The sequence below is a fragment of the Narcine bancroftii genome, chromosome 6 (assembly GCF_036971445.1).
Source record: "Narcine bancroftii isolate sNarBan1 chromosome 6, sNarBan1.hap1, whole genome shotgun sequence".
Lineage (NCBI taxonomy): Eukaryota > Metazoa > Chordata > Chondrichthyes > Torpediniformes > Narcinidae > Narcine > Narcine bancroftii.
The window spans coordinates 95,976,247-96,098,142 of NC_091474.1; the positions used below are offsets into that span (position 1 = coordinate 95,976,247).

The 121,896-nt window shown below is 43.8% G+C and overlaps 1 protein-coding gene across 3 annotated transcripts; it reads left to right on the forward strand.

Moving 5' to 3' along the window:
* Positions 1 to 28,240: 28,240 nt before the first annotated feature.
* LOC138736378 (annexin A7-like) lies at positions 28,241 to 121,079 on the forward strand. 3 transcript variants are annotated; one of them, XM_069885821.1, is made up of 14 exons: positions 28,282 to 28,329; positions 30,366 to 30,446; positions 70,242 to 70,338; positions 76,775 to 77,270; positions 78,990 to 79,106; positions 90,138 to 90,208; positions 93,922 to 94,045; positions 97,414 to 97,508; positions 98,502 to 98,615; positions 103,973 to 104,143; positions 109,013 to 109,183; positions 113,983 to 114,058; positions 118,474 to 118,586; positions 118,859 to 121,079. In XM_069885821.1, the coding sequence occupies exons 3-14, from the start codon at positions 70,294 to 70,296 to the stop codon at positions 118,979 to 118,981; spliced, it is 1,716 nt and encodes a 571-aa protein (XP_069741922.1). In that variant the 5' UTR covers positions 28,282 to 28,329; positions 30,366 to 30,446; positions 70,242 to 70,293; the 3' UTR covers positions 118,982 to 121,079. The 3 variants fall into 3 exon arrangements, with proteins under 3 accessions (XP_069741921.1, XP_069741922.1, XP_069741923.1); XM_069885820.1 differs by lacking the exon at positions 30,366 to 30,446 and having other exon boundaries at positions 28,241 to 28,329; XM_069885822.1 differs by lacking the exons at positions 28,282 to 28,329; positions 30,366 to 30,446 and adding an exon at positions 29,326 to 29,425.
* The last annotated feature ends 817 nt before the right edge of the window (positions 121,080 to 121,896 follow it).

Below are 121,896 nucleotides of genomic sequence, written 5' to 3' on the forward strand. Positions count from 1 at the left end.
GGTGGGAAAACTCTGGTAAACTGTGCCAACCTGCAAATGAGCGTATGATCTTGCCACAGGAAAGACGGTGTCAAACGAGGATGTCAGCAGGACTCCAGGAGAGGGAGAGGTTGAGCAATCTGGAGCCTTATTCCATGGAGGGCAGGAGGGATGATCTCATGCAGGTGTACAAAATCTTGGGGAATAGATCGTGTGATGACAGAGAGTCTCTTGCCCAGAGTAGGAGAAATCGGTAACCAGACGACAGAGGTTTAAGGAGAAGAGGGAGAAATTTAACAGGAACCTGAGGGGTAACCTTTTCACACAGAGGGTGAATTGTGTATGGAACGAACTGCTGAAGAGGTGGTTGAGGCAGGTATTAGGCTAATGTTTAAGACACATCTGGAGAGATAGGATAAGTTAGAGGGATATTGGCCAAACGTGGGCAGGTGGGATAAGTGTTAGTGCTCATGTGGAAGTTTGGCTGAAAGCCTGTCTCCACGGTCTATGACCCCATCAGTTGGAAGGGTGCATGAGATAATTTACTACGATGCAGAAACATCAGTACCTGAGGAGAAAGGCTCAGCTACATTAAGGAGGCAAGGTTAGGAAGACATCAAGGAGCAAACTGCCACAGTAGAAATATGAGGCTGAGGGGTCCGTTAACAGGTGCATTAAACCAGCAGCACCTGGGCCAAAGGCAAAAAGCTCTGAGTTGGTCTTCATGAAGCAACTTCTATTGTTTTTAGACATGCAGCACGGTAACAGGCCATTTCATCCCACAAGTCCATGCTGCCCGATTTAAACCCAATTAACCTATACCCCGGTACGTTTTGAATGGTGGAAGGAATCCGGAGCCCCCAGGGAACACCCAGGCAGACATGGGGAGAACATACAAACTCCTTACAGACAGCGTGGGATTCGAACCCTCCTCCTGGTCGCTGGTGCTGTAAAGGTGTTGATTTAACTGCTACGCCAACCGGGCTGCCTTATTGTGCACGAGATTGTGCCTTATACACAGATATTTATTAGCAGCCACCTCCACTTGGTCCTGACAATGAAAACTGGCCAATTCCAGATTACGTCTTATTGCTTGGTCCTTCCAAGGTTTGTTCTAAAGGAAAGTAAGCCAATCAACCTTGAGAAAGATCGGACCTCCAGTCAGCAAAAACGTGGGAAGGGAGTAAGGAAAAGGATCCCAAATTTCCCCTGGTGCTGTGGTTCTCCCCCTCACAGGGTGCACAGGAGATTCACCAGGAGTTGTTGTGACTAGAGGGCAAGAGGTTGTATAGGCTGGGTTTTTACACCCTTAGAGCCAAGGCAGAGGGGTGACCTTACAGGTGTTTACAAATTCATGTACAAAGTGAATGGTCACAGAATATTACCCAGAGTACATGCTTCTCGATCTGGTGGCATAGTTTAAGGTGAAAGGGGAGAGGGATCTGAGAGGCATATCTGGAATAATCTGTCAGGAAATAATAGGGGTGAGCACCATTTTCATGTTCAAAGACATTTGGATAGATATATGGATGGGAAGGATATGGACAAATGAGACTAGTTCAGTGGTGGGCATGGGCCAGAGGGGTTTCCCCATGCTGTGTGGCTCCAAGGCAGTAGGCGTGGTAGGTTACTTCATTTTACTTTTCTTCTTAAAATATTTGGATTGAGTTTAACAAAAACTGTTTGCACAAGGTAAACTAATGATCACATAAACCAAATCATATCATATATACATCACATATAAATTGTAAATTAGAAAAAAAAATCTTAATTAACACATAATGAGGATGTCATATCCTATAATTATCAGGGGGGCAATACTGCTGGAGCTCACCAGACCATCGCCATGGCACCTCAGGGGGAAGCTCTGGCACCTCAAGGGGCAGCTCTGGAACCTCAGGGGGCAGCTCTGGAACCTCATGGGGCAGCTCTGGCACCTAAAAAATTAGCACTGCCCCCCCCCCGATAAGTATGAAACAATTAAATCATAATGTACTATGTCCAAAAATAATACTGAATACAAATATTATACAAATAATACACGTAAAGTTCCCTTCTAAAGATATTTTATACTTCTCTGATATAATCATGTTCTGTGATATGATTTGTGATCTGTAATTAAATCCCCTCCTTTACTTGTTTGTTTTAATAATAAAAAGGGAAAAAAGGAAAAGATTCCTCCCCACTCACCTCCCGCACCTAGATATTGTAAATTTGAATCCATTAACGTCTCCCAGACTTTATTTTACATTATTTTATTTCACTTTTGAATGGTAGAAGCCGACTCTGGCCATTTAAGCCCATGCTGCCCAATCACATTCTCAATGAACCTGGATGGGGGGAGAAAATTGCAGCACGCAGATGAAACCCATGAAGACACAGGGAAAATGTACAAACTCCTTAGAGTCAGCGTGGGATTCGAACCCGGGTCACTGGTGCTGTAATTGCTTAGCCTCCATTGTTGGTTTGTTGCAAGTTACTTCTGTGTTGGTTAGTGGCAAAAATGATCAGAGAAGAGTTGAAGGCATGAGAGGGAGAATAGACTCCAGGGTTCCAGGGAGATCAGATATCAGATCAGACATTATTTATTGTCATGGATTAAAATAGGAATGTAATATTACACGAAATTGCCTTTAGTCTGCCATCAGACAGACAAAGATTCGCAATCAGCTTTACCCAGCTCCCCTTACAGTCAGAGAATGAGAAGCAAATGAGAGTTCCCTCAGAGTCCTACGCTCCTGCAGCCTCTGCAGTTCGAGCCATCGGCAGCCCGAGTCTAGATTCAAACCTGTGACATGATGAGGAAGCTTTCAGCAACCAGGGCCCTTCTGGACCCCTCCTAGCCCTCAGCAGCAGTCCCGATACCTGGTTCTTATTAACCAGTCTTCAGCAGCCCTGCTGCCTGGGTGAGTCCTTTGACCACAAGTCAAGTTCAAGTTTATAATCATCTATTCCACTAATCAGATGAAAAAGAAAACAGAATTAAACTTTAACTTATTACTATCAACTTACTTAACCTACTTAATCCCCCCCCCTCTAATACTAAGTGCAAGTGTGTGTAATGTGTATATAAGCTTAAAAAAGTTCTTGGCATCACAGTCTAATCTCGCTGGTTGCAGGCAATTCTTGTACTGTGCATAGAAGTTAGCATTAACAACATTCACCAGTCTTTGGTGTTTAACAGGCAAATGGTTACCAATCAGGAGGGTTGTGGTTGGTTTTCTGACAGAGATTCCTTTTGTTCCAGTCTTGCTGATGAAACTTGCGCCCTTCATGGTTCTCCAGATGATCCTCTTTCTTTCAGGTCACCTTTCAGACAGCCAGTCTTCTCCTTTGACCAGGCAGCCTTCCAAATGTTTGCCAGCTTGTCTCTCTGGAACCGATTTCTGTGTTTATAGAAACATAGAAAATAGGTGTCGGAGTAGGCCATTTTGCCCTTCAAGCCTACACCGCCATTCTTTTTGATCATGGCTGATCATCCACTCAGTACCCTGTTCCAGCTCTCTCTCCATACCCCCTGATCCCCCTAGTCACAAGTACTAAATCTAACTCTCTTAAATATAGCTATGGAACCAGCCTCATTCACTTCCTATGGCAGACAATTCCATAAATTCACCATCCTCTGAGTGAAAGAATTCTTCCTCATCTCAGTCCTAAAGGACTTCCCCTTTATCCTTAAACTGTGACCCCTAGTTCTAGACTTGCTCAACATTGGGAACAATCTTCCTGCATCTAGCCTGTTAAATCCCTTAAGAATTATGAAAGTTTCTATTAAATCTCCTCTTAATCGTCTAAACTCCAGCGAGTACAAGCCTAGTTGTTCTAGCCTTTCTTCATATGCAAGTTCTGTCATCCCTGGTATCAATCTAGTAAACCTTTTCTGCACTCTCTCCATGGCAATGATGTCCTTCCTCAGATAAGGAGACCAAAACTGAACACAATACTCCAGGTGAGGTCTCACCAAGGCCCTATACAACTGCATCAATACCTCTCTGCTCCTGAACTTAAATCCTCTTGATATGAACACCATCATATCATTCACCTTTTTTACTGCTTGCTGCATCTGCCTGCCCACTTTTAATGACTGATGCATAGCGACACCCAGGACTCTTTGCACCTCCCCTTTTCCTAATTGGATACCATTAAGATAGTACTCAGCCCTCCCATTCTTTCCTCCAAAGTGGATAACCACACACTTATCCACATTATATTGCATCTGCCATGCATTTACCCACTCACCCAACCTGTCCAAGTCACCCTGCACACTCTGAACAGCCTCTACACAGCTTACAATCCCACCCAGCTTCGTGTCGTCTGCAAACTTGGAAGTGCTGTTTTCTATTTCCTCATCTAAATCATTAATATCTCTTTGGCTTGGCTTCGCGGACGAAGATTTATGGAGGGGGTAAAAGTCCACGTCAGCTGCAGGCTCGTTTGTGGCTGACAAGTCCGATGCGGGACAGGCAGACACGGTTGCAGTGGCTGCAGGGGAAAATTGGTTGGTTGGGGTTGGGTGTTGGGTTTTTCCTCCTTTGCCTTTTGTCAGTGAGGTCGGCTCTGCGGTCTTCTTCAAAGGAGGTTGCTGCCCGCCAAACTGTGAGGCGCCAAGATGCACGGTTTGAGGCGATATCAGCCCACTGGCGGTGGTCAATGTGGCAGGCACCAAGAGATTTCTTTAGGCAGTCCTTGTACCTTTTCTTTGGTGCACCTCTGTCACAGTGGCCAGTGGAGAGCTCGCCATATAACACGATCTTGGGAAGGCGATGGTCCTCCATTCTGGAGATGTGACCCACCCAGCGCAGCTGGATCTTCAGCAGCGTGGACTCGATGCTGTTGACCTCTGCCATCTTGAGTACTTCGACGTTAGGGATGAAAGCGCTCCAATGGATGTTGAGGATGGAGCGGAGACAACGCTGGTGGAAGCGTTCTAGGAGCCGTAGGTGATGCCGGTAGAGGACACATGATTCGTAAACAACTGGGGTCCCAGCACTGAGCCTTGTGGTACCCCACTAGTAACTGACTGTCTTTCCAAAAAGTACCCGTTTATTCCTACTCTTTGCTTCCTAACTGTCAACCAATTCTCTATCCACCTCAAGACCATATCCCCTATACCGTGTGCCTTAAGTTTGTATAGTAATCTCCTGTGTGGGACCTTATCAAAAGCCTTCTGAAAATCCAGGTAAACCACATCTACTGGTTCTCCCCTATCCACTCTACTAGTTACATCCTCAAAAAATGCAATAAGATTAGTCAGGCATGATTTTCCCTTCATAAAACCCTGTTGGCTCTGACCAGTGAATTCACCACTTTCCAGATGTGCCGCAATCACATCTTTAATAACTGACTCTAACATTTTCCCCACTACCGATGTGAAGCTAACCGGTCTATAATTCCCTGATTTCTCTTTCCCTCCCTTTTTAAAAAGTGGAGTTACATTAGCCATCCTCCAGTCCTCAGGAACTACTCCAGAATCTAAAGAGTTTTGAAAAATGATCAACAATACATCCACTATTTCATGGGCTACTTCCTTTAGCACTCTCAGATGCAGACCATCTGGCCCTGGGGACTTGTCTACTTTTAATCCCTTCAATCTATCCAATACAACCTCATAACTTACACTTATTTTCCCCAGTCCTTCCGTCACATTAGCCCTATGGTCCCCTATTATTTCCTGAAGATTATTCATATTTTCCCTAGTGAAGACCGAACTAAAGTAGTTATTTAATTGATCTGCCATGTCCTTGTTCCCCATTACCAATTCACCTGTTTCTGACTGCAAGGGACCCACATTTGTCTTTACTAGTCTCTTTCTCTTTACATAACTATAAAAACTTTTGCAGTCATTTTTTATGTTCCCTGCCAACTTTCTCTCATAATCGCTTTTGCCTTTCCTGATTAATCCCTTTGTCTTCCTCTGTAGAACTCTGAATTTCTCCCAATCCTCTGGTATTCTGTCTTTCCTGGCTAGTCTATATGCTTCCTCTTTACACTTGATACTCTCCCTGATTTCCCTTGTTATCCAAGGATGTACTACCCTCCTTGAGTTATTCTTTTTCCAAACCAGGATGAACAAATGCTGTATTTTATCCAGGTGATCCTTAAATGCTTGCCATTGCCTTTCTACAGTTAATCCTTTAAGTAACATTTGCCAATCTAACTTAATCAATTCACGTCTCATACCCTCAGTCACCCTTCTTTAAGTTCAGAACCTGAATTACAGAATTAACCTTGTCACTTTCCATCCTAATGTAAAATTCCACCATATTGTGGTCACTTTTGCCCAAAGGGCTTCGCACAACAAGATTGTTAACTAACCCTTCCTCATTACTCAGAACTCAGTCGAGAATGGCCTGTTCCCTCATTGGTTCTTCAACATACTGGGTTAGAAAATTGTCCCGTATACCTTCTAAGAAATTGTCCTCATCAGTACCCTTACCAATTTGATTCATCCAGTCTATATGGAGATTAAAGTCACCCATTATAACTGCCATCCCTTTGTTGCACTCATTTCCAATTTCCTGTATAATGCCATCCCCAACCTCTCTACTACTGTTAGATGGTCTATATACAACTCCTACTAACGTCTTCTGCCCCCTTGCATTTTGCACATTGATTCCACATCATTCAAGCTAACATCCTTCCTTTCTATTGCTTTTAACTCCTCTCTAACCAACAATGCTACCCCACCTCCTTTTCCTTTCTGTCTGTCCCTCCTGAATATTGAAAATCCATGAATGTTAAGCTCCCAGCCTTGGTCCCCTTGAAGCCATGTCTCTGTGATCCCAACTATATCATAGTCATTTACAGCTATCTGCACATTCAAATCCTCCACCTTATTACGAATACTCCTTGCATTAAGACACAAGGCCTTCAAGCTTGTTTTTACCAGAGCCTTAACCCTATCGCCATTATGCTGTAAAGTGGCCCTTTTACATTTTTGCCCTGAGGTTACCTGCCTGCCTCTTTTGTTTTTCACCCTCCTATATCCGACTTCTTCCCTCATGCTAAACCCCTCCGTCTCTCTACTCCTGATCCCATCCCCCTGCCACATTAGTTTAAACCTTCCTCCACAGCACTACCAAACACTCTTCCAAGGGCATTGATCCCAACCCTGCCCACATGGACACCGTCCTGTTTGAACTGATCCCATCTGTCCCAGAACCAATTCCAATGCCCCAAGAATCTGAACCCTTCCCTCCTACACCACTGTTCAAGCCACATATTTATTCTCCTTTGGCTTGGCTTCGCGGACGAAGATTTATGGAGCAGTAATGTCCACATCAGCTGCAGGCTCATTTGTGGCTGACAAGTCCAATGCGGGACAGGCAGACACGGTTGCAGCGGTTGCAAGGGAAAATTGGTTGGTTGGGGTTGGGTGTTGGGTTTTTCCTCCTTTGTCTTTTGTCAGTGAGGTGGGCTCTGCAGTCTTCTTCAAAGGAGGTTGCTGCCCGCCGAACAGTGAGGCGCCAAGATGCACGGTTTGAGGCGATATCAGCCCACTGGCGGTGGTCAATGTGGCAGGCACCAAGAGATTTCTTTAGGCAGTCCTTGTACCTCTTCTTTGGTGCACCTCTGTCACAGTGGCCAGTGGAGAGCTCGCCATATAACACGATTTTGGGAAGGCGATGGTCCTCCATTCTGGAGACGTGACCTACCCAGCGAAGTTTGATCTTGAGCAGCGTGGATTCGATGCTGTCGGCCTCTGCCATCTCGAATACTTCGATGTTGGAGATGAAGTCGCTCCAATGAATGTTGAGGATGGAGCGGAGACAACGCTGGTGGAAGCTTTCTAGGAGACGTAGTTGATGCCAGTAAAGGACCCATGATTCGGAGCTAAACAGGAGTGTGGGTATGACAACGGCTCTGTATACTCTAATCTTTGTGAGGTTTTTCAGTTGGTTGTTTTTCCAGACTCTTTTGTGTAGTCTTCCAAAGGCGCTATTTGCCTTGGCGAGTCTGTTGTCTATCTCGTTGTCGATCCTTGCATCCGATGAAATGGTGCAGCCGAGATAGGTAAACTGGTTGACCGTTTTGAGTTTTGTGTGCCCGATGGAGATGTGGGGGGGCTGGTAGTCATGGTGGGGAGCTGGCAGATGGAGGACCTCAGTATTCTTCAGGCTGACTTCCAGGCCAAACATTTTGGCAGTTTCCGCAAAACAGGACGTCAAGCGCTGAAGAGCTGACTCTGAATGGGCAACTAAAGCGGCATCGTCTGCAAAGAGTAGTTCACGGACAAGTTGCTCTTGTGTCTTGGTGTGAGCTTGCAGGTGCCTCAGATTGAAGAGACTGCCATCCGTGCAGGACCGGATGTAAACAGCATCTTCATTGTTGAGGTCTTTCATGGCTTATTTCAGCATCATGCTGAAGAAGATTGAAAAGAGGGTTGGTGCGAGAATGCAGCCTTGCTTCACGCCATTGTTAATGGAGAAGGGTTAAGAGAGCTCATTGCTGTATCTGACCCGACCTTGTTGGTTTTCGTGCAGTTGGATAACCATGTTGAGGAACTTTGGGGGGCATCCGAGGCGCTCTAGTATTTGCCAAAGCCCTTTCCTACTCACGGTGTCGAAGGCTTTAGTGTGGTCAACAAAGGTGATGTAGAGTCCTTTGTTTTGTTCTCTGCACTTTTCTTGGAGCTGTCTGAGGGCAAAGACCATGTCAGTAGTTCCTTTGTTTGCGCGAAAGCCGCACTGTGATTCTGGGAGAACATTTTCGGCAACACTAGGAGATTTTGCCTGCAATGGAGAGCAGCGTGATTCCCCTGTAGTTTGAGCAGTCTGATTTCTCGCCTTTGTTTTTGTACAGGGTGATGATCACGAAGGTCCTGAGGCAGCTTTCCTTGGTCCCAGCAGAGCTTGAAAAACTCATTCAGTTTGGCATGCAGAGTTTTGACACCAGCCTTCCAAACCTCTTGGGGGATTCCATCCATACCTGCTGCTTTGCCACTTTTCAGTTGTTCAATTGCCTTATATGTCTCTTCCCGGGTGAGGACCTCATCCAGCTCAAGCCTTAAGGGCTGTTGAGGGAGATGGAGCAGGGCGGAATTTTGGACTAAGCAGTTGGCACTGAAAAGAGATTGGAAGTGTTCTGACCATCGGTTGAGGATGGAGATCTTGTCGCTGAGGAGGACTTTGCCGTCTGAGCTGCGCAGCGGGCTTTGGACTTGGGGTGAGGGGCCGTACACAGCCTTTAGAGCCTCGTAAAAACCCATGAAGTCACCAATGTCTGCGCTGAGCTGGGTTTGTTTGGCGAGGCTAGTCCACCACTCATTTTGGATCTCCAGGAGTTTGCGCTGAAGATGGCTGCATGCGCGACGGAAAGCTCGTTTCTTCTCTGGCCCGGACGGCTTTGCAAGGTGAGCCTGGTGGGCAGCTCGCTTCTTTGACAGCAGCTCTTGGCTTTCCTGGTTGTTTTCATCGAACCAGTCCTTGTTTATCCTGGAGGAGAAGCCCAGTATCTCTTCAGTGGATTGCAGTATGGCAGTCTTCAGCTGATCCCAGAGGGTTTCAGGGGACGAGTCCGTGAGGCGGATTGCATCCTCGAGCTTTGCTTGGAGGTTTGCTTGGAAGTTTCCTCTCACTTCGTCTGACTGCAAGTTTCCAACATTGAACCTCTTTCTGGGGGCTTTACTGTTCCTGGACTTTGGCTTGAAGTGAAGGTTGAGCTTGCAGTGAACAAGCCGGTGGTCAGTGTGGCATTCCGCGCTGGGCATGACCCTGGTGTGGAGCACATCTCGTTTGTCTCTTTCTCGCACCAGGACATAGTCCAGAAGGTGCCAGTGTTTGGATCGGGGATGCATCCAGGTAGTTTTCAGGCTGTCCCTCTGCTGAAAAAGGGTGTTTGTAATGACAAGCCGCTGTTCTGCGCAGAGCTCCAACAGGAGGCGCCCGTGTCGTTGCACTTGCCAACACCATGCTTGCCCAGGATTCCTGGCTAGGTTTCTGAGTCTTTGCCAACACGAGCATTGAAGTCGCCAAGGATGACAACCTTGTCAGCTGTAGGGGTGCATTGAATGAGGTTGCGCAGATCAGTGTAGAACTTGTCCTTTTCTGCTGGTTCTGCCTGGAGGGTTGGAGCATTGACACTGATGAGGGTGATGCGACGCTTGTTTTGAAGGGAGAGTCGCATGGACATGATCCGGTCCGAGTGGCCTGTCGGGAGGTTTTTTAGTTTGGAGGCAATGGAGTTCTTGACCATGAAGCCTACACCAGATAGGCGTTGTTCATCCATAGGCTTGCCAGACCAGTAGAGTGTGTAGCCCGCGCCGGGTTCTTGGAGGCTGCCTACATCTGCAAGGCGGACTTCACTGAGAGGGCTATGTCAATGTCAAGTCTGAGGAGTTCATGTGCGATGAGGGCAGACTGATGTTCAGGTCGGTGGCTGTCAGCCTTGTCTGGCATGGTTCTGATGTTCCAGCAGGCTAGCTTGAGTTTGTGAGCATCTTTTGAGGGGGAGGACGTGGAGGGGAGGACGTGGACATGTCCTCGGGCCAGCGCAAAGGAGCTTTTAGGTGGAGTGCAGTGTGCGCAGTACTGGCCCCACCCTTTATACCCATGGTTCGTGTGCCATGGCCAAGCAAGCTGGGACATGGCAACGAGGTCCTTGGGTCGTAGGTTTTATATCGGAGTGGCCTTCTCCTAAGCAGGTTTCTTACCCAGGCTGGAGGGGCCTGCCGAGGTCAGACCATACCTGGTCGCAATCCAACCTGTCAATGGTGGTTGGGGCCTCCGAACACCATAATCGCGCTCCTAAACTGACTCTGAAAGTCAAGGCGTAGGAGGATCGATGCGCAGAGGCCGTGCATAATTAATAACACTATATATCATTTTTTGTCTAGTGATTTGTCTAGTAGCTATGCTGCCTCATTGAGCGGCAGCCCCGGCCCCGGTCCGGGCAGAGGGTAGGCGGCGGCGGCCCCGGGCCCAGTCCAAGCAGAAGGTTGGCGCCAGTGGCCCCGATCCGGGCAAAAGCGAGGGGGAGGCGGCGGCCCCGGCCTCGGTAGAGCGAAGCAGGCAGAGGTCCAGGTCTGGTGCAGAAGCGAGGGGGAGGCGGTGGCCCCGCCCTCGGCAGAAAGAAGGAGGTGGCGGCCCCGGTCCGGGCACAGGGAAGGCAGCGGCGGCCCCAGCCCCGGTCCGGGCAGAGTGTAGGCAGCGGCGGCCCCGATCCGGGCAAAAGCAAGGGGGAGGCGGCGGCCCCGCCCTCAGTAGAGTGAGGCAGGCGGAGGTCCCGGTCCGGGCTTTCCTAATGGGGTCCAAGTTGGCTCACTTAAATTATCTATCCTGCAATTCCTACTCTGACTAGCTCGTGGCACTGCCAATAATCCAGAGATTATTACCCTAGAGCTCCTACTCCTTAACTTGCTTCCAAGTTCCTTGAATTCTGCTTGTAGGACCTCATCCCGCTTTTTTCCTATGTCGTTGGTACCAACATGGACCATGACAGTTGCCTGTTCACCCTCCCCATCCAGAATGCCCTGCAGCCGCTCCATGATATCCCTGACCCTTGCACCCGGGAGGCAACACACCAACCGGGGGTCCCATTTACAGCCACAGAAGCTCGTGAATCCATTGGATTCAATGAATCCATTGGATTCAATGCTTGCGGACTCTGCCAGCTCGAGTACTTCGATGTTGGTGATGAAGTCACTCCAATGAATGTTGAGGATGGAGCGGAGACAGCGCTGATGGAAGCGTTCTAGGAGCCGTAGGTGATGCCGGTAGAGGACCCTTGATTCGGAGCCGAACAGGAGCCTGGGTATGACAACGGCTCTGTACACGCTGATCTTTGTGTGTTTCTTCAGGTGGTTGTTTTCCAGACTCTTTTCATCAAATTTGGAGTGCTTTTATGAACTATTTTCGTGCTCATTAAATCTGCTTGTCTTGATCATTCAAAGTATTTATGTTTTTCCTTCAGTTAGTTATGTTTAATCCTTTCCTTTGGCTTGGCTTCGTGGACGAAGATTTATGGAGGGGGTAAATGTCCACGTCAGCTGCAGGCTCGTTTGTGGCTGACAAGTCCGATGCGGGACAGGCAGACACGGTTGCAGCGGTTGCAGGGGAAAATTGGTTGGTTGGGGTTGGGTGTTGGGTTTTTCCTCCTTTGCCTTTTGTCAGTGAGGTGGGCTCTGCGGTCTCTTCAAAGGAGGTTGCTGCCCGCCGAACTGTGAGGCGCCAAGATGCACGGTTTGAGGCGATATCAGCCCACTGGCGGTGGTCAATGTGGCAGGCACCAAGAGATTTCTTTAGGCATCCTTGTACCTTTTCTTTGGTGCACCTCTGTCACGGTGGCCAGTGGAGAGCTCGCCATATAACACGATCTTGGGAAGGCGATGGTCCTCCATTCTGGAGACGTGACCCACCCAGCGCAGTTGGATCTTCAGCAGCGTGGACTCGATGCTGTCGACCTCTGCCATCTCGAGTACTTCGATGTTAGGGATGAAAGTGCTCCAATGAATGTTGAGGATGGAGCGGAGACAACGCTGGTGGAAGCGTTCTAGGAGCCATAGGTGATGCCGGTAGAGGACCCATGATTCAGAGCCGAACAGGAGTGTGGGTATGACAACAGCTCTGTATACTTTATATATCTTTGTGAGGTTTTTCAGTTGGTTGTTTTTCCAGACTCTTTTGTGTAGTCTTCCAAAGGCGCTATTTGCCTTGGCGAGTCTGTTGTCTATCTCGTTGTCAATCCTTGCATCTGATGAAATGGTGCAGCCGAGATAGGTAAACTGGTTGACCGTTTTGAGTTTTGTGTGCCCGATGGAGATGTGGGGGGGCTGGTAGTCATGGTGGGGAGCTGGCTGATGGAGGACCTCAGTTTTCATCAGGCTGACTTCCAGGCCAAACATTTTGGCAGTTTCTGCAAAACAGGACGTCAAGCACTGAAGAGCTGGCTCTGAATGGGCAACTAAAGCGGCATCGCCTGCAAAGAGCAGTTCACGGACAAGTTTCTCTTGTGTCTTGGTATGAGCTTGCAGGCGCCTCAGATTGAAGAGACTGCCGTCCGTGCGGTACCGGATGTAAACAGCATCTTCATTGTTGAGGTCTTTCATGGCTTGGTTCAGCATCATGCTGAAGAAGATTGAAGAGAGGGTTGGTGCGAGAACACAGCCTTGCTTCACGCCATTGTTAATGGAGAAGGGTTCAGAGAGCTCATTGCTGTATCTGACCCGACCTTGTTGGTTTTCGTTCAGTTGGATAATCATGTTGAGGAACTTTGGGGGGCATCCGATGCGCTCTAGTATTTGCCAAAGCCCTTTCCTGCTCACGGTGTCGAAGGCTTTGGTGAGGTCAACAAAGGTGATGTAGAGTCCTTTGTTTTGTTCTCTGCACTTTTCTTGGAGCTGTTTGAGGGCAAAAACCATGCACGAAAGCCGCACTGTGATTCTGGGAGAATCAGTTATGTTTAATAGATTCAGCAGAACTATACTACCTTTAATTTTATGTCAAAACATCCCCGATTTTTTTTCAGCAGGGGGGTTAGATTTTCGTTCTTTTTTGTCATTCTGACAACATTGTATGGGGAAGGATATATCGCTAAGTTTTATTTTTGAAAATGTACTTTTATTCTTTGTATTTGGTCACTTTGTGTTCTCTATACGATGTGTGCTTGTTCTATAAAACTCAATAAATGTGCTATAAAACTCAATAAAAAGACTGAAAGAAAGAAATTTCTTAAGTGTCATATTACCAGACATTCCATTTGTATATCCACCTGATCTAGTTGATAATATTTTTCAATTGAATCCTTTTCAGAAAGGGTTAATAGGAATGATATATGATAGATGATTGATTTCACAATAAGATTAAAAAGGCTTGGGAATTGGAACTTGCAAGTCCCTTATCAGAAGATCTATGGGACAAGATTCTTAAACTGGTGAATACATCTTCAATATGTGCCCGACATTCATTAATCCTATTCAAACTGGTGTATCATGTTCAAATATCCTAAGATAAGCTGGCTTGTATCTTTTCTAATATTAACCCTACTTGTGACGGATGCAAATCTGATATTGCTAATTAACACATTTGTTCTGGTCTTGTCCATCCTTATAAATTTATTGGAAAGAAATTTTTAATATCTTTTCAACTATATTTCAGATGGAGCTGCAGCCCAATCTAGTAACTGCTCTTTTCAGGGTTAGTGATCCAGATGTAGGGAGTTTTTTCTCTACCCATGCAATGGGTTATGGCCTTCTCTACATTGTTGTCTAGAAGAGCCATCTTATTCAAATGGAAAAACTTGACACCTCCAATAGTGTTTCAATGGTTTTCTCATATTATTTCCTGTTTAAGTTCAGAAAAAAATAGATATCATGTATTTGATTCATCAGTGAAATTTGAAGATACATGGCAACCTTTTATGTCTTATTTTCATTTGATGTAAATGTTTTTAATGTGGTTTGATGTGCTCACTCTTCCAAATGAGATCATGTCTTACCTTTGATTTTTGATTCATGGTATAAATCAAAAGCTACAAAATATATGTAACCCTCAGGATAAGCTGATTAGATGTTTTTATTTGTTAGTTTTTTTAATAGAATAGGTTAGGTTCTTTTTATATATATATACACACCTGTATATATAGAGCTACTAAATCAATTCACCAGACACAGTATTAGTCAGCAAAGAATCTTTATTCAAATTTGCTTCCTCTTTTTTATCCCTTCTGGCCCAGACACCAAGGACCGGAAGTGTCATTACTCTGTGCTTGCAACTCACCTGAAGGGCTTGTGTCTTAAAGACAACAGGAGCCCAGCACCATCTTGTAGGTGAGTACCCAACTCCCAGTGCACTGTGACCCAGCCCACAGCACCACGTGGCCCCCTGGCCAGGTGAATGAGCAGTGACTGGGCCTGCAGCGCTGCATGGCTGCTCAGCCAGCTGCATGGGTGACGGTTTGGCCCACTGCGTTACATGGCCACTTGGCCCACTACACCACCCACTCACCCCCCCAGAATCGTCATCTAAAAGAGACAAACCATCTGCGTGCGCCTTAGGTAGATCTCCTTGGCTCAGGGTAGAGAATAGGGGTAGTAGGGTCCACATGAGTTGGTTTGAGTCTGTCTATAGTAAACAGTTGAGAATGACCCCCAATATCTAACGTGTACACAACCCCATCTCTTTTGATCACACAGAAAGGGCCATCATACAGCTGTTGCAGTAGCTGAACTGTAAACCATTTCTGTGGATGATGCTGCATGTCTTCCTTTGGGGCGGTGCACACACCCAGCAGAACCCATGGCAACTCATCTACCCAGTTGGGACTGGTGAGTTGGGCTTTGAGTGCAGTCTTGTGTTGCTGGTGGAAATGTTTCACAAGACTGTTGGACTGCAGATAGTACGCTGTGGGGTGATGCAGTCATGCTCCACAAAAGTGCGCAAAGGCAGTCCATAACACAGAGGTGAATTGTGTTCCACGGTCTGAGATGTGTGAGAACTCTGAATCCTGAGATCTAGTTGGCAATGAATGCTCTGGTGCATGTCTCATTATCGCAGGATGGCAATGGGATGGCCTCTGGCCATCACGTGAATCGGTCTATGACCGTGAGGATTTATCCCATGTTCTGAGACACTGACAGGGGTCCGACCAGGTCTATGTACACATGTGCACTGCTGGGAAAGACTGCCTTGGTGTGCTGCTGTATTTTGGAAGCTTGGCAGTGGGTACACGCCCAGGCCCACTGCACATCTTTCTTAAGTCCATGTCATACACATATTTGGCTGCCATGAGCTTTACAGTTGTTCTGATGGAGGGATGGGACAGGTTGTAAACTTTGTCAAAAAGGCACCAACTCCAAGACTTGGGGACTACTGGTCTTGGGTAGGTCTGCCGCATAGCAGACTCGGCCTGTCCAGTTGTGGTGCCACATGAGGTATATCTAGGTTTGTGATGGCATTTCTGTATGCCTGAACATCCTGGTCCACAGCCTGTGCATTCGCCAAGTTAGAATGATCGATGCCACCCTGGATATGATGCACTGCCAGTCAATGACTAAATTGTTTTTTCCTGGAAGTGTCATCACCTGATGCCTGTAACTCACCTGAAGGACTGGTGGTTTAAAGTAAAGACAATGGGAGCTCCATGACATCTTGTAGGTGAGTACCCAACTCCCAGGTGCACCCGCTGTGCCACATGGCCCCCTGGCCAGGTGAGTGGGCAGTGACCAGGCCCACAGCACTGCACGGCCGCTCGGCCAGCTGCACGGGCGATGGTTCGTCCCACTGTGCTACGCGTCCACTCAGCCCACTATGTATATAAAATATTTTTGATGTCTTTTCTATCTTCATCCAGTCCAGTGGAGTGGGGACCAAGTTTATACTGTGTGTGTGTGTGTGTGTGTGTGTGTGTGTGTGTGTGATATTGCATTTTCAGTTTTGTTCCCTTTTCTTCATTGTGCTGTATTTATTATAAAAACTAATAAAAATAGATTGAAAAAGAAAGAAAGATTGTTCAAATGATAAAAATAAGTTGCACAGTCCAAGGATCCAGGCGACTTTGATTGAGTACACAGAGAGACACAAGGGCTTTTTGTGATAGTACAGATTCTATCACCAATGTGTATATGTACATATGTACAGATGGTAGTGTAGCATGACTGTGATTGGCTGAGAGTGTAGCCACACCTACTGGCAGGTCTTAAAGGATTGCTCCAAGGTCATTCTGGACTGGTCGACCTACTTGTGATATGCTCCAGTCTTTTAGTTAATTGTTTCCCCTAGCCTTGGTTTGAATCAACAAGATTTTGGTTCTTTCAACGCACACTACACTTTTTACACAGCCACTTCGTTCCAGATCTTCAGAACGATAAATGCAATTAAGACAGAATCACACAGGATTTCCTATAAACCACAAGGCCTTATGATACCACACATATAATTTTTTGAAATAATTTTTGAATTGAATGTAATGTACTTATTATTGTTTTAAAATTTATAAATAAAATAATTTTAAAAAGACATTAATGAGGCTTTCAAACAATTTTATGTTAAATTATATAAATCACAATCATTAGGAGATGAGAATAGAGGATTTCCTGTTACAATTGGACCTTCGAAATTTAAATCTAGAAAAACAAAGAGGTCTCAGAGATAAGAGAAGCATTGGCCTCATTACAAACTAATAAATCCCCAGGAGAGGATGGGTTTCCCCCCCCCTGAATTTCATAAAGAATTTAAAGATCTTTTAATACTTATTTTTATGGAGGTATTGGACCAGTCCATGCCTATGCCCTCCCAGAATCTTTTTCAATGTCAATCATTACAATTATATTTTAAAATGATAGGGATCATTGAAACCGTCAAAGACCAATATCATTACTGAATTTGAACTATAACATTATTGCCAAAGCCTTGGCAAAAAGATTGGCAAAGTATTTGCCAAAATTCACTAATGTGGATTAAATAGGCTTTGTGCAAAAGAGACAATGTGCAGATAATGAAAGCAGATTGCTTGGCAGAATTCATCTGGCACAAACAAGAGATGATTTGAGTGTCCCTGTGGCCCTTGATGTGAAACAATCCTTCGACAGACAGGAATGGGATTTTCTATTTAAGTGCTGGAAAAATTTGGGCTGGGCAAACATTTATAAATCGATTAAAGCTCTGCATTCTGAAGTGATTACTAACGGGCATATTTCATCAGCATTCCCATTATCCAGATCCAATCGACAGGGTGTCCTATATCTTTAGCTCTCTTTATCCTTGCTAGAGAGCTGTTAGTCGAATCTATCCAACTAGATCCAAACATAAATGGGTTCAGGGTCAATCAGGAAGAACATACAATTAGTTTATTTGTTGGCGACGTACTGATATATCTGACAGAGCCAGCAATCTCATTACAAAAACTGTAATCTAAACTGGAGGGAGGGAATTATAATCAAATTTAGAGAAATTCACAATTTCACTGGCCGCTAAATGGTATAAAATATTGAGTGATAAAGGTAGATAGTAACTTACAGAATTTATCTTCAGAATTAGGGAAGACCTTGGTAAATGGATGACTCTCCCAATAACTCTTGTCGGCAGGGTCAATTGTATAAAGATGAATGTGTTGCCAAGAGCTCAATATCTTTTCCAGACATTACCAATTCCATTACCTCAGAAATTTTTTTTCAAGACTTAAACAAAAGCATCAGGAAATTCCTCTGGAAGGGTAAGCCACCCAGAGTTTCTATTGATAAATTATCATGGAAGGTTTGAAGCACCCAGATTTAAGAAATATTATTGGGCAGCCCAAATGAAGTTTGTGCCTTCCCTCTTTGATGGAGGAGACAAGCCTTCTGAAGCAAAATTAGAACTGCATAAGGTTGGAAAGAGGACAGCAGAAGATTTTATATATAAATGGAATTCAAAATTAATTTGGGAATAAAAGAAGCCCCCTTATTAAAACATATTTGAAATAAAATAAATCATCAAATTGGGACTAAAATGCCTCTAGCTCAAAATAGGTTTATTCCTTTAACAATGGACAATAGAATCCTGGACACCTGGTCCTAAAGAGGAATCAGGTGTATCGAGGATTGTTATGAGCAGGGCTGATTAATGTTATTTGATTAATTAAAAACTGAATTTGGTGTAATTAATAATACTATCTTCTGCTATTTTCAATTAAGATCTTATTTAAGGACGATGATGACCTGACCACAGTGCAGTGAAGTAGAGACTCTGGTTCGGAAGGGGACTGCAAAGCAATTTATTTCAAAAGGATATTTCCTACTTCAAATGGGTACCTGAAACAGGGGTTACATAGATCTAGACGAAGATGGGAATCAGATTTGGGTAATCTGATTGATGATAAAAGCTGGTCCGACTTATGTCAGGACAGCGTGACCAATACTATTAACGTAAGGTATAGATTGACGCAATACAATTTTTTGCACCAACTATATCTTACACTGCAAAAATTACATAAATTAATATCAGAAATATCAGATCAATCTTTTAGATGCAGTGAAGAAACAGGAACTTTTTTGCAATCAATCTTTTGGGAAGATTTTGGAAATCTTCTAGAACAAATCACAAAGATTTGATTTATACAGACACCAGAATTGTTTATATTGGGAAGTATAGCAGATGTAAGACCTAGAATCAAGTTGTCGAAACACCAATTAGAATCACATTGGCCGAGGCCAGGAAGTTTATTGCGGTTACCTGTAAATCTGATTCCCATCCAGATATGACCCGTTGGAAAGCAGAAATATATGCTTGTAATTCCCCTGGAGAAAGATTACTTATCACCTTCGGAAAAAATACAATATTTTTCTAAAAATTTGGATTTCATATCTTCAACACATAGGTGTAGATTCTTAACGGTCCTTGGTCTCCTGCATCCGGAAACCACCTGAGATTCTGGGATATTTGTCCCTTGGCAGATTGATGAATCCAATGAAACCTTTTTCATCTCTTTTCCTTTTCTCTCTCTCTCTCTCTTCAATTCTAAGGACTTTTCTCTTGTTTTCTTCCCCTGGGTGGATGGGGGTGGGTGGGAAGGAGGTTAGGGCTTGTTCTTATTTTTCTTGATTTTTTCTTTTTTTTATTCAAAATCAACATCGATTGATAAGATCATATTTCTTTTATGTAATTGATGAATTTCATGTTGATTTGAAAGTATAAATAAAATAATCAACGATAAAAAAAGATTGAAAAAGAAGGAAAGAACTTTCGAAGCAGATCCCCAGCACCTTCAGGTCGTCGGACCTGACTGTGAAGGGGATGGCGGACAGGTCAGACCAGTTACCGAGGTGCATTGCCTTGTTCTTCTTCTGGGTTTATCCTGGGATCTGATACCAACTCAAACTAGCCACAGATGCTGATCAGTCTGCAGACTAATTATGGAACTATGTCGTCCTGTCCAAGTACAGGATCCATGTACTGAGTTCTCCACTGCCCGGCAACATCACGCCACTTATGCCTTGTTCTTCCTGATGGATGCAGCCAAGGGGTCTATGCAGCATGCAAACAAGGCAGGAGAGAGCGGGCTACCCTGCCTGACTCCAAACTTGATGGCGAAGTTACCCAGCCTGTTTCCGTGCTGTAAATTGTTATGTTATGTTATGAGAGGGGTGGTTGGTTCGGTGCGGACTAGAAGGGCCTAATGGCCTGTTTCCGTGCTGTAAATTGTTATGTTATGTTATGTTATTTCCCATTCATTGATTCGAACTGCATTTTAGATGGTCTGTGAAGAGCAGTTTAATTCAATTTCGGATTCCCTTGTTAAAACCCATTCTGGAGAACACAACCATCATGTACATCTATGATATCGCATCAAAGGCCTTCTCCTTGTCCAAGTTGAGCAGGCAGGCATCTACTCTCCTCTCCCGCAGTTAGGGGATGGCATCTCAGAGAGCAAGAATGGAGATAGTGGTGAAATAAAATTGTTCTCAGCACTGGGGCAGCCTGAAATACCCCAGGGTTTGAATCAGGCATTTAATGCATGGTGCTCGGGAACCTACCCAGAGATTATTATCCTTGAGGTTCCGCCTTTTAATTAAGAAGAGGTCTGCATCTGACACTGCCCAGGAAAGGTAGCCAACATATTGAAGAGCACATCACACTCTGGACACGCTCTTCTCTTCTCTTCCTTCACCCACTGAGTGGAAGCCAAGAGCGTGAAAACGCACACCATGAGGCTTCAAGACAGTTCCTTCCCTGCAGCCATCAGGCTCCTGAATGGACCAGCATAAGAGCATAATGCTTTTATGCTGCCTCTGCTGGTACCAATTGACCTTCCCTGTATCGATAAATTGTGTACTCTGCGCAGCTGTATGAATGTCAGAGATACCCTGTTGGACTGCTTGCAGAAGAACCCTTTGGACTGAATGAGTTATTTTGTTACAAATCACCCTCCAGCTGTAATTTCCAGATGAACCACAGTAACAGGCTGATTTCCATCATGAATCAGAACTGGCAATACATCCAGGCACATCGTCCTTTTGACAGATCCCCTTAACCTCAGTACTCTAACCTGTCTTTCCACTGCCAGCTGCCCTGGTTCTATGGGGAAGCATTTGATGGATATATGAAGAATGCTGAATTGCAACTATTTGTGTTATTGTTCCTCTGCCGGTTCCAATTCCCCCAACCCACCTCGTCCAAGTGCTGTACACAATGCACACAGTTGCACACAGCTCCCAACCAGGGGCCTGCTATTCATGGAGGCTGACACGCCCATTGAATTTGTATAGACTCTTCTTTGATTGTTTATGTATCTGGGGAATACAGGATAGACAAATACTGAAGCTGAAATGGAGTCACAGATTCACACAGTGTGGAAACAAGCCCTTCATCCCAACTTGCCCATGCCACCCAAAACGTCCCACTCAGACTCGCCCCACCTGCTCATGTTTAGTTCCTATTTACCTCAATCTCCATCATCAAGTAGGTGATCTGGTGAAGACTGCCCTGATCCAAGCTGATGGGTGTTACACTGGGTCACTGTCAGAGGGGGGGCTGGTTCGGTAGGATGGCAGCCCCCATGTTTACCACGCGGTCGCACAAGGAGCGGTAGATGAAGGCGGCGGAGGTGATGCTGTCCACGACAGCGGAAGTGGAGTCAGGTTCAATGGCCGACCCCCAGGGGTGCACACAGCGCTGCTCAGTAGGGAAGGCTTCAACTTGCATACGCTCTTGTAATGTCCTTTCTTCCCACATCCCGAGCAGGTGGCTTTTCTCGCCGGGCAGTGTCGCCAGGGGTGCTTCTGCTGGCGGTGGAAGTAGCACTTTGGTTGTTTGGCTGTGGTGGCAGCAGGGTCGGGGCCTCCCTCTATGGAGGTGGTCTGTGATGTTGTGTCCCAAAATGGCTGCGCCCGCGGCCTGCACGTGGAGGACCCGTTGTCAGCAGCGAGAGATTTAGTGTTGCGGTGGGCTGAGTCTAGATTGTAGCGAGCTGAAAGGCTCTCTGCAATGGCAGCCCATCTTCCTCTAGCAGTTGCTGATGGATGTAATCGGATCTCACCCCAGCCACACAGGCTCTTCCACATACTGGTCCGCCGTCATCGGGGCAGGGATATTGCCTGTGCATTTTCACCCCAGATCGTGCAGAGCCCGAAGGAAATCGTCTAGAGACTCGCCGGGTTGCTGTTTTCTCGAGACCAAGAGGTATCGCGAGTAGACTTTGTTTACCCGTGGTCTGTAGAGGTTACAGAGCTCAGTCATGGAGCAGGGTCTGTCGTAAAGACCCTGATCGCCAAGTACACATGGCGGCTGACCCTTGCTCGCAGTAGCTTGAGTTCCTTCTCATTAGAATCCACGAGATCCTCAGAAGCTTCCAGGAAGTCTGTGAAGCACTCGATCCACTGTTCGTACACCTCAGGGACTCCAGGCATCTGTGGGGTGAGGTCTAGCCTGTTGGGTCGCAGCAGTTCGTCCATCCCCTGTGGAAAATTTAAAGTTAATAAATTGATAGGCTCCATCAATTACTCCAAAGCCATAGAGTGAGGAACAAGAGGTTTATTTACACTTTAGACTTGCAGCTGGCCTGATTCCAAGTGCTTGACTGAGGACAGGGAGATGAAGGTTGACCTTTATTCCAGGATCACAAGGGGAGGAATTACCAGGGAGCGAGTCAACAGTAGGACAACAGGCCAGCAAGTCACATATACACATATTTGTATCACCACACTGACCAATATACATGTATACCTTAAAAAAAGTACTAAACCCTCCCTACCCTGTCACCCCCTATTTTTCGTTCATCCATGAGCCTGTCTCAGAGTCTCTTAAATGCCCCCAGTGTTTCAGCCTCCACCACCATCCCTGGCAAGGCATTCCAGGCCCCCACAACTCTCTGTGTTAAAACACTTACTCCTGATGTCTCCCCTAAACTTCCCTCCCTTCACTTTGTACACATGTCCTCTGGTGTTTGCTATTCCTGCCCTGGGAAACAGGTGTTTGCTGTCCACCCTATCTATGCCTCTCATAATCTTATAGACCTCCATCAAATCTCCTCTCATCCTTCTACATTCCAAAGAAAAAAGTCCCAGCTGTGCTAACCTTACTTCATCAGACTTGTTTTCCAATCCAGGCCACATCCTGGAAAGTCTCCTCTGCACCTTCTCCATAGCTTCCACATCCTTCCTACAATGAGGTGACCAGAACTGAATACAATGCTCTAAAGCCCCTTTTCCACTGGCGTCCCACTTCATTGGCCATGCAGGGTCCCGGGATAGGAAGCCCTTTGTGCCGTTTCCATTGGGCCATCCTTAACTGGGACACTAATTGCTTCTCCGCTGAACACACTCATTCCTGGAGATGAGAGTGATCCACCTTCAACAGGAAATGGGTGAGTTTCTGCTGTCGTTTTTCGACTGGTTTTATCAGCATGCCGGTGCCAGGAAACACTGGGGATATGAGTAGGGGTAGAGGCGGTTAATCCCCGGTGTGAAATGATGTCATTTGACGCCGGTGGTTGGAGAATGTTCCTTTTCCACTGGACCCTGTCCCAGTAAATTACCAGTTAATTCCTGGGACAGGTTGCCAATGGAAAAGGGGCTTAAGTGTTGTTACGAGCTCAAATGATCCCAAAACCCAGCAGCAATAGATATTTACCACAACAAATGGTTACTTAAACAAAAGTTGTCCTTAACTATCTTTAAACATGAAAACAGAATCAAACTTTAACCTAACTATCCAACTTAAACCCCTTCTAATTCTAAGCAAACATTTATGTAATGTGTGTGTAAATTTAAGAAAGTTCTTTGGTTCACAGTCCAATCTCACTTCTCATTCTTCCAAGTTCTCTGGTTGCAGCCAATTCTTATGCGCAGAATTTAACATGCATAAACTTCATCAGGCTTTAGTGCTTGAAAGATAAATGGTTACCGTTCAGGAAGGTTCTTGTAGGTTTGCAGAGAGAGATGTGTGGTTCCAGGATTTCCACAACTGAGGTACCACCATTAGTCACCTCAATATCTTGCTGATGAAACTTGCCCCATCAGGGTTCTCCAGATGATAATCTCTTTCTTTCAGGTTACCACAGAGTTCTTTTCTGTTCCCTTTATTCCAAGACAGATAGCACTTCCAGCCATCCACCACTCTGGATCTTATATTTCAGTTACAACAAGCTTCTCCTGGCTGACACTGTTCAGTCTTTCCCTCTCTCTGAGATTCCAACTGCCAGCCACATGTCCTCTCTCTCACTTGCAAAACCCTCCCACCTTCTCCAGCAAACAATAGGAGTTAGTCTTCTGCTCCCATCTGTTGTTTTAGGAAAACAAACCTCTCAATGACCTTTGAGTGAGCACTTTGCAGAAGGTCAAAAGCCTTGCAAAAAGGTCCAACAGCCAATCTGACTCCTGTTATTCTTCCAAGACAATAGCCTATTCATTTCATGACATCATTTCAATTACCACCTACTTGTGAAATGCGCATAGCATTATCCATAGTTTCTGTAAAGTCACTGAATATGAAAATTCTTCAGTATTTCAAATAAGATCTGTTTTAAAGTGTGTGTATGTATGTAACCTACTCTAATTTTACCAATTTATATCCCAAAAACATTCCCAAATATTCCATCACAGTGTGGTCTCTATCAGAGATTGGTAGAGTTGCTACATTACCTCTCTACTCTTGAACTCAATCTTCCTATAATGAAGCCCAGCATCCTATAGGCTTTCTTAACTATCCTATCAACCTGTGCAGCGACCTTGAGGGATTTATGGATTTGAAACCCAAGGACCCTCTGTTCATCCAAACTCTTAAGTAACCAACCATTAACCCTAGACTCAGCCTTCTGGTTTGTCCTTCCCAAATGCATCACCTCACACTTATCCGGATTGAACTCCATCTGCCACTTTTCTGTCCAACTCTGTATCCTGTCTATATCCACTTGTAACCCTCGACAACCTTCAGCTCCATCCACAACTCCTCCAACCTTCATGTCATCCACAAACCCATCCATCCGCCTCTTCATCCAGGTCATTTTTAAAAATCACAAAGAGCAGGGGTCCCAAAGCAGATCCTTGCAGCAGTCCACTAGTCACCGTCCTCCAGGCAGAATACTTTCCTTCCACGACTACTCTCTGCTTTCTAACTACAAGCCAATTTTTTATCCACACAGCCAAGGTTCCACTGATCCCATGCCTCATGACTTTCTGGATGAGTCTCTTGTGGAGGATTAAAATCCACGTAGACCACATCTACGGCCCTACTTCCTTCAATTTATTTTGTTATCTTTTGTAATCTTCTCAAAAAACTTGTGAGGCACGAATTTACCTTCACTAGGATAGCCATGAGTAGACCATTCTTGAGTAGACTGTACTTCTCCAAATGCTCATAGATCCTATCCTTAAGAATCCTCTCCAATAATTTGAACATCACTGACATAAGACTCACCGGGCATATCAATCTTAATGTTTTTAAGAAGGTCCTCCTCCTTAATCACAACATTATCTAGCACCTAAGACTGTTCTGTTCCAACTTCACCCTGATCAAAGTCCTTTTCTCTCATGAATACTGAAGCAAAGAATTAATTTAGGACCACCACAACCTCCTCCGCCTCGAGGCATATGTTGCCTCCCTTATCCTTTAGTGGCCCCACCTTCATCCTCATCATTCTTCTGTTCTTCACATACATGTAGAATGCCTTGGGGTTCTCCTTAATCCTATAGGCCAAAGCCTTCTCATTCCCCCTTCGAGCTCTTAGCTCTTTCTTGACTACCACATACTTTTCATGAGTCCCTCCTGTTTCCGGCTTTGTATATCTAACATATGCTTCCTTCTTCCTCTTGACTAGTTGCCAACCATGGTTCCCTTATCCTACCATCATTTCCTTGTCCCAGTGGGTCAAACCTATCTTGCACCCTTCACAAGTATTCCCTCAAGCTCCTCCACATTACTTCTGTGCTTTCTCCTTTGAACATGTCTTTCCAATTTACGCTCACTAGTTCCTGCCTCATCCCATTGTAATTAGCCCTTCCCTAAATAAGCATTTTCTCATTTTGCCTCCTTTTATCCTTTTTTATGGCTATGCTAAAGCTCAGGGAATTGTGGTCCCTCTCACCAAAATGTTCCCCCATCGAGAGGTCCGCTACCTGACCAGGTTCATTCCCCAGAACCAGATCTAGTGTGGCCTCTCCTCTTGTCAGTCAGTCCACATACTGAGTCAGGAACACTTTTGGACTTGCCTGACAAATTCCTATCCCTCTTGCTGTCAGGAGGTGCCAGTCAATATTTGGAAAGTTGAAATCACCCATAACTACCTATATTTCCTGCACCATTCCAAACTCTGCCTGCTTATCGGTGCAACGATGGCTGTTTGGGGGCTTATAGATGATTTCCAGCCCTGTGATTTCTCCCTTTCTGTTTCTGACTTCCACCCACACCCACTCAGTGGACTCTCCTTCCACAGCGTCCTCCCTTTCTATAGCGGTGATACTATCCCTGACCAGTGATCCTACTCCCCCCACCCTCCCCTACCTCCCATCCCATTCCTTTTAAAACACATAAATCTACATCAGCCAATCCTACCCTTCCTCCAGCCATGTTTCATTAATGGCCACAATATCATAGTTCCACGCCATGATTCATGCTCTAAGTTCACCCTCTTAATTTCTAATACTCCAAGCATTGAAATAGACAAATTTCAACCCCTATAACTGGCTACATTTACATTTTGTCCCCTGCCCATCCTTCCTCCAACTCAGAACACCTAGCATCATGCTTCCTCGCTAATCTCTGCCCTCAAATTCCCACCCCCCAACCTCCGCCCAACTAGTTTAAACCTTCCCCAACAGCTCTAGAAAACCTGCCTGCCAGGATAATGATCCCACTCCAGTTCAGGTGCAGCCTGTCCTTTTTGTACAGGTCAGACTTTCCCCAGAAGAGATCCCAATGGTCCAGAAATTTGAACTCCTGCCCCCTGCACCAAGTCTTCAGCCACACATTCATCTGCCTCAACTTCCTGTTCCTACCCTCTCTGGTCGTGGCCCAGGAAGCAATCCTGAGATCACCACCCTTGAGGTCCTGCTTTTTAACTTATTTCCTAACCCCCTGTATTCACTCTTCAGGACCTCATCCCCACTCCGATCTATATCATTGGTCCCCACATGGACCATGATATCTGGCTGCTCCTCTTCTCCCTCCAGAATGCTGTAAACTCAATCAAAGACAACCCTGACCCTGGGAGGCAACATACCATCCGGGACCCTTGATCTCATTCACAGAGGAAATGAGAAAGAAGGAATGTGTTATTTTTAATGTGAATATTGAGGGATTAGAGAGAGGATGGGGTAGAAGTATAGACATTTTAGAGGTGCTAGCAAGCTTAAATACTGGCTCTGCACTGTCCGCACAGGATAGGCACTGCCCAGGGGTGTGCACTGTCAATACTGGCTTTGGACTATCATAATGTGCACTGTCAGTACTGGATCTGCATTGCCCAGGTGGTGCACTGTCAGTACTGGTTCTGCATTGCCCAGGTGGTGCACTGTCAGTACTGGTTCTGCATTGCCCAGGTGGTGCACTGTCAGTACTGGTTCTGCATTGCCCAGGTGGTGCACTGTCAGTACTGGTTCTGCATTGCCCAGGTGGTGCACTGTCAGTACTGATCCTGCACTGCCCAGGGGTGTACACTGACAGTACTGGATCTGCATTGCCCAGGTGTGCACTGTCAGTCCTGATCCTGCACTGCCCAGGTGTGCACTGTCAGTACTGGTTCTGCATTGCCCAGGTGGTGCACTGTCAGTACTGGTTCTGCATTGCCCAGGTGGTGCACTGTCAGTACTGGTTCTGCATTGCCCAGGTGGTGCACTGTCAGTACTGGTTCTGCATTGCCCAGGTGGTGCACTGTCAGTACTGGTTCTGCATTGCCCAGGTGGTGCACTGTCAGTCCTGATCCTGCACTGCCCAGGTGTGCACTGTCAGTACTGGATCTGCACTGCCCAGAGGTGTACACTGTCAGACTGGAATTGCACTGACGAGGTGTGCACTGTCAATCCTGGCACTATTCTGTTTGTTGCAGGCATGGATAGCACTTGCTCTGCCCTGTGGAGTGTGTGCACTGTCTCCACCGACTCAAACTGTCAGGTGTGCGCTCTCAGCACTGGATCTGCACTATCGGGGGTTTGCTCTGCTCGTGCCGGCCCTGCATTGTGGGGGTGTGCACGGTCAGCATGATCCCTCTCTCCCCCCTTCCCCTGTCTCCCTCTCTCCCCCCCTCCCCTGTCTCCCCCCCTCCCCTGTGTCTCCCCCCCTCCCCTGTCTCCCCCCCTCCCCTGTCTCCCCCCCCTCCCCATCTCTCCTCCATCCCTGCCCCCGCTCTAGACCCTCCCCCTGGGGTGTGGCGGCGCGCATGCGCGTTCTCGGAAGCCGGAAGTTTGTGTGCGAGGTGAGAACGCGAACTGGACGGCGCCGAGAGCAGGTAAGCGGCGGCCGGACCTGGACCTGGGGGCCGGGGGCCGGGGGGCCGGGGGCCGGGGGGCCGGGGGCCGGGGGCCGGGGGGCCGGGGGGCCGGGGGCCGGGGGGCCGGGGTTGTCGGGCCCCGGTTCGACGGCGGGCATGGGTGGAGCGGGCCGAGTTCTGAGCCCGGAGCCCCGGCTGCGGGAAGGCCGGCCCCCGGATCGGCCCTGGCTGCCCTCCTGGTCCCGGGAACCCACTCGAGTGGGGTCACCTTGTCGTGCGGTGCCCGAGAGAGCGTCTCTCCAGCCCCACGGAGCACATTTACCAACACAAGTAAAATCGCAGTCATGAATTGACAACCTGAAGAATGAGGCCTTTCAGCCCCTTGGGCCAATACTAGCCAAGGGCAGACTTTAGGCTGATTGCACTTCCACACTTTTGGAGTTTGGTCAGGAAGTTGGAACAGTCCTGAGAAGATTGAAGCGGTCAAGGCTACCAGTCACCATTATGCCACCCTTCTATAGGAGTTCTATCCAGAGCATCCTGGCCGGCTGTGTCACAGTTCGGGTACGGTTGCTGCAGAGAAATGGGTCGGCGGTCAATCCGCAGGACCACGAGAGTGGCAGAGAGTCTCTCTCCTCCCCCCCCCCCCCCCCCCCCGACATGATCTACCGGGATCGTTAAGCGGCCCCACTTTCATTCTCGCCATCCTTCTGAAGAGGGCACGTAAAATCGTCGAGGACCCCGCACACAGCATCTTTCAGCTTCTCCTGTCGGGGAAGGAGATGCAGGAGGATCAGAGCCAGCACCACCAGGCTGAGGAACAGCTTCTTCCCCAGGCAGTGGGAATGCTGAACCACCAAAGGAACTGCTCACACTCATCCTCCAAGACTCTCATAGTCACTAAAGAAGATCTATTTATTTATATACTGTATATATCTATCTATATTTTTTTTGTCCTGTATAATTTGTATGTGTGTAATGTCTGGTTGTGTCCTTGCATGTTTTGCATAGAGGGCCAGAAAACGCTGTTTCGCTGGGTTGTACTTCTGCAATCAGATGACACTAAACCAGAACTTCCAGCAATGTCTTGGTGCTGACGCAAGTCCCACTGAATGTCAGTCGATTTAGTGATTTGTTTTTTCAGAATGTTTGTACTTGTCAATTAGTTTGACAAGAAAACCCCCAAGATAATTGTGCCGAGTTAGGAGAAGGTTTGGACAGGATTCCAAGCAGGGTGGTTATTTGGGGACGTGGGTGGTGCCAGAAATGCTGACATTTTCTGCCCAGCCCCAGATTTCCTGCTGAGCCACACCCAAGGGCATTGCAGACTTAATCACCTGGGGTGGGTCTGGTATCATATGAGGGCCAGAGGGGATAAATGCACCCCACTTTTTTTTTAAAAAAGGAGGTACTGCAAAATGTTAAACGTGCCCACTCCAGATTTTGGTGCTGGGTTTCAGGGAACATTTTGGATTTTTGAGTGGTTGTACAGAGTTTATGGTGGAGAGAAAACGTGGATTTATAGTTCAGTTAGACAGAGTCGGTGGTGGGATGAAAGCTCGGGTCCATTGCAAAATATGGCAGTGGAGGCGAGTGACTGATTGGATAAAGTCAGCATGAGTTTTATTGAAGAGAAATTGTGTTTTACAAATCAGTGAAATTTTTGAGGCTGAAAAGGGCTGTAAAGAAGCGCGAAAGAGAGCACACCAGTATATGTGGTACATTTGGACTTTTGAAAATTTTCAAAAAGGTCTCACGGAAATGATGCAGAATTAAAACTGGCATTGGACTTGAAGCACCGATGTGGATAGAGAATTGGTTGGTCAGTGCAAGGCAGAGTAATAATGAGCAGGCTCTTTTACCAAGTGGTGGGCATTTTTATGGAATGTGGGCTTTGCAGGCTGAGAGGAAAACATCTAATTGCCTTTGAGAAGGTGAGCTACCTTCTAAGCTAGTGGGACTGCTGCAGGGATCATTGCTTGGACCCACTGATTCGCAATGTAGATCAGTGATGCAGATGAAGAAATTGAATGTGATATCTCCCATGTTTTTAGATGCCATCAAAGCTGGGTTGGAGGACGAGTCTTGAGGATACCATTTGGTCTGGAAAAGTAGAGAGAGTGGCCAGATACAAGGTAGACCTGGTATCAGGAAAGGTTCCATTCTTGTCACGTAATACTACATTTAGAATGCAACAAGCATGAAATTCTTTAACTTAGTTTACTGTAAGAAAGACAGAGAGTCGCCACTTTGTCAATCCTTATGTAGCCTGTTCGCTTGCAGGAAATCAAGAAAGCAAGTGAGGGGTATACAGTGAGAGGATTTACATGTAGGAACAGGAATGCTTTGCTGCAATTATAGAGGGCTGTGGTGAGATCACATCTTGAGTTATTGTGGGCAGTTTGGATGTATTTATAATGTTATAAATGTTAATAATATTCTTGCTCTTTTTCAAAGGATTGGATCCATTTGAGTTGAAATGAATGAAATCTCCTGGAAACTTACAAAAATCTAATGCAGTGGTTCTCAACCTTTTTCTTTCCACTCACATACGATTTTAACTAATCCCTATGCCATCGGTGCTCTTATTAATAATGGATTTTTTAAGGCGGGATGCGAGTGGGAAGGGAAGGTTGAGAATCGTTGCTCTAGTCCCAATTGTTCTGAAATATTTTGCTTGTTTTGAAAATTTAATTTTTTCATTTGCATCAATACATACATATAAATTCTTCATCATATAACAATACAGTATAATAAAAATGATATTTTTTTTCTTTTTATCCCCCTCCCCAAAGAAAAAGAAGAGGGAAAAAAATAGAAAAAAACATCTGAATTTATTTATCATTCACTATTCATATCTTTCTAACATGTTATTCTATCCTGTATATATTAATTGGGAGGAGTGGGTGTGATGGACTCTTACTGATGAAATTGATATATGGTTTCCAAATCATATAAAAATTCTTAGGTTGATTCCTTAAATTATAAGTCATCTTTTCCAATGGTCTACAATTTTGAATTTCTGTATACCAACCTTATAAAATGATTTGACATTCATGTTACTGCCATACATTTTCATGCCACTCAAAATTTTTGTTGATATTTGTCTATCTTTATTTTATGATCAGTGTCCTATAAATCACCAAGCAAAAATATTCTGGGATCTTTTGGTATCTATCTTCCCAATATATTCAGGTCTTCCCAAAATTTTCCCACTTTTTCACAAAACCAAACTGCATGTAATAAGGTTACTGTTTCTTTGTTACATCTGAAACATTTGTCAGAACAAGTTGATTAAGTCCATGTCATTTATACAGAGTGTAGTATAATCGTGTTATATGGCGAGCTCTCCACTGGCCACCGTGACAGAGGTGCACCAAAGAAGAGGTATAAGGACTGCCTAAAGATATCTCTTGGTGCCTGCCACATTGACCATTGCCAATGGGCTGATATCGCCTCAAACCATGCATCTTGGCGCCTCTCAGTTCGGCGGGCAGCAACCTCCTTTGAAGAAGACCGCAGAGCCCACCTCACTGACAAAAGACAAAGGAGGAAAAACCCAATACCCAACCCCAACCAACCAATTTTCCCTTGCAACCGCTGCAACCATGTCTGCCTGTCCCGCATCGGACTTAGCCACAAACGAGCCTGCAGCTGACATGGACATTTACACCTCCATAAATCTTCGTTTTGCGAATCCAAGCCAAAGAAGAAAAAGAAGAATATAATTGGTGTAAAAAAATTACATTGCACCATTTGATATCTAATATTAATTGTATTAGTTACGCTCTCCTGGCACAATCTTGACCAGACCTCATTATTTAAGCTGATAGTATGAAGAAATAGTTTTATTTGGTATATTTCTCTTTCATTTGTTCAAAAGTCAAGAAAAAAGAACCTAAGAAATAATCTTTTATCCTCTTTATCCCATTATTGTGCCAGATATCAAATAAAGAATTATTTAAATAAAAGGAATAAGTGAATTCAGCTTTAACATTTAACTATTTGGTAGTTCTTAATTCCTCTTTATATGAATTCCATTCCATATCTTGAATAAATGTTTTATAAATGGTACTCCTTTCAAAAGTTCCTTGTTCCATTTATACAAAAAAATCCTCTGGATTAGTTTCTCCTATATTATTTATTTCCATCTGTACCCTTGCTGTCTTCTCCCCAATTTGATAACAGGATAGAAATCTTAATTGAGCTGCTTTATAATAATTTTTAAAATTTGGCAATTGTACTCCTCCCTGATCAAGTTTCCAAGTTAGTTTTTCCAAAGCTATCCTTGGCATTATATCACACCAAATTTTCTTACACTTTTTAATTCTAGAAAAAAACTTCATTGGTATAGGAATGGGTACCGATTGAAGTAACCTTGGAAAAATATTCATCTTTATATTAAAGTTATTGGTAAATCTTCCCATCTCTTTAAATCTTCATTAATTTTTTTTGTAAATTATTTAAAATTCTATCAATATTAATTCCTAAATATTTAATTAATTTTGCCACTTAAACTTCATTACCTGCTTACTTAATATACAGTTCCCATCATTCATAGACATCACTTCACTCTTTATTACATTGATTTTGTAACCTGATATCAAACCATATTCTGCCAATCGTACATTTATTTTCTTCAATGATATTTCTGGTTCTGCAGGATATATCATCTGCAAACAAGCTAATTTTATGTTCTCTGCCTTCTATCATAAAACCCTTCATCTCATTATCTCTTCTAATCACTTTTGCCAATGGTTCTATAGCCAATGCAAATAAAAATGGTGATAATGAGCATCCTTGTCAAGTTTACCTATTCATGACTACCTTAGCTTTTGGATGATTATACAAAACTCTTATCCAATTTATAAAATCATTTGGAATTCCGAGAACATTCAATTCTAGTCTATCAAACGCTTTTTCTGCGTCTAAAGCCACCGCTACTGCTGGTATTTTTTCATTCTGGGCGACATTTAATAACAAAAAATTAACTTTTGTTTGCAGATTTTCTATGTTTAATAAAGCCAGTCTGATCCATATTTATTCATTTAAGTAAATATTTAGTTAATCTGTTAGCTAATAATTTGGATACAATTTTATCATCTGTATTTAATAATGATATCAGTCTATAAGGATGGTAATAAAGGATCTTTCCCTTAATTTGGAATAACTTATTAATGATGTTTTAAAAGATTTAAGTCAAGAGTCTTTCATTTGATCCAAAAGTCTCATAAAAACAGGAATTAACAACTCCTTAAATTCTAAATAAAACTCCAGACTTTTTTTTTTCCTCGTCCTTTAAAGATTCAGACTGATATAATTGTTTTTAAAAATTCCTAAAATCATCACCAATTTCTTGCATTTTATATGTAATTTGACCAGTTTCTCCATTTGTTGCAATTATTGTTTTTGATAATTGCTCCACTTTGAGTTGCCATGCTAAAACTTTATGGGCTCTGTCACCTAATTCATAATATTTCTATCGTGTGCGCAGTGCAACTCTTTCTATTTTATAAGATTGTATTGTTTCAATTTTTTTGGTTCCAATAATTTTGTTTCTCTTCATTTTTATGAACATGCAATTCCTTTTCTAAATACAAGATATCTTTGTCGAATTGCTCTACTTCATTCATATGTTTTTTCGATGTGTAACTTATTATTTGACCTCTTAAATAGGCTTTCATAGAGTCTCATATAATAAATGTGTTCATTGAGTGAACATTCATTAATAATGTTCATTAATTTCTAGAAAAAAACTATATTGTCTCATAAATTCGCAAAGGTCCTTCCTAATTGTGTAGAGACTAAAAACATATCAATACATGAATACATTTTGTGTCTAAAAGAATGAAAAAAAAAAAGTCCCTATCATTAGGATGAATTTTCCTCCAACTATCAACAAGTATCATCTCATTCATTAAATCTGTCACAATTTTAACTGATCTATCTATTTTTGAATCAAAACTAAAATTAAAATCTCCACCCATTGTTATTTTCCCCTGGGCACTTGATAATTGCATAAAAATATCTTGTATAAATTTCCCATCATCCACATTTGGTGCATATACATTAATGTCCAATATTCTGAATAAATTTGACAATTATTATATATCTCCCTGGTTTATCTATAGTTGTATCCAGTATTTTAATTGGTAAATTTTTATTAATATAGCTACTCCTCTGGCCTTGGTATTAAATGAAGAAGCCAATACAGATCCAACCCAATCTCTTTTTAACTTCCCAAGCCAATACAGATCCAACCCAATCTCTTTTTAATTTCCCATGTTCTATTTCAGTCAAATGAGTTTCCTGCAAAAAAAACTATATCTACTTTAATCTTTTTCATATAATTTAACTCTTTTTTCATTTTATTGGATTCTGAATTCCATTAATATTAATACTAATAAAATTCAAATTTCCTGCCATTAAGTGCCAATATTAAATCTGTCAATTGATCATACTTTTCCCACTCCTCTCACTCGAGAAGAACCCTCCCCCCCCCCAAGGCACGTGATGTTGTTACATTTCTATTCCCCTGATCTATTCGGAATGTGATCCAAATCTCATTGATGCACATGACTTCACAGTGTTTAAGCTCATGGTCCCCACTAACTCACTCGATATATCAAACAATCCCTTATTCTATTTTTTATCGTAGATTCTAATTCTCTCATAGATCTTTTAAAATATATATTGATGACTTAAAGGTTAAACCCTCTTCCCCATAAATTCTTGAAATATTACTTTTTTTTCCCCACAGTTACAGCAAAACTTTTTCCATTTGATAATACATTCAAGTATCAGCATCCACCTGTCTTGCTTTGTCAGGCAATGAATCGGCAGACAAAGGCATTCAAAACTGCGAGATCCTTAAGACAAAAGCATAACCTTTCTTCCATAACACATTTTTAACTGCATTGAATTCTTCCCTCTTTTTCAACAACTCAAAACTTATATCAGGATTTAAAAAAATATTCCCTTTATAAATTATGGGTGACGGTCGTTCTTTTGCATGCTTCGCCGCCGGTTCTAAAATCTTCTCTCATACTTCATATCAAAGAAATCTGACTAGTATCGGGCATGGCTTCTGCTCTAGCTTGTCCTTCATCATCTTCTTTAAGTCCAATAATCTTTCTGTTGTTTCTTCTGCTGAAGTTCTCCAAAATGCCTATTCTCTGCATTAACTGATCTTTTGTGGCTTCTGCTGATGCCACTTAATGTCTTGAATTTCAAATTCAAGTTTGAAATTGACTTTTATCCACCTGCTGCAACTTTCTCCATAAAGGTCTTGTTTTCAGCTACAATCTCTCCAGAGCTTTTTATTTCTGCCATTATAAACTTCCTATCTTGTTGGGAAGATTCCATGTATTTTTTTAAAATTTCTGCTGCAGAAATAAATGATTCTTTAATTTTCTCCAGCTGTGTGGCCTTGGGACTTCGAGTAAACAAAAACTACATCCTGTTCTTTCTCTTACCCACTGGAGCTGGAAGTCTTTTTTTTTCTAAACTTTATTTAAAGATGGAAAAAACATAACATACAGTCCAATAATCATCAAAAATTAATTTTACAAATGATTATAAAAAACAAAAAACAAAAAAAAGACAAAAAAAATTTTTAAATAAACCCGCCCTCCCACCCCTTCAGCCTTAAGGGGAGCCAAAAATATAAATTATATACAAAAAAATTATAAATGTTAACAACAATTCAAAGTCTATCTAAATGCATATATTCCAAATATGGAGACCATTTGCTAACAAAAAAATTATTATTATGTAAATTATAGGTAATTTTTTCCATAACAATGCAAGTTTTCAATTCATTAATCTCTGTATTGACTTTCCAAGTACTTGCAGCATATTTACGTGCTACTGATAACACCAAACATACAAAAGCAATTTGAATTTTATCCAAACCTAATCCCCTCAACGAAATCAAATTACCCAGCAAGAAAATTGTTGGGTCTAATGGTAATGTAAAGTTATACAATTTTTCCAAAACCACTTTAATTCCTTGCCAGAATGGTTGAACTTTAACACAAGTCCAAACAGCATGTAAAAAAGTTCCAATACATGAATCACATCTAAAACATGAGTCTGAATTACTAAATCCATATTTTTTTAGTTTCTATGGAGTCAAATATAATTGATGTAAAAAATTATAATTAACTATTCCATATCTTACATTAGTCAATTTGATTACATTGACCTGACACATATCCGCTCAATCATCTTCAAGAAAAATAAACACTAAATCACTCTCCCATTTAAGTTTAGATTGCTCCCAATCCGATTTATCCATATTATCTTGTAACAAATTGTACATAACCGAAATATAACCCTTTGGTACAGAGTAAATCAAAGACTCAAATCTCGACAAAGTAGGTAAATTCATCTCTCTACCTTAATTACCCTTTACCAAGGCTCTAAGTTGGTAATACACAAAGAATTTACAGATATATCAAATCTCTCTCTCAATTGATTAAAAGAAAGAAATTGTCCCTCTTGAAAACAATCCTGTATTGTCTTTATACTCTTTAAATAATTAATAGACATTGAAAAAGAAATAAGTTGGTTATTATACAATGGAGTTAAAATTGATAATTTATCTTTTGATTCCAAAACTCTATTTTTTTAATTTAAATCTTTAATAAATGTTTCAATACCAGCATATTATATTTCTGTATCAAATTCAAGTTCCAACGAAATATAAATTCATGTACCTTGACCTCAGAAATATACATCATTGCCATCTTAGCCCAGCTAGGAGGTTGATCTAGATCACACATGTCAAACTCAGGGCGGCGGGCCATAAAATCATATCAAATATGTATTAGAGCTGGCCCGCTGGCCGCCGCGCCAGTATAGTGCATGCACAGCTAATACTACAAATCCCAGAATGCTTTGCAATGCAAATGCATTGGCGCCGGCCCATCAGCCCGCTAATTGCCCCCACCTCCTCTGTCGCCCAACTCACATGTAAAAATGGCCAAACGAAAGACAGAAAACAGGACCTTTCAAGACAGGTGGGAGGCAGACCTGTTCATAATTTTAAAAGACAAACCTGTTTGTTATTGAAGCAAGTTGTTATTTTTTTTGACTTGTTGGCTTGTGAAAAAAAATACATTTAAAAGGAGTTTAAAGGCTATAAAATTTTATTGAAAATTTTATTTCTCATTTGTTAATTCTTCTTCTGGAAAGAGTTTAACCAAAACTATTATTAAACATTTATTTTAATAAGAAAAAGTTTAACATTACATATGTTGAAAAAAGAGAAAACATGCAGATGTTGAAAATTTTCAATAAATATTTTGTTTGGCCCATGACTTAGTCCAAGTTTTTAATTTTGGCCCTCTGTGAATTTGAGTTTGACACCCCTGATCAAGGTCCTTCAACCTGCTAATAAACGTCAACTGGACCGCTTCATAATAATTTTGAAAATGTGGTAACTGAAGTCCACCTAACGCATATTTCCATGTTAAGTTTATACAATGCCACTCGAGCTAATTTACCTTTCCATAAAAACTCCCACACTACCTTATTTAAATCCTGAAAAAAACCTTTTGAAAGTAAACAAGGTATTGAATATTGAATTTGGGGGAAAATATTCATTTTAATACAATTGACCCTACCAATCAAAATCAATTGACGATCTTTCCACTTAATCAATCTGCTTTAATCCATTTTAATATAGGCACATAATTTAACTGATACAATGACTGATAATTAACATCTACAAGCACACTTAAAGTAGGTGAGAAAAATTGACATTGGGCCATTTTCTTTGGAGTTCTGAAACCGTGCACATAAGGAATCAATTAGGTACAATTAAAACAGTAGTTTTCAAACTTTTTCTTAAATTAATCCCTTAAGAAATCCCTTGGCATAAAGATTACTTAAAGTGGTATGTGAGTGGAGCGAAAAAGATTAAGAACCACTGAAATGATTCTGGACAGATTGGATACAGGAAGGATATTCCTGATGTTGGAGAGCCAGGATTGGGAGTCACAGTCTAAGAATGAGGCGCAAGATATTGAAGAGATGAAACATTTCTTAGAGAGTGGTGAAACTGCAGAACTCTCCACCACAGAAACCAATGACACCAGTATATGACCATGACAGATTGTGCTGTTGGCTCTAGAGGGGTTAATGTGTATGCGGGGAAGGACGGAACAGGATTCTGAATTTGGATGGGCATCCAAATTTGTATTGCGCACTTTGGGCGGCATGGTTAGCATAGCAGTTAGCATAACCCGGGTTCGAATCCAACACTGTCTGTACGTTCACCCTGTGTCTGAGTGGGCTTCCTCCCAACAAATTGTACAGGGTTGTTAGTTAATTTGGGTGGCAGGGGGTTAAATGGCTGGAAATGGCTTCTACCCTGTTGTAAATTTTAAAAATTCTCCTGCTTCTGTTTACAAGGTTTCTTCTGAATGACTTGAGGGAATCAGCGTGGTTTAAGGCAGATGGTAATTTTGTGGTCATAATGACTAAAACTAGCATTTTATTTTAATTCCAAGTTATTAAATAAATTCCACAGTTTTGGTTTGTTAGTCCAACCCTCTGGGTAGCAACTGTTGCACTAGTTGTGTGTAATCATCTTAAACTTGTTCTTCAGGTCGAGGCAATCTCGGGGTGTGGGACTAGAGAGTTTCCCCCGGGTTTTACTGCAGTGTTACCGTAGCTAGCTGTTGGCCTATGAAAGAAGATTGGTTTATGCTTATTTCATATGATGTCAAACTCTAACTTGGACCCCAAACACCGTCATTTGTAAATACCTTAAAATATAATTTAAAAAAAACCCTGGTATCCAGCATCTATAGCGATTGGTAGATGCCGGATAAGTGAATTTTCCAGTTGCTTGTGACTAACAGTGAGGTGCGCCAATTTTAAACTTCCGAATTTTTTACCTATTTATTTTCTGTGTTTTTTTTGCCTGTTGTTTGAGGCTGCCGGTTGCTTAAATTCCGAATAATGGGAAGGGGGGGGGGGGTTGGTTTACATTGTGCCTGTCAACAATGAACTATTTTAGATGTCGCGTGACTCCTTGTGCAGCAAAGAGGGCAATTTGTACGTTGTTTTTATTTAATGTGTATCAATGATTTTTGCAATCTGCTTTTGGAGGAAGTACGGAGCAGAGGAAATCATGCAGGAAGGTTTGGGATGAGTAGAAAATATATCATCCAGGGGACGGGGAGATTTATTTTGTGCATGGGTAAATAGTGGGATCAAATTTCAGTGGGTGATGTGATAAATGTCCCTTGAGTCATGGAACTAAATAGCACAAAAGCTGCCCATTCAGACCACTGCATTCATGAAAATCTTATCGTGCCCATTTGCACCATTCCTACCCCAATATTTTATTCGGCCCACATTCCTGTCACCATCCCACACACTAGTCGCTACAGGGAGAATGTGCACACTCCCCACAGGCAGGACCAGAGGACAGGATTCCCCACAGGCAGGACCAGAGGTCAGGATTCCCCACAGGCAGGACCAGAGGTCAGGATTCCCCACAGGCAGGACCAGAGGTCAGGATTCCCCACAGGCAGGACCAGAGGTCAGGATTGATCTGTGAGGAAGCAGCTCTATTGGCTGTACCACACTGCCATCAACATGAAAGTCTTTTTTAGGATGTGGATGTAAATGAGATCAATTGGATAGTTCCTCCAAAGGATTAGGATGGGCCGAGTGTGTGAAGATCCTGAATGGTTAGAGAAGCCGTTGATGTAACACTGTTACAGCACCATCGAGCTGTCTGTAAAGAGTTTGTACGTTCTCCCCATGACCTGCTTGTTTCCTCCCATTTTCCAAAGACTTACATGGTTAGAGGGTTAATTGGTCACATGGGTATATTTGGGCTTGTAGGCCAGAAGGGTTGTATCTCTAAATTTTAAAAAATGAACACCTGTTTGACCTCTGGCTGGGTTTCTCCAGCACTTCTGTACAGTGCAGTGACGGAGGTTGTTTTGTGAGCAGAGCAATTAGATATCTTATACATAGTACGACAAGTGAGGACAAAGAGCAGACTTGCAGAGATATCAGTTAGTATAGAGCAAAGGCAGCATCATTTTACAATTTTGAGTCTACAATGGCTCGTTGATCTGGAATGTTGACTTGAATTCTCTTTCCATGATGTTGTCTGCCTGATCTGTTGACCGTTTCTATGGAGAAAGAGCTTTCAGTGTCAAATGTTAACTCCGTTGCTCTATCCACAAATGGGAGTTTAAAAGAACTTGGATTTGCCATTGGTGCTGAGGCTTTCAAAGCTGCAGACAAAGAACCTGAATTAGGCTGGATTTTTATTTAATGGCTGTAACATGCAGATACCTTACACGCACGTGCTCACAGAGGCACACACATATGCACACAAGTGCATGTACATACGCTCATGCACCTTCCCCCATCTCGAATAGTTTGCACCCGTGACAGACACATGTCTACAATTCCATCCATTAGAGTGAAACAAGCGAGTCTGCAGACGCTGGGTTCGAGTGCAATGCCCAAATGTGCTGGAGGATCTCAGCAGATCGCGCAGCATCCACAGGAAGGAAAGGGGAAGCGGTGATTTTTGGTGTGACCAGATTTGAAGAACAGTGGTGATTTGGGTCAGTCTAGCTTGCTGAACGTAAGCACTGAGGAAAATTGGGAGAGTCTCAAATACTTCAGTCCTTCCTCACCAAATTCAGAACAGCCTAGCACTGACTTGACCAGATTTAAAGAAAAGCCTTTGAAGGTAGATAAACCCTCAAAAGAATTTATGCCATTCACCACCCATATACACCCTGATCTTTAAACATTTGAAATGGTCGATGAACCTTTGTGGTTGTCAAACCTCCTACAAATGTAGTGTTTTGACTAGTTTACACTGGAATTTAGAAAGATGAGAGGGGACCTGATTGAAATGTATAAGATTATTAAGGGATTGGACACGCTAGAGACAGGAAACGTGTTCCCGATTTTGGGGGAGTCCAAAACCAGAGGCCACAGTTTAAGAATAAGAGGTAGGCTATTTGGAGCAGAGTTTTTTTAAAATTTTTAAATTTTTTTATTTTTTGCACTATGAACCATATTAATCAAAATACACACAAACATTTCCCTCTTGAATATACAGAGTGGCATTTTCTCCCCTTTTCCCCCCCACCCTTCCCTCCCTCTTTTCCACCCCCCTCCAAACCCATTAAATGTTCAACATATACAATACAATAAACCCATTAAACAATGTCATCACACAATGAAAATAAACAAGAAAATTGTGTCATCTACTTTTACACACTGGATCAGGTCATTTAGTCTTCTTATTCTATCATTTTAGGTGGTGGAGGTCCGAGGCAAGCCCTCTCTGTTGTGTTGTGTTCCATGTACGGTTCCCAAATTTGTTCAAATAATGTGACTTTATTTTTTAAATTATATGTTATTTTTTTCCAATGGAAACATTTATTCATTTCCATGTACCATTGCTGTATTCTCAGGGTCTCTTCTGATTTCCAAGTTGACATTATACATTTTTTTGCTACAGCTAAGGCTATCAACATAAATCTTTTTTGTGCTTCATCCAGTTTGAGGCCGAATTCTTTACTTATATTACTTAGAAGAAAGATCTCTGGATTTTTTGCTATGTTGCTTTTCGTGATTTATTTAATATCTGATTTAGATCTTCCCAAAACTTTTCCACTTTCTCACATGCCCAAATTGCATGTACTGTTGTTCCCATTTCCTTCTTACAGCGAAAACATCTATCTGACACTGTTGGGTCCCATTTATTTAAATTTTGGAGTATGATATATAACCTGTGTAACCAATTATATTGTATCATGCGTAACCTCATATTTATTATATTTCTCATAGTTCTGGAACAACTTTTTCCATATTTCATTTTTTATCTTTATGTTTAGATCTTTTTCCCACTTTTGTTTGGGTTTGTAGCTTATTTCATCATTTTCTTTCTCGTGCAGCTTGATGTACATGTTTGTTATAAATCTTTTAATTATCATTGTGTCTGTAATCACATATTCAAAGCTGCTTCCTTCTGGTAACCTCAGCCTGTTTCCCAATTTGTCCTTTAAGTAGGTTTTCAGTTGGTGGTATGCAAACAATGTACCCTGAGTTATTCCATATTTGTACTTCATTTGTTCAAATGATAATAAATTATTTCCCAAAAAACAATTTTCTATTCTTTTGATCCCTTTTCCCTCCCATTCTCTGAAGGAAAGGTTATCTATTGTGAAGAGGATTAGTTGATTTTGCGTCAATATTAATTTTGGTAGTTGATCATTTGTTTTTTTCCTATCTACGTGATTCTTCTTCCAAATGTTGAGCAGATGGTGCAGTACTGGTGAACTTCTATATTGCATCAGTTTTTCATCCCACTTATAAAATATATGTTCTGGTACGTTCTCCCCAATTTTATCTGGCTCTAACCTGGTCCAATCTGGTTTTTCCCTTGTTTGATAAAAATCTGATAGATATCTTAATTGTGCTGCTCTATAATAATTTTTAAAGTTTGGTAGCTGCAAACCACCTTGTTTGTACCATTCTGTTAATTTATCGAGCGCTATCCTCGCTTTCCCCCCTTTCCATAAGAATTTCCTTATTGTTCTCTTTAGTTCATTGAAGAATTTCTCTGTTAAGGGAATTGGTAACGATTGAAATAGGTATTGTATCCTTGGGAAGATATTCATTTGAATGCAATTTACCCTTCCTATCAGTGTTAGTGGTAAATTTTTCCAATGTTCTAAGTCATCTTGTAATTTCTTCATTGATGGCTGATAATTTAATTTGTATAGATGGCCTAAATTATTATCTAATCTAATACCTAGGTATCGAATTGCTTGTGTTTGCCATTTAAATGGTGATTCTTTTCTAAACTCTGTGTAATCCGCGTTATTCATTGGCATTGCTTCACTTTTATTTGCGTTGATCTTGTACCCCGATATTTCTCCATATTCCTTCAATTTCTTATGTAATTCTTTTATTGATAATTCTGGTTCTGTTAAGTATACTATGATGTCATCTACAAATAAACTGATTTTATATTCCTTCTCTTTTATTTTTATCCCTTTTATTTTATTTTCTGTTCTTATCAGTTCTGCCAATGGTTCTATTACTAAAGCGAACAGTGAGGGAGATAGTGGACATCCCTGCCTAGTTGACCTGCTTAATTTAAATTGGTTCAATATATATCCATTTACTGTCACCTTCGCCATTAATATATTTCTCTGGTAGGTTGAACCTCGGTAATACTTTGAATAAATAATTCAATTCTACCCTGTCAAAGGCTTTCTCTGCATCTAAAGCAACAGCCACTGTTGGTATCTTATTTCCGTGTACTGCATGGATTAAGTTAATGAACTTACAGACATTGTCCGTTGTTCGTCTTTTCTTAATAAATCCACTTTGATTTAGTTTTACTATTTTTGGTACACGGTCGGCCAATCTGTTTGCTAATAGTTTTGCTATTATCTTATAATCTGTCTTAAGTAGAGATATTGGTCTATACGATGCTGGTGTTAGTGGACCTTTCCCCATCTTTGGTATTACTGTAATTATTGCTGTTTTACATGAATCTGGCAAGTTTTGTGTTTCTTCTATCTAGTTCATTGCTTCCAGGAGAGGAGGAATTAATAAGTCTTTAAATGTTTTATAGAATCTTATTGGGAGTCCTTCCTCTCCAGGGTTTTAATCTTAGCTTTTTTTTAATCTGGTAGCTTTTTTAATATATCCTGTATTTCCTCTATTTCAAATGGTTTTATCAATTTGTTTTGCTCCTCTTTTTGCAATTTCAGTAGTTCAATTTTCGCTAAAAACTAAAATGACTATTTTGTCTTCTTTCCCTTTGTTCTCAGTTTATATAATTGAACTATAATTGCTCGTAGAATTCCTTGAAGTTTTCATTGATCTCTGTTGGGTTATATGTAATCTGTTCGTCCTTTTTCCTTGATGCCAATACCATTCTTTTAGCTTGTACTGTTTTAAGCTGCCAGGCTAGTATTTTGTGCGTTTTTTCTCCGAGCTCATAATACTTCTGCTTTATTTTCATTATGTTTTTCTCCACCTTATACGTTTGTAGTGTTTTGTATTTTATGTTTTTGTAATCTCCAGGACCGGACAAATCTCTGGATTGCTGCCGGTGCCACGCGCGAGTGAGGGTAGAAATAGGAGGATGTGGAGGATGAATGCGTGGCTAAAGAGAAGGTGCAGGGGGCAAGGGATAAGATTTCTGGATCATTGGGATCTCTTCTGGGGAATGTCGGACCTGTACAAAAGGGACGGACTCCACTTAAACTGGAGGGGGACCAATGTGCTGGCAAGCAGATTTGCTAGAGCTGTGGGGGAAGGTTAAACTAGTTTGGCAGGGGGGTGGGGAACAGTGTGTGAGTGCAATGTCAAGGGAGCATAGCCACCTAGGTAGGAATAATAACGATAACAAAGGTAGGATGAAGATTAGGGTAAAAGGTAGAAAAGAGAATATAGGTGAGGGTCATTCTCTGAAATGCATATATTTTAATGCAAGAAGCATAGTGAACAAGGTAGATGAGCTGAGAGCATGGACAGATACTTGGGGTTATGATATTGTGGCAATTAGTGAGACCTGGCTACAGGAGGGACAGGACTGGCAACTTAATATTCCAGGATACATTTGTTTTAGATGTGATAGAGCAGGGGGTAAAAAAGGGGGAGGAGTTGCTCTGCTTATTAAGGAGGGCATTACTGCCGTGAGGTGGCAGGATGGTCTGGAGGGATCATCCAGTGAGGCTGTTTGGGTGGAATTGAGGGGTGAAGGAGGCATGAGGGTGCTAATAGGGATGTATTACAGACCACCAAATGGGCCAAGAAAATTAGAGGAACAAATTTGTAGGGAGATAACGTATATGTGTGAGACTCATAAGGTAGTGATCATGGGAGATTTTAACTTCCCTCACATTGATTGGGATACCCATACAGTTGAGGGCTGGATTGGCTAGAGTTCGTTAAATGTGTTCAAGATTGTTTTCTAAATCAATTAGTAGAAGAACCGACTCGGGACGGTGTAATACTAGATCTCCTGTTAGGGAATGAGCTAGATCAAGTATCGGACATTAATGTTGGAGAACAAATTGGGTCTTGTGATCATAAATAACTCTGTTAGTTTTCGGGTAGTTTTAGGGAAGAGCAAGGAGGGGCCTAAAGTTGAGGTTCTGGATTGGAGAAGAGCAAATTTCGAAGGAATAAGAAGGGATTTGGGGAGTATTGAGTGGGACAGGATATTTTCAGGTAAGGATGTAAATGAAAAATGGAGGATATTCAAAAAAGAAATTTTGCAGGTACAGAGTAGATATGTCCCAGTGAAGATCAAAGGAAAGGCTGGAAGTCATAGGGAGGCTTGGTTTTCGAGGAATATTGGAAATTTGGTTAGGAGAAAAAGGGAGGTGTACAAGAGGTATAAAGAGCAGGGAGCTGAGAGTTCGAAGGAGGACTACAAGGAGTGTAGAAGGAATCTTAAGAAAGAAATTAGAAAGGCCAAAAAAAGGCATGAAGAGGCTTTGGCAGATAGAGTAAAAATAAATCCAAAGGGTTTATTAAAAGTAAATTATTAAATTTACATTAAAAGTACATTAAAAGTAAAAGATTAGTGAGGGATAAAATTGGACCCCTTGTAGATAGCGAGGGTAGGCTGAGTGAGAAGTCAGAGGAAATGGGGGAAATATTGAATGATTTCTTTGCCTTGGTATTCACTAGGGAAAAAAATATTGAACCAGTTGAAGTAAAGAAAAATAGTGGGGAGGTCATGAAGCATGTAAGGATAACCGAAGAGGTAGTGATGGCTGTGTTGAAAAAGATAAAGGTGGATAAATCTCTGGGACCGGACAAAATATTCCCAAGGACGCCCAGGGAGGCTTGTGGACAGATAGTGGGGCCATTAACAGAGATATTTAGGATGTCACTGGCCACGGGGGTAGTGGCAAAGGATTGGAGGGTGGCGCATGTGGTTCCGCTGTTTAAGAAAGGGTCCAAATGTAAACCTGGGAATTATAGGCCCGTGAGTCTGACGTCTGTGGTGGGTAAGTTGATGGAAAGTGTTCTGAGGGATGGTATTTACAAATATTTGGAGGTACAGGAATTGATAGGGGGTAATCAGCATGGTTTTGTCAGGGTAGGTCACGTCTCCAGAATGGAGGACCATCGCCTTCCCAAGATCGTGTTATATGGCGAGCTCTCCACTGGCCACCGAGACAGAGATGCACCAAAGAAGAGGTACAAGGACTGCCTAAAGAAATTTCTTGGTGCCTGCCACATTGACCACCGCCAGTGGGCTGATATTGTCTCAAACCGTGCATCTTGGCACCTCACAGTTCGGCGGGCAGCAACCTCCTTTGAAGAAGACCGCAGAGCCCACCTCACTGACAAAAGACAAAGGAGGAAAAACCCAACACCCAACCCCAACCAACCAATTTTCCCTTGCAACCGTGTCTGCCTGTCCTGCATCGGACTTGTCAGCCACAAATGAGCCTGCAGCTGACGTGGACATTACCCCTCCATAAATCTTCGTCCGTGAAGCCAAGCCAAAGAGATCATGCTTGACAAACCTGATTGAGTTTTTCGAGGGGGTTACAAAAAAGGTTGATGAAGGGAAAGTTGTGGATGTTGTCTATTTAGACTTTAGTAAAGCTTTTGATAAAGTTCCCCACAGGAGGTTAGGAAAAAAGGTGGAGGCATTAGGTATAAATAAGGAGGTAGTGAAATGGATTCAGCAATGGTTGGATGGGAGGTGTCAGAGACTAGTGGTAGAAAATTGTTTGTCCAATTGGAGGCCGGTGACTAGTGGAGTTCCTCAGGGATCGGTCCTGGGTCCATATTGTTTGTTATATATATTAATGATCTGGAAGTAGGGGTGGAGAATTGGATAAGCAAGTTTGCGGATGATACAAAGATTGGTGGTGTTGTGGACAGATTAAAAGGTGATTTAGGAAGGCTAGAGGTGTGGGCTGAGAAATGGCTGATGGAATTTAATACAGGTAAGTGTGAGGTGTTACATTTTGGAAAGGCAAATCTAAATAGGTCATATGCATTAAATGGTAGGCTATTGAGATGTGCAGAGCAACAAAGGGATTTAGGAGTTGTGGTAAATAGTACCCTCAAGGCTGATACTCAGGTAGATGGTGTGGTGAAGAAGGCATTTGGAATGTTGGCCTTCATAAATCGGAGTATTGAATTCAAGAGTAGGGAGGTTATGATAAAATTGTACAAGGCATTGGTGAGGCCAAATTTGGAGTACTGTGTACAGTTTTGGTCTCCAAATTATAGGAAAGATATAAACAAAATAGAGAGAGTACAAAGAAGGTTCACAAGAATGTTGACAGGATTTCAAGGTTTGAGTTACAGGGAAAGGTTGTGCAGACTCGGGCTTTTTTATCTGGAGCATAGAAGATTGAGGGGGGACTTGATTGAGGTGTTTAAGATTTTAAAAGGGACAGACAGAGTAAATGTGGATAGGCTTTTTCAATTAAGAGTGGGGGAGATTTAAACTAGAGGGCATAGTTTAAGATTGAAGGGGGAAAATTATAAAGGGAACATGAGGGATTTACTCAAAGGGTGGTAGGGATGTGGAATGAGCTTCCGGCAGACGTGGTTGAGGCGGGATCATTGGTTACATTTAAGGAAAGACTGGATCATTACATGGAGAGGAGAGGACTGGAGGGGTATGGACCGGGTGCTGGTCAGTGGGACTAGGAGGGTGGGAATTTGTTGCGGCATGGACTAGTAGGGCCGAACTGACCTGTTCTGTGCTGTAAGTGGTTATATGGTATGCCATTTCTCTTCTTTTTGTTGTATCTTCCCTTGTTGCTAGTTCTTTTTCTGTACTTACTATTTCCCTTTCCAGCTATTCTATTTCCCGATTGTAGTCCTTTTTCATCTTAGTTACATAACTTATTTTCCTCTGATGAAGGCTTTCATTGCATCCCATAATATTAATTTGTCTTTCACTGATTCCGTATTTATTTCAAAGTACATTTTAATTTGGCGCTCAATAAATTCTCTAAATTCCTGTCTTTTAAGTAGCATGGAGTTTAATCTCCATCTATACGTTCTTGGTGGGATGTCCTCCAGTTCTATTGCTAATAACAGGGGTGAGTGATCAGATGACAATCTAGCTTTATATTCCGTTTTCCTAACTCTCCCTTGGATATGGGCTGACAACAGGAACAGGTCAATCCTTGAATATGTTTTATGTCTACTCAAATAATATGAGTATTCCTTCTCCTGTGGGTGTTGTCTCCTCCATATATCCAAAAGTTGCATTTCCTGCATTGATTTAACCATAAATTTGGCTGCTTTGTTCTTTTGCTAGTCTTTTGTCCAGTTTTATCCATCTTTGAATCCAAATTAAGGTTAAAGTCCCCTCCTATCAATATATTCCCCTGTCTATCTACAATCTTCAAAAAAGTATCTTGCATAAACTTTTGATCCTCTTCATTAGGTGCATATATAGTGACCAAATTCCAGAGCTCTGAATATATCTGACACTTTATCATTACATATCTCCCTACTGGATCTATTATTTCCTCCTCTATTTTGATTGGTACATTTTTATTGATTAATATAGCTACACCTCCGACTTACATGCCCTACCCAGTCTCTCCTTAATTTCTTGTGTTCCACTTCAGTTAGATGCATTTCCTGCACAAATGCTATATCCATTTTTTCTTTTTTCAGTAAATTTAATAGCCTGTTCCTTTTGATTTGGTTATGTATTCTGTTAATATTTATAGTCATATAGTTCAACAAGGCCATCTCATACTCTGTTTACATTTCATTTCCTCTTCCTCACCAGTACCTTTCCCCTTTTCCTCATTTTCATTTTTCAGTTTTCCTTTTTTGAACTCAATGAATGACAACACTTCTAAAACATAAAATACTTCAACCAGTCCCACATCTAAAATTCCCTTAACCCCAAGTGCTCCCCCACCCCTCTCTCTGAGTTGTCCCTTGTCCCTTGCTGGACAACCACAACTCTCCATTCGGACTGTGAACCCGTTCGCAAGTGTCAGCTGATTTCGCAGTGACTGTTATTCTCTCCCACCCAACCCCCTCCAGAAAAGACTTTTATCTTCACATTAAAACAAAGTTCCCCCTCTTTTCTTCTCTTTTTTTTACCCCCCTCTTTTATTTTTTTCCCCCTTCTCCCTTACTTCCCTTTTTTTCCCTCCTTTAGTTTTTATACATTATTTTTACATCTTTACATGTAGTTTGTCATCATTCTTGTTACATCTCTTTATCTCTCTTTCTGTCTTGCAGGCGTTCTACAAATTCTCCTGTTTTCTCCGGATCCGAGAACAGTCTGTTTTGCTCCCCCGGGATAAATATTTTAAGCACCGCTGGATATCCTAAACATAAATTTATAGCCTTTTTTTTCATCGGATTTATTTTGCTGTGTTAAACTCCTTTCTCTTCTTTAGGACCTCAAAACTTATGTCTGGGTAGAAACAATTTTTTTGAGCTTTGTACTCTAGTGGCTTTTTGTCTTCTCTAATTTTATTCCTTGCCTTGTCCAATATATTTTCTCTTGTCATGTATCTCAGAAATTTTACTAAAACGGATCTTGGTTTTTGTTGTGACTGTGGTTTCGGGGCTAATGTTCTGTGTGCCCTTTCTATTTTCATTCCTTCCTGCATTTCTGGCATTCCCAGGAATTTTGGGATCCATTCTTTTATAAATTATTTCATTTCTTTGCCTTCTTCATCTTCCTTTAGGCCCACTATCTTTATATTGTTTCGCCTACTATAGTTTTCCATTATATCCATCTTCTGAGCTAACAACTCTTGTGTTTCTTTAACTTTTTTGTCACTTACTTCCAATTTTCTTTTAAAGTCATTCACTTCTATTTCTACCGCCATTACATGTTCTTCCACACTTTCTAATCCTTTCCCTACATCTGTTTTGACCAGCTCTATTCTACTCACTTTTTCTTCTGTACTTTTCATTTCACTAAATTCTAGTGTCAACCATTCTTTTAATCCTTTCATTTGTTCTTAATATTTTTTTTATCTATGTACTTTCCATTCTTTTTACCTTCTATTCCTCTGTGCAGAGCTTGGTGTTCTCCTTCTTCCTCTGTGTCTGCTCTTGGGTTTGTGTCTTCTACTTCTCTTCCTTGTATTTGTGTCTCCTGACTTTCTTGTTGAGCTGCTTGCCTCAGTTTGTTGGGTATTTTTTTATGGCTTCTTGTTGATGGTCCTCTTCTTCAGGACTGGTTATTTGTTGGGCCTCCTGCTTCTGTTTTTCTTTCTCATTCCTCCCTTTCCCGTTGCTTTCCTTTTCTTCTAGCTGGGAGCCCTGCTGTCGGGCTTCTCTCAGCTGTTTGTACTATGTAGGTTCACTCCACAGCTGGTCCCCCCTCCCGGTGTTCTCCTTTTCCTTGTTGCATGCATTGCGCACCTCTGTTTGGCTCAGTGAGCCATTTTTGCTGTTCTGCGGTCGAGAGGTCGCGACCCTGCGGGGTCTCCACTAACCTCGGGGAGCGTGCTCCTCTTTCCACCTGCTTCGTGTAGGTAAGGCCTTCTCCTTTCTCTTCCAGCGTCTTTCCTTCTTTTTTCCCCGTTTTTGGTTTTTCTTTCTTAGGTGCCATTTTCTTTCTTTTTTCCACACCTTTATCTTTTATTTGTTGTGATTTGTGTATCTGGGGCTTTGCTTTTCCTTCACTTTTTTCTTCTTTTCTGGAGAGAGCTGGTATTCTCTTACCGGCCACTACTCCATCACGTGACTCTCAAAGTCCTTTGGAGCAGAGTTGAGGAAAAATTTTTCACCAAGAGAATTGTGGATTTGTGGAATGTTCTGCCTCAAAAGGCAGTGCAGGCTTTCAAGAAAGAGCTCTTAACGATAGTGGAGTCAAGGAATATGGGGCGAAGGCTGGAACAGGAAAGTGATTGGGGATGATTAGCCATGATCACAGTGAATGGCGGTGCTGGCTCGAAGAGTGGAATGGCACCTATTGTCTAAATGTCCATCAACATGAGTGTTATCTGGCAGCTACCAAAAACAAAATGGCAGCACTGCCACTGGTGTGGACCTCTGAGAATGGGGACACAGCGCATCTCTGAAGGGCTCAATCTCCCGGTCCTAATGCCGACGGCTCCTTAAAGGCTTTAAACAGCCTGTTAAAGGGGCCGGTGGTGGTTTATTTTAAAATTCTGCGGAAGTCTGTGCCCAAGGTGGCAAGTGCTCAGCAATGGCAAGTAGGATTGCAGTTTCTGGAGAGCAGCAGAGCAGTGCAGGGCACCAAAAAGGGCCCCACCCCCCCCCCCCCCCCCCACATCTGTTGAGAAGAAGAAGCGGGGAGATGTCCCTGCACAAAGATGACCACGGCAGTGGACCATCAAGGGGGTCAGCATCTGAGGGACCCGCACAGGCTGCGGGTGACTTGCGGTTAGGGAGCCGCCCAGACTGTGGGTTGGTGGTGACTGGCTCATGGGAATCAGGTATCAGAACTGGAATTCAAGAAGGCGCTGAGGGCAAGAAGGGCTCCTAAGGGGTCTCAAGTGTTTGGATCGAGCGGCCGATGGATCAAACACGAGTCTATGCGGCTGCAGAGGGGCAGGGAGCACTGGAGGCAAATCCACTCAGTGACTCTGGAGGAACTTTTTTTTGCTTCTCTTTCTCTCATACTGTAAGGGGTACCAGGTAATTCCAGTAGTGACTCTTTGGCAGTTAAAGTTATAGAATATCAAGTATGTTACATTTTTAATGTATTATTATGTGACAGTAAAATGAACATTGAGCCTTCTCTGCATTTTAAAATAATTGAAAGGGATACTATTCTGCCATGAAAGTGGTTGCACATGCTCACGTTAATAATAATGTTGGTCCGATAAAACTAGGGACATCCCCTGATTACCCTGAGTTCACTACGTCTGGTATAGGCGGGAGGAATTTTGACATCAGAAAGCATGTTGCATTTGAGGAGGGCACCATTCACAGTGGAACCTCTTGGCAATCTCAGAATGAAGCTGGGATACACTTTCCAAAGAACTTAAAAGGCAACCAAGTTCTGGCATGTTCGACCGTTAATGCAAATTGGATGAGGCTGACTTCATGTGAGAGATTGAGTGTCGAGCAATGGGTGGAGAAGTGAGTCATCGCTTCAGCGTGATGACATGTTTTCCCAGTTGCAGTGGGCTCGGCTGAACTAGGAAGTTGTTATGTAGAAGTGATACATCCTGGAGAATGAGACTATTTGCATGGAATGATTGACAGCAGTTGTGGAGGGAGTTTGCTTCCCAGTCTACTCCAGAGACTTCACCATTTAATCCCAGCTAAAACCAGACAACAGCACAATGCAGTTTTGGGATCTGGGTCAAAAATAATGTCAGGGAAATGTTTTCACTTATTTATAAATCCCCCATTTCCATCTTGATTAGATATTTTTCAGGCTTGTATATTGTGATTTCTGCGGCCGGCAGGTAGAGCAAAAAACATTACAGCACAGTACACAATGTTGAGCCAACCTTTGTAAACTTACTCCACAATAATCTAATCCTTCCCTGTTTCACACCCATAACTTTTTTTAAACACCCATGTACCTATTGAATGTGCCTATTGTACCAACCTCCACCACACCCCCAGCAGTGCATTCCAAGTACCCAGCACTCTGTGTATAAAAAAATATCTTACCTCTGACATCTGCCCTTAACTTTCCTCTATCACCTTAAATCGATGGTATTTGCTATTGTCGCCCCCGAGAAAAATGTGGTCATAATCTTGTCAAGTTTGTTGTCACCTGATTGTACAAGCACAACCCGACGAAACATCGTTCTCCAGTCCTCGGTGAAAAACACGCGGGTGCACAAACCAGACCCAACGCACATACAGCCAAACAATACATTTGCAGGACATATCTCTGTTAAGTTACTTCTCATCTTTCATCGCTCCAAAGAGCCCTAGCTCTGTCCACACTCCTTCGTGAAAGCCTTTCCTTCTTGAGAAACCAACCTAGTACTGGTTCCGCCATGCATTGGGCATGTAATTGAAAAGAGGTAATGAGCTTCAGTCACTTTCTTGTGGAGCACCTGTGCCTCTGTAAATATCACCTTTTCAATCCTAAGTACATTATTTGACCCAAAAGATTGGGCTTGGATATTCTGCCTCGATTTCCCATCAACATTAGCAGTGTGTTGTTTTTTTTTCCCTGATGATTGTACTCTGCCCTGTTCCTGATTTCACAGGTTTAGTTTCTCTGACAAGAGATAACGTTGAAATAAACTTGTTCACTTGGTCCATATCCACATAAGAACCCATTTTACACCCATTGGTGTAAAACAATACAACCCAGGGACAGACCCTTCTGCCCACAATATCAGTGTTGTTAATTTTAACTATTCCGTCTCCCAGTACCTTCCACTCCCTGAAAGTTCACAGGTGCATGTCTGATTGTCTCTTAAACGTTGCCCTTTTATTTGCTTCTTCACTTCCCTGACATTGCATTCCCGACCACTGCCAGTGTAAAAAAAAAAACTTCATATCTTTTACATTTTCCCTCCTCACCTTGAACTAATGCCCCCTTGTATTTGACATTTCCACCTGAGGAAGGCACTCTGAATCTCTACCATATCGGATCACTCCTCATTCTTCGATATTCCAGAATAAATTGAGTCAGTCCAACCTCTCCTTGTAGCTAATGCTCTAATCTAGGTGACATCCTGATGAGTGTCTTTCTGCACCCTCTCCCAAAGCCCCCATGTCCTTCCTGCAAATGTGGTGACCGCAATGCTCCAAATGTGTCCTAACCAGAGTTTTGTACAGCTGCAACATGACTTCTCAATGTTTATACTCAACGCTCTGACTGAAGACAAGTATGCCGCAAATCTTCTTTCTCGTCTGTCTACTTGTGTGGCCACTTCCAGGGAACTATGCATGCACCCCAAGATCCCTCTGTATGTTCTTAGCGGGCTGCTATTTACTGCATACATTTGACTTCCCAAAGTGCAGCACCTCACACATGTCTGGATTAAACTGCACCTGGCATTTCAAAGTTCAAATTTATTGTCAGAGTACAGACGTGACATCACGTACAACTCTGAGATTCTTTTTCCTGATGATTGCTGCTGCTCTCCAACAGATGTAGATGTTCATGAAGGTGGGGAAAGTTTTGCCTGTGATGCACTGGGCTGGGTTCACCACCTTTCACAGGGCTTTCTGTGTATAGGTTTTGGTGCCCCCATACCAGTTCAGCACACTTTCCACAACACATCTGCAGAAGTTCGCCAAGATTTCTGATGTCGTACCTCCGCAAACTCCTGAGGAAGTAGAGAGCTGATGTGGTTTTCACATAGTGGCATCAATATGATGGGTCAAGGACAGGTCCTCTGAGATAGTGATCCTCCCCCCACAGGAATTTAAAGTTATTCACCCTCTTCACCTCTGATTTTTTTTCCCCAATGGTCACTGGATTATGCATCTCTGGTTTTCCTTTCCTAAAGTCTACAATCAGCTCCTTGGTCTTGGTGACATTGAGTGAGTAGTTGTTTTTTGTACACCAATCAAGTTTGCAATTTCCCTCCTGTATATTGACTCATCTCCCCCTTTTAACAGCCCATTCCGGTGGTATCATCAGGATATGTGTAAATGGTATTGTTGTCGTATCAATGGTTGTTACACCCATTGGTGTAAAGCAAGTAGAGTAGGGGGCTAAATACACATCCCTCTGGTGCTCCAGTTCTGATGGACATTGTGGTGGAAATGTTCTTGCCAATCTGCACTGACGTGAGCCTGGAGATGAGGAAATCCAGGATCCAATTGTTCATTGAGGTATTGAGGGTCAGGACTTGGAATTTGGTGATTAATCTTGAGGGGATGATGGTGTTGAATGCTGAACTGTAGACAACTCTAGTTCTTGGCCCACATTTCTGACTGGTCTATGTGCTGTTCAGTCCTTTGAACCTTCCTCACTATGCACAACTCTGCCAATATTTGTGTTATCTGAAAACTTACTAATAAAACTATCTACATTTTTGTCCAAATCATTTATAAATATCACTAACAACAGAAGTGCCAGCACAGGTCCCTGTGGAACACACTGTTCACAGACCTTCTGTCCCTTCCACCACTTCCCACGTGCTATTCTAAGGTCAAACCAATTTTGAATCCAATCTTCCATGACTCCATGCCTAAATCTTCTGGATGAGTCGACTATGAGGGGTCTTGTCAGAAGCTCTACTAAAGTCTTTGTAGGCAACATCTACTGTCCTACTATCATGACTCCTTCTCCTCCTGAAAAAAACGCAATCAAGTTTATAAGGCATGATCTTGCTCTCACCAAGCCATGCAGACCTGTCTGCAATAAATCCATGCATTTCCAGATGTGAGTGATGTTGAGGATTTATGAGACCTCACTTGGAATATTGTGAGCAGTTTTGCTCATTAAGAAAGTATGTGCAGGCATTGGAGAGGGTTATGAGGAGGTTCACAAGAATGAATCCAGGAATGAGAGGGAGCGTTTGACAGCTCTTGGCCTGTAGTCATTGGAATTTAGGAGAATGGGAGTGGTTGGGGGCGGGGGGGGAAATTTCATTGAAACATGAACAAAGTAGATGTAGAAAGGTTGTTTCCCATGGTGGGAAAATCTAGGACAAGAAGGCACAACTTCAAGATTGGAGGGCATCTGCTCAGAACAGGTGAGTTTCTTCAGCCAGAGATGCAGTGGAATTTGTTGCCTCAGGCAGTTGTGGTGGCCAGGTCATTGGGCGTATTTAAGATAAAGACTGGTAGGTTCTTTATTAGCCAGGGCATCAAAGGTTGTGGGGCAGTGGAGCTGAGTGGGAAAATGGATCAGCTTATGAACAAACTCATTGGGCTGATTAGCCTATAGCCGCTTTCAGGTGCATTCTCTGCCAAGAATGCGCCTGCAGAAGCGGATTCAGACCTGTGGAATGGCCATTCAGGTGGCAGGGCTGAAAGCGCAGCGCTGGCCACCTGAAAGGGACAGCTGCACAGGAGGTGCCTCAGAGTGCACTCCAGCTCCTGACCCTTCAGGATGTCAGCGCTAGGGCAGCCGGTGCGGGATGCCGGTGGGGGAGGGGCAGCAGGGAGGGGGGCTGTCAGGTGCTCGCCAGCTGATTGTCATCCCCTTAGCAGCTGCATTCAGCTGCCAAGGGGGACTTCAGTGCTCTGGCGATTATTCCTCCCTGAGGAAGGTTACAAAGTGCACCTCGCAGGTGCCTCCTGTGCTTTCAGGTGGCCTCCCATCAGCAACAAAGGGGTATAATATGTGACTTTACATTGGGATATTTTGGGCACCTGAAAGTGCCTTATTTCTGCTTCTATGTCTTGTGTTGATAGTATAGATAATGATAAGAGCGAAAAACATGGTATTTAACTGAGAAAGGGTTAATGGCACTGGACAACAATTTTATTTTCAAAACGGTCGCTTCCTGAAAAAAAATTGGGATTATGATAGACAACTTCAAGCTGAACACAAAAGATAATTTCAGATTTGCTGCATCAAGGCCAACATGGCCTGTTTCCGCTCCGTAAATGGTTATATGGTTATATGTAGGAAATTGGAGAAATATTAATTTTTCTTTTCAAATGTTTTTATTGATTTTCAAAAATAAGCATGCATATACAAAACATTTATGAAATACATAATATTAATGACAAAATAGATAACTCAGCAAACTATAAAACATATAACGCAACCATAATTTAAAAAATTACCCTCAAAATGATTTTTTTTTAACGTACAGTGTAATTCCAAACCCCATCCCCTAACTCAATGTGTATGACTAAAAAAAATGTACTTGGTTCATGAAAGAAAATGGCAAATATTAAAATTCAAAATTAAGATTATGCCTAGAGGTTAGGAAAATAATTTGGGAATGGGCTCCACAACATTTGAAATCCTATATTTGAGTTATTAATTGAGTAACGGATCTTTATATAATGTCCCTCAGCCATTGAGCATGAGTGGATGGGCCAGCATCCTTCCATCGAAAGAATATCTCACGTCTTGCCAAGAAAGATGCAAAAGACAGAGTGTGACATTTAATTGGAGTTAAAAGAATCTCTATCCTCCTACCAAAAGGAGAAACCAAAGAATTAGGCTCTAAATTTGCTTTAAGAATTAAAGATAATGTTTGAAATACCTCCCTCCAGTGTTTTTCAAGGCTAGGGCACATCCATAACATATGAATTAGAGAAGCCTCTCTTCTCTTACATTTATCGCAACAAAAATTTATATCTGAATAGATACAAGATCTTTTAAATTTAGACATATGGGCCCTATGTACAACTTCAAATTGTAACAAACAATGACGAGCCACAAGAATGTAGTATTAATCAGCCTAAAAATTAAATCCCAAACTTTGTCCAATAATGAGAGGCTTAAATCCTGTTCCCGGGCATTTTTAATTTTAACTAGAGGGGCATGTCTCAAACCTACAAACTTATCATAAATAATGGATATTAAATCCATGCGAGAATAAATAATACATCAGAAATGTTTGCATCGGGTTCCCGGGGAAAATCAGTTATCTGAGATTTGAGAAAATATCTAATTTGCAGATATCTGAAAAAATGAGTATTTGGTAAATTGAACTTTCCAGAAAGCTGTTCAAATGACGTAAAACTGTTATCAATAAAAGAATCTTTGAAATGTTCATTATCTAATCTAAACCATTCATGAAAAACAGGATCTTGTAAAGAAAGTTGAAAAGATGATTGGATAAAATAGGGCTTGAAAGAGAAAAACCATGAAGTCCAAAGTGTTTTCTGAACTGCACCCACATTCTCACAGTGTGCTGAACACCAGGATTATCGATTAAAGAGAAGGGAAGCTCCAAGAAGTGCTGGAATGGAAGTATGTTTTAGCAGAATTCAGCCTAATTCCTACCTATACTGGACAGTCTACTTGGTTATGAAAATGTTACCAAAACATAATGTTGACTGACCAATAATAAAATCTGAAATTAGGTAGCGCCATGCCTTCGTTCCTTTTAGATTAAGTGAATGAAAAAAATGAATTGGGAATGAAAATTGGTATAGACTGAAAAAGGTATAAAAATTTGGGTAGGATATTCATTTTAACAGAATTAATAAAACTGACCAGAGATATAGAAAAGAGTGTTTTAATAAAGAACAGGATTTAATAAAGTAAGACATTTTTCTTTAAAAAGGAACTTATGATTCTTTGTAACTGTAATTCCAAAATATTTAAATAGATTTTCCACAATTTTAAAAGGGAAATTGGTTTACACTGATGCAGGTGTATTCAAAAGGAAGAGTTCATTTTTATGGAGACTTTATATCCTGAAAAATTACTAAATTGGGAAAGTATCTGAGTTTGATAAGTGAAGTAGAAGATCAAAGGGAAACTGTTAAGTTAAATTTTTACTGAAATATCCTTTCTCTCACAAAATGCAATTGCACCTTGACGAATTGGACGTTGGAGATTGAACGGTTTTGATTGTTGAGAATTAGTGAGGACTGAAGCCATAGGGCATGAATACAATAATTTATAAAACCAGATCCGAAATTGAATTTTTATAAAATCATAAATAAATATTTCCATTCAACTCGATGGAACATTTTCCCTGCATCAAGGGAGAGAACGCATTCAGGAACTGGACTTGAAGGTAAATACAAAATATCTAACAAGCGACATGCAGTATTTTAAAGTAAGAGTCACGGTTTTTAATAAAACCAGCCTGATATTCAGAAATGAAAAATATTCTCCAAACTATGGACCAAAACTTTAGCCAAAATTTTTACACAAACATTTAATAAAGAAATTGGCCTGTACGAGGAGCACTCAGCTAGATCTTTACCTTTCTTTGCTATGAGTGATAATACACGCTTCGTTAAATGTTGCCGGAAGATTACCCTGCCTAAACGAGTCCAATAACACTGAACCTAATTGAAGTGAAATTAATTGAGAAAAGGATTTGAAAAACTCCACTGAAAACCAATTGGGCCCCAGAACTCTTCCAGAGTGTAATGAAGAAATAGCAGCAATTATTTCCTCATGGGATTAAAAGTTTATCTAGTCTTGTTTGGTCATCTGAAGAAAGCATGGGAATATTTAAGCTTTCCAGGAAATTTTTCATTGAATTACTATCATTTGTGAAATCGGAAGTGTCAAGTAGGATATCTGCAGTAATGCTACCATTCTCCTTTCGAATTTGCTGCTTGGCTTCAAAACCTCTCAGTTGGTTAGCTCAAAGCTTGCCAAATTTATCACTTTGCTCTTACTCTTCAACAATTTACTTTCATTTGGATATGTTGAAATAAGATCAGATTTAGTTTGAAGTTCAACTCGCTTTTTATATAACTTAGGATTTTTAGTTTGACCATATTCTTTAATTTGCTCAATTAATTCTAATCTTTCTTTTTCGGTCTTCCTTTTAATATTTACAGTGTAAGAAATAATTTGCCCTCTCAGAAAAGCTTTCAAAGAATCACAAACAATCAAACTAGAAATTTCTGAATTGTTTCTATCAAAGAAGAAAGTTATCTGCTTCTCCATAAATTTCACAAAGTCGTTATCTGATAACTCAAATTGAAATGCCAATATCTTTTTATTTGAGGGAGGCCAGGAAGAGTCATAGCTAACACAGCAGGGGCATGATCTGATATTACTGTAGTCTGATAACTATAGGAACGAGTCGGTGGGATCAGGTGATTATCAATAAGAAAATAATCAATTCGCGAATAAGTTTGATGAACATGTGAAAAGAAATAATACTCTGCTATTTGGATAAAGAAAACGCCAAACATCAGAAATACCATAATCTGATTTTTTTTTACATTAATGAAGCAAATTTACTTATGATGGCAGGTTTAAGAGACAAGCGATCCAAAAGCAGGGTCTAATTAACAGTTAAAATCCCCGTCAAGTACTAGAAAGTATAAGCTCGTCCAATAAGGAAAAGAAAAAAATGTTCAAAAAAACCCCACATCATCTGCATTAGGTGCATAAATATATGTAAAAACTACCATTTTATTCAATTTCTCCAAACAATGATATAATGACCACTTGTATCTGATATGATTTTGCGATGGACAAAATTAATGTTTTGATTAATAAGAATTGAAACCCCCTCTGGATTTAGCCTGGAAAGAGGAATGAAAATGCTGCCCCCTCCACTTTGTCATCAGGTGGGAATTATCTCAAGTATGGATGTACGTTTCTTGTAGAAAAAATGCAATAGTAGCTTTAAGTTGTTTAATATGTAAAAATACTTTACTCCAAACCCTCCTTCCCTGAACCCAGACAGCTGCTAAAGATTTTGCAGCATGCTTAACAAAACAAACCATTTCACATCCAAATAAATCTCCCTGCTGGACCTTTTGACATTAGCTCCATTGCTGCAAATGTAAATATAAGTAACTCTTCTAAATGATGATTAATTCTTTTATGACTGCAATCAAAACCATGTTTTTTTTAAATTTCTGTATTTCTTCTCAAAAGTTTAATAGTTCAATAGATTTAATAGAAAGAATAATACTTCAAAATTTGAGTCATTATTACTGAAAGAGAAATGAATATATATTTCTCAGTATATATATTTCTCATAAGAATTTAATATTTCAATATGTTTAAAGAGAGAAGGAAAAAATATTTTCATGAATACAACACTAGTCAGTTTATTATCCCAGAAAAAAACAAAATAAAAAGAGATAACACCCAGGCAAAAAGAACCAACCAGTCCTCGACCAACAAATGTGATACAATAAATGTTGAAAACTTTAAAAGTAATATTAGTCAATCGTCTTCAATCTTCAAGTAGTAGTGAAATCTTCTAGGTAGCTCAGAGCCTCTTCAACAATGCGCCACCACTTCTTCTGACCATTGGAAAGTGTAATGCGGAGACGTGCAGGATACAGCAGGGAAGACTATAAACCACATTTGCACAGCTCTGACATTACTGTTCTGTATTTGCCATGCTGCTTCATGACTTCGGGACAGTAATCTTCTACAATTCTATTATGCTGGCTGTGATATTCAAGTGTCCCTCTTCGATGGGCTTCGTGGATCAAGGACTCCTTTATTTGATAATGATGTAGCCGAAGAATAACACAAAGCAATTTCTGCTCAGGAGCTGGCTTAGGTATTAAAGAGCAATGAGCTCTATCAATCGCTGGGAGAGATAGAATTTTGTAAGTTGCCCACTTTCTGTGGATGAAGTCGAGCTGTCGTCTTCTCCTGCCTTCTAGATCAACGACTTTTCCCGTTAGTTTCAAATTACTATAATTTAATACAAAGTGTTTATTTTTTACTTCATCAACATGGTCAATTAAGTTGCTCAATTCCTGCTCAACAGGTGTCAAACGTTCACCGTGTTCTTTAGTTATTTTTTTGACTTGGTCAAGTTTAGTGTTAATTTAACACAAGACTTCTTTAAGACTGTCTATGCTGATTCAGAATCTCAGGAAAAGCCTTCATAGTCTGATTCGTTGGCACTTCTATCTTCCCAAGTTTGCTCCTTGTCGCCGTTTCAATGGGAGTATAAGTATGAGAAAGAAAAGGCATATAACATGGAGCACTTTAATGGTAGAATAAAGAATTGAATAGATGGCAGAACTGTAAAGCAAACAGGAGCATTAGATTGCTACTGTTACCCCATGTTGTAGCCAACTGGAACTCACATTAATTTAACCTTTATTGAATTTAGCAATGCTGTCACATTGCGTTACTTCAACTGAGCTAAAAATGTTTTACCGCTGATTTTTATTTGTACTCAGCATCTAATGCCTCTCGTGCCAATGTCCAACAATAGTCAGCCAGCATTGATGGATTCCAGTTGCCCTGATAACGCTTTTCCACGGTTGCAATGTCCTGGCGAAACCTTTTACCATGTTCATCACTGACTTCACCAAGATCAGCAGGGAAGACCAAGTGCAAATGCAGAAAATGAATTTTCAATGACACGTTGCACTTTATAGATTTGCATGCTTGAAGTAAACTTAAAATATGATAGAACCTATTTTTAGAAAAAGAATCATGCCGTGGTGAATAAAAAGAAAAATCTTTTTCTGTTTGATTTAATCTTCTCCAGATTTCAACCAAATTCAGATCTTTTATCAAAGATGCCATCTGTATAGCCATCTTTTCTTTATATTTTTTGGAGATTTATCCAATAATGGGTCCAGAACACAATTAAAATCTCCAATTAAAATATTTTCATTAGTCTGGTTCAAAGTCAAAAAAGTTTCAGATATAAATCATTCATCATCCACGTTAGGTGCATAAACATTCAGTAACGTCCATGATTCTGCAAACATTTTCAAATTCACCATCAAAACTCTACCAGCTGTTTCAGAAAATGATTCTAGTTCAAACAGTATCTTCTTCTAAGCCAAAATCACCACTCCTTGAGCCCTAGAATTAAAGGAAGATGTGAACACATGACCAACCCAATCTCTTTTCAACTTCATCTGTTCTTTTTCAGTTAAATGTGTTTCTTGTAAAAAAGCAGTATCAACCTTCATCTTTTTAATATAAGCTAATAATCAGATTAAGACCCTGAACATTAAAAGTAGCAAAATTCAAATTAGCCATTTTTTACAAGAAAATAAACACAACTCGCACAGTTATTACAAAAGTGTTCAGGAAGCAAAATCTTTGTTGTCCAGTTCTGAAAGAATAAGGCAGGAACTTGGTAGTGTTAACCATGAATAGTTCTCTAGGAAATGCATGGTTGAATCTGGAGGATATTTATGACCACTTGCACAAGGTTCTGAATAGGTGTGACCCCACTGAGACAGTGGAAGGATGGTGGGTTAAAGGAACCATTGTTGATAAGAGGTGGAACATTTATTCAAGATAAAGAAGGCAGCATACTTGAGGTTTAGGAAGTGAAAGTCAGGTAGAGCTCTTGAGAATCCAAGAAGCGAATTAGAGCTGGAAGAGAACATGTGAAGGCCTTGGCAAGTAAGATTAAGGAAAACCCTAAGAGGTTCAACACATAGGTGAAGATCAGAGAATAACCAGAATGAGAGTAGGACTGCTCAACGAAGGGAAGGTCCTAAATTAATACTTTGCTTCACTGTTGACATTTGTGAGGTCAGCGTAGAATCTGCTGGAGTATGTTAAGATAAGAGATAGTGTTGAAGTTTCTGACAAAACATTTGGATAGTTGATTCATTAGGGCCAGACGAGATATTCACCAGATTACTAAGGGAAGCAAAGGAAGAGATTGCTTGGGCATTGACAATGATCTTTGTGTCCTCCCTTTCCACAGGAGTTCTATCAGAGGATTAGACTGGAAGGGTGGCCAGCCTTTTAATTTTTAATTTAGGCATACAGCACAACATGCCATTTTGGCCTATGAGTCTGTACCGCCCAAATAATCTACACCCCTGGTACGTACCCATGGGCCGAAATGTTACCATTGCTGTATGTCTAAATTAAAAATGAAAAGGTTGGCCACCCGTGGATTAAGGAAAACGTGAATTATAGACCAGTGAGCCATACGTCAGTAGTGAGCAAACTACTAGAAACTATTCTTAGGGCTAGGGTTTGCGAGCATTTGGAGAAGCAGAATCTTATCAGAGATGGTCAGCTTTGTTGAGGGGCAGGTCTAACTGAAAACGTAGGAATCTTTGGGTCCAAATCCATAAATAGCTCCAGGTTAAGAAGAGTTATGGTGTGCTGGTTGTTGTTTGTTATGGCGTTGAGTTCAAAAGCCACAAGATAAAATTGCAGCTCTCTAAAACTCTGGTTAGACTTAACCATGTATGTTTGTGCTAGAACATTTAGAGTACCTCTTTCTACCCAGCATACCTGACCCCCTTCAATACACTTTGCCCAGCCTTTAAAATGTATTGAATTCAATGATTCCCCTCTAAAATTAGAGGCATGGTTCCAGGCCAACACGTGTTTACTTCTGGTCACCTCATTATAGGATGGATGTGGAAGCAGGAGAGTGCACAGGAGATTTACTGGGATATTGCCTGAATTAGAGAACATGTCTTACAAAGAGTTTGGCCTTTTTGGAATGAAAAAGAATGAGAGGTGACATAATAATGGTGCAGAAGATTGAGAAGCATAGACAGACCGCGCTTCTTTCCCAGGGCACAAATGGCCAATACCAGAAGACATCACAAGACGAAAAGGTTTCAAGGAGACCTCAGCATTAAGTATTTTTTCAAAAGAGTAGTGGGTTGTGGGGGCTGGCACAGTAGAGACATTGAAAAAAAACAGATAGGCTCATGGATGTGATTTAAAAATAGAGGGTGATAGGCTGTGAGGAAGGGTTAGATTAATGAATTGGGCTTACTTAGGCTGACACAACATTGTGGGCCGAAAGGCCCATACTGTTCAGTATTGTTCTATGTTCTATAACAGCAAAGTGATTTTTTTAAATAAATAAATAAATAATTAGGAAGAAATTATATATATATATCTATATATATGCTGCTTGTGACTTTTTCCTACACTGACCCCATAATTCCCTAATTCCCATCGGGGAAAAAAATCTGTCCGCTTAATCTCACTTTGTAGGATAAGACCACCCTTCTATAAATTAAAAATGACCCACTATTAATTCCCCCTTCTCATCTTCCAAAGGACTTTAGCCCTCCTTTTCTGTTTTATATAGTTACAAAACACTGACTCTCTGTCCTGTGCTTTTCAGGTGATGTAATTCTGGGTACTGTCCATTTCATGCCTGTGTGCACGTTTCATAAAACACTACAGCACAGTACAGGCCCTTCAGCCATCAATATTGTGCCGACCTCTATGTGCATAAGTAGGAAGAGTTGATCTGGTTCCCTTTTTTCCACCGCCCACTTCCCTCTCGCAGTTTCTGCAAGCTATAAGCGTGTGCCCCGTGTTTGCTCGCTTCACTGGTCACTGTGCTCTCCTGAGTTGTATTTGCAGTATGATCAAGTAATGCTTGTGCTGCTGGTCTAATAATCCAGACAGTCAGCGTTCCAAACCCATTAGAGTAATTAAGGCATTTGAATGCGTATTTGAAAGAGATATACCAATGCGTATGGCTCTGAACTGCCCTGAAGCCACATAGCGTTCAGGTCAGTTCTATCAAGGGAGCACCATCACTTTCTCAGTACAACAAAGGTGAGAAATAAATAATACTATCTTATGGATAGTATTATCTTCCCAAAATAGCAATGAACAAACAACTTTGCTCCTCTTATTATGATCGTTCATTGGTTATTTCCAATATTTTCATATCCCCCCTCAATCATGGAGTCTACCTATCCATTTATTTATTTCACTGTGGCTCATTTCATAATACAGTCATCTTTTGGTCAAAGGCTCAAGTCCACTTGAAACTCGAGTATTGTGACAGAGTATATAAAGATGTTTGGGAGATAAATTGGGAAAGGTTTGTTAGAGCAGGTCACACACAAATACTTTAAAACACAGAACTTTTGCAGGAGCTTGTGCTCAGACTCAAGATGGACTGTTATTTGCAAAAGGCAACAAATGTAACAACAGGCAGCAGCAGCTTTGTCTGGAAAAGAGCATTTACTGTCTGGAAGGTCATGTGATCTTTGCAGGGAGAGAGCAGAAAAAGAGAGGCTTTGCTCTAAGAGTTGGAGGGAGTGAGAGAGAGGGAGGAGAGGTACAGACATCAATTCCAGAGGGACAAGTTGGCAAGTTTTGGAAGATGGCCTGGTCAAAGGAGAGGACTGGCTGTCCGATATTTCCCTTGGAATAGGAGAAACGGAAAGGCACTCCGTGGTGACCTGAAAGAAAGGTTATCATCTGGAGAACCCTGAAGGGGCAAGTTTCTTCGGCAAGACACTGGAGTGACCGATTAAAAAGGAATCAGGTGTGGAACAAGAAAAACTCTCTCTCTGAAAACCAGCAAGCACCTTCCTGAGAGGTAATCATCTACCTGTTAAGCACCAAAGCCTGGTGAACTTTATTAATGTTAACTTCTTTGCACAGTACCAGAATTGCCTGCAACCAGTGAGATTGGACTGTGAACCAAAGAACTTTGCTGAACTTACACACACGTGCGCTTAAAATTAGAAGTGGGTTAAGTGCGTCAATAGAGTTAAGTTAAAGTTTGATTCTATTTTCACGTTCAAAAATAATTAAAAGCAACTTTTTTTTAAGTTTCCCTTTGTCATGGTGCATATCTATTGCTGCTGGGTTTTGGGGTCCTCTGGACTCATAATGGTATGTAGTTTAGATCAAAGGGGTTGTGCGGAAGGGAAGGTTGAGAATCACTGCTCTTGACCCAATTGTTCCTGAAATATTTTGTTTGAGAAAAATTGTCACTGGCCCATTTCCTTTGGAGTTATGAGCCAATTAGGGATGATTAAAACAGTGGTTTTCAAACTTTTTCTTTCCACTCACATACCACCTTAAGTAGTCCCTTACTAATCACAGAGCACAGATGACATAGGGAATACTAAGGTGGAATGTGAGTTTTTAAAAAAAAAGGTTGCCCACCCCTGGTCTAGATACTAACATGCAGTACTGTCGAAGGAGCTGTTTGTTGGACAGCTGGCTTCTTCTGCTCTTGGGTGGATAGAAAAGATCTTGCTGCAACTTTGAGGATGAACAGAGGCATGGTATCTAATATTTTGGTGAACAGTTAGGGCAACATGGTTGGCATAGCCTTTACTGCACCAGCGATCGGGACTGGGGTTCAAATCCCGTGCTGTCTCTAAGGAATTTGTGCAATCTCCCTGTGTCTGCAGGGGTTATCCCCGTAGGGCTCCAGTTTCATCCCACTGTTCAAAATGAGCAGGGGTGTAAATTGGGTGACACGGACTCGTGGCCCGAAATGGCCTGTAACCGTGCTGAATGTCTAAAAAAAATTATCCCTTAGTAATGCAAGCAATGGGAGCGGATTAACACAGAAACGTCTAAAGTTGCCTTGAGTTGGACTTTGGACGTCTGTGCCTGTTCCTAATTGCTTTTGACCCTCTTCCTGCTCAGTGTGGTTTGGTTGAGATTTTGAGTTGCTTTCTTGACTTGCTAGCCTGTGCACTTTGAACTCAGAAATTTGAATGTTAAAAGAGTGGGAAGTACAAAGCACTACATATCCTGGACCCAAAACACCACCTCGTTAGTTAGGAAGACACAGTTTCTGAGAAGGTTGAGGAGGCCAAGGTTACCACCCCCTCATCGTGACAACATTTTACAGGAGGACGATTGGGAGTGTCCTGTCTGGCTGCATCATTGCATGGTATGGTGACTGCAAGGCATCGGACTATATAGAGGATGATTAAAATGGCTGAGAAGATCACTGGGGTCTCCTTTTCCTCTAGAGATGACATTCACCAAAAGCATTGCTTAAATTGGGCTCAAAGAGTTATGGAGGATCCCTACATCCGTCACACTGGATCTTTTACCTAGAACCATCAGGAAGGAGACCCAGGAACGTCAAAATCTGAGCTGCCAGGGTGGGAAATGGCTTCTTCCCACAGGCTGTGAGATTGATGAACGGTACCTCATGACCTTGGGTCTCTTCTAATCAAAATTTGTAAATGATTCCAAGATATTACATTATCTTTTTCTGTTTATTTGTGCTGTATGTTTGTGCTGTGCTGTGATCTGGAGAAACACTGTTGTATATGTGGAGTCAGGTGATAATAAACCTGAACTTGAAGTTGTTTTGGACCTGGGTAATTTTGAGTTATCAACGACTTGCCTTCTGTGTGTTCTTCAGCCTCAGAGCCCCTCACTGGTCCGCCATCATGTTCCCCATCCCATGGGTCGTCTCCTCTGCTTTCCCTTCTTAAAGAGGGAGTCTTCACCTCATTTTCTGGTGCCCTGCACCAGTCCTCCTCTTCACACCTGGGAGTGTGAGAAAAGGAAAGCAAAGTGATAGGAAGGAAAGAAAAAAACGAGGAGACTGGATGTTGTGATAGTTGAGAGTTTCAGAGTGAGTGCAGTTTGATATGTCCTGTAATATATCCCACTACAGTATGTGTTCAAACTCGTCCTCCACCTGTTCTTGTGGAGTTATGCAGCAGGGAGCGAGCCTATCAAACAGGCACTCTCTGCCTAGTCCCTTTTACCTGTATTTGGAGCACATCCTTCTTACCATAAATCTTTTGAACTTCGTTAATTCCTCCCCCCACCCCCCAACCCCAATCGATGTGATCTACCAGGATTGTTGTCTGAAGATGATGCGCAAAATCATTGAGGACCTCCTTCCATCCCACATATAGCATCTTTCAGCTGCTCCCATTGGGGAAGAGATACAAGAGGATCAGAGCCAGCACCACCAGGCCAAAGAACAACTTCTTCCCACGGGCATGAACCGCGCACACTGACCACCCGAGACCCTCACGTTCATGAAGCAATGTTTATTTATTTGTACATTGGAATGCTTGTCCTGCGTATGTAATGTTTGTCGGCCATGTGTGTTATGTCTGATTGTGTGTCTGTGTTTTGCACTATGTTTCGTCCGGTTGTACTTGTATAATCAGATGACAATAAACTTGACTATTGTTTTGTGTCTTTCCACTTATTTACTTTGGGCGGCCATGTTTCCAACTGCCTTGATGTGTGTACGTTTTCTCACAGTTCAGAGGCTCCGCTCTTAGTAGACTAGCTTCTCTATGATATCATGCTTGCAAATAAAGGTTTTCCTTAGAAATTTTCCTCTGTGCCCAAGATAACTTTTTTTTCCACAACGTGGTGTGCGACACTTTTTCCCTGGGAAAATATTCTGACTGGCCTCCCCATCAATGCCTCCCATGATTTTATAGACTTCTCTCAGGTCCCCCCCCCCCCAGCCTTTTACACTTCAGAGAAAACAATCCACGTTTGCCCAATCTCGCCCTATCCCTCATGCCCTCTGAACCAGGCAACGACCTGGTAAATCTCTTCTGCACCCTTTCCAAAGCCTCCACATCTTTCCCGAAATGTGACAACCAGAATCGCGCAAGTGGGGTCCAACCAAAGTTCTGTATAGGTGCAGCACAACTTCCTTACTTTTACACTCATTGTCCCGCCCAATGAAGCCCAACATACTGTTCACATCATTGAACTTCATTGCTCCATTGTTGTTGGCCCGAAACTCCTTAATTTCTTCCATTAACTTCATTGGTTTTCTCCATCTTCTTCTCTCTCTTCATTTAGATGGTGCTTTCTGTTATCTGCCTAATCTGGTACAATGCTAGCTCTTCACAAAAAATTCAAAATACAGCGGGAAATGCATGAGCTCTGTTGGTGCCACCACAGTGAGGCCACGTGAAAAAGTTGTGCCCACCAACGCCTCTACTTTCTGAGATTTGGTTGTCGTCAGATACTCTAATAAACGTCTACAGGTGCACTCTGGGAAGTATACTGACTGGTTTCTTCACTGCCTGATTTGTAGATCTGAATGTCAGGAAAGCTGAAGAAGTAACAAACATAGCCAACCCCCTTGCTGGATCTGGCCTCCCATCCAATGAAGACATCTACGCAGGCACTGCCTCAAAAAGGCAGCCAACACCATAACACCACCCTGGTCACAACCACTCCTTGCTGCTCCCTTCAGGCAGAAGGTACAGAAGCCTGAAGGTCTCCAGACTCAAGAACAGTTTCTTTCCAACAGCCATCAGGCTCTTGAACCTCCCCTTGTTACACTAATCAGGGTCTGCCCTGGCACTACAAAAACTAGCTGCATTATTATTGTCAGATTTGTTTTGCATTCGAATAACTAGGAATATTTATAATTTATCCATAATTCGTATTTATCATATCTTTTTAATTCAGTTAAGGTATATACCACTGTAGTTATTTTTTCAAAGTTGCCATAGAATTTCAGTGCGTATGTACATGACATTAAACTCAGTATCAGTGTAAACAGAATCAACATGTCAAGCCTGTGGCTCTTGGGAATGATAATTCTATCAATTAATTTTCTATATTTGGTAAAGTTTTTAAAGGCACCTTACACTGTTTTACTACATTAATGTTACTATATGAATGCAGTTTGTTGTTGAGATGAGTCTAAATGCCCATATCTTGTTTGTACTTTCAGAAGCTAAGGAATATTCGCGACATATCTTGGGCTTTCTATCTCACCATCCAGAATGTCATATCCTGGTTACCCCACATCTGGTTATCCAGCCTATCCTGTAAGTGCCTTTCTTCTGAAATCTCCCATCTGTCAAAACACACTTGAACCCAACTAATTAGACCAAAGAGTTTTAATTATTTTAATCATAAGGTATTTAATTCGTGACCCTGTTAAGAAGTCAAAAATATTTCCCTCCATTTTTCTTCCATTTGCCCCTGTGCGTGAAACTTACTCTTCTGACCCTGCCCAGTGGTAATGGAGACCGTGGTAAAGGGGCAGTAAAAATCTTCAGAACAATTTTGGTTCTCCAGCAATGATACTTCCTGACTCCAGGACGTGAAATCTAGTTCTTGACTTCCTTGACTTGTAGAAACGGTTGTCTATTTGTAGTTAAATACACAGATTTGTTGGAGAAACTCAGCAGGTCACACAGCATCTGTAGGTTTAAGCAAAATCAGGCAAGTGCCTAAATAAAAAAGTTGGGGGGTAGTAGAAGAGGAAAGGAAGAGAGGGGGAAGAGCACAGGCTAACTGGTAAGAGGTAATAGGTGACTACAGATGGGAGGGCAGAAGAGAAAGAAACTGAAATGATAGGGAGAGAGGGCCACTCTCTGCAAGGAGAAGGAAGGGAGGGGGTAGAGAGCTGGAGGAAAGGAGGTAGACGGTGGGGAAAGAGAGACACAGGAAAGGGGGTTACTGGAAATTGGAGGTCATTGTTAGCACCACATTATTACAGCGCTAGTGATCCAGGTTCGATTCCAGCACCGTCTCTAAGGAGATTGTACGTTCTCTCCGTGTCTGCGTGGGCTTCCCCTGGGATCTCTGGTTTCCTCCCACCTTTCTAAAGGGGGGGAGGGATTGTAGGTTAATCGGGGTATTTGGATGGCATGGGCTTTTGGCTCGGAAGGGCCTGTTACTGTGCTGTATGCCTAAATTTAAAATTTAATCAGGTATTGTTCCTCCAGTTTGTGGGTGGTCTCTGCTTAACAGTACTCTTGCTCAAGGACAGATATGTTGGTAGGGCAATGGTGTATGGAATGAAAGTGGTAGGCCACTGGGAGGTCCTCGTTGATGCAATCGACGAAATAATTTCCCAGTCTGCATCCATGTAGAGGAGACCACATTTTGCAGACGGTGGCTCAGGACCACAATATCCCAAGTTTCTCCTGGCCTTGCTGAATTTATATTGCAGCTGGCAGCTTCAATATGACTGGACCCGTCAGTGGAAACACGGGCTCCTGTGTGGGCGAGTGAGTGATGGAGGGGCTTTTCCGAATTGGATTCTCCAACAACGGCCCTTCACTGCATACGCCACTAAAACTGAGTGTGACGTGGGGTGCAATGTTAATCTAACCATCGGGAAACTGATGTGATCAGGTGGAATGCAGCTTTTATCCCTTCAAATTTCATTTGGCCGATGATTTCCTGCCGAGCTAGATTATCACCTGGCTTCTATGGGAGAAAGAATTCTTGAGCAGTCCCCACTAGGTTATCTCTTTCTTCATACAGCTCTCAATAAAACTGGATTTTGGGATGTTGGGCACCAAACAATGTATCTGGCCTAACGTCACTGACAGACTGCAACGAGGTCACAGTACTGGGAGAGAACAGTGGTATGCATCTGCCTATTCTTTCAGAGACTGTGGAGAATTTTTATAAAATTTAAATAGAGATACAGCCTGTAAGAGGTCTTTCTGGCCCGTGAGCCCTAGCCATCCAAATATGTGGTGATTTCGTGAAGTGAGCATTGATAGAACATTTTGAGATGGCTGCTGTAGACAGACCAGGCCTCAGAGGTATATAGAAGGCAGCTTCTAACACTAAGTGTTAGTTCTGCACTCTTGTCTTCAAATACCCTTTTCCTCGACGCCCTGCGTGGAATTTTAAAAGCACTGATGACTGCAGAAAGGTTGCTCCTGAGTTGTGGGAAATGTCCTTTCGTTATCAGACGTCCATTTGGATGTCAAGTACAAGGCTTCCATGCATAGTTCCACAACAGGGTTAGCAGGTATCTGTATGTACACATTTGCAAGCATTGTCTGCATGGTGTGTCTTGACCAGTGAGCTTGGCTAACCTGCGGGCTCAGGACTCACCGTAGGTTGAACCTCTTCCCACTTGTTCTGCAGACCGTCTCTGTTCCACAGGAAGTTTGTTGCAGGTTAGATGCAAAGTTGTGGCAAAAGTGGTAATGATGCAGTCCAGTTGGACACCAGTTTTTGCTGCAAATGGTTAATATCGTGGCCTGCTTGCCATTGTGGAGTAAGCATAAAATGGATTTCAATTTTTGCAGGTACTGTATATTTCAGCATATAACATGACCTTCAGATAAGATGGGTACCCAATTTCATGATTTTATGGTGTTTAAGACGACCCCTCCAAAAACGTGTGTTGACTGAGCTGGTGTCATCTTGACCGACTGTTGGGCTTGGCCAGAAGGTGGGTGTTATCGTGGAGCCTCCAGCAAAACGAAGGATGTAGCAGTGAAGCAGAGGATGATTTATTGTGGGACACTGACGATGGAGTGGAATCCGGCTCATCAGATTCAGACCCGGAATGTTGATAGTGTTAACAGTGAGGTTCTGGATGTGCTCGCCGAGTTCCTTTGCTTTAGACAATGATTTTGAAGGATTTTAGATGTTTCTCTTGTAGAATAAAAATTTCTTTCTAATATACCGTAGCTTAAACATTTGTGGTAGGGTGGGATCTGAATGGGTTATGGAACCAATTGAGTGGTTTATTTTAAACCCCCGTGGTTCCAGGGTCTGGCCCAAGATGGCAGCGCCTATGATTGGCAGTGGCCACGAGGGCTTGCAGACTTTGGGGAAGAGGAGGACTGGTGCAGGGCACCAGAAAATGAGGTGAAGACTCCCTGTTTAAGAAGGGAAAGCAGAGGAGACGACCCATGGGATGGGGAACATGATGGCGGACCAGTGAGGGGCTCTGAGGCTGAAGAACACACAGAAGGCAAGTCGTTGATAACTCAAGCCTGTGTGGGTTCCTCACCTGCAAGTTGCAAACAGCATTTCTGTTGAAGCCAGTGTTTTGGAGCCAGGTTGATGGCGTGGTCAGTTCAGCAGTCAACCCTGCCTTTTGGAGCTTGGTTGATGCAAGCATCTTTGCATTCCCTGTCACATACAGACAAACAATACACAAGCATTCAGACATACAAATAAATAAAATATCGCTTCGTGAATAAAAAGGTCTCAGATAGTCAGTGCGAGCATTTGCGTTGGTCATTCAGCGTTCTCACTGCCCATGAGAAGAAGGTGTCTCTTAGCCTGATGGCGCTGGCCCTGATCCTCCTGTATCTCTTCCCCGATGGGGGCAGCTGAAAGATGCTGTGTGCAAGGTGAAAGGGGTCCTCGACAGTTTTGCAAGCCCTCTTCAAGCAACGATGCCGGTAGATCATGTTGATGTGGGGAGGGAGACCCCAGTAATCCTCTCTGCCACTCTTATGGTCCTGTGGATTGACCTCCGATCCATTTCTCTGCAGCAACCGTACCCACACTGTGCTGCAGCCGGCCAGGACTTTCTCAATAGAGCTCTTACTCGATAGACTAGTACAGGAGAGGGATGAGAGGAATTAGGAGTATGGGGAACAGGTGCCAAAGTGAAGCTGAGTCCATGGCCAAATGAGCCACGATGTTATTGAATATTTGGAGTGGGTTTAAATAGGTCAGATAGTCTGCACTTGCTCCTATATCCTTTGTTCTTATGGAGGTATTTCCATAAGATCTCGCGCTTGTCTTCTGATGAAACAAGATGTCTGTTGTAACTTTGCTCAATTTAATTATGAGCAGGATCTAATTGGACTTGTGCTGTCGACGAAAAGGGAAGAGCGTGTCCCTTCAAGCCATGGCTTACTCTGCCAATTACAACTGCCAAGAGGAGAGCTGGAGGGGTCATGAGAAGGGCTTGTCGAGCAGGATTAAGGAAAACCTCAAGGCATTTGACTAGAGCAAGAGAATGAAAGGAAAGCGCCCACCAGGGAAATGTGTGCATGGAGTTGGAGGAGGTAGCAGAGGTCCATAATTAATGCTTTACTTCAGCATTAAGCAGAGAAAAGGACCTTGACAAATGACTTAAAGTAGAACAAAACGCTTGTGCATGTTGACATTAAGGAAGAAGATGTGTTGGAGTTAGATAGGTTGTCAGGCCCAGACGAGATTTACCCAAGGCTCCTGTGGGCAGTGAGGAAGGAGATTACTGAGCCACTGGCAATGATCTTCGCATCATCACTGGGGACAGGAGAAGTACTGGAGGATTGGAGGGTTGCGAATGTTGTTCCCTTGTTCAAGAAAGGGAGTGAAGATAACCCAGGAAATTATAGACCAAGTGAATCTTATTTCAATGATGGGCCAACTGTTGGAAAAGATCCTGAGAGTCAGGATTTGCGAGCATTTAGAGAGGCGAAATCTGATTAAGGATAGTCAATCAGCATGGCTTCATCAGGGGAAGGTCGTGTCTCACGAGCCTGATTGAATTCTTTCAGGATTTTCAAAATTTAGACATACAGCATGGTAACCGCCCCTTAAGGCCCACCCAAATAACCCATAGCCCTCGTTTGTTTTGAAGGGTGGGAGGAAACGGGGTCCTGGAGGAAACCCACGCACACACGAGGAGAACATACAAACTCTTTACAGACAATGGCCTACTCACAGAAGCCAGAAGGTGGTTGGATGGATAGTGGTTGCTGGAGATGGTTGTGATTGGGTGTGTTGACGTTGTTGGCATGAGTGTGGTTGGATGGATGTTGCCCCATACAGAGTCTTAGCTATCTTCTCAAGATATCTAAGAAAAAGACTTGTTGAAAGACAGCGTTGATGATATCAATTAAACTTGATGGGAACCCAAATTCAAGCTCACAGTCAACATTTAGAATGCATCCCTAGATTGCACAGTGGAGCTGTTTACTACATCTGGACCAGCTGGAATTTAATGCAGACGTGTATGAGGTGTTGCACTTTGGAACGACAAACCAAAAAAGGACATGGTAGGGCAGAGAGGAGTGTGGTGGAACACAGGGATTTGGGAATACAGATACACAATTCCTTGAAAGTGACATCACAGGTAGATAGGGTTGTAAAGAGACCCTGTGGCATATTGGCCTTCATAAATCAAAGTATGGAGTACAGGAGTTGGGATGTTATCTTAAAGTTGTTTCAGACATTGGTGAGCCCAAATTTGGAGTATTGTGTGCAGTTTTGGTCACAGATCTACAGGAAGGATATCAATAAGATTGAAAGAAAACAGAGAAGATTTACGTGGATGTTGCCAGGACTTCAGGATCTGAGTTACAGGGAAAGGTTAAACATGTAGAGCATAGAAGAATGAGGGGAGATTTGATGGAAGTACTTAAAATAATCAGGGGTATAGACAGAGTATAGGTAGGATTTTTTTTCTCTGAGGAAAAGGGGAACATAAGGGGGAAACTTCTTCACACAGAGAGTGGTGGGAATGTGGAATGAGCTGCCAGCTAAAGTGCTTAATTCCTGGAACCACACATCTCTCTCTACTAAACCTACAAGAACCTTCCTGGGACCACCAAAGCCTGGTGAACTTTATACATGTTAAATTGCCTGCAACCAGTGAACTTGGAAGAATGAGCAGTGAGATTGGACTATGAACCAAAGGACTTTTCTAAACTTACCACACATTACACGCAAGTGCACTTAGAATTAGAATGGGGTTAGGTTAGGTTAAGTTATTATATATTAATAATAATATATGTTAAAGTTTGTTTCTAATTTCATGTTTAAAGATAATTAAAAGCAACTTTTGTTTACGTAATCATTTGTCTTGGTGAGTATCTATTACTGCTGGGTTTTGGGGTCCTTTGGGCTCGTAACACAGTTAAGAAGAATTTGGACAAGTTCATGGATGGGAGAGGTTTGGAGGGCTATAGTCTGGGTGCAGTTCAGTAGGACTAGGCAGAAAAATTGATCAGCACAGACTAGAAGGGTCAGAGGGCCTGTTTCTGTGCTGTAATGATTTATGGTTTATGGAGTGATTCGAACACCAGCTTGTTCCTGCACTGGAATGGATTTTCCTTCAGCCTGGTTGGACAAAACAGCAATTGAATGGCCACTGGTCCCAAACTGTGCCGTGAAAAAATGGAATTCATGGAAGAGCTAACTGAGGGAGGAACAATTTTGTGTTCAGGATTCAGATCCAGTTTTCATGCTTCTGTTGTGTACACAATGTCCCAGTGTTGCCATGTTTTTAAACTTCAATGCTTTGAGCTTGTATACCTGTGATTAATGATTTGTCTGTAAGGATTTCTCCCCATGGTCATGCGGGTTTCCTCCGGGTGCTCCGATTTCCCACCACGTTCCAAAGAAGTACAGGCTTAAAAGGTTAATTGGTCATGTGGGGTTATTTGGGTGGTGAGGGCTTGTGAGCCAGAAGGACCTGTTATTGTGCATTTTTTCCAAAATTAAAATTGGATAAAAAAGTTGCTGCATTACTGATTATGACCTTTCTTTTTGTTGCAGCAGTCGGATGGACAGCCTGCATATCCTGCTGGTGGGCAGTACCCCTATGCAGCTGGTGGTGGAGCAGCCTACCCACCGGGTCCAGGTGGAGCCTACCCAACGGGCCCTGGTGGGGCCTACCCTCAGGGTCCAGGTGGGGCCTACCCACAGGGTCCAGGTGGGGCCTACCCACAGGGTCCAGGTGGGGTCTACCCACAGGGTCCAGGTGGGGCCTACCCACAGGGTCCAGGTGGGACCTACCCACAGGGTCCAGGTGGGGCCTACCCACAGGGTCCAGGTGGGGCCTACCCACAGGGTCCAGGTGGGGCCTACCCACAGGGTCCAGGTGGGGCCTACCCACAGGGTCCAGGTGGGACCTACCCACAGGGTCCAAGTGGAAGCTGTCCTCAGGTACCAGGCTGGCCTGCTCAGGGTGCAGGGGGTGCGTACCCAGCACCACAAGGTAACCAGTCAGGATGGGGGACTGGTGGAGCTGGATATCCATCCTATCCCACAGGTAAATTCTACTAATTATATGTTAATAAGATGTTATGAAAAATGCAAACAAAACAGTACATTGCATTGATTAATAAATTTACTTCCAGTCTCCAGCAGTTGTGTGCATATGTATGCATGTGTGCTTGAGTTTGTCTGTGTTGAGAGAATGTATGTGTAGGTGAGCATACACATGAAGAGTTGGAAAACAACCAGTATTTTTGCTTTGTGGAAGAGTGTGTGTCTGCTTAGGAATAGCATGTACATCTGTTAAGGGAGAAGGTGCCTGCTTGTCATGAACATCGAATATTACAGCACAGTACAGGTTCTTTGGCCCTCAATGTAGGATATGCCAGTCTTAAAAAAAAAGTTCAGTCTAAACCCTCCTTGTCTCATAACCAACCCTCTGTTTTGCTTTCATCTGTGTGCCTGTCCGAGTGTCTTAAATGCCTGTAATGTTTCAGCCTCCATCATCACCCATGGCAATGGATTCTGGGCACCCTCAACTCTGTTTTAAAACATTAACTTACCTCTGATGTCTCCCCTAAACATTTCTCCCTTAACTTTGTACATATGTCCCCTAGCGTTTGCTATTCCTGTCCTGGGAAACAGGTGCTGGCTGTCCACCTTACCTATGCCTCTCGGAATCTTGCAGACTTCTATCAAATCTCCTCTCATTCTTCTTCACTCCAAAGTGAAAAGTCCCAGCTCTGCTAGCCTTGTCTCATAAGACAAGTTCATTCCAGGCTGGTAAATTTCCTCTGCACCCTCTCCGTAGCTTCCACATCCTTCCTGTAATGAGGTGACCAGAACTGAACACAATACTCTTAACTGTGTTCTCACCAGAGATTTGTAGAGTTGCAACATGACTTCTAGACTTTTGAACTCAAACACCCTATTAATGAAGTCCAGCATCCCATAGATCTTCTTAACTATTCTATCTACCTGTGCGACAACCTTGAGGGATGCATGGATTTGGACCCCAAGGTCCCTCTGTTCATTCACACTGTTAAATATCTGACCATTAACCCTGTACTCCGCCTTCTGGTTTGACCTTCCAAAATGCATCACCTCACACTTATCTGGATTGAACTCCATCTGCCATTCTTCTGCCCAACTCTGCTTGCTGTCTATTTCTTTTTGTAACTTCCAATAATCTTCAGCACTATTCACAACTCCTCTAACCTTTGTATGATCAGTAAACGCACTGATCCATCCTTCCTCTTCTTCCTTAAGGCCACATATTTTTAAAAAAACACAAAGAGCAGGGGTCCCAGAACTTGCGGAATTCCTCTCATCACTGACCTCCAGGCAGAATACTTTCCGTCTCCTACTGCTCTCTTTCTACATGCAAGTCAATTTTTAATCTACACAAACAAGGTTCTGTGGATCAAGTAAAAGAAAGCATTGGGCATTTGAAGCAATCAGAGGTACTTTGGGGAAAACAGTGGTCTGTGTACAAGGAAATGAAAAGTCTACTTGGAGGTTGACTTGTGCTTCAAGTCTAGTGTGAAGGAAGGTTGTGGGTGAAATTACAGGAAGAATCCTGAAACTCAGGGACCCAAATGGAAAGCATCCCCCTCCAGAAGGAGGCAAGAAAAAGTGGAAAGAGCGAACATGGTGGATAGAGCTCATTGTGTGTGGGCATTGGAGTGGGAGGGCAGGGAGAGTTCCTGCTCACACATCTGGATGTAAAGCATCTTTTCACTGATGGTTGGTGAAAAGTCTCTTTTTGTTGCAGGTCCGCAAGGCCCTGCACCTGCCCCAGGAGGTGCTTCAGGCTATGGAACTCCTGGTTACGGAGGATGTCCTCAGCCCACTGGTCAAAACTACTCGGGAGGTGGGGTGCCGAATTCAGGTATCGTAGTAGTCAAAGAGAAATACATATAGTGAACAGATGGGGCAACCTATTGTTCTCAACGTTTTTATACATCGAACATTACAGCACGGTACAAGCCCTTCAGCCCACATTGTTGTGCTGACCTATATAACCTGCTCCACAACATCTATTCACTCCCTACCTTGCAGCCCGTAACCCTCTATTTTTCTTACATTCAGATGACTTTTTAATGCCTTTATTGTACTAGCTTCTACAACAACTCCCAGCAATGAATTCTGTGTGTAAAAAAAATAACTCGGCCTCTGAAATCTCCCCAAAACTTTCCTCGAATCACCTTAACCAATGTTCTCTGGTATTTGCTCATTAATTCTGGGAAAAATCTTATAATCATCCATATGTTACCTCTTTGTTACTCCAAAGAGAAAAGTTTAGGTCTGTCAACTTTGCTTCATATGACATGTTCTCCAATCCAGGCAAGAGGTAGTCCTGGTAAATAAAATGCATCCTTTCCAAAGCACCTACAGCCTTCTTCCTCGCCCCATTCTGGATCTCTTTATTTCCAATTGCTGCCAAGACATTAACTGTCTCAATTTCACCATTCCCCTCACTTATTTTAATCTCACCCCCACCCCAACTCGGAACACAGCCCCTCCAGATCTATGCCCTCACTATCAAACACGTGGGTAAGTATGGTGCTGTTGTGGTCTGATGCACTGACCACTACCTTGCCAAACAAAGCCAGACAACAACTCTCAAACACTTTATCTTACTTACCCCTTGAACAGGATCCCGCCAAAGTTCATCAAACCACTGTCTCACTGCATCCTGTTATCTCCCATCTGCAACCTGTAACCTCGATCTGCACGATTCTATCTCCTGCCCAGGACCCCCAAACCTATTGTCCCAGTAGACTCGTTGTTTTTGTGTGGTCCTGCTGCAACAAATTGTTAATCATCTTATAGCGACTCTATTTTGTCCCCTCCATCCAGCTCCTCCCTAAATCCGCAATATCTCACATACCCTCCATCGCTTCAACAATTCCAGTTTCCTGATCTCGACTGCTTGGTTTTTCACCAATGACACCTAATCTCCATCCCCACACTGAAGGTTTTGTTTCTTTCTCAACAAGTTCCCCTCCAACACCATCACCCTCCTCCTCCTGACAGAACTTCTCCCTTCTCTCCTCTCCTCCCACCGCCACTTTATTTAGGCCCCCTACCTGGTTTTTGCTCACAAAGAGCTCAGGCCTGAAACGTTGGTTGTATCCCTTTACTTCCAATAGATGCTGCGTGACCTGCTGAGTTTCTCCAGCACTGTTGTGTATTGCACTACAATCCCAGTGTGCAGACTTTCCTATTTAACTACATACATCCTTCCTGTAATGAGGCAACCAGAACTGAATGCAATACTTCCAGCTGTGGTCTTACCAGAGTTTTAGAAAGTTGCAACATGACCTCATGGCTATTGAACTCAATCCCCTGACTAATGAAGGCCAACACGCCATGCACCTTCATAATTATCCTATCAATTTGTGCAGCAACTTTGAGGGATCTGTGGACCTGAAACTTAAATTTTTAAGTGAATTTTTCAATATTTTCAGTTGCAAATGTCAAGGATTTCCTGGAATAATTAATATTGGCTTGTAATTGGCCTGTAGTTTTATTTATCGGGAACCACTTTTAAAATTATCTGCTAAAAGTGGTGATCTCCTTCTGTTCTGGACGTTTAGATTACATGACATCCAGGGCAAACTAGTTTGGCTTGCCAGTAGAAGTCATGGTTTGAAAGTAGAGAGTTGTTTTCAAGACTGAGGGCCTGTGAAAAGTGTACAACAGGGATCAGTGCTGGGTCCATGCTGGTACGTTTAAGTTTGAAACAGCACTTTTCTGGATATACACACAATACACAGCACATAATGTTTGGGACAAAGATGCTTTTTCCTTTATTTGCCCCTGTGCTCCACAGTTTTATATTTGTAATCAAACAATTCACATGTGATTAACGTATATATTCCAGTTATTTGTATACATTTTGGTTTGACCATGTAGAAATTGCAGCACTTTTTATACATTGTCCCTTCATTTCAGGGCACCATAATATTTGGGACAGAGCAATGGTTTATTTATTAGGTTATGTTTTGTACTTTGTTGCTTATCCCTTTCATGCAATGACTGCTTGAAGTCTGTGATTCACAGACATCACCATGTGCCGAGCATCTTCTCCGGTGACGCTCTGCCAGGTTTCTACTGCAGCCGTCTTCAGCCCCTGCTTGTTTCGGAAGCTTGTCTCCTTAAGTTTTTCTCTCTAGAACATGGAAGGCGTGTCCCATTGGATTTAGATCAGCTGACTGACTTGGCCATTCAAGAATTTTCCAGTTTTTATCTTTGGAAAAACTCCTTTGTTGCTTTAGCAGTGTTTGTCTTGTAGTAGAGTGAAGTGCCGTCCGATAAGTTCGATCCTGAGCAGAGGAGATGTTTCTGTACACTCAGAATTCATTTTGCTACTGATATCAGCAGTTACATCATCAGTGAAGATAAGTGTCCCAGTGCCTGTGGCAGCTGTAAATGCCCAGGCCATAACACCCCTCCACCATGTTTCCAGATGAGGTGGTCTGCTTTGATCTTGGGCAATTGCTTTATGCCTCCACACTTTGCTCTTGCCATCACTCTGAAACAGGTTAATCTTGGTCTCATCTCTTCTCAAGACCTTTGTCCAGAATTCTGCAGGCTCTTGGCAAACTGTGATCTGGCCATCCTGTTTCTGTGGCTAACTAATGGTTTGCATCTTGCAGTGTAGCCTCTGTATTTCTGTTCATGAAGTCTTCTGTGGACGGTAGTCATTGACGCAACCACACCTGCCTCCTGAAGAGTATTTCTGATCTGTCGGACAGGGGTTTGGGGATTTTCCTTCATTGTGATGAGAATTCTTCTGTCATCAGCACTGGAGGTTTTCTTTGGCCTCTCAGTCCCTTTGCGATCACTGAGCTCACCAGGACGCTCTTTCTTCTTAATGATGTTCCAAACAGTTAATTTTGGTAATCCTAAGGTTTGGGTGATGTCTCTTATTGTTTTATTCTTGTTTTTCAGCCTCATATTGGCTTCGTTAACTTTCATTGGCACAACCCTCGTCCTCATGATGAAAAATGTCAACTACAGACTCCAAAGGTGATCAAAAGCTTACAAGCAAGCCTAGCTCTCTTATACCTGCACCAATGAAGCAATTAAACATCCCTGAGTACTCACAAACACCTGTCCCAATGTCCCAAATATTATGGTGCCCCGAAATGAGGGAATTGTGTATACATATATATATATATATATATATTAAAAAAAAATTGCTGTAATTTTTACATGGACAAACCAAAATGTATACATTTTGAATAAAATCTGCAATGTGCACTTTAATCACATGTGAATTGTTTGATTACAAATTTAAAACTGAGGAGCACAGGGGCAAATAAAGGAGAAAAGTGTCCTTGTCCCAAACATTATGGAGGACACTATACATAAAGGTATAATATTAAGTAAATACAGTAAAAACTCCTTTATCCAGAATTCAAGCAACTGGCAAAAAAAAAAGAAAGTCATGAAATAAATAAATAATTCATAAGATACATAAGAATAAAATTATAGGTTAAAAATATACATGTTTAAAATTGGCACGCCTTGCCATTTGTCCACCGGCCACTCGCTTTGTGTCCAACGTAAACAAACAGATTCCATTTTGCAGGACGCTATTTTGGACAAACTCCCCCCCCCTCCCCCCCCCAACCGATACTGCGCCGAAAGAAAAACAATCAGGTAAGTGTAAGCTTGTAGTTGCTAACCCTTCAGGAGAAGATGACGTTGGAAAAAAGGTGAAAGTCGTGCAATGCTTATGGAGGAGAGTGCAGTGCATTGGCTCATCAACGTTAGGGCGCATTCTCAGAAAGGTAAAAGAGTTCATGAAGTCCGACACCGATAAAAATGATGAGCGACCTAACACTCTTCTTACGTCCAAGACGGACTTACTCAATCAGGCTCATTTTGAATGGTTTAGTTTAGAAAGGTCAGAAGGTGGTTTCATTACCAGGACCCATGTTGCAAGGAAAAGGAAAGGAGTTCCATGAGAAGATTACTTTTGAGGCACAGTGTTCTTTTTCAAACGGCTGGCTTAACAGATTCAAGATTGGTCGTGGAATCTGTACTTTAAACTTGTCTGGTGAGCAGATAGCAGTGGAACATGAGGCAGCAGGTAGGTTTTGCAATGTTTCTCGAGAGCTAGTTGCCATAGATTGCATAACCCCTGTCCAGTGGATTGATATGAAAGTGTCTGCCTAACGCAGCTCTGTCTAGTGATGGTGAAAAAGTTGCTCAAGGTTTCAAGCAGAATAAAGAAAGAATAACTGTCCTTCTTTGTGCCTATGGTGAAACTGGAATTTCAGAAGAAATATTCACTCAAGGATACTATTTACAATGTTGTGCTTGGGATTCTGTGAAGTATGAATTTAAGGAGATGCTGTCAAAAGTTTTAGTCGCATTATTTGAGGAATGATCCTTTAATGAAGACAAATTTAAAGGGTTTTCAGCTCACGGGATGAGAAAGATAGTTTATGATGAAGTGTTTGAGATGGTTGACTCTGCTCATCAAAAGATGCCTTTGTCAAGAAGTGACCTGGATGAATGTGCATTAAGATGCTCCCATTACTCATACATTAAGTGCAGAAGAGATGATGCAAGCTGTGGAGAATTGTGGAAAAGAAAATCACACAGAGGAGGAAAGTGATGGAGGTCAGAGACGTCTCCTGGAAAAATGCCCATTTGACGCTGTCATTGTCTTTGCAGAACAGTAACCTCAACATGTTATGCAGCTGTCCACCATGCAAAACCTGACTTCGTGAGAGAAGGGCCTTCAAACCAGTTGAGGTTTGCACGTTATTGAAAGAGGCAGCCCCTGATCTACAGCTCCAGAACCACGGCCATCCTCATCAACTGCTCCAGAACCACTGCCGTCCTCATCAACTGCTCCAGAACCACGGCCACCCTCATCAACTGCTCCAGAACCACGGCCGCCCTCATAAACTGCTCCAGAACCATGGCCGCCCTCATCAACTGCTCCAGAACCATGGCCGCCCTCATCAACTGCTCCAGAACCACGGCCGCCCTCATCAACTGCTCCAGAACCACGGCCATCCTCATCAACTGCTCCAGAACCACGGCCGCCCTCATCAACTGCTCCAGAACCACGGCCGCCCTCATCAACTACTCCAGAACCACGGCCGCCCTCATCAACTGCTCCAGAACCACGGCCGCCCTCATCAACTGCTCCAGAACCACGGCCGCCCTCATCAACTGCTCCAGAACCACGGCCGCCCTCATCAACTGCTCCAGATCCACGGCCGCCCTCATCAACTGCTCCAGATCCACGGCCGCCCTCATCAACTGCTCCAGAACCACGGCCGCCCTCATCAACTCCTCCAGAACCACGGCCACCCTCATCAACTGCTCCAGATCCACGGCCGCCCTCATCAACTGCTCCAGATCCACAGCCGCCCTCATCAACTGCTCCAGAACCACGGCTGCCCTCATCAACTGCTCCAGAACCACAGCTGCCCTCATCGACTGCTCCAGAACCACGGCCACCCTCATCAACTGCTCCAGAACCACGGCCGGCCTCATCAACTGCTCCAGAACCACGGCTGCCCTCATCAACTGCTCCAGAACCACGGCCGCCCTCATCAACTGCTCCAGAACCACAGGCGCCCTCATCAACTGCTCCAGAACCACGGCCGCCCTCATCGACTGCTCCAGAACCACGGCCGCCCTCATCAACTGCTCCAGAACCACGGCCGCCCTCATCAACTGCTCCAGAACCACAGCCGCCCTCATCAACTGCTCCAGAACCACGGCCGCCCTCATCAACTGCTCCAGAACCACGGCCGCCCTCATCAACTGCTCCAGAACCATGGTCATCCACGTCAACTGCTAACCTTGATGACCTCTCGGTTGATATTTATTTTTATTCAAGTTAATTCTTTTGAAAAGATGTTGATTAAGTTTAAGTAGCAAGTGAAGTTTTGTACAGTTCGAAGAGACAAATCAGTTAAAGAATCAGTTACAGGAAATCAGTGAGAAGAGACGGTTTGCTGAATCGATCAGTAAATAAAATTAAATGTTTGTCGTCATCCTTTGGGCTGTTTGTCGGCTGATTTGTAGCAATCCCTCTGTTTCTAATTGGGGAGCAAGTGGCCTATAACATCAGCTCTATTGCTTTTACTTTGCCTGTGGTGGGAAGTGATCCAAAATGGGTAGAATTTTGTAAAATGATAAGGTCTGTCTAGTTTAATACATGCAGTTACTGTTGCTTTTTGACGTATCTTGATTCTCCAGTGATGGAATCCTTTTCTGCCATGGTTCTGAGTTGATAACTTGTCTGCCCTACCAAATCACCTTATAATTGGGGAGTGTAAATTTACGGTTGGGGCTCCCCTTTCACATCAGGCCCACGAGGCTCACGCAACACTATTACAGTGCCAGTGACCTGGATTCAAATCCGTCGCTGTCGTAAGGAGTTCGTCCATTCTCACCATGACCCTGTGCGTTCCTCTGGGTGCTCCGGTTTCCTCCCACGTTCCAAAGACGTATGAGGTAGGTAGGTTGATTGGTCACAGGGGTGTATTTGGGCAGCTTGGGCTGGAAGGGCCTGTTACTGTGCTATATCTCAAAATTTAAAAAAATATATAAAATATGAATGTAAAATTGTTTTTTTTTTAAACCAGAAGGAGCTCAGCAGGTCAGGTAGCATCTGTCACGAGAGCAGTCACCATTTTGGTTCATTCATCTTTCATCAGGAGATCTAAAATCACAGAAAATCATTTATCACAGAAAAACTAACTGGGGACATCAGAAACTATGAATATGACAGGAGGGTTGATTTTAAAAAAACCCATCAATTTACAAAAGAATGAAGCTTCTAACAAATTCTGTTTAGTCCCATAAACTGTAAAAATATTTTTAAAGCTGAACCAGTGAATTTTGTCAACAGGTTTTCTCTGAGAATATTAGCAATTGATTCACTGAGCTGTCATGTTATGACATGGGATACGGTGATTGTGTGTAATTGTCTGATGTGGATTCTATTTGTAATTGAGTCACTGGTGTATGGTGACTGATTAAAGTTGTTAATATGGGGGCTTACCAGGATTTTGCTAATGTGAGGGCTGTATTGTTCACTGCCATTGATTTGCACTCTGAAATAACAAATCCAGGCCTTTGTTGCTATTTGTAGTCTGCAGTCTCGTTGTAAGGCATGTTCTCTTTGAATGTCCAGGTTCAATTCCCTGCTAATTGGGGTAAAAACACGGAAATGCCTGAAGAACTCACGAGGTCTCGCGGCATCCACTGGAAGTAAATGTTTTGGGCCTGAGCCCTTCAACAGGTGTAACACGAAGAACATTAGTTGCATCGCTGTTTGCCAATGCACGGGACAGGAAAAGGCTACAGAGGGTTGTAAACTCGGCTAGCACCATCAGAAGCATTAGTCTTCACTCCTGATTATCAGGAACTTGAAGATGCACAGCTAATGGTACAAAACAGCTCCTTCCTCTCCGCCATCAGATTTCTGAACAGAAAATGAACCTATAGACACGAACTCACTTTTTTCTCTATGCACTAATTATTTATTTTTAAATATCCTGTTTATGGAACTGTAATTTGTAGAAATATTGTGCCTTTAATGCACAATACTGCTACCGCAGAACCACAAATTTCATGACAGAGTCAAGGCAATAAACCTGATTCTGGGCTTCATTATCCTTGGTCTGAAGAAGTAATAATGTGGTGGAGGGGCAAAATAAAATTGGCATAGGGTCCCACTCTATACCTAGCGAGCCCAGTGTTACACACTACAGACTTGTATTCTGTAGTGCTGGTACAGTGGACAGCACAGCACTAATACCCTTTCTTCAGGAATACAGCATTCTGCTTGATGGGTGGAGCTTAGGTGGAGGGGTGGGAATAGATGCTTCTCCTGTCCCCAGTGATGATGTGAAGATCATTGCCAGTTGCTCAGGAATAGGATGGCACTGACAAGTAGGTGGGTACATCTGCAAAAAGCAGCCCTTGAAGAGAAGTCAATATATAAAAGTCTGCAGATGCTAAGATTGAAGTAAAAACACATAAGCCCCTTTTACTCTTGCAAGGGAATTAATGGCCAATTGGCCTAAAAAGGATCTAGTGTGAAAACAAAGTCTCAACACTGACGTGAGATTACATAATCGTACGCCAGGGATAGATTGCCTTGGCCCCTAGTACTATCCCCAGCGTCTGCAGACGCTGGCGTTGCAATCAGGCAAGTGTAGAATGGGCAATTACGTTCTGGGATAAAATGACCCAAGTTTTTGCGTGTGCAGGAACGTGAAGGAAGAAAAGATTAAGATGAAGGTATAAACTTTGCTGTGGGAAAGTCGCAGCAGGAGGGAGAGGAAATGAGTGCTCCATGCATGGAGTGGTGCACTCTGCTGCACAGCATTCTGGGAGGGCAGGTCTTATTACTTTTTCCCACATAATTTCTATATTGTGCGTTATATAGCACCACCAACTTTCCTGTGGATTTTATTAATTGTGCGCTTTATCAACTTCTCCACACTGTTTAAAAATTGCCTGCTATTGCTAGCACTTTCCCATGGTCCCTTATAAATGTTTATACAGGTCTACACAATATCAGGGGCTCATACTGTGCTGTACATAAAGCTTAATTATGTTATAATTAATTTTGTTTGAATATAAGATCATAATACATTGATCAGGATTTAGGGCAGGTCCACCATAATGTGCCATGATGTCACCGGAAGAGGGTAGAACCTGAAAAGTGTAAATGCGTGCAGTGTCCCAGTTAAGGGTGGTCAAGTGTTAACAGTAGAAATGCCATTCTTATCCTGGGAAACTGAGTGGCCAATTTAGTTGGATGCAACTGTAAAAGGGACTATAGAAATGTTAGAGGAGCTAGCTGGTCTTGCATTATCCAAGGTGGGTGGAGGGGGGGGGTGGTGTTAAGATATATTTAACAACGTTTCAGGCCTGAGCCCTTCTTCAAGGTATGAGTAAAAAGCAGGCAGGTTTTAAAGATCAGAGCAAAAGGGGGATGAATCTAGACCAGCATCCAAATGCTGTTAATTGATTATGATCGAGGAAATACGAGAATTGATTTTGGCTCTGTGAAAAGAGACGGGGCAAAGGGAAGAGAGAAAGAGTGATAACTAGAGGGAAGGTGACAGGAAGAAGTGGGGGGGGGGGGTTCTTAATGGAAACTGGAGAAGTTAGTGTTAGTGAAAGATTAGGTGTTATTCCTCCAATTTGCAGGTAGTCTCAGTCTGGCAGTGCATGAGACCATGGAGAGACATGTAAGGAGGGGAATGGGATGGGGAATGGAAATGGGTGGCTACTGGGAGATCCATGTTATTGTGGTGGACAGAGCCGAGGTGTTCAATGAAGCGATCTCCAAGTCTGCACCCAGTCTTTCTGATGTCGAGACCACAACGGGGGCACCAGATGCAGTAGATGACCCTTGCAGATTCAAAAGTGAAATGTTAATTCAATTGGAAGGACTGTTTTGGGCCCTGAATGATGGTGATGAGCATCCCGGGCCGTCACGGGTAGGTGCAAAGGAGTCGATTGATGGGGGGAGGAGAAATTGGCAAAGGAATCACAGAAGGAATGGTCCCAGTGGAGGGCAGGAGAGGGGAATATGTGTATTGTCATAGGATCATGTAGTAAGAGGTGAAGGAGGATGTGTTGGACATGGAGGCTGATGGGGTGGTAGGTGAGAACAGGAGGAATCCTGTCTTTGTTGGGGGTGGAGGGGGCCAGGACAGACGTGTGAGTAATGGAGGATATGCAGGTCGGAGCCAAGTTGATAGTGGCAGAGAGAAAGCCGTGCTGTTTAAAGAAGTGTTTAAGGAAGGAGGACACCTCTGATGATCTTGCATGGAAGACCTTGTTCGAGGAGAAGATGTGATGAAGATAGAGGAATTGAGAGAATGGATGGAATTCTTACAGGAGACAAGGTGTGAATTGTGGAGTTATCTGTGGGAGTTGGTGGGTTTGTAGAAGATGTCCGTCAAGTGTTTGTCTCCCGAGGTGGGAGACCGAGATCGAGAAAAGGGAGATGGACCAAGTGAATTTGAGATTGAGGTGGAAGTTAGCATCAAAGTGAATAAAGTCGTCATGAGTGCATGAGGCAACACCAAAGTAGTTACCGTTATAGTGGAGGAAGAGTTGAAGGGCTTTGTAGCATGTTGCCAACAAAAAACCAGGCATAGCTGGGGCCCATGTGGGTACCTATGATTACCCCTTTAACCTAGAGAAAGTGGGATCAGTCAAAAAAGTTATTGAGGGCGAGAACAGGTTCTGCCAGTGGAGGAGGATGGTGGTGGAGGGGTACTGGTTGTGTCTATTATCAAGAAAGTAATGAAGGGGGATGGAGGTGTATAGTGATTAGATATCCATGGTGACGATGAGGCAATCGAGTTCAGGGAATTGGAAGTTGTTGAAGTGATGGAGGGTGTGTGAAGTGTTCCGGATGTAGGTGGGGAGGGACTGGACTGGGGGTATTAGAAATGGGATTGTGGAAAGTGGGATCCAGTTTGGTGGGTCAGGAGCATGCAGAAAAATGATTGATCTACTGGCACAATAAGGTTTGTGGATCTTGGGTAGGAGGTAGATACGGATAGTTCAGGTTTGGGAAACTATGAGTTTAGAGGCCATGCTGGGGAGATGATGAAAAGTGATGAATTCAGCGAGTGTGGGGTTCTTTTGGAGGAGTAATTAAGAGGAGTTGTCGTCTGGCTATGGCTCCTCCCCCCAACCTGGTCTTCACTATCCACTCCGACCTTCCTCTCTTCTCCTTGTCCTCATGTGACTCCATTTCATTACACAGGAATCGATGGAAAAAAGAGAGAGTAAAAAATCTTTCAAAAGGAATCAGTTCTGTTGAACAAGTAATGCTGCTCAATATCAGTGCAAAGCTAGTCTTGCTATGAAAGCTTGATGACTCTTCTGCATTGTCTTCCAGGTGGGTATGGATCTGGACCAGTGCCTGGTGCCGGGGGTGTTCCAACTGGCCCAAACCCAACTCCTTCGCAGGTATGTCCCCGAATAACCCACTGCCCAGTGATCACCAACCTTGGTGTTGAATATTAAGGAGCCATTAATTTACGAGGCTGACACAAATTATGTTTTCATTACAGTTGTATTTTAGTTACCTGATATAGATCCCATTTATAATTGAGTCACTGGTATATAGCGACTGATTAAAGTTGTTCATTCTAATGGAAAACCAGAATTTTAAAGTCAACATGTGTTCTGCTATCAGTTCTACTTATAAAATGTCTTCTCATGCTGTCTCTATTTGTGCCATAAACTGGTGTTAATAGAACACAAAACAAACTGCTTGAAGAACTCAGTGGACCAGGCAGCAACTGTGGGGGCAGAAGGGTGGTCAATGTTCCTGTGAAACCCCCTGCGTCAGGACCGAGAGTACAGGAGTAGCAACCAGTTTAAAGAGGTGAGAAAGAGGGGTGAGGCAGGGGCTGGGTGGAAGCAGGTGAGGAGGGCGATTAGCAGATAGAACCCAGTGCGGGAGGGGAGAGGCGGACTTGGGAGTGGTCGCTGGGTGATCGGCAGAAACATGGAGCCAGGCAAGAGAGGGAAAGGGGTGAGGGAGGGACAGAGACTGTCAGGTGATGTGGAAACTCGAGATGCTGCACATGCTGGAACGTGGTGAGGAGTGGAACCAGATCGGGAAGGGAGGGATGACAGACACACAGCTCATTGGGAGTGAGGAGGGGAGATCTAGAAGGTTGTGGGCTCGATTGAAGCAAATGGGGTGGTAAATCTGGAATTTGTTGCCACAGGCGGTTGTGGAGGCCAGGTCATTGGGTGTATTTAAGGCAGAGATTGATAGGTTCTGGTTTAGCCAGGGAATCAAAGGTAATGGGCAGTGGGAAAATGGATCAGCTTATGATTAAATGGCAAGGCAGGCTCAATGGGCTGAACAACCTATCTCTGCTCTTATATTTCTCCCAATGCTTCACCACTGAGCTCGTGACACTGCTCCTGTTGGGGTGGAGGGGGGGGTGTTCAAGTCATTATATTAGCCAGGAGGAGTGGAAAATTACCCTGTAGTTATGAGCCTTGGAGTACAGGACATATTCCAAGTCTGTGATTTCCATTCCACCATTGACAGTAATCTTTGCAAATGCAATCTGCCATGGTCTGCTGTTGTGAATGAGTAGACTCCAGCATAAGTCTTGCCCATGTTTCCTGTGCATCATGCTCAGTAGAGGGGAAGGTGCCCTCTCTCTCCTTTGAACAGATGCCAGCTCTTTGAGAGAAGTGTATCATCACCCTTTCTCCTCTGCAATTTCGTCAGTGTCTTCCTCCCCTTCAGATTATGTACCCAATTTCCTTTTGGAAGTTTATATTACACCTACTTCCAGAGTATCACTGGCAGATCACTGCAGATTGTGACAACTTGAGAAGATTTATGTCACCTTTGTTCTTTTGCAAATAGCATAAATTGGAGTTCGTACGTGTAGAGCTCGTTGAAAGAATCAAAGACTTGTTGATCCAAACCAAGGCTTTTATTAGCAAAAGACAGGAGCTCTTCACAGGTGGCCGACCAGTCTGGAATGATCTGACTTGGCTAGGGACACAACCTGTTAAGGCCCAGACTGTAGGCGTGGCTAAGCTCTCAACCAATCGCTGTAAGCACAGTCTAGATACAGTAACTATATACACTATGTACATTGGTGATAGATCTGTACTATCACAGTACGTGGCCATTTATTCTGTCGCTCATTTCGTATCAACTCCATTGGGCTGCACAGTTATAATAGCGGTTAGCGCGATGCTTTTACAGTGCCCGCGACTGGGGTTCGAATTTGGCACTGTCTGTAAGGAGTTTGTATTTTCTCATGTCTGTGTGGGTTCCCTCCCACCCATCAAAACATAGAGGGATTGTAGGTCAAGAAGGGCCTTTTTACTGGGCTGCATGTCTAAATTTAAAAAATTAAAACCTCAGCTTCTTAAAAAGAGTTCCCACTTCAGCTTCACACATTTATCTGGGGTAATAATGGATTGTATTTTACAGTATGAACAAGTTTTTTATATTCTTTGGGCTCAGAAAGAGGTCACTCGACTCATCAACTGGAGGCAAGCTCTTGGAAAATGATCAACATTCCTATCCTGCCCTCAGATTCTCCTGTTGGCCATGGACGTTTCACAGTGGCCGTTTGTTTATCAGTTCAGCATGCCAGTGGGGTTTGAAGGGGAAACAGATCACCTGGGAAGAGGGGGGGAAGGAGCCCATGGTGAACATTAGAAGAATCTACAAACTGCACACATGCAGCATATGGAGCGATCCCCATGCTCTACGGCAGTACTGCTTCACCACTAGCGTACAAAAAGATTATTACTCTCTGGAGTAGAACATTGGAGGTGGGGATGTAAACAAGGACTTGCTGGAGTTGGTCAGCAGCAGGCCATTGAGAAACAAACGTTCACCAACAAACAGAATTGGAGGATAGAACAATTACAGCATAGAAACAGGCCCCTTCGGCCTTTCTAGTCAGTGCCAAACCTTTCTTTAATCTATTTCCATTGACCTGCACCCAGTCCATACCTTTCCCATCCATGTACCTGTCCAAATTCCTCTTAAATGTTAAAATTGAGCCAGCATTCACCACTTCAGCTGGAACCTCGTCCAAACTCCTACTGCTGTCTGTGTGAAGAAATTCCCCCTAAACATTTCCCCTTTTACCCTTAACCCATGACCTCTGGTTTGTAAACTTGCTATCTTTCAGGGAAGTTTAGTTAAGCCTACATCAGCAGATTAGTGAATAATATTAACATAGCAGCTTTGTGTTTTCTATATGACACGATCATCAGTCCTATCCTGCCTTCAGTTCTCCTGTTGGCCATCTATACCATGGACAGTATGAGAATTTTGTGTTTGATCCAGATGTACCAAATATTACATAGAACATTACAGCCCTTCAGCCCACGATGTTATGCGACCTATGCAAACCTACTCCACACATTCTAATTTTTCCCTACCTCACCCCCTGAGCCTCTATTTTTCTTTCATCTATGTGTCTGTCTCAAAGTCCTTTGAATGTCCCCACTGTTCCAGCCTCCATCCACCACCCCCGCCAAAGCATTCCAGGCATCCACTACTTCCTGCGTTTAAAAAACAATAATAACCTAGGACATCTCCCGTAAACTTTCCTCCACTCAACTTAAACAGATGTGCTCTGGAATTTCCTATCATCACCCCAGGAAAAAGGTGGTGCTGTCTGCCCTATCTAAGCCCCTCCTATCGCAAGATGCTTCTGTCATGGAGCTTCATCGGAACGGTCAGAGAGGTTGAAACTAAAGTGAGAACTTTTATTATCAGGATTAAAAAGCCATTGAGCTGCAAATGTTAGTCAACAGTGTACCTTATAACAATAAAGAGATAGAACCGATGTGTCAGGCTTGAGCCCTTTATGTACCTTTATCTTTGCTATATAAAGGACACTGTTTGACCTGCTGAGTTTCTCCAGCATTGTGTTTTTACTTCAGCCGCGGGGTCTGGAGACATTCGCGTTTTACTATCGGCCTGCAGCATTAACTCCATTTCTCGAGAGTTGCCCAGCGTGCTTGTATTTTCAACTGCAGGCTTTTGCTGCTCATTTACAAAATAGCTGTCGTGCAGTTTGTAAATGTCGGTATGATTTTGGGTTGTGATGGATGATTTTACAAGAATACTATCTGAAGTAATTTGTTTCTTCTTTCCCTGGCTTCCTTGGGCACAGCCTTCGATGCCCAACATTGGGGGCCTGTCGATTGGAGGTGGGACACAGGGCACCATCAAACCAGTGGCCAACTTCAACCCTCAGAGTGATGCCGAAATTTTGCGACAGGCCATGAAGGGAGCTGGTAAGTTCCTCCGTGTTGCACATCAAAGGTTTAACGAAGGGGTGCAATGAGAACGATGACCTCCTTCCTCCATCATTTATGACCTGGAACACAGTAGTTATTACACCCATGCACAGAATGAAAGGATCTTGTGGACGTTGTCTTGCTCCTTACGTTCCTGGCATGTATACACAGTAAACATGTTCGCAGCATATAAAAGGACTTTTTTTGTAGCCTCTGGCTATTTAAATAACAGGATTCCATCCATCTGAGTTGCCTGCTTCCACCTACATCTCTTCTTCTCCACATATACATTGCGTCTTATTATTCAGGCACCTGCCTGCTTTTTGCTCACACCTTGATTGAAAGCTCAGGCCCAAAATGTAAGCTCTGTATCTTTGCCATGAAGAACTGTGAGTTTCTCCAGCACTTTTGTGTATTAACTTATTCTGCACTTTATTTTTCATTGATTCTCCATTCCTGTAAAAGATAAATTACCGGGAAGTAAAAACACAACGCTGGAGAAACACACCAGGTCAAACAGTGTCCTTTATGTAGCAAAGGCAGGGATACAGAACCGGGCTTGAGGCCTTCATCAAAGTATGAGAGAATGCCAGCAAGCGTCCGAGCAAAATGGTGGGGGGGGGGAGGGGAAAGAGGGGTGGCAAGGCAGGAGATAATCGGTGGAGAAAGGAGGGAGTGGACAGCATCAGTGAGGGGGAGGGAGGATGGTAGGGCTGTGTACGTGAAAGAATGGGAAGGACAGGAAAGGGGGGAGGGGAAAGAAAAGGCGAGCAGGTTTAGTGGAAGGCAATAAATGTTAATGCCATGTGGCTGGACAGTGCCCAGACGGAAAATAAGGTTCCTCCAATCTGTGGGTGGTCAGGGTGGGACATGTCATCACGGGAGTGTGACTCTGAATTGAAGTGGTTGGCCACTGGGGGGAGGTCGCGAGGGTTGCGAACGGAGCGGAGTTGCTGAGCGAAGCAATCTCCCAGAGAGCTGGAGGAAAGGAAACAGCGGGATAAGGAAGAATGGGGAGGGGCCAAGCAGAAACTGGTGGGAGTGTGCCCAGATGGAATATTAGGTGTTGCTCCTCCAATTTACAGGTGGCCTTGGCTTGGCAGCCCATGAGGCCACGGGCAGACATGTCGACATGAGAGTGGGGCGCAGAATTGAAATGGTTGGCCACTGGGAGATCCCTGTTATTGATGCAGACAGAGTGAAGGTGCTCAGTGATTTCCTACTTGGGAAGTAGAGTCAGCGATTAGGATCATGAACTTATGATCACAGATAAAATCTCACCATACAAAGAGAATAAAAGTCAGAATAACCAGTGATAATAACAGAGAAAGAAGATTTTAAATGATCCAAACAGAATCTCTGTGAAGATCCCAAGTTGAGAAAGGTAGTAAAGCAGGGCTTAGAATTACTGATTTTGAGATACACGTTGGAATCCTACCACAACTAGGAAATATAACTGAATTAAGTAATCTTTTAATGGAAATAGGGTCTGAAATTGTGATTCCCGATATCAATAATGGTCACAAAACCAGAAAAGTTTCAGTACTGCCCTTCCAGGAAAGCCTGGTTTGGGCAAGTCCTACCTAACCAGCATGAACTATATGGCGTGCAGTCAAGCAGGAGATTTCTCAATTTTGGATCCAAATCCAATCAAACTTCAAGCTAACAATCCACACTCCAAACAATCACATAAACCCTCTCAGTCAGCAAATCGTGTGCTTAGTTAATCAGACTGATCAACCCATCAGGATTGAAAATGTGACCCCCCCCCCCACCAAAAAAAAACAAGTAAAGGATAAAACAGAAGATTAATATTAATGGAACTGTTTAATAAACTGGCTGATTACATGGTGCGATGTGCAAATTTTCAGAGAGCTCAGACTGTGAGCACTGATATCTATCTGAAAGGCCCATGAAATTCTCATTGCTGCAGTGATAATTAATGGGAGATACAGCAAGAGTATTTTTGATCGTCAGGTGAAGATTTTGCAGAAGGGATTAAGAGTAGTTAGGCCCTTCACCCCATCGAATCTGCTCTGTCATTTGAATCATGGGTGATATATTCCTTTCAACCCATTGTCCCATAACCTTTGACACCCTTACCAATCAACAACTTGGGAATATAAATGAATTAAGTAATATTTTAATGCAAATAGGGTCTGATATTATGATCCCGAAACCAACGATGGTCACAAAACCAGAAAAGTTTCAATACTGTCCTTCCAGGAAACCTCAGGCTTCCTGTTTGGGCTAAAAATACCCAGACCACAGTGATGGGGATGCTTTGTGAAACAATCAACCTCAGCCTTCCAGATTTTTTTTTACCTCTCTATTTCATTCATCTATTTGCAGACAGGTCAGCTCTAATTAAAATTAGTCTACCTTCTACAACTGAGAATGTTTTCCCATTTCTTTTCATCAGGTCATCAGCCTGAAACATTATCTCTGTTTCTCTCTCCACGAATGCTGTCTGGCACATTGAATATTTCTGGCATATTCTGGTTTTATTTCAGATTTATACTACCCACGGTCTTTTGTTTTCCATTACTGCTTTTCAGGAGGATAGCGTGAGTGGGGCAGTTGTTATTTTTGACGGTGAACTCTGGGAAGATCCATCAATATGCGGATGTGTGAAATTCTTCAGATTGCAGAAGAGGAAGGCCATTGACTGACCCCTGGGCAGAGCAGAAACTTGCACATGCCTTGAATGGGAAGATGAATAGTATTTGTTATAGACCTGTAGAGTCATTCAGCATGGAATAGGCCAGTCAGCCTAACTTCAAGATGGCAAGAGTTTATAGTCAGACAATCTCTGGTTACTTCCTCGGTTGTTGAAATGGGAATTAAAATCTACATATTTAAGATGTTTGCAAAAAGAGTCAGCTGGTCAGAGTCTTAGATGGTTACAAAACATGAAGAATCATTGATGTGCGAAAAAAAAAAAGTGGGAATGGAATGGTTTCGCAGGATGCTCAACCCCAGTATCTGCACATTTTTTCGTTCAAAGTAAATTATTTGCTGGACCAAGTGTTATTTTTCCTGCATTGGCACCTTAGGTTATGGTCAATGCAGCAAAGTGTAGGGATAAAGGTGCCTTAAATGGACTCAGTAGAATTTCTGGTGTAATTTTGTTGAATGACAACATTGTCTGACTGGCTTAATGCAACCTAGATTGTATACCTAAAATGGATGAGGGAGGGGGGGTGGGGGGGTGGTTTGGGAGGAAATGGGGGGGGGAGAAAAAGTCACTGTATATGTGTGAAAAAGAAATAGTGTATATCATGGCTAATGTGATTTATGGTGTGAAAAATAAAAAATTAAAAAAAATATAAAAAAAAAACAAAAAAAACTTGTCTGTTGTACAGGGACTAATGAGCAAGCAATTATCGACGTCGTGGCAAACCGCACCAATGACCAAAGACAGAAGATTAAGTTAGCATTCAAGACGTTGTATGGCAAAGTGAGTATGCAGTTGCTGGTTTCTCTCTCTCTCTCTCTCTCTTGTCACTGACATATTGTGGAGGAATTGTCCTTGCACAGAGAACGTCCCTGAGTACCAAACACCAATAGTCATAGAGATATAAGACCTTAGACACTAACCCCCACTGGGGCATTGCCCCACCGGCACTAATGCTCATTGGAAACCAGGCCTTTGCAAAATTAGTCACACTAATCTTCACTGGGGTACCGTCCCACACACACTGACCCTCACTGGGGTATAGTCACACACACTGGCCCTCACTGGGGTACAGATCCACACACACACTCACCCTCACTGGGTGCAGATCCACACACACTCACCCTCACTGGGTGCAGATCCACACACACTGACCCTCACCGGGGTACAGTTCCACACACTGACACTCATTGGGGTACAGTCTCACACAGTAATCCTCACTGGGGGATGTATCCAACACACACACACATCCCTCACTGGGGTGCAGTCCCACACAGTAACCCTCACTGGGGGATGTATCCCACACACACACTGACCCTCACTGGGTGCAGATCCACATACACTGACCCTCACTGTGGTATTGTCCCACACACTGACTGTGAGGTTAAACTTGCTGAGCATTGTCTGAACTTAGTAGCTGTGGCAACTCATTCCAATTTGTTTCCTATTTGTATCTGACCGATACTCGAACCGCCTGTAGCATGGTTAGCGCAACGCTACCACCGTGCCAGTGAGTCAGGTTCAAATCCAGCACTGTCTCTAGGAATTTGTTTCTTCTCCCCTTGACTTCTGTGTGTTTTCCCTGGGGGCTTTGGTTTCCTTCCACCCGCCGCAAAGTATGGGATGAGTTGGTTCATCGGGTGTAATTGGGTGGCTAGGGTTTCAGGGATTGTAATTGGCTTCAACTGAGCTGCATCGTTACATTTAAAAAAAATTAATTGTCCATTCTTTGATTTTCTTGGTACTGATGGTAACTCTGTGATTCACTTTCTAAAGGATTTGATCAAAGACCTGAAATCAGAACTCACTGGCAACATGGAGGAAATCATTATCGCCTTGTTCAAGCCCACCACCTACTACGATGCTTGGAGTCTGAGGAAGGCAATGGAGGTACTGTTGATTTAACTGTAATCAACAGAATCGTGGAAGCTCAGATAATTTCATTCTACCTTTGTCTGCACGCATTTGTTTCCTGCTCCGAATTCCCCTTGCAGAGGTAGTGGTGAGCAACCTTCCACACCGACTGAACGTGCTCCCACCATGCTGTTGGGGATGGTGTTTTGGGATAGACCCCACAGCAAGACAGGATGGTGTGCCATGCGGAAGAGAACTCGGGCATGGTGGTGTAACCATGTCTCTGCTCCTCCTGGTTCGGGAGGTAGTGTGGGCCAACAGCAGCGCATTTTGTCGATGGACGCTGCAGCCTGTGGTCTGCTGGATGGGGGAACGAATGTTTAGGGTGATGGATTAGTCAACGTTGCCTTGGATGAGTTGCCTTCTTAAAATCATTCCCTCTGCACTCATCTGAATAAGTAGAAGTGCACCTTCACCACAGACCCTAGAACATTAACAGCTCAGAAACAGACCCTTCTAGTCTGTCGAATTTGTATTGTGCCTCATCTCACTAACCCGCGCCCAGTCCATAGCCCTCCATACCCTTCCCACCCATGTACCTGCCCGAAAACATTTTTTAAATGTTGAAATTACACTCTTATTCACTACTTTAGCTGGTGATTTATTCCAGACTCCCACTACTCTCTGTGTGAAAGTTTCCCTTCAACCTTTCACCCTTTTTTATAAATTAACAATTGTAACATTTCAATAATATATATAAAATTTTGTATGAAGCAAAAAACACGCACATACAAAACCCTAACTCTACCCCTTTCTGTCCCCGCCCCCCCCCCCAACTCTTTATTAAATACCTTTTCGTACATGGTCAGAGCTCACAGTTTAAATTAACCTCAAGATTCAGGGAGTGATCACTTTTGAATTTAGCAGCATTATTAAAGTTGGGCACCAGCGTTTGGTCGTGTAGCGAAGTGTGGTAGGAAGACCTATGCTCAAGGAATTAAAATCGAAGACTGGTTTATCGCACCGGCAGCTCTACTTGTATTCACTCCTCGCTGCTGGCATCGGGAGAGCCGATCTCCCATTAGGCGGCGCTCTCGCTGTTTGCTCGCTGTTTCCTGCCCTTGGGTCGTTGGCCCCGTGGGGTCTGCGTGGTCGCTGCATTCGTTGGCCATTTTGTCTCCCGGTTAGCAGGCCATTACATGATCCCCCCACCCCAGAACTGGTGATCGGAGCGCTTATCGCCACTTTCAGTGGCCTACCTCTGCGATGCGGGGGCTGCGGGGAGACCAGTTGGCTAATGTCCAGGTGTGCTGGTTTGAGGTGGTCAGTAGTGAAAGTCTCTTCCTTGGCGCCGATATGCAGCACACATGTCGAGCCGTTGTGTCTGATTACTTTATACGGTCCCTCATACGGCCGTTGCAGAGTTTTTCGAAGTGCCACCCTCCAAACAAACATGTACTCGCAGATTTCTAAGTCTTTGGGGCCTGGCTGTGTGGCTGCAGAGGTGCCAGACAGCCCAGTTTTACCCTCAGTTTAGTCAATGAGGCTGTGGAGTCCTCTGGGTCTTTGGCGGTGGCCAAGAACTCCCCTGGTATTACCAACAGTGCGTTGTATACCATCTCAGCTGCGAAGGCATTTGGCCTGGTGTGGATCCCCAGGAGGACCAAGGGTAACGTCCACCCAGTTCAACCCCTTGAATCAGCCCATCAAGGCCGCCTTTAAGTGCCTGTGGGACCGCTCCACCAACCTGTTGGCCTGAAGGTGATAAGGCCTGGTGTAGTGGAGCTGGGTTCCCAGCAACTTGGCTAGCACTGCCCAAAGTCCCGAAGTGAACACTGTACCTCTAACGGTTTTCATCTGCTCCAGGACTCGGAATCTCGACACCCTGGTGTTAATCAGTGCCCTGGTACAGGTCTCAGTGGTTGTATCAGCCAGCGGGATCGCCTCCGTGTGGAGCGGTCGATCATGGTGAGGAAATATCTCACCCCATGAGAGACCGGCAATGGCTCTACAATGTCAACATGGACTTGACTGAACTAATTTTGAGCACTGGCTCAAAAGTCTGGGGTTGGGGGGGTGGTGGTGCCTTGATGTGTGTATGGCAGAGCATGCAGGTCTTGCCCCACTGACTGATCTGTTCCCAGAGCTGTGCCAGATGAATCTACTGAACAAAAGTCTTGATGGCTTGGTGTGCCAGGTTGTCCACTGCGTCAAAGACCTGCCTCCTCCACGCTGCTGGCACGATGGGGCGGGGTTTGCCAATGGAAACATTGCAGAAGAGCACCTGGTTGCCAAGACCGATGGTAACATCCTCCAGCCTGAGGCCAGACACTGGTGTTCTGTATGCCGGGATCTCAGGGTCCTCCTGCTTCACCTAAGGAATGGAAGGGCCTGGATGAACTCAATTGTGGTGCGAAACAGTGCGTCGGCCACCATGTTGGTCTTACCAATGTGTTGGATGTCCGAGGTGAATTCAGACACTGGTGACCTCAGGTCTGCTGCTTTACGGAAGGCAAAGGTCAATGGTTTATGGTCTGTGAAGACATTGAATTGCCTGCCTTCTAGAAAATACTGGAACTGCCAGGTACAACAACAAATAGCTTCCGGTCAAAGGCACTGTATTTGAGTTTGGGAAGCCAGGGGTGCCTGCTAAAGGTGGCCAGAGGCTGCCATTGCCCTTCGATGAATTGTTCCAGTATGCCCCCTACCGCTGTGCTGGAGGTGTCTACTGTGAGGGCGGATGGCACCTCTGGCCTGGGGTGTACCAGAAGGGTGGCGTTGGCCATAGCATCTTTGGCCTTCTAGAACGGCTCCGAAGGCTCATTGTCCCAGGTAATGTCTCACCAAACTATAGGAAAGGTATCATGAAGTTAGAAAGGGTGCAGAAAAAATTGACAAAGACGCGACTGGGACTGGAGGGCGTGAGGTGTGTGGGCTGCAGCTTTCTTCCATGTAGTGTAGGTTTTAAAAAAGAAAACATGAAGGGCAAAGTTAAGGTGAAGGGCCACAATAATTTCCCCCAAGGAACGGAAGTCTAAAGCTCGGGGGCAGAGAATTAAGCTGTGAGTAGATGACAATAAAAGGGACACAAGGGCAACTTTTTCCACACGCAGAGTGATGCATATATGAGTTGGTGGAAGGGCAAATGATGAGGACAGGCATGGATAAAGAATTTGAGGAAAATGGGCCAAAATCAGGCAAATGGGACAAGCTGAGGCAGACGTGGACAAGTTGGGCTGAAGGGCCTATTTGCCTGGTGTCTAACTCTGTGACACCTCTGCCTACATACTGGGCTGGTTGCCAGACATGGCGGCCTCCTGCAGTGTCCGGAATCTGTCTCAGAGTAAGGCACCAAGAGTCAAAAACATTGCCGCTCCTCGGGCTTGGCTTATAAGCCTGATACAGCTGCACTGGGTGGGGACCCTGGAAATGTTGATGGACAGGAAATGAGTGCTGCTTCTAATGTTTTCAGTTGAAGGGACGCACCCAGAAGTGTTTGTTCGAATGGTATTGAGAGATTGCTCTGTCTGCCCTCCAATTACAACCTTGCTCTGTGTTGTGAACGACCCACTATTGCTCAGTGGTACAGAGGGCTTGATAAACTGGACGAAAATCTCCAGAGTCAGACTGTATCAAGATGTTGTTAAATTTAGTCACAAAAACATTAGCTATTCTCCAAAATGTTTCTCCATGCAGCAGGAACTGCATAACCTTACCAAAGCTTGAGAAGACAGGGCCCAGTATGGTTTCCCAGGGGTACTCTGGCTTCCTCACAGGTTCCAAACACATGCAGGGTTTGTAGGTTAATTAGTCTCATGGGTGTATTTGGGAGGCGCGGGCTCATGGGGTAGAAGGGCCTGTTACCATGCTGTATCTCAGACAATGACATCAAGGCTTATGAGGAGAGGGAGTCCACCTCAGTAGAGCCATGGAGGAAAGGCAACAGTTATGTGGACAGTTTTTCTCACAGCAAAGAAGGTTAGCGGCAATGCAGTTCTCCATTGTTCAGTAGAATGGCGAACCTTGTGGGGGGAGGTAACTGGGTTCAGTGGGGACGGTGACCCTGGGGCTAACAGTGTTCATGGGGGCAGTAACTCTGGGGTTACTGTGTTCTTGGGGACCCTGGGTGTAACTACATTCAGGGGGTCAGTGACCCTGGGGGTAACTATATTCAGGGGAACAGTGACCTTGGGGGTGGCTGTTAAAGGGAACGGTGTGGGTATTCTCCCGCTGTACTGAGCTCTAAGTGGTGCAGGTGTTCTGATGTAGTGGCCTTTGAACGAGAAAGGACACTGATGTTGCTGTGTTGCTGTCAGTGGAAATTCCTGTAATATGATGGATTTGCTGAAACCTATAATCCAAATGTAGTTGAGTTGCAGTACCTCCTGGCGATCTCAAAGGCTATCTACTGACACAAAAGTGATAAGCCTTCCAATATTCCAAGAATACCGAGTGCTGCTTATTTTCAAATTGGACTGGAAAGTGTGGAGAGGAGATTTCGTCCACTGCCAGGGCTGGAAAATTGCTGCTCTGAGGAAAGAATGGATCATCTCTGCTCAGTTGTCAGAGCAACAGTGATTGTTTTCCCTGAAACCACACTGGGTCAGAGTTACTGAGGGTGAGGTCATACTGAAGCCAGCAGCTGTTCCGGATGATCTCAGCCAATCTCTGCTCCCACAGAGCCCTCATCAGTTGCCATTTACTGTTTGTGTGTTGTCTTGTGTCCAGACAAGTCTTGGGTTTAAGCCCCGCTGATGTGATAGCGAAGTGGGGAGGAACTGAGGTGCCGTGGGCTGAACTGTCATTGATTCGTCACAAAACACCATGGGACGATGCCAGCTTGGTACTGGTCCTCATGGAACCAGCCCTTTGGCCCATCTTCTCCAGGCCAGGTTGTCTATCCAAGCTCATCCCATTTGCCTGAGTTTGACCCTTCCCCCTGTTAACTTTTCCCATCTCTGCACCCATCTGAATGTCTTTCAGATGTAGCAATAATACTCATCTTTACCACTTCCTCTGGCTGTTAATTCGATACACGCACTGTGTGGAAAAATACCCCTCAGATCCCCTTTAAACCTTTCCTCTTTCAGCTTGAACTGGTTATGGAATTTTCTCAGGAGGTTGTAATATATATTACCTCAACCCAGGAACAGAATTAGGCCATTCAGCCTATTGAGTCTGTTCTGCCATTGGAATTGTGGCTGATGTATTTTTCCTCTGAACTCTATTCTCCCTTCTCTTCAGCACTGCACACAAGGGCGGGTCTGGCTTCTAAGGAGTGTGACTCAAAGATGCCTTAGAGATGTTTGCAAGTAACCAGCCAGTATTTGCCTAGGGCTCTGCCATGTCTCATTCACCTCCTCATTTCCTCCCCCTACCCCCCAATTCCACAGGGAGCCGGAACACAAGACCGGGTGCTCATCGAGATCCTCTGCACCAGGAACAATCAGGAGATCCGGGAGATTGTTCGCTGTTACAAGGAGGAGCTGGGAAGAAATCTGGAGAAGGATTTGAAGAAAGATACCAGTGGCCATTTCAAGAGATTACTTATCTCCATGTCACAGGTCAGTAATTGGAGTGCAGTGCTGACTGGGCCAAGGGACTGGATTGAGGATGCAATGGGGACAAATTACTGGGAAATGACAAAAGTAACCAGCTCAGGGACAAGCCCCACTTGTGGCGGCATGTGGCATCTTCAGGATACATCGTGGTGGAAGATTTGGTTTATCCCACGCTTCAATATATGAAAACAGTTTTGAACTATGATGCCATGTTCTATCAACATCTTTAAAATTTCAGTCATAATGCCTCTCGATTTTAGTTGTGTTTGACTGTATGATCCAGGATTGGTGAATTCTAGTCTATGCAGAACTATTTTTCTGGCTAGATCCATTGACCTGCACCCTTTTGTATCCAAATTTTTCTCAAAAGTCAAAATCGAGCTTGCATTCACCAATTCAGCCAGTAGCTCATTCCGCACAGTCACCACTCTTGTGTGAAAAGGTTCCCCTAATATCCCCTTTCAGATTTCAGATTTATTGTCAGAATACATACATGACATCACATACAATGTTATTCTGCCTCACACACAAGGAAAATAATATTTTTTAGAAGGTTCCCCATAATGCTCCCTTTAAACTTTTCCCCTTTCACCCTTGTCCCCAATGACCTCTAGTTTTTATCTCACCCATCTCAGTGGAAAAAGCCTGCTTGCATTTACTCTATCTATCTCCATTTTGTACACCTCTATCAAATCTCCTCTCATTCTTCTATGATTCAGGGAACAACTTGATTAACCTTTGCCTGCAACTCAATTCTTCCAAGTGCTGGCAACATCCAAGTAAATCTTCTCTGCACTCTTTCATTCTTTTTGACCAAAAGTGCACACAATACTCCAAATGTGGCCTCACCAATGTCTCATATTTTACCCTAAAATCCCAACTCTATACTCAATAGTTGGATTTATGAAGGAAATGTTCTAAAAGCTCTCTCTTTATGATCTATCTTCCTGTGACACCTCTTCCAGGGAATAATGTACGTGCTTCGCAAATCCCTCTATTCTACCATCCTCCTCAGTGATACAGTGAATGTCCTATCTTGGTCTGTCCTTCCAAAGTGTAACCCCTCATACTTGTCTACATTAAATTCCATCTGCCATTTTGCAGCCCATTTTTTCTCCTGGTCTCAAATACTTCCTCACTGCACCTCCAATCTTTGTGTCATCAGCACACTTGCTGATCCAATTTAACACATTATCATCCAGATAACTGATATAGATGACAAACAACAGTGGATCCCTGAGGCACACCATTAGACACAGGCCTCCAGTCATAAAGGAAATCATCCACCACTACTTTCTGCCTTCTCCCGTATAGCCAATGTCAACCCCAGTTCACTACTTCACCATGAATCTGATGGAAAACTATACAAGATTGGTTAAACACAACCTACCAGGCACAAAGCTATGTTGACCATCCCTAATCAGTCCCTGGCTATCTAAATACTTGTATATCCGATCTCTGAGAACACCTTCCCCATTACTGACATCAGGCTCACTGGACTTTAATTTCCTGGATTATGGACTATAATTTCTCGGAAAAATCCAGAGATCATTGGCATGGAGTAATCCAGCGATCGCCGCCGTGGAGTAATCCAGCGATCGCCGCCGTGGAGTAATCCAGCGATCGCCGCCGTGGAGTAATCCAGCGATCGCCGCCGTGGAGTAATCCAGCGATCGCCGCCGTGGAGTAATCCAGCGATCGCCGCCGTGGAGTAATCCAGCGATCGCCGCCGTGGAGTAATCCAGCGATCGCCGCCGTGGAGTAATCCAGCGTTCGCCGCCGTGGAGTAATCCAGCGATCGCCGCCGTGGAGTAATCCAGCGATCGCCGCCGTGGAGTAATCCAGCGATCGCCGCCGTGGAGTAATCCAGCGATCGCCGCCGTGGAGTAATCCAGCGATCGCCGCCGTGGAGTAATCCAGCGATCGCCGCCGTGGAGTAATCCAGCGATCGCCGCCGTGGAGTAATCCAGCGATCGCCGCCGTGGAGTAATCCAGCGATCGCCGCCGTGGAGTAATCCAGCGATCGCCGCCGTGGAGTAATCCAGCGATCGCCGCCGTGGAGTAATCCAGCGATCGCCGCCGTGGAGTAATCCAGCGATCGCCGCCGTGGAGTAATCCAGCGATCGCCGCCGTGGAGTAATCCAGCGATCGCCGCCGTGGAGTAATCCAGCGATCGCCGCCGTGGAGTAATCCAGCGATCGCCGCCGTGGAGTAATCCAGCGATCGCCGCCGTGGAGTAATCCAGCGATCGCCGCCGTGGAGTAATCCAGCGATCGCCGCCGTGGAGTAATCCAGCGTTCGCCGCCGTGGAGTAATCCAGCGATCGCCGCCGTGGAGTAATCCAGCGATCGCCGCCGTGGAGTAATCCAGCGATCGCCGCCGTGGAGTAATCCAGCGATCGCCGTCGTGGAGTAATCCAGCGATCGCCGCCGTGGAGTAATCCAGCGATCGCCGCCGTGGAGTAATCCAGCGATCGCCGCCGTGGAGTAATCCAGCGATCGCCGCCGTGGAGTAATCCAGCGATCGCCGCCGTGGAGTAATCCAGCGATCGCCGCCGTGGAGTAATCCAGCGATCGCCGCCGTGGAGTAATCCAGCGATCGCCGCCGTGGAGTAATCCAGCGATCGCCGCCGTGGAGTAATCCAGCGATCGCCGCCGTGGAGTAATCCAGCGATCGCCGCCGTGGAGTAATCCAGCGATCGCCGCCGTGGAGTAATCCAGCAATCGCCGCCGTGGAGATCCTTACATTAACCCTATCTCGGTTTTGCAGGACCTCATTCCATTGCTGACCTATGTCTTTGGCACCAACGGGTACTGTGACTTCTGTCTATATTACCAGTTATTCAGACCTTGGTTTCTATTATTTCTTTCAACATTTAGATTTGTGCAATTATTTTTATTATTGCATATGAAACACTAGCACTCAAACACCAAATACTGAAGCATTCAGCAGAACTTTGGATAAGTACTGCTCATGCTTATGTGAATCACCAGGGCAAAAAAGATCGCACTTTTGGTTCTGTTTGCACCAAGTAACACGATCAAATTGTCGCCTCTGCACTCTGTTTATAAACAGCAGCCAGCAAGGAACGTCCCTCCTCTTCCTCATTCACCTCCTGTGTTGCTAAATAAATGTAAAAGGAACACTGGCATTGCAATCGTTGAACTCACAATAAATTGCCCAACATCTCAAAGTTTCATGCTGGAGAAGATCAGCAAGTCGGGCATCATTCTATACGCAGCAAAGCTAAAGGTACATGACCACGGTTCAGGCCTGAGCCCCTTCATCAAGATCTGAGCAAAATGCAGGCAGGTATCTGAACAAAATGTGAGGAAAGGTGGCGGGGGAGGAGCACAGGGCCTCAAGCGAGAGGTAGATCTGGGTGAGGGGGTCATGAGAAAGAATCTGCGATAGTGAGCGGGGGTAGCTCTCTGAATGGAGGGTTAGAGAAAAGGAGGCGGAGGGATGGGGTGAGAGGGAGAGAGTTATCTGCTACCCCTTCAGTTTTTTTCCCTTGTGCCCTCCCACCCATAATCCACCTATAACCCTATGCTCTTCCCTCTGCGTCTGTCTGAACGATATTTCCTCCTACTTTGATGAAGGGCTCAGGCCTAATACATTGGTCACGTATCTTTATCTTTGCCACAGAACCCTGCCTGACTTGCTGAGTTTCTCCAACAATGTGATTATGCAAACTGCAATCACAAAATCTGCAGATTTTCTTGTTTCGTCTCAAAGGTTGACTTCATTTCCTCCGTGCAGATCCCTTCTAACCTTGTGAGCACTTCCAGCAATTTCAGATTTTGATTTCCACAGTTCTGGTCACCAAATAAAGTAATCCTGTGACTGCACACATGGTATGGGGAGAGGACAGACAGATTGGTGACTAACACCTGACCCATGCTGCGCAATAGGTCCCAGTGAATGTCCTTTGTCCATTTGGTAAAGCAGTGACTGTGTGGAATTGGTGTGAAAACTCCCAACAGCCCAGTGCTACCCAGGTCCGGATCTGAACACTGGGGTTCGAGCAAGATTGATGCTGCAGCTTTCTGTAGAACTGCAGAGAAACTTCACAGGAATGTTGCCAGGAGCTAAGTCACAAGGAAAGGTTACATCAGTTGGAACTATTCCCTGGAGTGTCAGAGGATGAGGGAAGATTTGTCAGAGGTTTACAAAATTATGAAGGTAAATACAAACAGGTTTTACCTCTGAGGTTGGGTGAGACAGAACTAGAGGACGTGGGTTTTAAAGAAACATTAGGATGAACATTCTTCCCAGCACAGGTGAAGGATGATGGTTCAATTTTGACATTTAAGAGCAAATCTCATGGATGGGAGGGACTTGGACGACTATGGTCTGGGTGCAGGCCGATGGGAATAGGCGGAATAATAGTTCAGCAAAGATGAGATAGTGTGAAGGTCCTGCTCTCTGTGTACTATTGTACCACACACAGTAAAATCCGGAATTCAAGCAACTGGCAAAAAAAAAATTGCAATAAGTAAATGGGTAAAAAATACGGGTTTAAAATTGGCGCATCTCGCTATTATTTGACCATTCTCGCAACACGCAGCCTCAGGCATTTAGCCAGCATCTACCAATCCCTTTGCCAGGGTTTTTTATTGTACCTGGTGAACAACAGTAGAAGGTGGGAACTGCAGTGGAGGGATTGTGAATGACTTGAACGCTTCGTAGCCCAGAATTGACAGCAAATCTGTGAGGCCACCTGAACTCCTGATGAGGGGTCTCAATCCAGAAAGCCGACCCCCTGTCCCTCCACGGATGCTGCCTGACTCGCTGAGTATCTCCAGTGGTTTGTGTTTGCACCATATTCTTACATCGCCGTCTAAAATTGCCTCTGATTTACAATGACAGGGCAACCGCGATGAGACCCAGACAGTGGATATGCAGAAAGCAACGGCAGATGCGGAGAGGCTGTTCCGTGCCGGAGAAGGGAAGCTGGGCACGGACGAATCTACCTTCAACATGATTCTTGCTACACGCAGCTTCCCCCAACTTAAGGCCACCATTCAAGAGTACGGGAGAGTAAGTAGTGCGGTAAAGGCGCTCGATCCTCCAGATTCCTTCAACTCAACTCTTACTTGGGAAGAGGAATAGCTGGAGCAGTGGGTCTGCAGAGTCTTGTGGGGGATTATAAAGTGATGTAGGCTTTGATTAGGTGAATAGAAAACAAAAAGGCCCTCATCTCCTTGATGCAGAGTCTGAAGTGTACTGTGCAGAAAACAGATCATTCGAATGTAAAAACAACAGATTGCGGGTATAGAACCGCAAGGTGAAATGGTACACAGTGTGTTACAGTGCTCAACCGGTGTGAAGTGTTACTGTCTGATTGCAGTATACAGCAGAGAGCTCTGCCAAGTGGATCCAGTAGATAACAAATTACACAGCTGTCTCCAGTTGTATTGAACTCTGGTTAGAACTTGCCTGCAGACAGATCTGGTCTCCCTATTTTTGAAAATTAGTCCTTCAATTGACAATGTACTTAGGTTAGGGCTGATGGTACCTCAGTCTCATCTAGGTCTCTTTACCTCATAGCTCAATGACCGTACTTGAAAAATTGACCAATGTATCTTAAAAGCTTTTCTCTTATAATTGGACACCCAAGGTTCACAGTTTTTTTGGGGGGGGGTTGGTGGGTGTAGTTACAAATAACAGGAGGGTCAACTTCGGCAGATTGGGCAGTGAGCGAGTGACTCAGTGAAGGAGTGCAAGCAGAGGCTGAAGAAAAACTTGTTCTCAGAGAGGGAATACCGGAAATTTTCTTTAATAGATTTAATTAACTCGGGAGTAGAAAATGAAGGCAGTAGCTAGGTCAGTGAAGTGCTCTGGTTGTAGGATATGGGAAGTCAGGAACAACACCTGATGACAACATATGCAAAAGGTACATCCAGCTACAGCTCCTGACAAACCAAGTTAGGGAGCTGAAGTTGGATGACTGCGGATCTTAAGGGAGGCAGAGGTAGTGATAGACAGGAGCTTCGGGGAGGCAGTTCCCCCCCTCTAAAAATCAGGAGACAGGTCAGTGGAAAGGGATTGGGAAGAGGCAAAAAGAGCCGTTCCCGTCAACTAATATACTGTTTTAGATACTGTTGGGCGAGCTACGAGGGACCAGTTGTGGTGGTCACGTTTGGCACAGAGGCTGGCCACCGGCTCAGAAGGGAAGTGGAGAGAAAAGGAGAGCAATGGTGATTGCTAGTTGACAAGTGGATAAGCGGATCTGTGAACGAGGCTCCCAGATGGTATGTTGCCTCCCAGGTGCCAGGGTCAGGGACGTCTCTGATCAAGTTCATAGCATTCTGAAGGGGGAGGGTGAACAGCCAGATGTCGTGGTCCACGTGGGGACCAATGATATAGATTGGAGTGGGGTCATCCCCACTCCTGAAGAGTGAATATAGGGGGTTAGGAAATAAGTTAAAAGGCAGGACCTCAAGGGTGGCGGTGCCAGTTGATGAAGTAGACAAAGACAATGTGGTCAAACAATAATCATGGCTTTTATTAGCAGAAACTCATGGTACAATAATGAGAGACAATAGATGCATATACAGTTATATCCAAGGGGAATGTCCTTAACAGTAGAGATAATGCACAGCCAATGTTAATACAGCAAGGCTCGCCAGAGGGGAGACAGGTAGCTTGGCAGACATTCACCACAGTCTCCCCCCAGCAGAACAAGGGTTAAAATCAAAAGGACAGCTGCTAGGAAAGACTGAAGCAAGCGATACATGGATACCATGTTTAGCCTTGAGATACTCTAACAGCCAAAATATGCCAGTATCTAGCAAGCAATCGAAATATAATGAGATGTCTTATGAATATCTCAGCCTATCAGGTTGTTTACGAATTCTAGTGCTTCGTCTCAAAACAAGTGGCTCCTTTGCAACCTTGGGAACTGGTATAGGTCCTAGGTCAGTAGTGTGGAAAGGACTGGGTACTGGACCCGCTCCGGAATCGCCAGCATGAGGCGGTGGAGCCTCAGCATGGCCATCTGAAAGCTTACTAGGGGTTACAGGCTGGGGGGAGTGACCTCTCAGCCTCATTCTGAATAGGGGTGCGAGGAAGGGACGAACCAGGCAAGGCCAGAACTCTTAGGGGTACAGTGTAAGTACTCCCGTCTAGGAATTTAACTTGAGCGTAGTTGGGGTAAGTATGCAGTAGCTGAACTGGTTGGACTAGGGGGTCTGTTTTACGCGCCCGAGCATGGCTCTTCAGCAGCATGGATCCAGGCTCAGATTAACAGACTGGCCAGTCCATCACAGTTCCTGATTTCCTAGGAAAAGCAAACATACGTTCATGAGGTGTTTGATTTGTTGCAGTACACAATAAAGACCGAATAGAATGTAGTGCCTCAGGCAGCACCTCCTGCCACTGGGTAACAGGATAACCATGTGTTTTTAAAGCAAGATTAACAGTCTTCCAGACTGTAGCATTAGGCCTTTCAACCTGCCCATTGCCCTGCGGGTTGTAGCTGGTGGCAATCCCCTTTCGTAGCAGGGCTCACTCCAGTTCAGCAGAAACTCATGGTACAATAGTGAAAGACAATAGAAGCATATAGTTATATCCAAGGGGAGTGTCCTTAACAGTGGAGATAATGCACAGCCAATGTTAGTAAAGCAAGGCTCACCAGAGGGGAGACAGGCAGCTTGGCAGACATTCACCACAGGTGGTGATCTCAGTATTGCTCCCTGTGCCACAAACCAGAGAGGGTAGGAACAGGAAGTTGTGGCAAATGAATGTATGGCTGAAGAGTTGGCGCAGGGGGCAGAGGTTCAGATTTCTCGATCATTGGGATTTCTTCTGGGGAAAGTCTGATCTGTACAAAAAGGACAGGCTGCACCTGAACTGGAGGGGGACCAATATCCTGGTGGGCAGGTTTTCTAGAGCTGTTGGGGAGGGTTTAAACTAGTTTGGGGGGGGGAAGGGGGTGGGAATCAGAATGTGAGGGCAGAGATTAGGGTAGAAGGACGAAAGCATGATGAGTTGGTGAGGAAGGACAGGCAGGGGACAAAACATAAATGTAGCCATTTAGAGGGGTTGAAATGTGTCTATTGCAACGCTAGGAGTATTAGGAATAAAGGGGGTGAACTTACAGCATGAATCAGTGCGTGGAACTACGATGTTGTGGCCGTTAATGAAACATAGCAATAGGACGGGAGGTAGAAAAGGGGAGGGGGGGAATAGCATCACTGGTCAGGGATAGTATCACGGTTATAGAAAGGGAGGACACTGCAGAGGGAGTGGGTGGGAGTCAGAAATGGAGCTATCACTGTGCCAAAGGTCCCAAAGTCACCGAGGGGCAGATAAGCAAGCAAATTTTGGAAAGGAGCAGGAAATATATGGACAGGCCAACAGAGGCTATAATGGAGCTGGTTCTGGGGAATGAACCTGGTCAGGTGGCGGGTCTCTCAATGGGGGAGCAATTTGTTGAGGGGTGACCACACCTCCCTGAACTTCAACATAGCTGAAGGCTGAGTCCAGGGTTTACGGTTGGTTACTTAAGAGTGTGGATGAACAGAGGGATCTTGGGCTTCAAATCCATCCATCCCTCAAGGTCGCCGCACAGGTTGATAGGATAGTTAAGAAGGCCAATGAGATGCTGGGATTCAGTAATAGGGGGATTGAGTTCAGGAGTAGAGAGGTTATGTTGCAACTCTACAAATCTCTGGTAAGACCACACGTGGGAATATTGAGTTCATTTCTGGTCACCTCATTATAGAACGGATGTGGAAGTTATGGAGAGGGGGCAGAGGAGATTTACCAGGATGTTGCCTGGATTGGAAAACAAGTTTATGGGGCAAGGTTTCACTTTGGAGCGTAGAAGGATGAGAGGAGACTTGATAGAGGTCCACAAGATGACGAAAGGCATAGATAGGATGGACAGCCAGCACCTGTTTCCCAGGGCAGGATCAGCAAATACCAGGGGACACATGTACAAAGTTTAGTGAAGACATCAGGGGGTCAGTTTTTTTTTTAAACGCAGAATGTTGTGGGGGCTGGAATGCCTTGCCAGGGATGGTGGTGAAGGCTGAAACATTGGGGACATTTAAGTAATTGACACATGGATGAAAGATACTTTTTCTTTGGAAGGAATAGAGAGGTCTGCACAACATTGGGGGCAATATTGTTCTCAGAGATGTATTACTCTGACAATAAATCTGAACTTTGATAGGTTGAGTTAGAGGCTAATGAAACAGCCCCATTTCTGGCCTGTGTTCTTGGCTTGGCCTGTGTTCTTGGCTCAGCCTGCCTTGCCCCGCCCTGCCAGTATTGATCGAGGGTATTAAATAGGCAGGTCAGGCTGAGCCTTTATTAAGAACTGATCCAGCATCAGCTTATTTCTGGATGTCACTTGTGGGAAGGATGTGAAGGCATTCGAGAGGGCCGAGACGAGATTTGGGAGAACGGTTCTAGGAAGGGGAAGCAGCAGTTACGAGGATGGATGGGAGAGGCTGACACTATTTTGTTCAAAGGGAGAAAGGGTGAGGAAGTGTCCAGAGTGATTGTTGGAGGGATTCCCTTTGGTGGGACATGGGTATGGGGCGAGGTCTGGATGTCACAGGTGCAAACTAAAAGGAAAGAGAACCGAGAGTAGGGTGAGGGAATCCTGCTACACCACTTGTGAGGGACACGTTAGCTCTAGATGTATGTGGTGAGGACAGGTTTCATTGGTGGGGAGCACGGATATTATGGGCCAAATGGCTTCCTTGTGCTCGATCTATTCTGTCATTGGGAATCCGGCTGATGACCCTGTAAGAGATCCCACAGAAGCCCTCCATTTCATCCCTGTGCAGGCTGAGTTTCTCACGTGTGTTTTGCTTTCTTCACAGCTGGCCAAACGTGAGCTGTCGAAGGCCATTGACCGGGAGTTTTCAGGAGATGTCCGTGATGGGATGCAAGCCATTGGTAGGTTTGGCTCGTCGGTCTCTCAATTACACCAGGCAACAGTTTTTTTTCCCAAAAGGTGGGCTTCCTGAAAAGTAATGGGGATTATGATAGACAAAGTCAAGCTGAACACAAAGATAATTTCAGATTTACTAATCATGTAGCAAGTGGAGAAACATTAACTTTCATTGAATTTAGGATGTTTAATCACAAAGTGATTCTGACATATTGCGTTAGTTCAACCGACCAAAAAATGTTTTGCTGCTAATTTTCATTTATACTCAGCATGTCAGTGTCCAACATTAGTCGGCCAGCATCAGTGGATTCCAGTGGCCCTGATACCACCTTTCTATGGTCACAAAGTCCTGGTGAAACCTTTCACCATGTTCGTCACTGACTTCACCGAGATCAGCAGGGAGGACGTCCAAATGTGACTGCAGAAAGTGAATCTTCAATATTGCAACTTCATGGTTTTGTGTGTTTGAGAGTTTAAAGTATGACAGGAAAGGGTGTATGTGGTGGGAAAATTTTATGGCGATTTTCGTGATCAGCTGCCCAAAAACCACCCAAAAGTGTTCAGGAAGCAAAATCTTTGTTGTCCGGTATAACTAGTAGCAACCCAAAGTTACCCTGCAGCAAACCCCATCTCTTCCCACCTTCTCGTCCTCTTTCCCCCCCCCACCCCGAGCCTTGTCCCTTGTTCCTGCTCCCCTCTCCTGCATCTCTCCACCCACGTCACAGCAGATCTTCCCCACCCCCCCCATGATGAGCCCCAGTTCTCCACCTCTGAAAAACATTCCACGCTGCTCTGCCTCTATTATTCACCCCTCTCCCTGTCTCCGCATCTCACGTGCTTCTTGCAGCTGATGACTACAAATGACCTGCGCATGACCAGTGACAGATCAGACAGGATATGGCCCATTATCATTGGATAGCAATTACCTCCAGCTAACTGTTAAAACCCCTAGGATCTAAGGAAAAGGTACAGATTCGGATTTCTGCTTGTCAGGAGGTAGTTGACAGGAGTTTCCAAGGACCTGCTGTGCAGTGATCTCCCGGCGACGGTTCCTTTGCTTTCCGTGGTGGGCCACGGTGGTGGAGTTGGCTGTGTAACTCCATTGGCATTGTGACCAACAGTGAAGATGTGTTTTCATGGATTAGTTGGCACAAGTGTGCACGTGAAGTTGAGTCTGGAGCAGTGTATCAGATCAATAAATGGAAGGATACAGAGAGAGATCTGAGAGTGCCAGACCACAGAAGGTAGGAGGAAAGGAAGGTGGTTGAGACATGTGGGAAAGTTGCGTTCATTAGTCAAGACACAAGTGCGGTGAGATTGTTACACTCGTCTCCCCACAGTCAGAGTTCTCTGCACAGTTCCAGTCGCAAACTGGAGGAGAAAGCTTTTCACGAGAGAGTGTTCAGAGAGATTGATGAGGATTTTGAGATTTACAGTGGGGGGGTGAGGTTTGGAGGGAAGACTGGGGGTTGTTGAAGCAAAAGAGGATCTATCGGGTAGCATGGTTAGAGAAGTACAGACACGATGCTGGAGAAACTCAGCAGGTCAGTGTCCTTTATGTAGCAAAGGCAAAGATACAGAACTGATGTTTCAGGCTTGAGCCCTTCTTCAAGGTCTGGAAAAATGTCAGAATAAAAGAGTGGGGAGGGGGAGGGGTGGTCACAAAGGCGGGAGGTCATAGGTGGAGAAGGGAGGGAGGACACAGCAGCAAGCAAGAGGAGGAGGGATGGGTCAGTGAATACAGAGGGAAGGGGTAGAGAACTGACAGAGGGAAGGGAAAGGAGAGCAGGTTAGCAGAAACCGGAGAAGTCGAGGTTAATGCCGTCCGGTTGGAGAGTACCCAGACGGAAAATCAGATGTTGTTCCTCCAATTTACGAGTGGTCTCGGTGGGATAGTACATGAGGCCATGGACAGACATGGGAGTGTGACGCAGAACTGAAACTGTTGGCTACTGGGAGGTCTTTGTCACTGGTGCGGGAAGAGGCATTCTGGTTAGCGCGGCACGATTATGATGCCAGGGACCGGGGTTTGAATCTGGCGCTGTCTGTAAATAGTTTGTATATTCTCCCCATGTCTGCGTGGGTTTCCTCCGGGTCCTCTGGTTTCCTTCCACCCTTCAAAACATATGGGGTTGTAGGTCATTTGGTGTGTTTGGGTGACATAGGTTTGTGGGCCAGAAGGGCCTGTTATCGTGCTGTATGTCTAAATTAAATAATTAATGGAGATGTGTTAAATTATGAAGTGACATGGAAGAATCGAAGATTGGGGGTGTTGTGGACACCAAGGAAGGTTTTCAAAGCTTGCAGAGGGATCTGGACCAATTAGAAAAATAGGATTGAGAATGGCGCATGGAATTCAAGTGTGAGGTGCTGCATTTTGGAAGGATATACACAGTAAATGGTCAGGCTCTGAGGAATGCGGAGGAACAAAGGGATCTGGGAATACAGATACATAATTCCCTGAAAGTGGTGTCACAGGTTGTAAAGAAAGGTTTTGGCATCTTGGTCTTCATGAATCAAAGTATTGAGTACAGGAGTTGGGACATTATGGTGAGGTTGTATAGGACATCGGTGATGCTAAATTTGGAGTATTGTGTGCAGTTCTGGTCACCAAACTACAAGAAGTTTATCAGTAAGATTGAAAGATTGCAGAGAAGATTTACTAGGATGTTGCCAGGAGCTGAGTTACAGGGAAAGATTAAACAGGTTAGGACTTTTATTTCTTGGAGTGTAGAAGAATGAGGGGAGATTTGATAGAGGTTTACAAAATTATGAGGGGGGTATAGACAGAGTAAATGCAAGTCTGCTCTTTCCACTTAGATTAGGAGAGATAAATTCAAGAGTGAAAGGTTTAGGGGGAACATTAGAGGGATTTCTTCACTCAGAGAATGGTGGGAGTTTGGAATGAGCTGCCATCTGGCATGGTAAATGTGGATTCACTCTTAGGTTTTAAGAATAAATTGGATAGATACATGGATGGAAGAGGTTTGGAGGGTTATGGAATGGGTTCAGGTCAGTTGGACTAAAGGAATGATGTTTCAGCACAGACTAGAAGGGCTGAATGGCCTGTTTTCTGTGCTGTAGTTTTCAGTCTCTTCAATCTGAGGCGCCTGCAAGCTCACACCAAGACACAAGAGAAACTTGTCCGTGAACTACTCTTTGCAGATGATGCCGCTTTAGTTGCCCATTCAGAGCCAGCTCTTCAGCGCTTGACGTCCTGCTTTGCGGAAACTGCCAAAATGTTTGGCCTGGAAGTCAGCCTGAAGAAAACTGAGGTCCTCCATCAGCCAGCTCCCCACCATGACTACCAGCCCCCCCACATCTCCATCGGGCACACAAAACTCAAAACGGTCAACCAGTTTACCTATCTCGGCTGCACCATTTCATCAGATGCAAGGATCGACAATGAGATAGACAACAGACTCACCAAGGCAAATAGCGCCTTTGGAAGACTACACGAAAGAGTCTGGAAAAACAACCAACTGAAAAACCTCACAAAGATAAGCGTATACAGAGCCGTTGTCATACCCACACTCCTGTTCGGCTCCGAATCATGGGTCCTCTACCGGAACCACCTACGGCTCCTAGAAAGCTTCCACCAGCGTTGTCTCCGCTCCATCCTCAACATCCATTGGAGCGCTTACACCCCTAACGTCGAAGTACTCGAGATGGCAGAGGTCGACAGCATCGAGTCCATGCTGCTGAAGATCCAGCTGCGCTGGATGGGTCACGTCTCCAGAATGGAGGACCATCGCCTTCCCAAGATCGTGTTATATGGCGAGCTCTCCACTGGCCACCGTGACAGAGGTGCACCAAAGAAAAGGTACAAGGACTGCCTAAAGAAATCTCTTGGTGCCTGCCACATTGACCACCGCCAGTGGGCTGATAACGCCTCAAACCGTGCATCTTGGCGCCTCACAGTTTGGCGGGCAGCAACCTCCTTTGAAGAAGACCGCAGAGCCCACCTCACTGACAAAAGGCAAAGGAGGAAAAACCCAACACCCAACCCCAACCAACCAATTTTCCCTTGCAACCGCTGCAATCGTGTCTGCCTGTCCCGCATCGGACTTGTCAGCCACAAACTTTTTACCCCCTCCATAAATATTCGTCCGCGAAGCCAAGCCAAAGAAGAGTTTTCTCTGGTTTCTAATTTGTAAGCCTTAACAGTGTAGTTCCAGGGGAGTTAGACCCAGAGAGTGGTGGGTCTGAAACTTGCTCACCTGAAGGCGGGCATAGACAGAAACCCTCACATACCAACCATACTGGCGAAGGCAGGACCATGGAACAGGATGTCAGGTGAGATTCACTAACTATCCGCCATGTGACCAGAGTGGATGCGATCGGCATATGGCCCGTGTCTGCCCCTGTGATTCAGTGAAGTTGCAGACTATAACTTCATTCTCCAACCTTTCCTTTCCAGTGCAATGTGTGATCAACCGTCCGGCCTTTTTTGCTGAAAAACTCTACAAGAGCATGAAGGGCCTTGGGACCAGTGACTCCACTCTCATCCGTGTCATCGTGACCCGCAGTGAGGTACGAAGTTGGCTCTCTAAACCATAGAAGTGTCTATCCAAGGAATGAGTATTTTGTTGGGGAGGGTTTCACGTTCTCCAGTCTGTGAATCTATGTGGTCACAGTACTGTGCTTGGATGAAAGCTTGTTCCTTCTCAGCTTCTTCTGCGCAGGAAAGCCCCAGGTCCGATCCGTTGCCACCGCTGAGTTTGTTTCACGCCCCTCTGCTGCAGCAAATGTGACCCCTGCGTTTTCCCCTTTGCATTATTATTTTCTCTCCTTTGCACCCACAGATCGACCTTGTTCAGATCAAGCAGGCATTTTGGGAGAAGTACCAGAAGACCTTGAGTAAAATGGTGGAGAGTGACACTAGCGGTGACTACAAGCGCATGCTGCTGGCCATTATTGGGAACTAAGTGTCAACACAAGAGCTTCTGGGTACCTAGTCCACCGTGATTCCGTCTCTTGAAGGAGGACCAGACAATATTCCTTTTCACCTTCATTCACTGTAGGGGAGAGTTGAAAATCACAAGGTGCCAACAGTTGGATGAACCTCAGTGGGGAGTGGTGGTGTTCGGGTGAGGTGGTTCGCTCGCCCAGGAACCAGCTGCCAGCAAACACTAATGTGAATGCGAGAATGCGTTCCTGAGATGCAACTGGGAAGGTATAGGGAAACCATGACAGTATCTCAATTCAGGCCCATCAACAGTGGTCAAACGGCAACTGCTGAACAATAGGCCTTAAAGTGAATAATTCACTGATAATTTCAAGATTTGGTGGTTTTAGTTAATTGTGCTGTCCTACAAACTGTCCCACAAGGGGTCATTGAAGATGTTAACCAAGAGGGCCAGTCTTCAGTGCTCCGAATCAGAATTCCTTCCTCCGTCATCTTGTGCAGATCAGCCCAAGTTACACTGGATAACTTGAACATGGGGATTGTTCAACGGTCTCACTGAACGTCTATTCCCGCAATTCCTTACGAATGTCTGGGAGACTCAAGTTTTTCTCTCGTTCCTGTTCCTGGCAGCCCGTTCCAGGCACCCACCACTCTCTGTGCCAATTACTTGCCTGCACATCTCCCACCAACTCCCCCTCATCAGAAGCTTGGTTCTCAGTATTTTCCCCCGTCTAATCAGCACTTGATCTTAAAAGAGATATTTCTAATGAAAAGGAATATTGTCTGGTCTCTGCAGAGTTTGCAATGTTTAAATTTGGGTTTAATTTTTTTTTGGTTCGCAGTTGCTGTATAGTTACTTGGAAAACCTGTGCGCCCTAAAATCTGAACGTTGGAAGGTTCTCCCTGATGCTTGTCACGTGTTTTCCCCTCCGAGGTAGCGACAACATTTGAGAGCCGGTGAGCTCCTTGCTATTTCCCCCACTCTCTGCAACAGCGAGAAGTGCTCGTGCTTTCTTAGACTGTGTCTGAGAAAACATTCCCTCGCGACTCCCAGGGAATCTAGCCATCTGCTTCATTCTGCACATTTTTCCTACAACTAGGCATCATTTCAAGTAGGGTGACGATTAATTCTATCCCAAGCCATATATTCCCTTTGCTAAAAATATAGCCAATATATTCAATGCGTGCTTTGTGCCTTGTAAAACAAATAGAAATTATTTTTTGTATGTTTGAAGTATAGAATATAAAAAAAGATATACCTTTGTCTTTGCACTTTGACACCAACTGCACCCCTTTTACTGAATCATTTGTTTGTAGATCTGATTAATGTGTGCCATGAATTAAGATTTTTCTTTCAATTGGTTAATATTTATGAAATGGCATAGCTTGCTGTGATGTTTCACATTCATTTGTGTAAACACCACAGTCTGAGCAGTGATCCGTTGTTACCTCACTGGTAAAACCTTCACAGATTTGGCAGTCACACCCTCCACCCCCCCCCCCCCCTCCCCCCCATCCTTGGCCAAGCTGACTGCCTTGGGGAGTCTCACTGAGCCAGTTTGGAAACAATGCCTGTGTAGGGTTCAAACCCCCTGTGCCAGGGAGCGAAAATCATAGAAGATACTTGCCTGCAAAAGATTGTGCAGTAATCTGCCAACACAGCTCACTGACCATGAGAGCTGTGTTGGCTGGTCAAGCAAGGGCTCTTTGAAGGAAAGCAGAATTGTTTGCTGTACCACAAAGCTCCACGCTCAGGGCGGTTCTCCAGTGACCCTCACTGGAAAGCCATGGTTCAGTGCCTTGCTGGGAAGTGGGGCAGCCTTTGGAGAGGGAGCTGCCCATGTCGACAGTAAATTACTAAACCCACGTTCCCAGCCATGTGAAGCTACTGCCGCCCTGAGCTGCAAACCTTGTTAGATGTGTACAACCTATTGTCTCAGTTTATCAGTGTCCAAATTAGTGTTTGATTTTATAATTATGCACCAACATTTTATATGCATGTTTGGAAAATAATTCAGGCTTCGTAACAATGGAATCAATGGAAATGATGCAATAATGAGAAATGCTTCTGTGGTTTCATCTGTGTTTATACACAAAATAAACCTATATCATTCTGAGATTTTTGTTCCTTTCTATCCACATAATATCATTAGTTCACCCAGAGAAATTGCCTGGTGCCCCTTATGGTCAGAGAAAGAAACGAGTCCCTTCAGAGTCACTGAGTGTCTTTGTAGGTTTGCCTCCAGCGTTCCCACAGCCACAGTCTTCACATCCAAACTCCAATACAATCACAAAGCCTCAGGGGCCCCTCTCGCTTCCAACACCTGGCACCCCTTCAGCCAGTCTCTAGCAGTTCACAGCCTGATGGGAGTCGTTTGTCTCAAGTCGCCAACAGCTCTGCTGCCTGTGCTTCACCCACAGAACCCCTCACTGGTCACCTTTCTGTAGGGTCATCTCTTCTGCTTCCCAAATAGTCGGGGGGGGGGGACCTGCCTGTTACTGGTGCCCTGCAACCCCTGAGGCCACTGCCTCCCCCCCACTGTCCCACTGTTTATTTAGGTTTCTTGAAATGCATCTGTAAAATTTCATTGATTTACTCATATCAATAGATCCAGTCACAAAGTAGACCTGTCCCTCAGAATTGTTTCCAGTATGTTTCCTATCACTGATATCACACAATACTTGATCTAGGAGTACAGGTGCATAGCAGCTTGTAAATAAATAAAGAATCAATAAAGGTTTTCAGCACATTGGGCCTTTTGCCTGAATACGGAGTACAGAAATTAGGAGGTCAAGTTTATTATCTAACTGTAACCTACAACCAGACCAAAATGTATCTCTAGACCACACTGCACACACAATACACAGGAGATAATTTAAAAGAAATACATCAACGTATTTTGGGATGATTGACTTGCACCCTGCGAGAATAAG

What these genes read in the sequence shown, in the direction of transcription:
- LOC138736378 (XM_069885820.1), top strand. Translation starts at nt 70,294, where the DNA reads ATGTCATATCCTGGTTACCCCACATCTGGTTATCCAGCCTATCCT. An exon ending in CCATTCAAGAGTACGGGAGA is followed by an intron (nt 109,184 to 113,982) that starts GTAAGTAGTGCG and finishes CTTTCTTCACAG; the next exon opens with CTGGCCAAACGTGAGCTGTC. An exon ending in TCATCGTGACCCGCAGTGAG is followed by an intron (nt 118,587 to 118,858) that starts GTACGAAGTTGG and finishes TTGCACCCACAG; the next exon opens with ATCGACCTTGTTCAGATCAA.